The sequence below is a fragment of the Prionailurus bengalensis genome, chromosome A3, assembly GCF_016509475.1.
Source record: "Prionailurus bengalensis isolate Pbe53 chromosome A3, Fcat_Pben_1.1_paternal_pri, whole genome shotgun sequence".
Taxonomy (NCBI): domain Eukaryota; kingdom Metazoa; phylum Chordata; class Mammalia; order Carnivora; family Felidae; genus Prionailurus; species Prionailurus bengalensis.
The window spans coordinates 110503470-110647648 of record NC_057354.1 but is presented as its reverse complement, the minus strand read 5'-3'; the positions used below and the strand labels follow the sequence as shown (position 1 = coordinate 110647648).

The following is a 144179-nucleotide window of genomic DNA, read 5'->3' as shown; positions in this document are numbered from 1 at the left end:
AACTAAATTGTTAGTAGAATTTACCTCTAAAGAGTACATTTGTGACAAGGACTAGAACGAGGGAGATACCAGAGATATGGCTGAGTATCTTGTATTTCACATGTACACCTATTCTTATTTTAAAGAAATCATTTCTTCTGACAAAGAGTCTCTCCTCAACCAAACTTCAGTCAGGCTCCTGTGAGCCCTCTGCTCCACGAGGCCAGATCTTTAGACTTCCACGTCCACCTTCACATCCCCCAATTTTTGCAGCAATCTTACTGTAAGTCATTTTGGCAAGAATCCCTCACCTTCAATATCTCCTCACCCTCAATATATCTGATCAAATTCCTCAACCCCCCCAGTACCCAGGTGACATTTGGTCACTCTGGCCTGGATTCAGCAAGAATCCTGTCAGATTCTGTCAGGTTAGCCAGAATCCCCCTACCTCTGATGTTTACTCTTCATAATTTACATCCACTGACACCACCACCACCATCCTGGCCCTGGCTATAAATTCCCAATTTTCCTTGTTGTATTCAGAATTGGGCCCATTGAGATCTCTTTCCCCCTATTACAAAAGTCTCTGATTAAAATCTGCTTTTACCACTTTAACCACTGTCCAGCTCTCGATTTTTTTTAGTATTGCCACATGTAAAATTTAGACAGTTTCTAAAAATAAAGTCTAAGTTTAACTCTGAATTCTAAATAAAGTTTAAAACTCTCTTTTTGGGGGGCACCTGGGTGGCTCAGTTGGTTAAAAGTGTCAAAGTCTTGATTTGGGCTCAGGTCATGATCTTACAGTTTGTGGGTTTGAGCTCAATGTCGGACTTTGCATTGATGGTGTGGAGCCTGCTTGGGATTCTCTCTCCGCCTCTTCCCTCCCACTCTCTCTCTTTTCTCAAAATAAATAAACTTAAAAAAAACTTTCTTGGGGTGCCTGGGTGGCTCAGTCGGTTAAACATCCGACTTTTGCTCAAATCATGATCTCACAGTCGAGAATTCGAGACCCATGTCGGGCTCTGTGCTGTCAGCTCAGAGCCTGGAGCCTCCTTTGGATTCTATGTCTCCCTCGCTCTCTGCCCCTGCCCCACCCTCTCTCTCTCTCAAAAATAAATAAGCATTAAAAAAATTAATAAAAATTAAAAACTTAAAACTTTTTTTTATAGAAAAATTGGTGGTTTTTAGTCAGTGATTCATGCTCTAAATCTCTAATTCACAATATAGCAAACTTACAAAAACATTTTTAAAAAATCAGCATAGACTCCTTAACTAGGGAAGTCAAGTTTATTAAAAACAAGCTTTTATTAACAACTACCTGATTTTCATAAAACACTCATTTCCTGATTTAAAAAATGTATATATAAAATAAGGTCAATATATCAGTAACCATTTTTATTCAAACAAGAAACCAAGAGAACACAAAGTAGGGAAAATAGTAAAGACTTACTAGACACACATAAAAAATACCTGAGATAAACTTAAGCTTTGATGTACACTGAATCTTAAAGATCAACAAATTCCTGCTTTTGTTTTGGGGGAAAAAAAAAAAAAAGCCAGGGAACATAATTTTTCTTGGTAACTCAGGACCAGAACTACGCACATCAATTATTAAAATATACTATACAAAACTTCAATGTTCTTTGATATGGGAATTGGGAGATTCCTACTCCTGGTTCTCTCACTAATCTGTATGATCTTATTAAACTTTTCTGAGCCTCAGTTTCCTTAACTATACAAGGAAACAGTTTAACACTCTGTGATTATACGGAACTGAAGGTGATATGTGGAAAACAAAATGATATGTGAGTTAAGTCCTGATTCCCAGACAATGAGTATTTTTTTCTATTTCTGTTTACATTCTGTTTATTTGTATGGGGGACTAATAATATACAGTTGAATTGATATCTTCAAAGGCAGTATTACTTTGGCTAATTTTTAAAAAAACGTATAATTGAATTCAAAGACAACAGCCACCTTCCAAAAGATATCCTCACTCTCCAGAAAAATTATCGATTTCTCTATAGTTATCAAGAAGTTTTTGGTTGGCAGCAAGGCAGGGTTTTTTTCTGTTTTATTAGTTGGGCTCCATTTTGCAAAACTGAACTGAACTGTAATATTATCACTATTAACACATAATGTTAATATATACTGCACTAGGTATTAGAAGTAAATTAAAAAATTTTTTTTAAATGTGGTACAAAGGAAGCTGCTAAAGCTCCAAGAGGGCAGAGACTGTGCAAGTGATTGCTATATTCCCAATGCCTACAACAATCACTTGCATGTGGAAGATGCCCAATAAACATTTGTTAAATTAATCGAACAGATTCATAAAAAGCAGTAAACAGTAAAAGATAGCACATCCTAAGTGCCAAATGACAAAGCAAGTATTAAAAAAGGAACAATCAAAACCAAAACCAAAAACTTTTCATGTTGGAAATGCGATTAAGCTAAATCTGAATAAAGAAATATATAAATCTGAAAGAATAATACAAACTATGAGGTGGTGGAAGGACATTCCAGAATGATGAAACTTTTTGAGCAATGATTAAAAAAAAAAAAAAGTAGACGTGGCTTATGTGCAAAGCAAGATTAAACTATGTTGGTTTAGGAACAGTACCCTAACAGGTAGGAAATATAAACAGTCTAATCATGGAAGAGATTTGAAACCTACTATAGGCAAAAAGAAAAAAGAGTACCTTTTTTTTAATGTTTATTTATTTTGAGAGAGAGGGAGACACGGACTCCAAAGAAGGCTCTAGGCTCCGAGTTGTCAGCACAGAGCCCGATGCAGGGCTAAAACCCACAAACCACGAGATCATAACCTGAGCCAAAGTCGGATGCTTAACCAACTGAGCCAGCCACCTAGGTGCCCCTAGAGATATAATTTTATAAGACATCTATCTATATAAAAGCAATCAATTGGAGTGGGAAGATTCAAATCAAAGAGAAACAGCTGGGGGGGGGGGGGGACAAAAACCAAACAAACAAAAAAACAAACAGTATAATCTGGCAAACAAGTATCTGAACAGTGGCCTGAAAGCAAGATCATAAGAGACTGAGGAATAAATAACCCAAGAGAGAGAAAGAGAACAAAGGAACTGAGAGGGAGGAAAATGAGACTAGTAGAAAACCAAAGGTCCTAAATGTGGTCTGTACAGAGAAATTAACAGCAAAATGAAAGAGAACAAGATAGGATGTTGAGAACATCCTATTGAAATGAAAGAGAACAAGATAGTCTACTAATGGGTAAGACTGCTGACAAAGGGGTTTCTTTTATTATTCCTATTGGCTTGGTTGGTTTTTAAATGGGAAAAACTAAAATGGCCTTGCCACAGTGGATACTACCACTGGCATAATGGATTCAGGTCTTTCTAAAGTTAAGAATCATCATTTGATGATAAGCTCTACAGGAGCTGGAACTATATCTGCTTGTTTTCCACTGTTAAACCACAACGTATTTTCTATGAAGCTTTGGCAACTTTGGTATTTCCATACTTCAGCTTTTTTGTGTTCATTCTCACTTGGCTAGCTATAAGGATCTGGAAAATCAAACGTTCATCTTTGATGAAAAGAAGCAGGCTTAGGGGTTAAAAAAAAAAAAAAAGTCCGAATTTTAATTCTAAATTATGGATAACTGGGGCATTTTTATTTTATTAAAGTAGCAGAGTTCAAAAAAGTTTAAAATCACAGTATATTAATAATGCAACTATAAATACAATTGGAAAAGTAGAATACAAAGTAATGAAAACTACATATTTTATTTAAAGCAAGATTCATCTTCACAGAAAAAAAATAATTCGTTATCTATTTAGAAGGAATAAAGAACGTGTATAAAATTTGAACGCATGGATTTTAGAAAAGAAAAAAATGTTATGTGACCCTGCTGATTGTAAAGACTTTTCAGGACACCATGCCAAAGACACTTCCTGGCAGTCAGTGTTTAACACACAAAGGGAAAAGAAAACAAACCTACACTCACAACTACCAAAACCCAAGCACCATTTGCTGCAGCTAACATCAACCTGCAATTATGAAGCCAGTGGCATCCCTAAAAATGAGCTCTGTCAGAATGACTTGGCAGGGCCCAGGCAATGCTCTCTACACAACAGAATACAGACACTACTTGCTCTAAAAGGCCCTTTCCAAGGGAAGTCATAAGACAGAACTAGCTAGCAGAAAGAGGGACAGACCCTCTGCTCCCATATATGCCAACATATATTGTACACTCACAAAATTGACAAATGCTGTAAATATCAAAGATGTCTGAGTCACAGGACCTGCCCTTATGACAATTTAGCTGAGACATAATATACATATTTAAACACATATATTTAATACATATTCAGTAACAGTGTAGTCTAATATATGATTCGTTCATTCAAGAACCATTTAGTAAGCAGCTACTATGTGCCGGTAACTGCTAGACCTTAAAACACGCTTAAGTGACTCAAAACCTAGTGAGGAAACAAACACACAAATCAGGAGACAGGTGGTATAACTGAGACACAGAAGTTCTCAACACTAATCCTCTCTTAACCAAGCCTCTGGATTAACCAGTATTCTTCAGTCCTTTGGTAAAACACTGCCCAACGCCCAGGGCACATTAAGTATTCACAGCTAGAGTATGCTATTCTTTATAATTCACCCATACACTGCGTTTTCAGTCAAGTTGTATAAGCTCACCAAGAGTCAATCTGGTTTCCTCCCAAACCTGTTTATGCCAATTGCACTTGTTGCTTTGATTACATAATTCAATTAAACATTACATAAACCAATAAAACATACGTATGAAAAGAAAAACTAAGTTGAATGCTTTGGGAAGACAACACAACAAAGGAGACCTACTAAGCAGGAGACCTGCTATCAAATTAAATGTGGGTGACACAACTGTGAAAGACTAGGGAAAAGTCATAAAAATCGAGGATTCTGTACTGTGTACTTTACTCAAGGAAAACCAAAACCAGAAATCATAACCAATGTATTGTAATTGTAGCTTTTTCAAGAAAGACAACACACAACTCCAATCAGTGTTCTTAAAAAAAAAAAGTGAAGGGCAGGTGGGCTTGGTCTTACGGTGACAAATGACTATGCGTTTATATTATTTTTAACTTAAATGACTTGGTATCATTTCAACCAGATTAACTGCCCAACCACTGATCAGGATGGTGTTTCTGTTATTTATACAAGCTCTTAGGGGAGCATGAAACTTCACTGTGTCTGAAGGTTTCCCAAAGACAGTAAAATGAAACTTGGAAGAGGATTAGAAATTCACCAGGCACTGGGGCGCCTGGGTGGCGCAGTCGGTTAAGCGTCCGACTTCAGCCAGGTCACGATCTCGCAGTCCGTGAGTTCGAGCCCCGCGTCAGGCTCTGGGCTGATGGCTCAGAGCCTGGAGCCTGTTTCCGATTCTGTGTCTCCCTCTCTCTCTCTGCCCCTCCCCCGTTCATGCTCTGTCTCTCTCTGTCCCAAAAATAAATAAACGTTGAAAAAAAAAAAAATTTTTAAAAAAAAAAAAAAAAAAAAAAAAAAAAAGAAATTCACCAGGCAGACAAGGGAGCGAAAATATCCCAACCCTATACATTGACTCAAAAGCATGAGAAGAAGAAAAGTGTCAAAATATTTTTCCTTCCTTTTACCATGCCCAGTCCCACCACTCAAACTTTTCTTATGGCAAATTATTTATCTTTTCTATGAGTTAGGGAATAATTATTACCTACCACAAAGAGCTTTGTAAAGATTAAAATCGATCACACGTGTAAAGTGCTCTACACTGTACCCAGCACATGGTAAGGGATCAACAACAACAATAAAAACTGTTATTATTGTTGGAGGGGAAAGAAGAGGAAACAAAAGCTAAAGTACTGGGACCATGGTACCATCTTCCCCAAGTAAGGACTCTTTGAAGTTCAATAAGTGTGCTGACCCAGATCTCCAGGCTCCTCCTTGTTCCCTTTTAGCTTTACATGAATCCACATTCCTCAGGAGCAGGTTTTGGTTGTGCATATAATTTAAGCTTTGCTTACTGCTGAACCTTCTCATTTAGGAAATACAAACAAAAAAACTGAGAGCAAGTCCCAGACTGGGCTGTAATTTTCCATCAGGTGAAATTGGTATCACCCTTATGGAATCTGACATCTTATTTATTTCTCCTAACTAGATATGCTGGTATTGGATCCAATTTCTGTCATATGTAAATGAGTGCTAATGAAGCCTGTGTGTAACACTCCCCCGGCCCTTTCCTTGGATCTCTGTAGTGCAGTCATGCCAAGAACCTATTCACCACACCCAAAATACCTATTCCACCCCACCTTCTTCAACATTTCCCAGCGCTCCTCTTAATTCCAGGGCTTCTACTCCTTATTCTTCTCCTGTTCTTATCTAAAACAAAACAAAACAGGGGCACCTGGGTGGCTCTGTCAGTTAAGCGTCCAACTTCGGCTCAGGTCACGATCTCACGGTCCGTGAGTTCGAGCTCCGCCTCGGCCTCTGTGCTGACTGCTCAGAACCTGGAGCCTGTTTCAGATTCTGTGTCTCCCTCTCTCTCTGACCCTGCCCCGTTCATGCTCTGTCTCTCCCCGTCTCAAAAATAAATAAAACGTTAAAAAAAAAATTAAAAAAAAAAATAAAACAAAACAGAACACTACTCATTTTTCCTTGAGCCATACTGCTTCTAAGCCAGTCTACAATAAAATTTCCTTCTTGCATATCAGTATTTTCGAATATTCCATCATCTTATTTAGATAAGGTACTTTTGTTATAAAAGTTAAATAGCACTGTCTGCTAAAGAAAGTGATTTTATTTCTTTAAATACCTTAATGCATAACAGCAAATACATGGTTGACATTATTATTCTGTTCAAACAGCATATGTAAAACAGATGGGCTGAGAATAACCTAATAACAAAAGCACTACACAAAAGGTGATATACGATCAATAAACACTAACTATATTAAAATATACATACATATATATGTATAAAATATGTATAAAATATACATGTATACATATTTTAATATGTTTAGTATATATAGTATAGCATATATAGTTAGTATATACATATATGTGCCTGTATATAGCATAGTTAGTATATATATGTATGTATATACAGATATACACATACACACACACAGACACACACACACACACAACATAATTAGGCTACCCTCAGAACAAGCTGGAAAAGATCCGAATTTGCAGACTTTTTTAAAGAAATAAACATTTTACATCAGTATTCTCTACACAAAAATAAAACGATTCGAAGAAACTAGAGTGACACATTGTTAAACACCTTTGAGGAACACAAATCATTGAAAACTTTCCTGAGCCCCTTAAAATGCAATCATTTCACTAAGTTGTTCTGCTTGAAGTTTGAAATATATAAGAATTTACATTATGACAGCTACTCAAAGCATACTTAATCATCTAAATATTGTAATTCACTTGGCTACTTCAGATCAGAAGCAGCTACACAGGGTAAGGGACCAATAAAAGGAGATGATGTATGGAGAACAATGCCTGGGCTTGGGTAGTACGACTCGTGGGTTCTAAAGTCAATCCCCACCAATTCAGAGTGATCAAGGACCATTTACTTATTCTCTCTGTGGCCCTAACTGATACAACAAGAGATGAGATGGGAATGCAAGCTGGTGCAGCCACTCTGGAAAACAGTATGGAGGGTCCTCAAAAAACTAAAAATAGAACTACCCTACAACCCAGCAATTGCACTACTAGGCATTTATCCATGGGATACAGGTGTGCTGTTTCGAAGGGATACATGCACCCCCATGTTTATAGCAGCACTATCAACAATAGCCAAAGTATGGAAAGAGCCCAAATGTCCATCGATGGATGAATGGATACAGAAGATGTGGTATATATATTCAATGGAGTATCACTCGGCAATCAAAAAGAATGAAATCTTGCCATTTGCAACTACGTGGATGGAAATGGAGGCTATTATGCTAAGTGAAATTAGTCCATCAGAGAAAGACAAAAATCATACGACTTCACTCATATGAGGACTTTAAGAGACAAAACAGATGAACATAAGGGAAGGGAAACAAAAATAATATAAAAACAGGGAGGGGACAAAACAGAAGAGACTCATAAATATGGAGAACAAACTGAGGGTTACGGGAGGGGTGGTGGGAGGGGGGATGGGCTGAAGGGGTAAGGGGCACTAAGGAATCTACTCCTGAAATCATTGTTGCACTATATGCTAACTAATTTGGATGCAAATTTTAAAAAACAAATAAATAAAATTAAGTAGAAAAAAAATATATATCACTTTTGTAAACCACACCAAAAAAAAAAAAAAACAAAACAAAAAACAAGGGATGAGACTATGCAAGTTCTAAGGTCCCACAGGAGGTAAAATATTCTTAGTCTAATGAAGGGAATAGAAAATTGGGAGTCGAGCTATGCAGGGCAAACAAAGAGAGGGGACGTGTGCACACGCATCCCCGTCAGCCCTAGAATTCTACAGTTACATGTGCTAAGATGAAGACTACAGACATACATACTCTAGGAATTAACAACAGGTTCATGTGTACAGTTTCTTCCTCCTGTCTGTCTCTGCTCTCCCCATCTCTCTTCCCTCTGTCTCTTCTTTTCTTCTACCCCCTTCCTTAGCTTCTTCTCCTGCCTCAGGTTTCTCTCCTGAACTGCAAAGTTCCTCTGTTCCTATCTCCAGTCCTCAATGCTTTCCAGCTATTACCATCTACTACTACATCTCTAGCCTGCTCCTTACTTCTGATACTGTCGGTTTATTGTCAGTATTATTAAACTGTCAGTTTTACTGTCACTATTAACAGTGGCATAAGTAGCCACTATGCCAAATGCATCACTTAAACTAGTTCTTGGCTCCTAAAGTTTAATTTAAATAAATAATACCAAATAAGTAAATAAATAAATAAATAAATAAAACAGTTAAAAGCATTCTCTCCACAGAAATCTCAACCAGCAAAAGCAAACCACTTATTGGACATTTATTTAAAAATTTTTTTTTCAACATTTATTTATTTTTGGGACAGAGAGAGACAGAGCATGAACGGGGGAGGGGCAGAGAGAGAGGGAGACACAGAATCGGAAACAGGCTCCAGGCTCCGAGCCATCAGCCCAGAGCCTGACGCGGGGCTCGAACTCACGGGCCGCGAGATCGTGACCTGGCTGAAGTCGGACGCTTAACCGACTGCGCCACCCAGGCACCCCTATTGGACATTTATTATAGGTCACAAACTTTGCATACTCTATCTTTTTAAAATTACAACTACTCTGTTCGGTGGCTATATTTACAAACAAAGATGGGGCCCAGAAAAATTATATACTGGAAATGATGGAACTAAGGCCCATACTTTCCACAGCCACACTGCAAGAGACAATGACAATAGACTGTTGTGTCAAATTGACCACTAAAGCAAGAAACTCCAAAGATCCCAAGGGCAAGTTTACTTCTAATGGCCCAGAATTGAAACCTGGAATCCATTAATAACATTCATAAATCAAAAAGTATGCTGGGGCACCTGGGTGGCTCAGTCGGTTAAGCATCCGACTTCAGCTGAGGTCATGATCTCATGGTTTGTGGGTTTGAGCCCCACGTTGGGCTTTGTGCTGACAGCTCAGAGCCTGGAGTCTGCCTCAAACTCTGTGTCTCCCTCTCTCTCTCTCTCTCTCTGCCCCTCTCCTACTCACGCTCTGTCTCTCTATCTAAAAAAATAAACATTAAAAATTTTTGAAAAAATTTTTAAGTAAAAATAATTAAAATAAAATAAAATAAAACAAAATAAAATAAAATAAGCCTGACATCAAGTAGAGAGTAAGCTGACAAAGGGAAATTAGTCCAGATTATTTGGACTTTCAAACACCAATCAAGGACTGATTAATAAAGGGGTTGGTTTGTTTGTTTTAAATTCTGCTTTAATTTTACCAAGATTTTGGAGAGAAGTTATAGTCTCCCCCCCACCACTGGGACTCAAAGAAAAGTAAACTTAGATAGTAAATAAAGTTTAGGGTCAAATAAGGATATCTCTTAATAAAGAAAAAGTATCAATTATATTTCTCTACAGATAATTACTGGGCCATTCTTATTTGTCAATTTTTGAAAGTAAGATAACTCAGTTTTCAGTAATAGTGCCTCAAATTAACTCTTCTACTGAAAACAGTTAAATATTCTGGACAAAATATTTTTACATATTTAAAAGGCAAAGCTGATAAGAAGTAAGGAATTATTTGGCCAAAATTGAAAGGAAAATGGGAACCTAGTAAGGTAAGAGAACAAAAGCCACTTTTGCTCTAGAGGTACTAGCCAATCAGAACAAATCTGAACCTTAAGTTTGGACAGCCTTATAGGACCCAAAGAGCAAAAACTAAAGACCAGGACCATCCGGAGTAAAAAGTCTAACAGGTGATATGTCCCACATTTAGCTAAGACCCTGTAGCATATTCCTTCAAGGCAAAGGTGAAGGATGCTGGTCCTCAAATGTATTTGCGGCCAAAATTTGCATCAGTTGGGTGGTCCAAAACCTCAAGCAATGAATTGGTTTTAAAATGGTTGTGGATTGCTAATGCCTCCAAAAACCCATCAGAGCAAATGAAAGACCTTCTAAAGAAGACACCTTTATTTGAGACCTCAGATTAGTCTTAACACCTTTCCAAGGACAGTGAGCAGCACACAAAAATAACTATGCATACAAAGAAATAAGTTACCATGAACAAGGACCGGCAAAAACAAGAGACCACAGAAAGAGATCTCCAAGACTTCATGCAGAGGAAGTACAGATATACCACCTATAAAAACAACTATACTCACTCGGTTTAAAGAAAAAGAAACTTGAAGATATCTTCAGGGAACAGGAAACTATTAAGAAAAAATCCAGCAGATTTAAAATGCAACCAAACTGAACTTCAGTAATAATTAAAATTAGAAACTTATCAGATGGCTTTAAAAGATTAAATTCAACTGAAGAGAAAATTAATGGACTGCAAATAAGTCAGAATAAACAGATAAAGAAGGTCTAAAATACATGTAATCAGAGACCTAAAGATTAAAGAAAAGAGAATGGGATAAAGCAGAAATATAAAGAGATAGTGACTGATGATTTTGCAGAAATCTAAAGAGATAATGATTGAGGATCATGTAGATTTTTCAAAGAGCCTAACAAAGTCACAAATAAAATCAAAAGAAATATACACCCTGAAACATCATAATGAAACTCAGAACACAAAGTCCAGAAAAAAATATTAAATGTAGACAATAAAATAAGCTAGAAAACAGTGGAACAGAGTAAAATCTCCAGGTCTGTTGTTTTAAATAAAAAGAAAAATGATAAGTAAGCATTAGTGTGACTGATTATCTCAGAAGGGTCTAAGGATCAAGCAAGATAATGAATTTAAGGGCTTGGAAAAAACTGTACAGGTATCTGGAGACTTAAGTGACAGTCTGTACAAAAACCTGTTTCATTCTCGGTCATTCAACCTCTCTGTGGGCCTCACTTTACCTGCGGAAGAAGGTTGCAGCTGATTTTTTCCAAAGTTCATTCCAGCTCAGAAATTACTCTATCATTATCTCTCTCAGTCAGAGGGAGGTGAATCAAATTATAATATTCTACTGGCTAAAAATAAAATGCCAGCTATCATCAGAAAGAATAATAGAAACGTAACAAAAATTATATCCCAATTCTATAAAAAGCCATCCATATCTGGAATACTAACAGATGTGTCCAAACAATACATGTAAAATCAGAAACAAACAAGTAAAGCAATGGTTCTCAATCCGTGCTCTCTTGAGGGAGCTCAAAAAACACTAATACCAGGGGCACTAAATCCTAAAATTCTGATTAAACTGGTCTGGGGTAGAGCACAGGAAATGAAGATTTTTAAAAGTTCCCCCAGATTATTCTAAGGTTGAGCTAAAGCTAAGAAATACTGAACTAAAGTGACAAAAAATAATTTTGAGTCATACTTGACTCTTTTTTCCTCAAACGTCACATCCTATCCTTCAGCACATCTTGTTGGTTCTACCTTCAAAAATGCATTCAGAATCCATTAGATTTTGAATACGTATCAAAATAGACATTCACATATCTCATCACTACCAGCTTAGTTCATCTCCAGCCTGGATTATTAACTAGACTCCATGACTCTCTTACCATTGTCTTCCCTCCAAGTGCATTCTAAACCCTTGCGATGCTGTTCCTTTACTCAAAACATTTCAACTGTCACCCATCTGGCTGAGGTACAATCTAAAATCCTTACAATGGGCAAGACCCAGTATGGCATTTCTTCCATTCTTCTCCTCTACTCTAGCCACATGTGCCTCATTATTCCTCAAACATTCCAAGCATGCTCCTTTCCCCCCTACTGTTCTCTCTGCCCTCCCAGAACACCCCCTCCTTAACTTCACCTTTTCAGGTCTTGCTCAAATGGCATCTCATCAGGTAAGCCTTTCTTCCCTACTCCACCCCACCAAGCACTCCACATCCCCCTTATACCAACCACATGACTGTGGTGCTTACTACCACCTAACATTTTATGTATGTAAGTATTCATTATTGTCTGCCTGTAGGATCTATTTTAACCATCTTGTTTCTCCAGTGCCTAGAACAGGAGCTGGCATAAAATGGGTGAATAACACTTGTTGACTGAAAATATGAATCAATAATGCCAAAATCCAGATTAATAAATACTCCAGTCTCTATGCCACATGCCCTAAGCTACTCAATCATATCACCTTTTTCATACAATTCTAACATTTCCAGGTAAATAACAGAGCCTCCCCTACTACACACACCCCCCAAAATCTAGGGCCAATAGTTTTTGTTTTGTATTTACATGCCTGCTTTCTATTAAGTCAGTAATTTTCAAATAGGTTCTCATTACTTCATTAAGTTCTTTCTTCTTGCTATTCTCCCCATTCACTGCTAGCTCTCTTTTGTGCTATTCTAAGAAAATCTAAGCCCCCACAATGATAAACACTCTGATTTTTCTACATCTTGCTTGTCTATCACTCCAACTAGACTGCATACTTCTTGAAGGTCATCTAGCTCAATGTCTCACATAAAGAAATTTCCCTCGATTGTTATGATTAGTATTCCAACTCCAATTCCTTTCACAAATATAAAGCTCAGTAATAACCCTAACCATTCTTTTCCCATGAACTAACTGCCTATTCTCATCTGAATGGTGGTAGTGAGGCAGGAGGGGGATTATCAAAAATAAAGAGAATTCTAGGGATACCTGGGTGGCTCCGTTGGTTGAGCATCTGACTTCGGCTCAGGTCATGATCTCATGGTCCGTGGGTTCGAGCCCCACGTCGGACACTGTGCTGACAGAGCCTGGGGAGCCTGCTTCAGATTCTGTGTCTCCCTCTCTCTCTGCCTCTCCCCTGCTCCTGTTCTGTCTCTCTCTCTCAAAAATAAATAAACATTAAAAAAAATTTTTTAAAAGGAGAGAGAGAATTCTACATTAACTGAGATGGGCAAGGAGGGGAAAATGACAAATTTACAGCACAGTATAACTGGTTCCTTCCTCCCAAGACCTGAAGAAGGGAGGAAGTGGTAAAGGCAGACCAGGTAGGTGACAGCTTGGATTGCCTTGCACAACTCTGTCCTGACAATCTGAAAGAGCAAGACTAACAGGTTCCTGAAGGGACAAATTAGCCTTAATCTTAAAGGTATTTTTGTTGACTTCGGTGTTAATGACTTGAGAAGAGATTTAAAAACCAAAGAGAGGACATCAATTAATCCAAATTTCATCACCACTCATTCTCTGACTTCCGATTTCTTCTAGAAAAATTTAAATGGCAAAAGAAAAACGAAGGGGTATGTTCACATTTAATGATGTTGATAAAAAGAAATTACTTTAAAAATATGTTTTCAGTTGTGAGATTCCCACAAACTCTCTTCCCAAAAAGTATGTTATTTGTTCTGTTTGGAAATATGACACATTTTTAAAGTTCCTCCCTGGATGGTTAATTTAGTGTAAGCACAAACGAAAAGATACTGTAAAAATGTAGTGCTTTCAGTGTGAGGAGCACCAATTGGAAACCTACCTGAGCTTTAACATTTGCCATTAAAAATCCCAGAAATAGCATGTGTGCACGTGTGTGTGTAAAACTGAAGAGTGACTACAATTATAGGTAAATTGAAAAGTTGAAATGGAGGGGTGGAAGGGGAGAACTGGGAGATAGGACAAGGGTAAGATGAGCTGCAAACTCCCGAACCTCCACAAGTAAAAAGGGAAGAGTTATTATCTTGTTTGTTTTTGACCAAATTAGTGTGACTCACCTTGCCTAAACTGGAAATTAAAATTTAAGCAGCCACATAAAAAAATCATTCTCCACACCCGAACAACGTTAACGCTAAAGCCTGCCTTTAACACTTCCTTGAAGTCTGAAATCCACAATTTCATTTATGGAATGCACTGTCTAATAAAGTGAATTACTAATAAATTTAAATGAAGCATTCAAGTCTGCTTATCACTATACAGACATGGTCAGATTCATTTTGAGAAAAGTTACAAATACCAACAGACTAGATACTAAAGTACATAATGGCAGACATAAAAAAAAGTTGCCTGGGGCGCCTGGGTGGCGCAGTCGGTTAAGTGTCCGACTTCAGCCAGGTCACGATCTCGCGGTCCGTGAGTTCGAGCCCCGCGTCAGGCTCTGGGCTGATGGCTCAGAGCCTGGAGCCTGCTTCCGATTCTGTGTCTCCCTCTCTCTCTGCCCCTCCCCCATTCATGCTCTGTCTCTCTCTGTCCCAAAAATAAATAAACATTGAAAAAAAAAAAAAGTTGCCAAAGAATACAAACATAGAACTGTGGAAATAAAGAATGAGAAGAAATTTTAGAAACTATGGGTCACTGCCTCGCTTCACTCAACTCCTCCCAGAGGCCTTCCTCACCCACCCCATCTAAAATAAAAAAGCCGCGGGGAGCCTGGGTGCTCAATCAGTTAAGCTTCTGACTCTTGGCTTCAGCTCAGGTCATGATCTCACAGTCTGTGAGTTCGAACCCCAGATGGGGCTCAGTGCTGACTTGGGATTCTCACGATCTCACAGTTTGTGAGTTCGAACCCCAGATCAGGATTCTCTCTCTCTCTCTCTGCCCCTCCCCTGCTCACTCGCTCTCTCAAAATAAGTAAACAACCTTAATAAAAAAATAAACAAATAAAATAGCTGTCCCTATCACATTCTATTTCTGTACCTGATTTATTTTCCTCATCCAAAGTGCCATTATGGTTCGGTATATTATGTACTTACATTTGCTGCTTGTTTGCCTGCCGACTAAAACGTAAGCTCTATGAGGGCCGAAGCTCTGTCAGTTGTGTTCATCCCAGGCCCTCGAGGCACACAGCTGGCACTCAATAAAGTACTGAATAAATAAATGATGAACCTGAAGTTCACAGAGGTTAAAGGATTTCCTCAAGGTCACAGCCAGCAGTAAGCACAGCTGGTACCAAAACGCTGTCTACTCCCTCTTTCCATAGCCACTTCCACTAGGCCAAAGCACCCTGTTCCAGCACATGATTTTCTATTTAACAGATTCCTTCTTTTCTTTTTTTAAGTGCCAAAGAAAATACCCGTTACCAAAAAAAGTGACACGCTGGGTAGCATTTTAACTTCAAGTGTTTCACCAACCAAAACTATACTCAGATTTCAGAAGTGTACAAGATTAGCCAGTAAAACAGAAAGGCACAGCCACTCAGTTCTCCGAGTTCCTTGTGAAATTGGTGTGTGCCTTGGAAGTTTTAAGATCAGCTTCGGAAACACACTTAGCAATTCAGAATGGCCTGTAAAGTATCAGCCTCACTTTCTTCTAAGAGCCCACAACAGCTCCTTCCTGGATATGCTTTATCTTGCAGATTATGCAAGGAAATGTAACCAACTTTAAAGTCCCTTTTAGTTCCTTTCAAAGTACAAGGCAATCTCACAAAACACTGGGCATAAAATTAACCCTTGGGAAGTTTCAGATTCTGAGAATAGGAAACCATCTCCGAACCATCACCTGACGGTGATCATCTAGGTTCTTCATGATCTGAAATACCTAAAAGAAACGCGGAGGTGGGGGGGTTGGGGGGGGGGGGGGTGGAGGAAGAGGAAAAGAGAAGAAACGTTTACATACATCAAAAAGGAGCTGATATCCCTCATAATACTTTAGCCCAGCATCAGCGTCTTGCCTAAAGTCAAGGCCCCACGCACACAACTTCGGTTGTCTGCTTTGGTCACCTCCCTTTCAGAGAGACAGGAGCCAACTACCAATACCTTCCGCAGGGAACATCTCTAGACCTAGGATGGGACTCACTAGGGCAGAGGATGATTTGCTAGACGTCTCTCAAAACTACTGTCAGCCCAATTAGTTAACTGATAGGGACGACCTAAAATGTGGGACGGCAAGAGAGTTGAAATGAGACTGAGTTAAGAGTGTGAAGGAGCAGACGAAAAGGAACGGGGAGGGTAAACAACGCATCAGGGGCTGGAGTGGGAACCTAGGTCAAGGCAGCGGGGTCAGGGAAAGGCAAAGGTGAAGGGGGGAAAGAGATGCGGTTTCTGAGTGGGATGGGCGGGAGCAAAGGGGGAGGGGACGAGGGGGGCCGAAGGGGGAGAGGGGGGAAGGGTCCTGGGCGGGGCGGAAGGGAGCGAAGAGGCGGGATGAAGAGGGCCAGGCCGGGAGGGTCTTTACCTGCAGCTCCGCCCGCTCCACCTCCCACTGGGCTCTCTCCACCTCGAAGCGGGCCCACTCGTGCTGCAGGAAGTGCAGGATCCCAGGGAGGCTGTATTGGGCTCGCGCCGCCCCCGCCGCAGCCGCCCCGTCGCCGGCCGCGGCAGCCTCCGCCAGAGGCCCGAGACCCTTGGCACCGCCGGCGCCCGGGTGGTTGTTGCTGAAGAAGACGCCGGGACCCGCCTGCTCGTCCATGGCGGCCGCAGAAACCCCGGGAGCTGCCCAGGAGCCCAGCAGCGGAGGCAACGGCGGCGGCCAGCAGCGCCTCCTCCTGCCTCCGCCGCTCCCCGCCCACACCCCAGTCAGCAGGGAGCAGCCGCCTGGGCGCGGGGGCCGGCCGAGCCCGGGACGGGCCGGGAAATGGGTCAACTGCGGCGCGCGGGCGGCCCAGGGCTTGCTGGGAGTTGTAGTCGCGGGGCGGGGCGGCGGCAAGCGCGGTCGCGGCGGCCTGTGGGGGCTGCGAGAGACTCGGGCGCGGCCGCAGCTCCGCCCCCGGCCCGCCCCTGCCCGCCCCTGCCCGCGGCGGTGGGGGCCGACTGAGCCGGGAGCGCGGGTTTCCTCACCCGCCGGTCGGGCGCGAGCGGGCTGCGCGCCAGTGCCCCCCTCGCACGCGGAAGTTCTCGGGCGGCGCGCCCTGTTGCATACACACACACACACATACACACACACGGAAGTTATCGCGCCAAGACACCAGTCCGGGCAGCACATCTTTCAGGGCTTCCTGGTGGTTGTGCTAAGAAACAAGCTCAAAGCGAGGTTCGGAGGTCCGGCTCCTGGACGGCTCCAGCTAGTTGGATCTAACCCTCTCCCTTTGGCTCCAACTTAAGTGTGTCTCTGGCCCTAGACACTCCTCAAGTTCTGGCAATCTGCTTATCGCTATCGCTCCTCCCTTTTTTTTTTTTTTTTTTCCTCCCTTACGGATTCAAACCTGTTGCCTGATCAGTTTTCACTTATAAGGAACTCTGGTCACCTCTCTCTCCTGGACCAGCCCTTTTCAGCTTCTACATTCTAGATTGTTGGCATTTCATCTGAAACACTGCTCCGCTGAAGTCCCTTTCTCCTGCAGTAAATCTTGCAGTAGTAAGTCCTGTAGACGTTTCAGATATCCAAGGGTGTCATTTCGGTGTCCTTTTTTTCTACCTTTTCCCGCGCGGTTTTTACTCAGTTCAACTCAACAAATATTTGATTGTCAGTTATTTCTGTCGCTGGGGACATAAAAATAAATGACACAGTTCCTGTCATCAAAGGGAGATTGGCAAGTATATAATCAATTCTCACAGTGCCTTAAATCAACACCACCTGAAGGAACAAAGTCCCTTTCTCTTCCCTAGAACTGTCTTAGGTATCCAGGCACTTCTCCCTTTTCACTTGTCCCGGTCCCAGTTTCGTCCACGGTTCACCTGCAAACCCGCAGCAGTATTAGCCTTCAAAAGCACATCAAAGTCCTCTCAAGTGTTTCTCCAAATCTTATCCTCCGAAGTCCCTGAAAATATGTCACTATAAAGTCACACTACAACAATAATGAAAGGAAGGCGCCTGAAAAAAATTTAACAAATGAAAATGAAATGAAGCACTTATCTTGTCCCCATAACGAGTTATCTGTAATTCTTTTATTTTGTGGGATGGATTTCCGGGATATCAGACCTGATGGCCATGAAAAAAAATGTAAAGATTTCAGCTGCCTGGTGATATGTCAGGGAAGGACATCCTGTTCCTGTCCTCCCCCAACCCTTCCCTTCCCATGGCTGCTTGTGGAAAAGACAGGAAACACACTGTATCTGCCCTGGTTGCAAATAAAGATGGCAAGCTCTCTTTTCTCATTTATTGAATGTTTCTGCTTCATGAATTCATTCTTTATTATAATAAAAGTGTGATCCAGGCTTGGCCAAATTCCCTGTGTCATAAATTAGTTTGGCTGTTAATTGTCCTTTGAGACACTGCCCAATCCTCTCATTTTACAGCTCAAGAAACTTAAGTCCAAAGAAGTTGAAACTTGTCCACAATGAGGCTTTGAGTGAGTGGCACAGTCCAAATGAGAAACTAGAATTCCTGACTGCTAGTTCATTGATCTTTCCATTAACACGTTGCCTCCTCTCTTATCAGACCTACCAGAATGTGGAAGGGACAATAATGCCACAATAGCATATTTTCTCATCTGGAAGATTTAAGTACTCTTACAAGTTTAAAATGTTAGAAAGTTGTGTTTTTATTTTCTCTAATAGAAGACATGGCTGACAATTCCCTGAAATAAATTCATAACACACTATAAAACAATTACATTTAATGGTAGCTGTTGAAGAACCCATTAGTCCTTTAGCTAGACTATCAAGAAAAAGGGAGAGGACTCAAATAAATAAAGTCAGAAATGAAAGAGGAGATATTACAACTGATACCATAGAAATACAAAAGGTCAGGGGTGCCTGGGTGGCTTGGTCGGTTAAGCGTCCGACTTCGGCTCGGGTCATGATCTCACGGTCCGTGAGTTCGAGCCCCGCGTCGGGTTCTGTGCTGACCGCTCAGAGCCTGGAGCCTGTTTCAGATTCTGTGTCTCCCTCTCTCTCTGCCCCTCCCCTGTTCATGCTCTGTCTCTCTCTGTCTCAAAAATAAATAAAAGTTAAAAAAAAAAAATTAAAAAAAAAAAGAAATACAAAGGGTCATAGGAGACTGCTATAAACAATTCTATAACCTAGAAGAAATGAATAGATTCCTAGAAAACTACAACCTATCAAGACTGAATTGTGAAAAAACAGAAAGTCTGAATAGACTGATTACAGTAAGGAGAAGCAGTAATCAAAAACATTCCAACAAACAAAAGTCTAGGACCAGATGGCTGCACTGGTGATTTCTATCAAACATTCAAAGAAAGATCAATACCAATCTTCAAACTCTTCCAAACAAACAAACAAACAAACAAAAAAAACAAAAAAAAACAGAAAAGGGGAGAATTTTCCCAAACTCATTTTATGGGGCCAGCGTTACCCTGATACCAAAACCAAACAAGTATGCCGCCAAAAAAAGAGAAAATTATAGGGGCATTTGGGTGGCTCAGTCAGTTAAGTGCCTGACTGCGGCTCAGGTCATGATCTCGTGGTTTGTGGGTTCGAGCCCCATGTAAGGCTCTGTGCTGACAGCTTGGAGCCTGAAGCCTGCTTCAGATTCTGTCTCTCCCTCTCTCTATGCCCCTCCTCTGCTCACGCTCTGCCTCTCTCTCTCTCTCTCTCTCTCTTTCTCTCTCTCTCAAGAATAAATAAGCATTAAAACAATTCTTAATAAAAGAAATTATAGGCCAATATCCCTGATGAGCATAGATGCAAAAATCATTGACAAAATATTAGCAAACCAAATTTAACAAGACATTAAAAGGATCATACACCATGGTCAAGTGACATTTATGCTAGGGATGCAAGGATAGTTCAACATCTGCAAATCAATAAGTGTGATACATCATGTTAACACTCAACAAGGCAGGTATAGAGGGAGTGTACCTCAACATAATAAAGGTTACCTATGACAAACCCACAGCTAACATCATATACTCAATGATGAAAAGATGAAAGCTTTGGGGTGCTTAGGTGGCTCAGTCGGTTGAGCATCTGGCTTCAGCTCAGGTCATGATCTCATGGTTTGTGAGTTTGAGCCCTGCATCCAGCTCTGTGCTGATAGCTTGGAGCCTGGAGCCTGCTTCGGATTCTGTGTCTCCCTCTCTCTGCTCCTCCCCCGCTCATGCTCTGTCTCTCTTGCTTTCAAAAATAAATGAACACTTAAAAAGTTTTTTTAAAAAATGAAAGCTTTTCCTCTAGGATCAGGAACAGACAAGGATGTCTACTCTCAACACCTGTATTCAACCCAGCACTGGAAGCCCTAAACAGAGCAATTAGGCAAGAAAGAGAAATAAAAGTCATCCAAATTGGAAAGGAAGAGGTAAAACTGTCACTATATACATGACATTATATATAGAAAACCCTAAATACTCCATCAAAAAACTGTTAGAATAAATGAATCCAGTAAAGTTGCAGAATACAGTCAATACACTAAGACATGTTGCATTTCTACACACTAACAATGAACTATCAGAAAGAGAAATTATGAAAAAGATCTCATTTATAAGTGCATCCAAAAAAATAAAATACCTAGGAATAAACTTGACCAATGAGGTGAAAAACCTGTATACTGAAAACTACCAGATACTAGGAAGTTGAAGAAGACATAAAAAAATGGGAAGATATTCCATGCTTATGGATTGGAAGAATTAATATTTGTTAAATCTCCATACTACTCAAAGCAATCTACAGATTCAATGCAATCCTTATCAAAATTCTAAAGGCACTCTTCCCAGAAATAGAACAATGAATCCTAAAATTTGTATGGAACAATAAAAGACCCCAAATAGCCAAAGCAATCTTGAGAAAGAAGAACCTCAATTTTATTCCTCACTCTACAATTATCTAAATCTGGAAATCTTGGACAAATGGTTTAACTTTTTTGATTCACTATTCTGTCACTTTTAATATGAGAATAATATTCAGCTTTTAAGTTACCACAAAGATTAGACAAGAGAAAAAATGTAAAGCCCTTAGCATAGTGCTTGACCAATAGCATATACCAAATAATGATAGCTATTATTATAACAGAGTTCACAAGACTGAGTAACATATAAAGACGAGAAATACTAGGGGGAAAATAATTGTTCTTTTTTCTTTCTAATCCCCTATGTAGAAATTCAATACAGCAGAGTTAAAATAATCTTTAAAAATATTAATGTCTATGCCTTACCCTTAAGCCTCAGACCTTAAGGTGGTACTGATTTCCTGATCATTTCATTTTATAATTGATAAAACCTATGACACAAAAAATACAAGTTTCATTTCCAAGCACGGAGAGAGCTGGCAAGATGTTGTTTCATGTATCAGTATAACCAGTATAAAGTGAAAAATCGTGAAATGCTAAATGTTTATTTAGATAATTAGAGTGTTGGCTTTTTTTTATTTCAATGTGTATGTTATATGGGATGGGGATTATAGGAACACAAAACAACGAATAAGTCATCTGCTCTTTTTTTTTATTTTTCATTAAAATGAGTGGGTGTTTTTAAAAAACTGTGCAGGAGACTGACCGGCTCCGTGGTAGAACATGTGACTCTTGATCTCAGGGGTTGTGAGTTTGAGTCCCATGTTGAGTGTAGAGTTTACTCAAAAAAATTTTTTTAATAAAATAAATAAATAAATGATAAGTCACTTGGGTCTCTGATTTTTTAACTGCTCCAAGAATAGTCTTCAAATTGAGCTTCATGGCTTTTTCAGGATTCTGGCCAGAGACTAGAGTGGACCACTTGAGTAGAGATAGGCCTCCACTAGCATGAAGAGAACTTTGGGAAACAGACATGTTCAATAGCTCACTGTTTGCCAGCCTCTGTACTCTCTGGCCACTACCTAATTTCCCTCACCTCTCCTTTCTGCCTACCCTGCTTCTACCTTTCCTCAGCTTCCAAGCTCCCTCTTAGATTGGAAGTCTGAAAATGACTGGGTTGGGAGAACAGCCAATAAAAAATTGGGCAGTAAAGGAACTCCGTTATTTGAAAATGTTCTTGGAGTCCAAGAATTAAATCTACCTCACAGTCACGTGATAGGATGGGGAAAATCGCCTCTACTATTATTTATTATTACTACTATTATTTTCTTTTGGAAGAGTGTGGTTGAAATTAGAGAGTTGCCGGGGCGCCTGGATGGCTCAGTTGGTTGAGCATCCAACTTCGGTTCAGGTCATGATCTCACAGTTGGTGAGTTTGAGCCCCGCGTCGGGCTCTGTGCTGACAGCTGGGAGCCTGGAGCCTGTTTCAGATTCTGTCTCCCTCTCTGTCTGCCCCTCTCCAGCTCACCCTGTCTCTCTCAGGAATAAATAAACATTAAAAAAAAATTTTTTTTAAAGAAATTTTATGTTACTAACACATTTTAGTAAATTCAACTATTAAATAAAATTTCATTTTGAAATTAAAATTAATTTTAATTTTGTAGTGGCTGATATATGGAGGAATAGATACTTTAAACCTAAAATCAGGATTACTTTCACTGATCTAAATAGCTAACACTGCAGGAGGCTAAAATGATAATACAGCTCTGAAGCTATAGCAAGACTTCTCTCAGAATATCAGTGGTGACCAACTTAAGATTCTGTTCCTCTCAGCAAAGATCAACTGGTTTTTGAACATTCTTTTTCATCCTCTCCATCAACTCCATGCCTTGCTTCTCTATCCTGTCTCTTTTAATATTTCCAGGGAATGAAAGCTCTACTCAACTGGTTCTTGCCTTCCTCCTCTTTTTCTCCTTAATAACTATGGTGCCCCTATTTCTAAAGCAGGAATTGAACTTTAAACAATTCACAGAACTTCGTTACAATTCACATAACTTCGTTACATAAAAATAACCGTTGTGAGGCTTGAGGTGGGGAGAGAACCTTTTTATAAGCTGACTCTCCTTGCCAACCATGAAACAGAGATATACTGATTTCCAGGTGGAGCCTGTGCTCAGAAGAAGACACCCAACCTTCATTTAGATTTGAATTGCTCAGAACAGCAGCTTCCCCTCCCCAAACTCCTATCTGATAGTCCTTAAATATAAACTAAGTCAGTTCTCAAAAGAATTTAAATGTGGCGCGTCATCAGTATTATTATTTGTAAACGTGATGGGAAATCTGGGTATTGTGCCAGAAAAATAAGAAAAATGAGTGAGGTTAAAGTCTGATACGTTTTTGTTTTAGGGTTTGAAGACCCCTGTTTTCTTAACTTTTTCCAAACAAGATACACGGAGTGTATCTCCCTCCCTCTCCCCTGCAGGCCCTCAATTCGCTACTGCTATCCAGTCGGTATTAATTTTAGCACTTGGAGTTGTTCTCTGTAATGGAAAATTCTACCCATTATCTATGTTATCTCCTTGCCCAGATTTCCCCCAGCTGCAGGACATGAAGTAACGAGAGGAGGAGGGGTTTGAACCAGCTCAAACACACTTTCACACGAAATCATAATGTACAACATTACCGCCTGCGAGCTGATTGTATTCAACATGAAGGAAGAGTATAAATTAGCTAGCGCCGGGTGGAATGGAGCTTTTTCGGCCAAATTCAAACACCTGAGGAAGAAAAGTACATCGTGCATTTGAAAGAAGTCCGATATACCTGACATAAAGAGCAAGAGGTAAGTAATAACAATTATTACTTTTATTCACCGCTTACTAAAAAAAAAAAAAAAAATTATGCGTTTTCTATGCATTAACTCGATCCTTACAATGTCCTTAACGGGTAAGTACTAACATCATTTTCACTTAACAGATAGGGACACTACTATATGGCTGTAAGACCAGGATGAAATGAGTAGGTGAAGTAGGCAGGGGCCAGATTACTTGAGTCCCCTTAAAGAATTGGTCTTTAGCTAAGGTAAGCAACTGGAGACTTTTCAGCAAGGTATCAGATTTGAATTTATAAAGATCATTTCAGTTTCTCTGTGGAACACATAGTATTAGTTAACACTTCTAAATTGTTTTCTAAGAGTCAGGCACTGTTTTCAGGACATTTGCAAGTCTTAACTCATTTAATCCACAGCTGCTCTATAAAACGGATATTGTTATTTTCATTTTGCAAAAGTGGAAACTGAGGCACGGAGAGAACAAGTGACTTATCCCTGGTTGCACAGTTTGTGAATAATAGAGCCAGATTCCAACCCAGGAAAGGTGACACTACAGTCCACACCAGCCACTTTGGTATACTGCAACCAGACGTGATTGGGACTAAGACGGCAATAATGGCAATAAAGACATGTGAAGGGATTTGACAAGATATTTAGGAAACTTGATGAACTAAGCATAGTGAGGGAGAAGGTGGAAAGTGTCAGGGATGACATCACAATCTATATTTTACACGACAGGACATAATAATTGTATTATTTACTGGGAGATCACGAGTGCAGAAGTTGGTTTTAGATACAGGTGAAGAATTCAATTTAAAATTAATTGGGTTTGAGGAATCTCTGAGACAGCCAAGAGTGGGTAGTCACATTTAAGGTGTGAAGAGTAGATGAGAGTCTGGAGTTCTGAACAATTCCACATAGAAATCCCCGCCTGTTTTTTCTCAAACCATACTCCATACCATTCCCTCCAACTACTTCTCACAACTTGTGACGATTTCATATCTCTCATGTAAACATATCATGGAAGATTCTTTGCTTGACTCTTCACTATTTTCTTCCCAATGCCTGGAATATAGGTGTGCCATAAATAATTGTCCAATGAGTGAATGAGACAGCATCAGACAGCCATATCACAAAATCTTTGACTAACAGGAATTCAAGTTCTCCTTGTACATGTCCAGTGTCAAGGAACGCACTATCATAAGGCAATCATTTTTAACGGCTCTCTTTGGAAATTCTCATTTTATATTCAATTGCACACCACTTATTTGAAACATTGACCTGTTGGTGCAATCCACTATCTGGTCCTGCTATCTAAAGATTAATGACCAAGTTGCCCATTTTATTCTCAGTTCCTCTTTATCACGTGGCTTGGATACACCTTAGTCTGTCATTGCTCTTGATACGTGGCATCTGAAGCTGATCCTCTAACCCCAAGCCCAGGCCTCACATGCTGGGTCCTTCAGGGTACAGAGTAGGACTGTCACCTTTCTTGTTTCAGCTAGTATATTTTCACTAAAAACAGCCAAACTTTATTAAGTGTTTCTGCTAGCTTCATAATGATTTACAGTCAACTAGAATGCCATTTTTAAACAATGTCTAGGGAGGCAACTGGGTGGTTCAGTTGGTTGAGCATCTGACTCTTGATTTGGGCTTACGGCTCAGGTCACGACCTTGAAGTTTGTGGGATCGAGCCCCACGTCAGGCTCTGTGCTGTCAGCTGAGCTTGGGATTCTCTCTCCTTCTCTCTCTGCCCCTCCCCCCTCCCTCTCTCTCAAAACAAATAAAATAAACATTTAAAAAAATGTTTAGGTATAACCAAATATTTGTGATTTAATGATACTCCCAGGTATATTCTCGACTTTGGAAAACAATGGCCCAGTTTCATATTCACATCTGTTATTTCAAAAAGCATCACTTTCTAAGATTCAGCAATGTGTATCAAAATTTAAAATCTGTCATCTTTTTATAACCCCTTTAAAAAGCAATCTATCCCAAGGAAATAATCTGTGAAGTTACATTTTTTAAAAGTCAAATGCAGCATTATTTAGAAAAATGTAAAAACTAGTACCCAGCATAGGTCAGTAGTGGTACAGTCACCATTAAGTAGCCATCAAAAAATGATGGTTACTAAATCTATCTCATTTTATTATTAGAGTGATTCCAAGGGGAAATGCTTATAAAATAAGTTGGCAAAAGCAGGATACAGCATTCCACTTCAGGATGATTACAAATGTAGAAGGAAATAGACTAAAATATCAACAGTATTGTCTCTGTGTGGTGAATTGTGATAAGTTTTCCCCAAAATTTAATGAATGCACATTTTTAAATTAAAATCAATTTAGAATAACGTATAAAATTATTTTCCTTTTTTCTCTTGAGTCTACTTTTATGCTCATTAGACAAGGGTAAAGTCCCACCCACCTCCCGCCTCTATTTTCTTCACAAATAAGAGAGGTATTTTCCTATACAAATGGAAATAAGTTGGAAAGAAGGAAGAGGTTTAAAGAAAGAATGAATAATCAAAGTTAGAAGTTGGAAAAGCCAAAGTTAGAAGTTGGAAAAGCCAAACAAACTCACTTAAATTTTCATGTATTCTTTTTTTTAATGTTGATTTATTTATTTTGAGAAAGGAGTGCATGCACACGCACCAGCTGGGGAGGGACAGAGAGAGAGAGAGAGAGAGAGAGAGAGAGAGAGAGAGAGAGGGAGAGAGAGAATCCCAAGCTGGCTCCACGTTGTCAACGCAGAGCCGGAGGCAGGGCTTGATCCCACCACCATGAGATCCCGACCTGAACCCAAATCAAGAGCTGGTGGGCCACTCAACTGACTGAGCCCCCCAGGTGCCCCTTCATGTATTATTTGACTTGCATTGAAAGTTGGGGGGGTGGGGGGGGGAGAAGGGAAACAGGGCATATGGGTATGAGAAAAACGATGCCTGAAATGGAAACCCTGACTTCTAATGGTAAAAAGAGACAGGGAATTGTGAATAGGGGCCCAAGGCTGTAAACAAATGCTCTGGAAACAAAAGAAAAAATGGTTGTACTGTTGCTTGTGCATGCATGGTCCTCACATGTTTGTTTAGTGACAGCACCAAGAACTTAGCTCAGGATAATTTTTCTAAATTGTGATTAAGACATGAAATTTTTAGGTAAAATTTTGTGAAGTCTGTCAATAATAATTTCATATGTTTTTACAAGGAGAAATAGATTCATGATGATTAAATTAAGTTTTTGAAATAATCCATGTGATGGAAAGCATTAAGGCAAGACATTTATTTATAGCTGGACTCTAGCCATTTCTGGCATGGATCTAAAAATTCCAATTAAGAAGGAAGAAAATGTGAGGTATAGTGATTCATACAAGTAAAGGTGTTTTTGAAAATTGTGCTAATTGCATACCTCATTCAGCATTGTTTGCATAGAAGGAAATAATGGATATAAAAGTGCCTAGCACAGTGCCTGGCACACAATGGGAATGGCAACTCTTCTTGATAGTGATAATCTACAATATTTAACTGCTCTCTGGATTTAATGTATTTTACTGTCTTACCATGATAGCTATTTAGAGGAGGGAACTGAAGCCCCCAAGAGGTTAGGTTGCCCAAAGTTCTATCCCTAGTTGATGGCAGAACCTATTTGGAAAAGGGAAACCTGACTTCAAAGTTTTGTTCTCTCTCATTAGATTCAGAATCCAAATGGACAATATTAACAAGAACCTGGAAAGGAAATAGAAAATACTTTATTTCTTTTAATGTTAACAGTGCTCAAACTACGCTTCAGAAAGAATCTATTGGCTACCACGATGCTTCTCCTTTTAGCTTCTTGATACTGGATGTTTGTAAGCAAATAGATACAATTATTCAGGTTGAGAAGAAGCTCATGGATTGGGCAGTGAAACAAATTAATAAATATAATTCTTCAAACCAAACAGAGCTTCTTTTATAAATATTATCACAGAAACCTAGATGTTAGGTTGTAAGTGGCTCAGAAGAGTTTAGGGAAAGTATAAAAAAGAACTGGGGAGAGGGGGAAGGAAGGAAGATACTGAGGGAGAGAGGGAGGGAAAAAAGAATCATTGCCAATGCATGATGCACCCTACCTCAAAGTAGGAAATGATGGGAAAAGTCTGGGAGGTACCAAGAACAGAAGAAAACAGCCAAGGCTGAAATAAACTTTATTCTCTACACATAGGTGAGTGAAAAGGGGTTATATGCGCCAGAAACAAGGGATTGAAGAACAGTCTGGCAGTTCCTTAAAAAGTTGAAGAGCTACCAATTCCACTTCTAGGTATATAGCCAAGAGAAATGAAAACACATATGTCCACTCAAAAACTTGCACACAGTTGTTCGCAACAGTATTATTTACAATAGGCAAAAGGTGGCAACAGCCCAAGTGCCCATCAACTGACGAATGGATAAACAAAATGTGGTCTACGTGTAACGGAGTGTTATCCAGCCATAAAGAGGGATGAAGTTCTGATGTGTGCTACCACGTGGAGGAAGCTTAAAAACATGAAGTCAAGGGAGGCGCCACATCCGGGTATCTCCGCCTTCGGCTCCTTAGCTGCGGCCCGTGAGTCCTCGTACCTTCCACTTGCAGAGGAGGCCATGTCATAAGGGGCCTGGGACCTGGAGCCCGGCGGCTTTGCACATCCTGGCCATGTCCAAGGCAAAGATGTCGGGCATTGGGACTGGTTCGTCGCCACTGTCGCGATGCCCTTGGTGGGCAAACTCAGTCCCATCAGCCCTCCCACTTGGCACCGCTCGCTGCCCACAGGAGGGGAGGGGTGTGAATTTGGCGTGCCCCCTGCTAGCATGAGGCGAGCTGCTGATCAGAACGGTGGAGGCGGGAGACACAATTGGGGACAGGGTTTGGGGACCTATGAAAGAGTGGCCTCTGGCCAGTCCACCAGCCACTGGCTCAGATGAAGTTTTCTTCCCAGTGCTGGGTGTGCTTAACAACTGAGTTCTAGCAAACGCTGTTGGACCTGACCCACGCTGAAGTAATCTTTCAGTACAGGAGAAAATTTTTTAAATCCTGAAGACAAATGTGTGTTCTTCAAGTTTCCGGATTCTCATTCAAGCTCTTACTGTTAGGAATAAGTATCACTTGTGCAAATTTCTGGACTCGTGTGTGTGTGTGTGTGTGTGTGTTTTGCTTCCTTTTCTGTCTGAATAATGGGCTTTGGTGGGCCCTGGTCTGTGGGCACCAAGATGGGCATCTGGGGATGGGTCACCAAACCCTTGACAAAGGGACTCTTACCTCTTTCTTGCACACACGCCTGGCTCCTTCTTTTCCCAAGCCCCAAATTTGCAGCTAGAGGAGGTAGCCCATATAATGGTTCTGCCTTTGACAAGCTTTCTTATTTATGGACTTTTGCTAAGGACTGGTTGCAAAGAAGTTGTCCACCATCTTTCCCCCGTTGGTGGCAAAACTAGTAACAATAGGGGAGAAGATTGGACCAGTGGATGGAGAGCTTTTTCAGCTTTTGGAATTGCTGTAACCTGATGTCTGTTGCAACCATTTGCCACCTCTTTGGTTGTTTTTATAAAAACAAAACCAAAAACAAACAAAATCAAAAAACAAACAAAAAAAGCACCATGGAGTCAGTGAGGGCCACAGATTGGTGTTAATGAGGCATAAAGGTTGTTCCCTAAGGGAAGTGATCAAAACTATAGTGGAGCTACACCTTGCACAGGGGCTAGGTGCAAACTGTGTGTACCCAGAGTAGTTGGGATGTATTATGCTAGAAAGTTCCAAACTCCATGCGCCAAAAGGACTTGCTCTCTGGGCATTGATTCCATTTCATTCTCATTCTGGATATATGTTTATTGGATAGTGTAGAGAGGAGGACCTTATACTCTATTTGTCATTTTTGCCCTCCCTCCCTTTAATGGCCCTGTGCTTCAGTTAATTGTGAGGAAGGTATAGCTCCTCTGTACATAGGTCATATTTTAGGAGCCAATATAAGTGAATCACATGGGTTGTAATGGCTTTAGAATCATTTGTATTTGAGGGTCCTTCTAAAAAAATTTTTTTTTTAATGTTTATTGTTGAGAGAGGGACAGAGCATTAGCAGGGGAGGGGCAGAGAGAGAGGGAGACACAGAATCCAAAGCAGGTTCCAGGCTCTGAGCTGTCAGCACAGAGCCCAATGTGGGGCTTGAGATGAGATCGTGACCTGAACAGAAGTAGGACACTTAACTGACTAAGACACCCAGGCGCCCCCCTTTATAAAAAAGATTATTTATTTTGAGAGTGACAGAGGCAGTGTGAGCTGGGGAGGGGCAGAGAGAGAGAGAGAGAGAGAATCCCAAGCAGGCTCTGTACCATCAGCGCAGAGTCCGATGTGGGGCTTGAACTCATGAACCATGAGATCATGACCTGAGCCAAAACTAAGAGTCAGACGCTTAACTGAGCCACCCAGGCACCCTGAGGGTCTTTATTTTGAGCCATGAATGTATAATTCATAGATGTACATCAGACCAACTTAAATAATCAGTCTTCTTTCATAGGTGGGCTTTTTCCACTAGAGCTAGGCTTATCCCCCAGTAAAGTTTTTTAAAATTTTTTTTTTTGTTTTTTTCAACGTTTATTTATTTTTGGGACAGAGAGAGACAGAGCATGAACAGGGGAGGGGCAGAGAGAGAGGGAGACACAGAATCAGAAACAGGCTCCAGGCTCTGAGCCATCAGCCCAGAGCCCGACGCGGGGCTCGAACTCACGGACCGCGAGATCGTGACCTGGCTGAATCGGACGCTTAACCGACTGCGCCACCCAGGCGCCCCCCCCAAGTAAAGTTTTTTGAAGGCTAATAAACCCCCACCAAAACCAACAAAGAAAGAAACAACCGTTAAGTCAAGAAGCCAGTCACAAAAGACCCCATTCTATGATTTCATTTATACGAGATGTTCATAATAGGAGAATTGATGGAGACTGAAAGTAAATTTGTTGTAGTGACAGGCTAGGGAGAAATGGAAAGATTGTAGGGTGATTGCTAAAGGGCGTGAGGCTTCTTTTTGGAGTAATGAAAATGTTCATAATTGATTGTAGGGATGGTTGTTGCACTACTCTGTGAAAATATTAAACACCATTGAATTATACCTTCTATTTTTTATTTTTATTTTTTAAAGTTTATTTATTTATTTAAAGTTTTTTTTTTTTTTAAACATTTACTTATTTTTGAGACAGAGAGAGACAGAGCATGAACAGGGGAGGGTCAGAGAGAGAGGGAGACACAGAATCTGAAACAGGCTCCAGGCTATGAGCTGTCAGCACAGAGCCTGACGTGGGGCTCGAACTCATGGACCGCGAGATCATGACCTGAGCTGAAGTCGGACACTCAACCGACTGAGCCACCCAGGCGCCCCTAAAGTTTATTTATTTTTGAAGGAGAGAGAGAGATCGTGAGTTGGGGAGGGGTAGACAGAGAGGGAGACCCAGAATCTGAAGCAGGTTCCAGGCTCCGAGCTGTCAGCACAGAGCCCAACGTTGGGCTTGAACTTAAGAGCTGTGAGATCATGATCTGAGCCAAAGTCAGACGCTTTAACTGACTGAGCCACCCAGGCGCCCCTCAATTATACCTTTTAAATGGTGAATTATATGGTGTCTGAATTACATCTCAATAAAACTGTTACCAAAAATATCTCCCCTGAAACAAGAATAACTTTGGAAAAGCAAGTTTGAGATGAAACAACAACCCTGTAGCCATAAAAGAAAGTAAGGAATGGGCAAACGAAAGCCCCCTCTGAGAGGCCTAACAGACTGAATAAGGAGAGCCAGCAAGGAGATGGGAGCTGCCAGCTGGTGAGAGTATGCAAGCCAATAGAAGGCCAGCCGATGAGAAACAGGTGTGCATCTGGAATATTCAAAAAGGTGCTGTTGCTACTGCAGTCTATGTGACACCTGCAGTCTATGCGACACCTGCAGTCCATGAGACACCTGCAGTCTATGTGACACCTGTAGTCTACGTAACACCGTCTGGTAAAACTTGGTGTTTAATATTTGCTCAACACTGTTTCATCAATTATCTATTTGATGCGGTAAAATTCCCATTGCACAAAAGACTGGCATAATCATAATTATGACTAATTCATTTTTGTATGCCCTGCAGCGCTCAGCTTGAGGCCTTATATGCAGCAGGCACTCAATAAATATTTGATGAACAAAAGTAACCATCATAGTCAGGGCTCAAGACTCTGCACTGTAATTATAAAACATAACCAAGGCCAAAGTTTTAGCCATCAAAAAAAAAAAAAAAAACAAAACAAAAAAAACCCCACAGAACATTATTCCACATTTGAAACATTTTAATGGACCTTTAAATGAGAGTTTTAATTCAGTTAACAATTAAACTACGCACAAAGCATAATTTAGTAATCTAATATGAAAGTAAAAAGATCTACCATAAAGGTAAGGACAGTCTGAGAAATGCTAAGAAAATGGGATTTTGTTCATATTATATATACACCGCAAAACAGATAATTTCCGTTATTCTGGTTACTTCAAAATTTAAATTCTGCATGTTTTTCAATTAAATTTTTTCATGACAGATGCTGAATACTGACCTGTTTTTTCCTGACAATATCAATAGGCTGCCCAACTACATGATATAATTGTTTTTAGCATTTAAATTTAAGAGCCTATGGCTCAGTGTTTAAAAATAAATTAATTAACAAAAACAAAACATTATTAGGAGAAAAATGAAAGCACACCTACCACATGATAAAAACAATCACTCCTTCAAAATCAGAAAGCGGCGGCATGAGCATTACTTTACTTGTCCTGCTCATCTGAGGCATACAATTCAAATGATGCAGAACCTATAGCTCGGAATGATACAGTTGCTATCGCTAATTAGGTGCCACTAGGTAGTATAAATAAAAACAAATGGAATATCAAGTTAAAAAAACTTGTTTTTAGCTTAATCGTTGGTGCAGAATGTACGGTCGGGGCTGGCTGCCTGGTAGCTGCTTTAGCTTTGCTGGCTTGGCTTGCCCGAACAGCAGTTTCCAAACGCACTTTCAACTCAGGCGCTGCTCCCATTACTGTCTTGAAAGCATGTGGATACAGAGGTCCAATATGCATTAAATTCTGGAGTGCAAACTCATGAAGATCTTTGGAAACCGTGCTTGCTGAGGCAAAGGAATTTTCATCCAGCAGGTAGGAGATCAAAGTGGGAACTAAAAGGGCAAGTAACTGGACTCCTGTAAAGAACAAAGGTAAAGTCTGAAGATCATCCCGGGTCTGCCAATTACAATAAACTTTAATTTTAAAATTATGCAATTACCATGGTGGTCTCACTCATAATACAACATAAGCAAATACACGTACACAATCTGTTTTAGACTCAACAATAACTCATAATTGATATCAAATATTTACTTAATGCTAAGCTATCTGGCTGAGACCAGATTTGTCACACTGTAAATCTTAGGTTTATATTAATTTGTTCTATTAAAAAAATTACTGCCTAAAAAGGTTAAAAAGGAACAAGCATTTTACAACTGCCATCTGGTGGAATGTATTCGGCTAGTAAGATTATGACATCTTTAAGGGTATTCCAGAATGGGGAGGTTCGAGTAGGAAACAGATACCTGAACAGCATCCAATTACTAACATTTAACTAAAACTAAGTATTTCTTTCTTTTTAAAATGGAAATATAACTCTCTCCCATTTCATTATCTCCCCAAACACACAGTAAGTTAGGGAAAAGAATCTCACAAAAATAATGGAATATATAGAATTTAGGGTTAAAAACCAAGAATTTAGGGCTAAAGAGCAAGGATCTTTGTGTGTTTACTTCATGACTAGAACACACCTGGTGCATAGCAGACATTCAGTAACTATTTGTTGAATGGATGAGCAAACACATAAACACCCTTTCTCTTGAAAACCACTCAGAGGTTCTTATCAATTGGATTTTTCCATGATAAAATTTCAGAAGAAAGAAGACAACAAGCTGATATTTTAAAAGTCCCAAGAATCCTCAAATAAGGTAGTTAGCTGAATGTTCCTCACACAGAATTATAACATTACTGTTTAATAAGAACTTTCATAATGAACATATAATAGTAAATTATCAAATAAATATGAAATTATCTTCAGCACACTGTGCATACTAGAGCAGACAAGGCTTTCCACCATTACGTTGAAAAGCAAGGTTTGGTTTTAACACTTAATTAACTGGAAAAAATACATTATAAATTATTTACCCATTAAGTATCTAGAAATGTGCTAAGCATTCTAGGAAATATTTAATAATTCATCTATACTTAAAACTGTTATTACCTAGCTGAAAAGACTATACAGCACAGGGTGCCTGGGTGGATCAGTTGGTTGAACGTCTGATTCCAGACTTTAGTTCAGGTCATGATCTCACAGTTCCTGAGTTTGAGCCCCGCATAGAGCTCTGGGCTGACAGCACGGAGCCTGCTTGGGATTCTCTCTCTCTCCCTCTCTTTCTGTCCCTCCCCTGCTGGCACTCACCCTCTCTTTCAAATTAAACAAATAAACTTAAAAAAAAAAAAAGAGTATACAGTACACCAAACAATTATAGAACTAAGTGCTAAAAATCTGTGGTTGGCATCTGAGCTAGAGTTCCTCAAAAAACTCACACAGCTGAGGAATACTTTGGGATTTTATACTTTTAGTGATGATCTTAAAATCTCAGGGCCATAGAATACGGTTGATCATAACTGCCAAAGAAATTGTATGAAGGGAGAGGTCAGAGAGGGCTGAGTAATCAGGCAACATTTCCCTAAAGAAATGAGGTCTGACACAGGTTGAATCCGTTTGTATAAGGAGAAAGAGGGGGAAGAAACACACCCAAGAAAAGTGAAAAGAGAATGCAGACTGTATAGAGATTAAAATAAGCTGAAGGAGAAAACTGGATTGGTCAGGTTAGTGAGTACACATTAGGGAATAGAATAAAGTTTTGAGAACTGAGCAAGAATATTCAGACTTGAGGCAGTAATGCAAGAGGAAACTACGCACAGTTCTTAAAGAAGAGTTAAATTGTTCTAGGTAAAATTGATGGGGAATACTTTTAGGAAATTATTATAGTTATCTAGTTATGAGATGATTAGATATAAGAATAGGAAGTCAGAGTCTCTTGAATCCTAGAGAAGTTTCAAAAAAAGATAGGATAAGTTTTGAGTAACAGATTGGATAAAGATGAATAAAAATTAAGACTCAAATATAAATCCAATGTCTTTAGCTTGTAACCCTGGTCATGTCGGGTGAAAAAACTTCATTGTCTATTTCTGTAATGGATACTATCAAGTTAAAAACAAAAATTAGCATTTGGAACTGATGTGAAAAACATTGAGTGATAAAGCAAATTTAAAAGCTGAAAATTTACACTTTGGGTTTTATAGTACTGTATTTTCTATAACTATGTATTGTAGTATTAAGTATAACTTTATACTATATATTGTATATGTAAATTGCTATATATTCTCATAATAAATATTAGTGAAATATCATCAAGAATAAGTATTATCATAGTTTCTTCATTTTTTAAGATTGCTTCACTCAGATAACAGATGCTGTGTACTACATCAAGACTTAAAAAAATTTTTTTTTAATGTTTATTTATTTTTGAGAGAGAGAGAGAGACAGAGACAGAGCATGAGAGGTGGAAGGGGGAGAGAAAGAGGGAGACACAAAATCTGAAGTAGGCTCCAGGCTCTGAGCTCGAACTCACAAACCGTGAGATCATGAGCTGAGCTGAAGTCAGATGCTTAACTGACCAAGCCATCCAGGCACCCCTATACCAAGACTTTTAAGACGTACAATAAGACTGGTGTATAAGATCAATTTCTTTTTTCAGAGGCACCTGGGTGGCTCAGTCGGTTAAGCATCCAACTCTTGATTTCCACTCAGGTCATGATCTCACAGTTTGTGAGTTCGAGCCCCTAACTGGGCTCTGCACTGGCAATTTGGAGCCTGCTTGGGATTCTCTCTCTCTCTCTCTCTCTCTCTCTCTCTCTCTCTCTCTGCCCCTCCCCCACTTACTCAGTCTCTGTCTCTTAAAATAAATAAATAAAATTAAAAAAAACTTTTTCTTCATAATCACCTTTACGTTTATCCTTTTTCACTATCATAGTTTTGAATTATTATTTAGAAAAAGTTTTTTTAGTGTTTATTTATTTTTGAGAGAGAGAGAGACAGAGTGTGAGAGGGGGAGGGTCAGAGAGAGAGGGAGACAGAATCTGAATCAGGCTCCAGGCTCTGAGCTGTCAGCACAGAGCCCAATGTGGGGCTCCAACCCACAGACTGTGAGATCATGACCTGAGCTGAAGTCAGATGCTTAACCGACTGAGCCCCTGGTTCCAGGTACCCCTGGATCATTACTTTATAGGGAAACTATTACAATAGCTTTTTCAAAATCTCTCCTATCTTCCCAATTTCCTGTAAAAATTTTTTTCAAGGGAAGAAGAAAAAACTTATGATAGAAAAATGGATATAATTGTTATCTGGAGCATAAACCAGCAATATATATTAAAAGCCTTAAAAATGTACATTTCCTTCAACCCAGTCATTTCACTTTAAGGAATTTGTCTGAGAAACAGAATAAAAAATCTGTACAAAGATACTTAGAATCCCAAAGAAAGATACAAAGAATCCCAAATGTGTACAAGGATACTTAGCTCAATTATTCATGATTTTGAAAAATTGGAACTAGCTTAATGTTCAATCATAAGGTACTAGTTTAAAAGGTATAGTCTTTCTGCAATTATTAAAAGTCCTATTTCTAAAGACAAATTTTAGATTGTGATGAAATCAAGGGAATAAAGAGTAGGTATTAAGCTAAGTCTGTGATTAAATTGATGTATGTATGTGGTAGCTTTTCATTAAATAAAAATAATTTTTAAATTTCAAAATTGGAAGGATTTTAGGAATGATGTGTGGTATTAATACTAATCTGATCATGTTTGTTATAAAGCTTTTGTACTTCTATTATGAACACAACAATAAATTATTTTTATAAATCTATTAAACATCCATAGTTTTCCTAGTTCTTTTTTTTTTCCCTAGTTCTTAAAGACTACATTCCTAGGAAAAAACATCAATGTGCTGTAATGCCATCAGTAATTTATTTTAACCTCTTGCTCATAAAAAGTGAATATAAATCAACTCAATACACTATATTATTAGCACCCTAAGAAAAATATTAAGCTTTCCGATAGTAACCACTCCTAGTAAACTTACTATTGCAATGGCCTGTGTCCAATATAAAATTTTATATATATATATATTATATTATATATATATATAATATATATATATACACACACATACATATATATATAAAATACAGTTCTTCATTTGAGACTTGGATTTTTATACAAATACTTACTGTTCTGTTCTTCCCCAAGAGCAACTAACGTTTCAAGAACTTTGATTCCTTCTTGAACGGCTAAAAGTTCTGTGCTACTGGCTGGTCTGTTTCTTTCAACAGCTTTCAGCTTTTCAACTACTATTGGAGCTAAGGAATGGATATAAGGAGTTGAAAGGGCACGATTGGAATGTTGGAAGACTGACAAGAGAAGCTGGTAACATTTGGCTTGAACCTATAGAAGAAAGTAATTTCATTAATTAACATGTGCAATAGTTCTTGTTTGTGTACACTCACACTGCAACTTAATATAGGAAGAAAAGATATGACACTATAGGATGAAAATTAAAATGTAGGATGAATTAATGCCATTTTCTATTTATAGAAATGAAGCTAAAATAACAAAATTGTCAATAAGCTAACTAAAAAAAAACTAACTTAAAAGAAATTAATCAAAAAAACATTCTTTATACGGTAACTGCCAAATTACCAAGCCTATATAATTTGTGTATTTCATTAGTGTGGAAGACGCTAGAAACGAGGAATTCCAATTTCTGTTTTTAATTTTTTCTTTACTCGACAATTGTCCCTCCCACTTTAACCTAAAATATTTAGTAAGGAAGGCGAATATCTAACTGATGTCAAACAATGCTATAAAAATACACTGGTAAGACACCTCACATTCATTTGAATTCCCTGGAAATAACTGCTTATGGCAACTTAAGTGTTTTAGGTCTCTAGAAAGTAAAATCTCATTGACTCCACTTTAGCTTAGAAATACTTCATATTACCATTAAAAAAAAAAAAAGGAAGGAAGGAAGGATCAAAGGAAGGTCCATCACCATATGGGACAAATAGTGGAATAAAGCTGTTTCAGCACTTTGGTAGAAGAGAAGTTACCAGACCTTGCTGGACATAAATACTTGGGCAATATTTTTAAAATACAGATTTATGATTCAGGAAGACAGTAGCAGAGTTCTAGGAATCATGTTACTAAACTGATTTTATTTTTCTGATACGAAGCAGGTTTGAGAATCATTAGTTCAGACTTTGACACTGTGAAACCAAAAAAATTTGTTTTCTAGAAAAACTAGTTTCCAATAGGTTCATCAAAACATGTAATAATACAAATTTATTTTTTAATGTTCTTGGTGCCATTAAGTAAACAGTGAAAAATATAATCGCAGACTCATGTAAAATTTCTACCAATATAAGTCAGAGTTAATAAAATATTTTAGACATTGGAGAATAAACATACACATAATGTGTCTCCTAGTGCTTAAACCCTGTGATCTTTTCCAGCTTTTCTATTTAAAAACCACATAGCAAATATTTAGGTTCTCATTTGATGTATTACCCCTTTTAGTGAACCAATCTGAAATATTATTGATAAAGTGGAATGTTTACCTCTATGTTTAAGTGTAACTTACCCATGGGTCACATGAATTCAATGCATTCTTAAATCTGTTCATGCAGCCATTCTGTAATGACTGGACTCCTATTATTTCACTACTAGCAGACCACAGGAAGAGTGCAATCGCTGTTAGCATGCTTACTTCATCAGGCATAGGCATGGAATCTTCTGAAATATATGAATAATATTAAAATACGTGAAAAATGAAAGCAATGTCTTGTTTCCAACATGCTTTGGAATTCCAAACATGAGCAATAACCTTCTCTCCCCTAAAAGACATTTACAGCAGCATGTACCTCAATCTAATGCAGTCCATAAACAACTTTATGGATAGAACTCATCTACTACTAAGGAAACAGGGATACTTCCTGTATTTAAGGTTTTTTTCCTTGTTTTTCTGGATGATGCAATATTAACTGAAAAAAAATCAGGCATAAATCCTAATAAGAACTCTACAAGGGAAAGCAAATTGGAATAGGAAAGATAACACTGTAATGTAAAATTACTTAAAAGTTACGTAACTTCCTTGTAGTTTAGACTGATCAACAATTTCCAAATACAGCTATCCCTTCAACAAAGCCAGGTGATTATAAGATATTCTAAGTAGTTTAAAAATCCAGAGTGTTCTTTGTTAGTGATATCACCTTTATATTCAGTAAATATGAAACCTTTAAGTTCTATACAACCATAATCAAAAAAATCTCGTACAATTTCCTGAAGGCAGTATTCTCATAATTTTAAAGAACTTCTTGCTATTGCAACCATTTATTTGGGAATAGATATGACTTTATTTTAAAAAAAAATTTTTTTTTTAACGTTTGTTTATTTTTGAGACAGAGACAGAGCATGAATGGGGGAGGGTCAGAGAGAGAGAGGGAGACACAGAATCTGAAACAGGCTCCAGGCTCTGAGCTGTCAGCACAGAGCCCGACGCGGGGCTCGAACTCACGGACCACGAGATCATGACCTGAGCTGAGGTCGGCCGCTTAACCGACTGAGCCACCCAGGCGCCCCAAGATATGACTTTAACCTAATGGAAATACAGTATGTTATTAGAAACACAGGAAATATATACATTTTTTCTGAAGAAAAGTACTATTAAACATATAAAATAAGAAAAAAAAAACATAAAAGAAGAGACCTCAACTATTTTGTCATTATCATTTCTTCCACAGCTGAACTTACTAACATTCTTTACATATGAATTTGGACTAATTTGGAAATTGCAAATACTCTATCATCAGTAATTTATCAGGATTATGAATATATTTAATATGCTAACACTATCTCCTAATTAGGGTACCAGCATAAAATAGAATGTGCTACAAAAATAGTTGAGAAGAAGCCCACTAACTTGAAGAAAAGGAAGAGATGTAAAATCTGAAGGATTCAGCCAATCTATAATAACCTAAGTCACAGATGTTAAAAACCTGAGAACTCCATCATAGGAATATTACTGTATTATTGTAGTAGGAATATTATTGAACAATCTCTAACTCAGAGTTTGTGACACTGCAAGCAATTTTTTGTTGGAAAATTAACACTTTATTTTAAAATTGCGACTTTAAGATTTGCTATCTAAATACCATTTCCTACTAAAAGAAACCAGGGCTTTTTTAGAGAAGTGACTAATTCCAGAACAGTAATAGGGAAAACATAAGGTAAGTCTGCCACATCTTGGTGCCAGAAAGTAAAAATGTGCTCAGGAAATAATGGAGATATGTCAAAATGACATTAATGGACCCACTGAACTAAAAAAAGAATCATAAGTCTGTACTGATAGTAATAAACAATAACCATATAAAAAATAACAAATGAAGGCAAAGAAAAAGCTCTTCCTTTCAGAGAAATGCCAGCTAATAAATGTAAAAGGAAGAAAACTAATGAAGAAGTTAGAAAATTATCATTTTGACATCATCACAGTAAGAACTGGTTCAGGTATAACAGATATTAAAACGACTGGGTATGGCACGCCTGGCTGGCTGGGTTGGTGGAGCATGTGACCCTTGATCTCAGGGTCTTGAATTCAATGCCCACATTGGGGGTAGGGCTTACTTACTAAACAAAAACAAAAACAAAAACCATTGGGTAAAAGCTTGATGGGAAACAGATAATTGATATAGTTTCAAAGTATCTCCCTACAAATTCCTTACTAATTGTAAAAGGGAAAAATGTAAACTTTATGGTGGAGAAATATGGCAGACAGCATCTTAATCAAGTTATTAAAGTTAAGACTCCTAATAATGGGGGGGGGTGCCTGGGTGGCTCAGTCAGTTAAGCACTGACTTTGGCTCAGGTCATGATCTCATGGTTCGTGAGTTCAAGCCCCACATGGGGCTCTGTGCTGACAGCTCAGCGCCTGAAGCCTGCTTCGGATTCTGTGTCTCCATCTCTTTCTCTCTCTGCGTCTCCCCCACTCATGCTCATTCTCTGTCTCTCGTGCTCTCAAAAATAAACATTAAAAAAAAAAGACTCCTAATAATGAGACGAAACACCATTATATGCCTCTTTACATGATGCACTGAGAAAGACCTAACAAAATCATACAGTATTCCTGCCAAAAAAGCATAACCTGAATCTAAGCACAAGAAACACACACACACACACACACACACACACACACACACACACACACAATTCCAAACTGAAAAACAATCTATAAAATAGATGGTCTGCACTTTTAAAGGACAATATCATGAAAGATAAAGAAAAGCTGAGAGAGACTGACTCAGATTAAAGAAGACTAAAGCATTAAGACAAGTACAATGCGTGATCTTGGACTGTATCAAAAAGAAAAAGAAAAAACTTCTATTCAAGTCATTATTAGGACAACTGGTAAATTTGAATATGAATAACAATAGCATTATATCAGTGTTAAATTGCTTACATGTGATAATTCTTCTGTGGTTATGTAAGAAAATGTTCTTGTTCTTAGAATAGCCATAAAGCATTTAGTAGTAAAGAGTCATGATGACTTCAGTGTATTCTCAAATGGCTCAGCATAATTAACAACGATAATATTAACAATAACATGTGGATTATAGAGTAATAAGATACGTGGCAAAATGTTAACAGCTGGTGAACTGAGGAGAAGAGTATACTGTAGTTAACTATGTTATTCTTGTAACTTTTAAAAAGTTTGAAATCTATTCAAAATTGAAGTTTTTAGAAATGAAAAAAAAACTGCAGCAATATTAAGAGTATACACTACATCCAAGGAGATTTCTATTCGTGGGTGTATGTGTTCACATACATACATATATACATTTTTTCTAAGTGGAAGTCTCAGATTTTATACTAGGAAATATGATTTCTATAATAAAAATTCTCAATTACGAAACTTTTCTTGTAAAGCAAGGGATTCTGCTTGCCTTGCTTACATATACTATACATATATTATACACAATGGTACTTGCGGCCTTGATCCCATTTTCATATTGACCATCTCCTAAGAGTTCAGTTCTGGACAGAATATCTTAGGCAAGTTCATTCTTTTATCATACTTTTGAATTAATTTAATATTACTAGACTGATAAAATATCAAAACCTTCCCTTGTAACTGACAATTTAAAAAACATGATTATTGACTACGGAACTGCCCCGTGAAAATTAAAACAATATTTAGATTTTTAAACAAATTCTTAACTATTTATCTTGTTACTCATATCTATTTATGTACTTACACGTATATACATACACATGCATATATAAATATGGTATTTAACATTTCTTTAGTTGGTTATAAACATTCACTCAAGATACAGCTAAAATAGTTCCAGTAGCACTAATAAAACTAATTGAAGTTTTCGTTTCCAAATAAATTTTTAAAAATTCAGATAATAAAAATAACACAAGGTCATTGTTTAACATATAAAAATGGTCTAGGGAAGGAAATAAAAGTAATTCTACCATCAAGTGACAGTTTAATTTCTAGGTACTGTTTTAAATCCTTCTGGTCTGCATTCTTTTTGTATGTATTTATAAATATGATTTTAATAGATATAATGGATATATAATCCAAATTAATATATAATCATGTATTTTATAATTTTTCCCACTGCCAGGTAATTATATTTATCACATATTTTCACTATTGTAAAATAGACTGTGATAAATAACCTTGAACATAATGAATCCTTGAAAATGCTTTGTACATTCTATAGAATTGATTCCCTAAAAGTTTAAACCATTTTAAACTCCCTTCAGCAAAGTATGAAAATGTTCTACGGGTACCAATGCCAACTGTACAATCACATTTAAAAAAAAATCAACTTTACAAGAAAAATTTGATATTACTTCATTTTTGTTGATATTTCTTTGCTTATTAATGTGGTTGATTTTTTTTTTTATATGCTTGGTGGTCATCTCTACTTTTCAGTAATGTATGTTCTTTCCCCTTCTATTGGGTGTTAAATGTTTATCTTACAAGACTTCTTTGTATATTAATGATATTAACACTAACATAAATATTGTTGTCAGTTTTTCAGCTGTCTTTTTTTTCAGCTACCTTTTAATGTAAGAGGTTTTGACAGGTAGAAGTTACTCTACAGCCTAGTATGTTGATATTTACCTCTGTGATATTTTCCGTTCTTACACTTACACACTCTGTTGCCATCCTTACATAAAAGTTGTACATGTATTTTCTGTAACTATTTTTAAAATGTTATATTATCATTTTAATTTATCTGGTATTTATTTTGAGTCATGATCTAAGGTGAGGGCCTAACTGGAACTGATATCTCAAACAGCTACCTGACACAAACCATTTGAAGGATAATGAATGGTCTTTATCATGTATTATATTCTCATGTGCATAAATGTCTGTTTTAAAGCAATTTGCGTGTTTCGTTGTGCTGTCTGTTAATTCATGGGCCTGCTCCACAGTTTTAATGTGGAAATGCGTGAAAGGTGACATGGCAAATTTTATTTTTTATTTTTTTATTTTTTTATTTTTTCAATGTTTTATTTATTTTTGGGACAGAGAGAGACAGAGCATGAACGGGGGAGGGGCAGAGAGAGAGGGAGACACAGAATCGGAAGCAGGCTCCAGGCTCTGGGCCATCAGCCCAGAGCCTGACGCGGGGCTCGAACTCACTGACCGCGAGATCGTGACCTGGCTGAAGTCGGACGCTTAACCGACTGCGCCACCCAGGCGCCCCGACATGGCAAATTTTAATACGTGAAACGTGACATGGCAAATCTTTATTATTCTTTGTCTTCCATCTTTGTTTCTGTCTTTACAACAGAAATAAAATGAAAGAAAAAGTCAAACACAGAATAGAAATGAACAAAAGTGCAAATAAGCATTTCCCTCAAAATTAAACACAAGAATGAAGAATGCTTATTATACTCACTAGGAAAATGAGAAATGCACATTAAAACAACAAGACAGTATATTTTACCCATCAGATAGCAAAATTTAAAAGTCTGAAATACCAAGTCTTGGTGAGGACATGGAGAAACAGAGATTATCATCCACTGCTGGTGGGTGTTTAAATTCACATAGTTACTTTGGAGAGCAATTTGGCCAGGTCTGATAAAATTAAAAATTTAAAAAAAAAATTTTTTTTTCAACGTTTATTTATTTTTGGGACAGAGAGAGACAGAGCATGAACGGGGGAGGGGCAGAGAGAGAGGGAGACACAGAATCGGAAACAGGCTCCAGGCTCTGAGCCATCAGCCCAGAGCCCGATGCGGGGCTCGAACTCCCGGACCGCGAGATCGTGACCTGGCTGAAGTCGGACGCTTAACCGACTGCGCCACCCAGGCGCCCCTAAAATTAAAATTAAAATATGTCATCAATTCCATCTGTAGCGGTGTACCCCAGAAAATCGCATAGCACAAGTGTGTGAAAAATTTATAAAGATGTTCATGGCAGCAATTTTTATAATGGGGAAAAATCTGAAACAGCAGAAATATCAGTTGACAGGGAATGAATAATAACTGAAAAATTCATGTGATGGAAACTATATAGAAGTTATATAGAAGGAATAAATGAGAATTTTATATGTACACATTAATAGCTCCAAAAAACCTTACTCTTGAGTGAGAACGTAATGGCAGAATGACATGCTGTGACATTACTTATGTCGATTGAAAAACACAAAAGAGGGGCACCTGGATGGCTCAAGTCGGTTGGGCGTCCGACTTCAGCTCAGGTCATGATCTCACACCCCGTGAGTCGGGCTCTGTGCTGCCAGCTCAGAGCCTGAAGCCTGCTTCAGATTCTGTGTCTCCCTCTCTCTCTGCCCCTCCCCTGCTCATGCTCTGTCTCTCTCTATCTCAAAAATAAATAAAAACATTAAAAAAATTTAAAAACACAAAAATACTATATATTGCGCATGGTTATTTATCTCATTTTATATATAACCCATGTATACATTTATTAATATATACATTTATTTTTATTATTTATTAATAAGGACCTATATTTATTAGTACAAAAAGTATATTTACATATAAAAGTACTTCTGGAATGAAATATATCTAAATCAAGGCTGTGGTTTCATTTGAGGATAAGCTTGGTGAGTGACAGATACTTCAACTTTCTCTATTTTATTACATTTATTTAAAAAAATGGAATCAAAAAAATATTTTAACACATATCAATTTGATTCTGAGTATGTTTTCTGAAATCTTCTGTCCTTTTTGGCCTGGGGAACCTCCAACATGTATTTAAGTGCTACGACAAGGACATTTATAGTCAATATCCAAATATCCAGAAAGGGGTACTAACATTCCTATCTAACATGACTACAAGACATCTCTGCGTTGCTTCAGTGTTCTACAGCACTTTTCTGATAAGCTCATTCAACTACTTATTGGCATACAGATATCCAAATACATTATGGATTTTAAGCCCTGTTTAGGTTACCTGGCTGAGAATATTCCAGGATGCATGCAAGAGTGCTGCGAATTAGAGCCGTCCACTGTTTCTGAGTGTCCTCCGTCTTGGCCATCGAGAGTGTCACGATGCTTTTAATCCCTTGAAGAGCTGCACTGACTGGTGGAGGAACCTGATTATCTGCCGATTTTATTGCTGTGTCTTTCAATATTCTTGCAATTAAAAACAGAATTGTGGGCAGGATTGTCATACATCCTGAATTGAAAACAAATCAGATTACCTCATAACTACTCAGTTCTCATATTACAGTTCTTCCAATTGTTTTCACATTTGATTGTGGTTTAATATTATTTTTTTTCCTTGTTGTTTTACAAAATGTGCTGCATTCCTATTACTTAATTCAATGTTAAAAAAGAAAATGAGAAAGTGGCAAGTTATTTCAAAGAAGACAATATTTTCTTTCTTATTCTGGCTAGCTTATTTTTATTATTTCCAGTATTTCATCTAATCATGCCCTTCAAAATGAAAATGAGAAAGGAAGATAGAGAACCAGAAGGGAAGCACTACCATATCCTTTGATAAGCATCTGAGTAACTTATTGAATCATGTAACAATTCTAAGACATGTAATCAATCTTCAGTGTATTCAAGTCAGCCTTAACCATGCTGGGAAAAATGATGAAAAGACTATATGGGTAAGCAAAGAAGAAATGAAAAAAATTCCAGAATTTCTAGCTAAAAGAACTCGAAGGTCATTGAATGCATTATTTTTACATCCACAGGCTTGCATTGAGCTGAAATTTGCCTTTACATCTCCTGATACTATTTCTCCTATTTCTCCCTCCTAGATAAGTAGAGGGAAAGTCTAAGTTTCCATCTGGTATTTTTCAGGTATCTGCAGACAGCTATAATCTGTGCAGCTATAATTTCTCTAGTTACTCCTTACAGTTGGTTGTCACAGTCATCTGATGTTTAGTAGTTTGTCAGTGTTACTCAAAAGTGGCAACTAGACCAGAAACTAACAGGTTTAGTCGTCCCGCCTTATGTCTGTCCACTAACATTCAGTGTCTTGCTTCAAGCTGTGCTTCTATCTCTTTGCTGGTTTGTCTGAAATATATCCGAAGAGCATCTGGAGTTTTTGGTTTTTTAAATCCTTAACCTTTATAGGCTCCAAAAGGTAAACGTCATAAAAGACTGACTTCTTCCATACTTGAGATTTAAGAGGGAAAATAAGTCATAACAGCACTTAAAAACAAAGGAAGGCTCATCTTTGTCTACTGCAATATAATGCATTTGCAAATAGTGTTCAATACTGTACCAGCAGGCGAGCAAAGGGACGGTAAGTCAGAGAGTATGGTAACTGTGGCTGCCACCAGACGAGCACTTTCTTCTGACAGTCGAGTTTTAGTGGCTACGTGACTGGGGGAGTCAGACATCTTGGTACTGAGATGTGGCATATGTCGCACTAAAATGAACATCAACAGCTCCATAGTTGCAAACACAAGAGATTTTCCAGGAACAAGACCACCGCTGTCACCTCCTTCTCCTACTACAGGACAGGGTTCTTTTTCCATATCATCTTCATCTTGGGGGAAAAAATGGATAAAATTTCCAGCAAAAAAAAAAAAAAAAAAGCACAGAGTAGATAAAACTACACAATAAGTATATTTGAGAAATTCTTTCAAAAGAATTTATAACTGAATGTCTGACTGATAGCACATGTCTTTCAGAATAATTCTCTGCCTTCCTAGAATTCTGTTTATTGACCTCTCCTTAAAGGTAAAGGACAATTCAGGGGTGCCTGGGTGGCTCAGTCGGTTAAGCGTCCGACTTCAGCTCAGGTCACGATCTCGCGGTCCGTGGGTTCGAGCCCCGAGTCGGGCTCTGGGCTGATGGCTCAGAGCCTGGAGCCTGCTTCTGATTCTGTGTCTCCCTCTCTCTCTGCCCCTCCCCTGTTCATGCTCTGTCTCTCTCCGTCTCAAAAATAAAAAAAACGTTAAAAAATTTTTTTCAAAAGGTAAAGGACAATTCATTTTTGACTTCAAAAATTCTTATTAGGTATTTTTATTTGGAATGTATTTCATATTACAAATAACAAACATGTTAGATTGAACCATATCAACTTGACACTTTTGAAGGTGAGAAATAGCTATCAGCAATTTCCTTTGGGTTTTTTGTTTGTTTAGCTTTTTTATTTTTTTTTTATTTTTTATTTTTTTAACATTTATTTATTTTTGAGACAGAGAGAGTCAGAGCATGAGCAGGGGAGGGTCAGAGAGAGATGGAGACACAGAATCCAAAACAGGCTCCAGGCTCTGAGCTGTCAGCCCAGAGCCTGATGTGGGGCTTGAACTCACAGACCACGAGATCATGACCTGAGCCGAAGTCGGACGCCCAACCGACTGAGCCACCCAGGCGCCCCTGTTTAGTTTTTTTAGAGAGAGAGCACAAGCAGGGCAGAGGGAGTGGGAGAGAGAGACTCTTAAACAGGCTCCATACTCAGCACGGAGCCTGACAGGGCTCAATGCCACAACTCTGGGGTCATAACCGAGCTGAAACCAAGAGTCAGATGCTCAACTGAGTGAGCCACTCAGGTGCCCCTCATTTGTCTCTTTCTAATTAAAGCAAAATCAACTGCAAATCTTCTATATATATGATTAAATTTTTTGATTAAAATTTTTATTAAAAACTTGCTGGCATTGATACTTAAAATGTCAGAGTACAAATAAGATCTATTTCAAAGTTAGCATAATTTCTAGTACTTACTTAGAGTGTTTCTTTTTTCTTGCAAATAATCCTGAGCAGCTCTTACTATCTGTTGTACAACTCCAGTAACCAGCAGTTGGACAGATGGGGGGTTCCAGGTCAGCAGGAGGCGGTGCAAAACACTCAGCAACTCTACGCCAATCAGCTATTATAAATTAATTCAGGTAAACTTAATTTATCTTAATTTCAAAGGATAAATTTAGGTTATTAAAATCTAAGAAAATATGCGTGTAAAAATAAAGTTGGTAACTAAAGTTAACATTTATGACTACGTAACAAATAAGAAAATTATAACAATCTTGAGAAATGGTCATATTGTATCCCAACACCTTTTCAGTCAACAAATTATTTTTGTGTTTAAATAATTTTTATATTAAAAAAATGATCATTCTATTTCTTTCCTCCATTTGAACTAAATGGCATTGCTAAAGTACAATGCCACTAAATTTATGATTTCCAATCCTAGCTGAGCACCAGGAGTTGTCTACCAGGGATTCTAAGCCCTTCTAGTAAGTCCCTGTCCAATTCATCTCAGCAATTATTACAAACTTTCACCACTCATTTTAAGCTTCTTACAATCTTCCACATCAAACCCATCCAATGACCCTGCCTCAGATTTCAAAGGGGAAAAAAACCACTTAACTATAACCAAAGCCACCTTTGCCTTTTTCCTTAAGACTAAGTATCCAGGCTCTACCCAAGGCTGGTTCATCTTTCCTCATTTGCTTCCTATCCTATCCTATTTCACCTCCCAAGGGTTCTTCAAGGACCTTGATTGTACTTCATATATCATCAACCTCTCTCCCTCTGGTTAGGCTCTTCTCCCCAGTATAAGGAAAACACTCAAGTCTTTCCTGTCTAATTCACCCTCCTCCCCTGAACCCAGTCAGATCCTTCTCTCTTGCCTCTATGTCCTTTCTATCTCTTCCTCTGTTCCCAGCCTAGATAGATGCTTCCACTTCCTTCACCCTGTCATTTACTCCTCACTCTTCCACTGTCTGGCTCTGCCCAAAGTCACCAGTAACCTCCTTGGGACTCTCTTATGTCCTTATATACTGGATCCTGTTTCTTCTGAGACTTGTCTATCTCTGAAACTCTCTCTTGCCCTAGTAACTCTGTTCTTAGTTCTCCTCCTACCATTCTAGTGATCTCCACTGTTGACTTACTTCCCTCATCTCCATCCTTACTTGCTATTTATCCCTCAAGCTCCAGTCTTGGCCCTCTTTTCTTCTTCCTTTGTTCAGTTTCCTAGGCCAGTGTAATTAATCACTTCTTTGGAATTATGAAAAGAGCCTCTTAATTTGGTCACCCTGCCTCCCTTATCATCTCTTACAGACCAATCTCTACGAGATTGATGAAAGTGATCAAATCTATATCTACCATATTCTTAAATATAAGTTTAATCATGTCATTCCTCTATTTTAACATTAATTTTTTTTTAAATATTTATTTTTGAAAGAGAGACAGAGACAGAGAGGGGAGAGCAATCATGAGCAGAGGAGGGGCAGAGAGAGAGAGGAAGCCACAGAATCTGAAGCAGGCTCCCTCCAAGCTGTCAGCACAGAGCCGAACACGGGGCTCAAACCCATGAACTGCAAGATCATGCTCTGAGCTGAAGTCGGATGCTTAACCGATTGAGCCACCCAGGTGCCCCTATTTTACCATTTTTAATGATTCCTTATCACTTTCAAGATAGATTTTAAATGCTTTAACATGCCATAAAGGAATCTTCATGAGCTGGCCTTTTCCCCATTGTCCAGCCTCATCTAACAACCCCCACATGCTCCTTTTGCTTTGGCCACAGTAAATGATAGTAGTGTCCTTGAACTGGTCCTGTTCTTCATACCTTCTTGTCTTTGTATCTGCTTCTCTCTTGGAGAGGAAAACCTATACCTCTTGTGCTGCCTCACTAATAACTCTTTTAAGATGTAATCCAACCATCATCTCCTTTGACAACCCAATCTTTATTTTCCTTGATAATGTCAGCACTCCTCCCCTCTGTCCTCATCAGACCGTTACATTCGCTAGCTCAGCACTTATCATATTGTACTGGTCTCCTAATCCAGATGCAGTGAAACCATTTTTGATACCTATAGCCTCAAAATGTGTCTGATGCCAGGACAGGCACAGAGTAAAAGTTGTTGGGTGAATGAATACAATTTTTGAGTCAATGTACTCTGATGATATTGAAATCATAGGAACCAACTCAGGAGAAAAAAAAAAAACAAAACCCATCCAAGTGTAAAGCAGTGCTTGCATAAACAAAACACTATTATGTGCAAAAATAGCTAGGTAGTTAGGTGTGGGACAAATTATGTTAACACCCAAATTACTGAGTGTAAATATAGTATTCCCTTTTCATTCACAGATTGAATTTTATATGTGTGACTATTTGAAGACAACCCTGAAGTTTCTTGCAGTAATCTGTAGTACAGCTGAGGAATAGCTTCAGGATGCGAGGCTGGGGTGCAATGAATATATAATGAAATGACAGCAACTTTGTTTTTTATCTGTTAGTTTGTGGTTTATAGAAAATTACCCCACATGGTAGTGATGGCAACCAAAAAGATGTTTCTTATGAAAAGAAAATAAATTTTTTTAATGTTTTTATTTTATTTTTGAGAGAGAGAGAGAGAGAGAGACAGAGCAGGAGCAGGGGAGGGGCAGAGAGAGAGAGAGAGGGAGGGAGACACAGAATCCGAAGCAGGCTCCAGGCTCCAGTTGTCAGCACAGAGCCTGATGCGGGGCTGCAACCTATCAACCATGAGATCATGACCTGAGCTGAAGTCTGACACTTAACAGACTGAGCCACCCAGGTGCCCCCAGGGAAAGAATTTCGAATTAAAAAGAAGAGTAACAAATCCGCTGGTAGCTTGCTTCTGGAACATGAATAAAGGCCTCTAAATAATCCCCACAGAAATTAGAAAAAGCAATTCATTAAACTGTTTAGAGGAGTACTTGAGCAGGACAAAAAACAATCTCATTAAATGAGAGATAAAACTTTATCAAACATTTAAAAGTGGCATAATTTACTTAATAGCCTTATAAATTACTTCAGCCCCTTTTTAGTAGAATCATTAACTGGGATGGAAGGCATCCCTTAATTTTTAGTTGTACTTGACTGCCGATGAACACATCTACAAAGATATACTGACCACTTTCTATGCTGGCTGTGCCTGGTCATCCAACATTCAGTATAATGCCTTAGATAAAGCCAAAATCCTGAATAGTTACTACATAAGATTTATTTCGTAAGGTTGAAAATTATCTTAAGGTAAGTATGACGAAAACAAAGCATACGATTTATAGAAATTGTTATAGAAATACACTGTACCTGATCTTCTGCGATATGGACTCGGGCATAAGGAGAATCTAGCAAGGTGTGTAAGGCCTGTAGACATGCTGTGACGTGTTCAATAGGCTCTTCGGGTCTAGGGGAACAAAGGAACTGTATACTCACACCTGCGATGTACATAATAAAAATACACATTTGTCACCATCACACACTTCGTTGCTTCCGCATCAATTTTTTTTCTCTAGTTTTCCTATTTCTTTGTCAGATGCTTTAGCATATATTTAATGCTACCTTGAAGTAGACTTCCAAATGGTTACCAGAAGCAGCAGCCAAACTTTAGAATACAGATTCTAGCTTTTTAGAATACAGATTTGTAACTACAGATTGTAGCCTCCAATGAAATTGGAGGTTGGGGGAGGGAGGCAGTTCCACAGTCATCAAGTTGATTAAGAAGATATTCAATTTTTTCTTTCTAGGACTTTTAAAAATAAACTTACGAAAGTTATACAATTAACTCTCATTAAATGGTTGCCAAACAATTTTCATATCTACAAAGTTTTTTTTTAGTGGCAAGCTACAGATGCACAACGGATATCTTGGGTAACAATTTTTTTTTTTTTTAATCTATTTATTTTGAGAGAGACAGCGTGAGCAGGAGAGGGGCAGAGAGAAAGGCAGAGAGAGAGAGAGAATCCCAAGCAGGCTCCACACTACCAGCTGTGGAGCCCAACGCAGAACCTGAACTCATGAACTGTGAGATGGTGACCTGAGCTGAAACCAAGAATGAGTCACCCAACTGACTGAACCACCAAGGAGCTCCAGGTAACAATTGTTTTTAATTTGCATAAGGGTAAGGTCATAGTTCTAGAAGTCTCTCATATTTTCATGTATAAGATTTACTGACGAGTTCTGTAATTTCATCTTACTCTGTGTTCCTTTCCCCTCCCAGAAAAGATAAGACCACTTAAGAGCCTCATTAGAATCTATAATATCTTAATGTTAAAAGAACACCTATAAAGCAATTATAAATTGAAATTTATTCAAATTTGCCTTAACTTTGCATTTGTTATTTCCTCATGGGACAATTTGTTAAGTGCCAACTAAAAATAAAATCTGTTGTTGAAAAAGAAAAATGTAGCTTTTTTTCTTGAAAATTATTCAGTACTGCTCTGTGAGTAGACACGACAGGTAAAATTTTTAGAGTAGTTTTTTTTGTTTTTGTTTTTAGAGAGAGAGCATGTGAGCAGGGAAGAAGGGCAGGAGGAGAGAGAGAGAGAGAGAGAGAGAGAGAAAGACAGAGAAAGAGACAGAGACAGAGAGAGAGAGACAATCCCAAGCAGGCTCCACACTTAGCACAGAGCTCAACACAGGGCTCAATCCCACAACCCTGGGATCATGACCTGAGCCCAAATCAAGAGTCAGATGCTTAGCCGACTGAGCCACCCTGGCGCCCCAGAGTATTTTTAATAATTAAATTTTTATATTAAAAATTCAGTTAGTAATTTAGAAAATGTACTTAAAATTTTTTTTTTTTTTGTAAATTTTTTCAACGTTTTTATTTATTTTTGGGACAGAGAGAGACAGAACATGAACGGGGGAGGGGCAGAGAGAGAGGGAGACACAGAATCGGAAACAGGCTCCAGGCTCTGAGCCATCAGCCCAGAGCCCGATGCGGGACTCGAACTTACGGACCGCGAGATCGTGACCTGGCTGAAGTCAGACGCTTAACCGACTGCGCCACCCAGGCGCCCCTAAAAATTCTTTTATTATTCCCTCTGAACTGCGATACATAAAACCTTTCTATGGCATTAAAATGAAAGATGGAGGAGTTCAGAACATGCCACACTAAAATATGCCTCTCTGGCATATTGGTTATTTTGAGCTGAAGGTACTTGATGAACAGCAGACCCCTTTCTACCTACAAGCAGGTCATAAAATTTCTCATGAGAAAGGTGCCCTCCCTGTATCAGGAAGACCAGACTGAGAGTCAATGCTGAAATAGACCTGTACAAACAAACCTACTAAAACCAGTTTCCCGCACATATTTCCTAGCCCTGTCCCACAGTTTACTGCCCCTGGCCCAAAGCCCTTTCTTGTCACATTCCTACTATTTACTGTTCTTTGTGCAGAACGGCATGTAAGTTTTTGGGCCTAATGGCTACTTCAGGTTGAAAATATTAAAAAAATCTGTGTGCTCTTCTCTTGTTAATCTGTTTCATATCAATTTAATTCTTAGGCCAGCCACAGAACCTAAGAAGATAGAAGAGAGATTTTTTTCTTCCCTACAGATATGAATTTTCAAAAATGACACATCTCGAAATACAGTAATATGACACACCTACCTAAAATCAGATGCATTCTATCTTTGTTAATTTCTGGCAAAGATTTAGCACTAGGTGTTGCTCCTGATGCCTGGTTTAAATTGACGGGTGTAGAACGTTTTTGTATGCCAGGTATTGCTGCTGCTTCTGCAGACTCTGAACATGTGAATCCTGTGCTATTTAACCAAAGTGCCACTGCGTGGAGAATCGGGGCCCAGGAATTCCGGTAGTGAAGTCTAGCTGTATCAATAGTCTCAGGAGTATAAAATGCTCCGCCTGTAAAATAATCAAGCCAATCAAAGCCATTACTTTTTATTGTAAGTGTTTAACCATTTATCAACAGCTAACTTAAAAATACTCATTACTTACTGTGTTAGTCCATTTGGGCTGCTATAACAAAACACCACAGACTGGGTGGCTTATAAACAACAGAATTTATTTCTCACAGTTCTGGAGGCAAGAAGTCTGAGATCACGTGCCAGCATGCTCGGTTAAGGGCCATGTCTCTGACTCCATGTGGGGTCTCTTCTACAAGGGTACCAATCCCATTCAGAAGGGCTCCGTCTCATGACCTAAGCACGTCCCAAAGACCTCACTTTCTGATACCATCACCATGGGGATTAGGTTTCAACACGTGAATTTTGAGGGGACACACAATTCAGACACAGCACATACAAAAGAGCAATCTGACCAATTGAGATTCTCTTCATTACCAAGCCACCAAAACTAATGTCTTTCCTGCCACTGCTGAATTGGAGTGCCTGTGTTTTCCTCACCAATGCTAGGGTTTCCAGTCTTTCCTCTGCAACTGTGGATGCTGCTGGGAACCCAGTACCTTTCTCTACCTGTGGCCACAGGCTTCCTCTTCACTTCCTCTTCACACTCCCTAAAGTCCTGGTCGCCTTCACTTTCCATCACTCTTTCTATCGCCTTTCTCTCTGTCGCAGAGACAGGGAACTCTGTCCCTTCTTTCTCTTTCTTTCAACTCCCCCTCTGCCATTCTCCCTCATCTCCTGTTTACACTGTCAAACTGAAGATTTCCCCCATCTGTCCTTGCATTCACTGACCAGCACAGCAATAAACTTCATTATAGTTATGCATAATGACTTGTTATGCATAGTTATTTAGAGTATGTTAGCTCATAAAGTTATTATTATAACAGGGAAAACATGTTTGCTTGGGTTAACAAATAAGCTTAAGGCTGTATTTGAATTCAGAAATTCAATATGGAGAACAGGCTCCAAGTGAGAGAATGCCAAGTTTAAGTCCACAGAAATTGAAAATGTTATTGCTACATCTTAAATCACTTTATTAAATTATCAATAATTAAAAATTTAAATTTAAGATATTATACTATCTTTATAAATTTAAGATGTAAAAGTTATATCATAATATTATTAGTGATTGTCGCTAGCTTCCACCCATTACATTTTGTTTAATTACTACTCTGAACTCCATAAAGGCCAAACTCTGAACGCAGTACTTACCATCTGCGGGGAGCTGACTAGCAAATTCGGCTGGTAAAGTCAAAAGCGCGTAGTCTTTTAGTGCCGCCAACCACAGGCGGCTGAGTGTTGGCAGCTCGGGTTGCACAAGTGTGATTAAACTATCTGGCGGTAGTTCATCTATGGTACCAAAATCATCATCATCATCATCAGTGCTTTTAATTGCTCTTTTTGGTTTTGACTCCGCTTCCTTCTTAATATTCATAGCAACCACATATACCTAGTGCGGTATTCAGGAGGAGAAAATAACAAGGCATAATACTAAGAAATGACATAATCTAAGTTGCTATGATTATACAATTGAATTACCAAAAGTAGCTGAGTACAGACACTGGAGAGGATACAGCCTCATGAGTTCCTGAGAGCCTCCAAAGAATAATTCCACCTGCTTTGGAGGTAATTTGTTTTTATTGCTCTGACTTCTGACTATTCCTCTCATAAAATATTCCTTGAGTAGGGTTCTCTGAATTTCTTCTGGTTTCTCTTGCTATACTTTACAAAGCCCCCTTTTATGTGTGTCTTTTTTTAACTTTTTCTTTTCGTCATAGGGTATAACTTCCTGTTTACTGTCTCTACTTTCACAGACTTATTAGACACAATTGGACAGCATTCAAAGAAAAAGGCTGGGGCACGGGGGAAGGGTCACAGAAAGGATTTCCATAAATATCCTTCTAACCCCTTAAGTGATAGTTAGCAATCTAGTCTTTATAACAGAGAGATGAGCATATAATTTACTGCTTACATATATATTATCCATATCCCTTCTCTCCACTTGGTAAACCAAAAGGATGTATAATAGCAACTTCCTAAATCATAATTAAAAAAAAAATTGTTTTAAGTTTATTCATTTTTGAGAGAGACACACACAGCGTGAGCAGGGGAGGGAAGAGAGAGATAGAGATAGAGATAGAGATAGAGATAGAGATAGAGACAGAGAGAGACATGGAATCCAAAGCAGGCTCCAGGCTCTGAGCTGTCAGCACAGAGCCTGACGCAGGGCTCAAACTCATGAACCGTGAGATCATGACCTGAGCTGAAGTCGGATGCTTAACTGACTGAGCCACCCAGGCGCCCCTCCTAAATCATAATTTTAAAGATTCTTCTTTGTTACAGTTATACACGTTTGTTTTTGTACATGCATTTAGGCTTTGGCAAGTGGTACAGACCAAGCAGAGACTAGGAGGCAAAAGTAGGTGAAGGTTTTACTCTATATGCAATGGGGAAGAGAAGAGGTCACTACAGGATTTATAGACCAGATGTTATGTATCTTCCCTTAACTTTTTTTTAAAAATTTTTTTTTCAACGTTTATTTATTCCCTTAACTTTTGATGTTATTTAAAAAGTTATACTATAAAAAGTTTTGGAAATGGGTTTTTAAAATTACTATAATTCCAATTTCCAGGTTATCATATTCTGTCTTTGTAAGCTGGAATGCTGTTGTACAGAGAACTTTGGGTTTAATTTTATCTTCTAACATATCATAAGGTTTTCCCATGGAATCCTAGTCTTTATAACCCTTCATGGCTGCAGGGGGTGAGCCATAATAGGTCTAACAACTTCCCCATCGTTGAAATTTTATATTTACTTCTGATTCTCTAGTCAGCCTTCAGAATCTTTTTTTTTTTTTTTTTTTTCAACATTTATTTTTGGGACAGAGAGAGACAGAGCATGAACGGGGGAGGGGCAGAGAGAGAGGGAGACACAGAATCAGAAACAGGCTCCAGGCTCTGAGCCATCAGCCCAGAGCCCGACGTGGGGCTCGAACTCACGGACCGCGAGATCATGACCTGGCTGACGTCGGACGCTTAACCGACTGCGACACCCAGGCGCCCCAGCCTTCAGAATCTTAAAAAAGACTACTTATAGTTTTCAAAAACAAAAGGTGTTCAGTTCTTCACATTATAAATAATGTTCCAAGTAAACCTTTTTTTGTAAACACTTCCTTCCTACACTTTGGATATTCTTCCCTAGATAAAGTCTCAGAAACAGAATTACTGCATTACTGATTATAAATCTTTTTTATGGCTGTGAATAGACACTGTCAAAACCTTTCCAAAAGGGTTCTATAATTTATATTGCTACTTGCAATACAGGAGAATATATTTTTTAGGATTATTTTTTTTAACAAATTTTGGCTTATTTTTCTTATTAGATATCACACAAGAAAAATAGAAAAATGAGAAGCATAAAATGAAGAAAATAAGAAAATATCATTAACATTCCAGATAAGTTGTATATACATATTCATAGTCTTTTAAACAATACTTGGATTCTTCTAGCACAAGATAATATCTAAGGAGTGATCAGGTAGGGTCATCAGTTTTCCAAGACCACTGACTCCAGACACCTTGACACTGAGACCTCAGGCTCCAGGGCACAAGTGACTCACGGAGCATGTCTGAGCACTTGTTCTTGTTTTGACCGGTCCGTGGATGCCTGAGAATACATGTACACCAGACCACTGTCCTCAATAAAAACCCCAGACCCCAAGCAAAGATGAGACTCACTCTCCTTTCCTTTCCAAGTCTCCCAGAGACTTGGTATCTGTATCTGCTCTCTCTATATCTTCAGTAAACTCTGCTCCCACTTCCTCTCAGCTCGTGTTTGATTTCTATCCTGTGCAAAGCCAAAGACCCTCCTGGTTGGTCCTGTAGGGCCCCCTCGGGGTCCTCGGACCCAGCTAGCCTGCATCAGTGAAGACCCCAGATTGTGGGGGACTGAGAAGTGGGTGGCCAAGAGCTTAGGAAGTGGAGATACTGAAATTTCAGTGAACTGAGATGTGAAGAGGAGAGACAGAAAGCAGTGAGTAAAAGAGAATGCTGAGTTGGGGAGGAAAGTAGGTAAGAAGACCAAGCATGTAGAGGGAGAGGCTGAAGACACACAGGTGGGCAGGACTGATGGCACTGAGCTGGAAACAGTCTCCCCTTCCTACTCTTGCCTAAAGGGAAAGTTCCCAAACCATGTAAATCTAAAGATTTCAAGGAAACAATCTGAGGAGACAGACAATGGAAATCCTCAGCTTTCTGAGTGAAAAAGTATAACCAAAGAAAGGTCTTGAGGAGAGAAATCTAGAATATGCTGGCCGTTTGAAGAGAATGATAAAGGAAAGGAAGATAAGCAGGGAAAGAATTGCTAGACAGCATTGAAGGCTGAGGCGTGAGGTGCAAATCATTAAATTATAGAACAAGTTACCCCCCCCCAAAATGTGTCAAATACAAATGTACATTGTTAATTTAATTATGTGAGGTTCTGGGGCGCCTGGGTGGCTCAGTCGGTTAAGCATCCGACTTCGACTCAGGTCACGATCTCGCGGTCCGTGAGTTCAAGCCCCGCGTCGGGCTCTGGGTTGATGGCTCAGAGCCTGGAGCCTGCTTCTGATTCTGTGTCTCCCTCTCTCTCTGCCCCTCCCCCATTCATGCTCTGTCTCTCTCTGGCTCAAAAATAAATAAACATTAAAAAAAAATTAAAAAAAAATTATGTGAGGTTCTGATCTAACTTTTTAAAAGTAATGATCTGTCTTCCATTCAGTCCCAGTCCCAGTGGTTGGTCCTTTTATATACATTGCCTTACAAGATATTATCTCCATGTTCTAATGAAAAACTAAGGCTCTAAGAGGTCGAATCACTTGACCAAAATCACAAAAATGGTAAATGCCAGAGACAGAATTTGTTCTAGGGCCTCTGAGTCAATATTTAATGCTTTTTATACTAAACTATGCCAGGCTTCCTAGTAGGTGAATCAAGCATATTAATGCAGGTCAGCAAAGAACTAGCTGACTGGCAACCAATGTGCTGAACTTCAGACCCCACAGTGGTCTCTACATTTGGGGAAATGAGTGAATGGGGTTGGAGAATTCAGAACAATGCGGGTTTTCAGATAAAAATCAATACATCAACTGCAATGTAATTTCTACAGACAAGAAAAGTAGCAGTTTTAGATAAAAACTCAGATACATGAAAATTAACAAAGAATTTTTATCATTTTCAAAGTGAGAAAACAGAGATAAGTCATATTATAGTAACTTTTTCTTACACTACTTCCCATCTAAAAAGGTTTGCATTGATTTGAAAAAAAAACTAAATTTTTATCAATAAGAGCAATCATTTTATCAAACAAAAAATATTATTTTGCTTTCTAAGCCAAAAATGGCAGCAGGGAAAAATAAGGGAACCTTCATGGATAATCTACTTGAAGGATAGCTTGATCTACAGTCTAAAAATCAGAGAAAACTAATTTCCATATCTTATTGAGCTCTATATTTTTCCATTTTTATTTTTGTGGGGGAAAAAAGTACAGCAAAAATTCAGAGGCTCTTTATCTGAACTATATCACGTGGATGCTGCATGCTTTGAGTCAGCAAGTGTCTACTGGGTTGTCATCAGCCACTGATACTAGAGAAATAGAGAAGTCAGGTACTGGTTGGCAGAGGGAGGGTTACTTGAAATACTGTAGGTCAGATAGTAAGAATTTGAAAGCAAATGGCAGAAGGAATTTGGAAAAGTGAATTTAAAGCAATATCACAATTTTTGAAAAAATGTCTGTGGGGGCGCCTGGGTGGCGCAGTCGGTTAAGCGTCCGACTTCAGCCAGGTCATGATCTCGCGGCCCGTGAGTTCGAGCCCCGCATCGGGCTCTGGGCTGATGGCTCAGAGCCTGGAGCCTGTTTCTGATTCTGTGTCTCCCTCTCTCTCTGCCCCTCCCCGTTCATGCTCTGTCTCTCTCTGTCCCAAAAATAAATAAATGTTGAAAAAAAATTAAAAAAAAAAAAATGTCTGTGGAATGAAAAAGGTAAAGCCAGCTATAGAAACAAAACAAAACAAAACAAAACAAAACAAAACAAAACAAAACACACAAACAGAAAACTGCAATCTTGGTATCAATGAGCAGTGGCAAGTCTCTTGAAATTTAATCAGATAAAAGACTTTTTTTTTTTTTAAGTAAATTCTACACCCAACGTGGGGCTTGAACTCACAACCCTAAGATCAAGAGTCACATGCTCCACCAACTGAGCCAGCCAGGTAACTGTCAAATAAAAGATTCTTGGCATAAAATATTTTATATTACTTATATTTGTAGTTTTCTCTGCCTAATTTCCACATAATTAGTTAAGGGATCAATTTCTCAATATCAAAATTTTGAAAAAACTGATTAAAAACTGTAATTTTCAGAGGCTTCATAAGAGCTCTTTTGAGACATAAACATATACGTATTTCAGCGAGAAGGAGCAAATAATAGATTTTCAAAAAGCATTCCATACCAAAGATCAGTTTTAAAAGAACAATAACCAAATAAAATTTTTTTTTACCTACAGGAGGAGTAGGGGAACATTTTCTCATGGATGGGGAAATGGTTCAAAAACAATAGGCTGTGGTTACCTCTGCCCACGCTTTGAGAACAGCTAGTTTTTCCATGGTTGTGGCACTCTCTCGGTACAGTTGGCTAGAAGATCCTTTTCCAGCCTGCACTTTGTCCAGAGAAGAAACAAGCAGATTGTGCACTCGACGGAGGTCATTGAGATCACTGACAACTCCACTTCCGATCCACGTACTACACACCTGGCCAAAGAAAAACATTGTTAATGTTGTATAAAAAAATTAACACAAAACATGTAAGAGTATAAATATGATTTTTTTCCTTGGGGAAGAAACATAAAATAAAACCAATGAAGAAAACAAAACAAAAAAACCCCAATGCTGTGCTTCAGTATTATTTTGAATCAGAAATCAATAGCAAGAGTAGGATTTATTGTACTCTTATGTGGAAAATGAACGGTGATTTACTTATGCTTCCATTTTCTAATTTGACAAAAATTTTAATAGAAAAAATTTTCTGCCTGTATCAGTTCAGAATCAGTTGTGAATAATCCTTCAATTCAACAACATTTCTGCTTACCACAGATAAAACGTTATTCTGAGTGCTATGGAAGAGATTAAAAAATAAATAAAGGGCTAAAATCTGGTCCCTGTTCTCAAGGAAGAGAACGTAGATTGAATGAACACACACGACCATTTTAGGATTGCAACACTACACTTAAAAACAGAGAAGGGAGACATCACTTCCAGGAGGAGAAATGGGAATGTTTGGAGATCAGGAAGGTCTGTGTACAGATACAGAGGAGTTACAAGGGAAAAGTGATGAGATTAGCAAAGTTAAGTGGGATCAGATTATGGTGCAATTTAAATTCCAGGAGAACTGAATACTGACTTTGTTCTATGGGCAATCATAAGTTTCCAAGGCCTCTGGGCAGGGAGATTACAATTAGAATTATGCTTTAGGAAGATTGCTCCAGCATTTATGCCAGCAAAGAGGGTATTTAGATGGTTAGCCATGTGTTCAGTAAAGTGACTATTATAATATTGTGGGGCAGAGAATATAGATGAAACTGGGAATGGAATAAAAAGGGAGAGTCATCTGAGAGAGATTTGGAGGTAGAAATCACAGGATTTGGAAACCAATTAAATATTTTTAGGGGGAGGGGGCGGGGCCTTAGAAAAAGTGTGAGGACTCAAAGATTGCCAAAGCTTCTAACTTGGATGAAAGTGAGGAAAGTGAGGCCACTGCTTAAGAGACAAGAAAGGAAAAAGGAAAGGTTGGGGGAGATGAGAAGTTAGAGAGCATTTTTAACCTTGCACAGTTTAACATGCTGAGTTCAAAGTACTAGTAGGGGACCTGTGGGAAGATATTCAGCAGACAGGTGGAACCTTGGTTCTGGATTTCAGGAGGAAGGTAAAAAATAACGAAGTAGATGCTCAATATCAGTCACCATCAGGGAAGTGCAAATCAAAACCACAATGAGATATCACCTCACACCTGTCAGAATGACTAAAATAAAAAACGCCAGAAACAACAGATGTTGGTGAGGATGTGGAGAAAAAGGAACCCTATTGCCCGGTTGGTGGGAATGCAAACTGGTGCAGCTACTATGGAAAACAGTATGGAGGTTCCTCAAAAAGTTAAAAATAGAGATAACTTATGATCCAGTAACTGCACTACTAGGTATCTACCCAAAGAATACGAAAACAATTCAAAGGGATACATGCACTCCTAGGTGTACTGCAGCATCATTTATAATAGCCAGATTATGGAAGCAACCTAAGTGTCCATTGACAAATGAATGGATAAAGATGTGGTGTATATGCATGTGTGTGTATACACACACATACATATATACACACATATCATATATGTTATACATGTTACATATATACACATTATATATATTATATATATATACATTATATATATATATATATATGATGGAATATTATTCACCCATAAAAAGAATGAAATCTTGCCATTTGCAACAACATCGATAGATCTAGAGAGTACTATGCTAAATGAAATAAGCCTATGCTAAATGAATAAGACTAAGACAAATACAATATGATTTCATTCATATGTGGAATTTAAGAAACAAAATAAATGAACAAAAGAAAAAAAAAGAGACACAAACCAAAAAATAGACTCTTAACTATAGAGCAACAACTGATAGTTACCAGAGGGGAGGTGGGTGGAGCTAGGGTGAAGGAGATTAAGAGTACGCTAATACGATGAGCACAGAGTGAACAACAGAATTGTTGAGTCGCTAATATTGTACACTGAAACTAATATAACACTGTAGTTAACACTGGTTATTATTTAGTAATAATAGCAATGTTACCAGGTAAATTTGTTCAAGGACTGAGGTACAAAAAAAAGGTGTTAAGGGCAGAACACAGGGCAAGTATTTATACTTAAGGGACAAGTGGAATAAGAATAAACAATGAAAGAAATTGAAAAGAAAATTCCAGAAAAACAAAAGAAAAACCAGGCAAGTGCGGTGACACTGGAGCCAAGGGAAGAATGTCAAGAAGTAAGGGGTGGCCTGGTAGTGCCACCTTTACTCCACAATTACAAGTCCTCATGTTCTGATTATCTGAAATCTTTGGGTCAAGATGTGGGTCACAATTCACAACTTTTTGATGAAAGGTAGTAAGGCCAGTGAACCTCACTAAGAAATACATGAAGCAAGACGTGTGGCAGCACCCCCCCCAATTAACAGAAGGACACTTCTGTCGTGAAATGTAGTACAAATCACAGTAAGAGGGACGGATCAATACTCTAGCCCCACTCAGCTTCACATCAAGACAAATGACAGTCAGGTCAGGTTTCACCAGCAAATAAATAATGAAAAAGCTTTTGTTTTTCAGAGCGTTTGGATATTAAATCATAATTAATGGATTATGTTTCTATATTTAAAATTTTTTTAAGCTGAGAATAAATATTTATGTAAATCATTTTATTCTCTTATAATCTTATCCTCCCAGAATTCAGAACTAAGTTTAATAAAAATTAAAAAGGACATTTTAAAATTGATTGTTATTAATTATGAACATATTGATGGCAAAATAAAATGCCAGTCAAAATATTGTTGGAAATATAATGAAACTTGAAGTAGAAAGATTTTAAATATGATTATGAAAATAGAGTTGCTATTCTTTAGGAAACTGAGCAACATATTGAAGAGATCTGATACACATTTCTCTTGAGGTAGAAATACAACTAAAAGTTGGGGGAAACTAAACACTGAGGATTTGGCACAAAGTTTAATTTATAAAAACATTAATTATCTCTTCCACTTTAAAGAAGATGAAACTAGATATTGCAGGTACTGCATTATAGGTTTGGTTTATCAAGAAAGGCATAGCAGCACTGAATCAGCAAAATCATTTTCAGAGAAAAGACCTTGGCCTTACATCAAAGGAGGGGTGCGTGAATGTACATTTATAAATTTTAATCTGAAATAAGATAAAGTATATATTATGTTTAAGATTGCTAGGCTGATTTAAATGATTTTTTATTAAGCCATTGATTACTTGTCCACATGTGTGTTCCACTTGAGTCTTCCTGTAATATCTAAAAATTGTCCTAATTTTCAGGTTTAACATAACATCTATTCCAGTAAATAAGGTGGGATGCAATGTTTCATGACCTGTCCAAAGCCAACTCCTTACTTTTCTTTAAAGAAAAGGAATTTGCAACCCACTGTTCCATTTGTTTCAAAAACAGGTTTCCTTCAAGAAACAGAAGGATAGGAGGTCAAAACGTAAGCCTGCCTCTAGATAAGGAGAAACTTCTTATAGAAAAAGCAGCTAGAGGCACATAAAGAATGAGATGTTGAAGGCAAATTCAGTAAGAAGAAATTTTCATAGTACTCATCCACAAGATGAAATCTGAATAGCCTTTGCTTTTCTATGAACAGGAGCTTTGTATGATTCTTCTGCTTAAATACTATGCTTTAAAACATCACCATGATACATTTATTTATACATAACTATGATTTCTGATTGTGTGTTGGTATTCCAAACAAAATGGCCTCCTCTAACTCTGAGGTTTGTATCATGATCCACAGACTTCTCTTTTCTTTTAAAAATTTTTTTAATGTTTATTCATTTTTTTTGAGAGACAGAGAGTGAGTGAGTAGGGGAGGGGCAGAGAGACAGAAAGACATAGAATCTGAAGCAGGCTCCAGGCTCTAGAGGCAAACCCATTCAGCCACAGAGAGAACACAGTAAGAACTTCACACTTACCATTGCAAACAGCAGAACATTCTCTTTCTAGAGGTCACAGCTTGATTATGGATTCTCAGCAATAATGATGGACCCAAACCCATACTCCAGAAAACTGGGAAGGAGAGGGTTGCCTCTCTTCTATCTTTAGGAAAGCAGATAAAGACTCTGATTTCCCGGGGGCTCCTGGGTGACTCAGTTGGTTGAGCATCCAACTTCGGCTCAGGTCACAATCTTACAGTTTGTGGGTTCGAGTCCCATATTGGGCTCTGTGCTGACAGCTCAGAGCCTGGAGCCTGCTTCGGATTCTGTCTCCCTCTCTCTCTGCCCCACCCCCACTCAGCTGTCGGTCTGGCTCCCTCAAAAAGAAATAATAAACATTAAAAAATAAAAAAGAATTGGATTTCCTGAAACACGGGAGTTAAATGCATGAATCCTTTTTCAGATTGAGGCATGAAAAAGAGGAATTTACTAAAAGTGTAGGAATATAAGTGCTTGCTTTTGTGACTCTTTTCAAATGTAATAATGTTAGAACAATTCCCCTGCAATTAATTTTACAATTAAATTTCCATATTGTTAAATTCTCTTTAGGATAAGTGATTCCCAGAAACTTGTAAATTTTTCAAAACTTGTGATGAAAAAAGTCTTTTTTGGGGGTGCCTGGGTGGTTCAGTTGGTTAAGCTTCTGACTTCAGCTCAGGTCATGATCTCCCGGTTTGTGGGTTTGTGCTTTCTCTCTGTCCCTCCCCAGCTTGTGCTCGGTCTCTCACTCTTAAAAATAAACATTAAAAAAGTTTTTTTTATTAAAAAAAAATCTTCTTTTATGTTTATTTTTTAAGTTTATTTATTTTTGAGATAGAGCATGGGGGAGGGGAAGAGAGGAGACGGGCTCCCAATCAGTCTCTGCCCACTCTCAGCCCAGAGCCTGACATGGGGTCTAATCTCTCTAACCATAATATCATGGCCTGAGCTGAAATCAAGAGTCAGATGCCTAACCGACTGAGCCACCCTGACGCCCCCCAACAATTTTCTATTACCTAATTATCATTAATAATACATTATTTAATTATTTTGTAATCTTACTTTAATTTTTAGTTGTTTTTATGATTTTCATACCTCTGTTTACTTCTGGATAATATAAAAGCTATGTATCCCAAAGTCATCTCCTCAGCTATGACAAAAAAAGGGATGCGACTAAGTTACTACTTCATCATTTGATACAGAATAAAAAAGGAAACTGTCACTATTGTGTTTTCAAGATAAAAAACAAACATTATTTGATTTTTCCCTCTTCTTTCTTGGAGGTGAAATTCTAAGGCATCTATTAACTTAAAGAAGGTAACTACAGGGGCGCCTGGGTGGCTAGTCAGTTACGTGTCCAACTTCGGCTCAGGTCATGATCTCGCGGTCTGTGAGTTCGAGCCCCGCATCGGGCTCTGTGCTGACAGCTCAGAGCCTGGAGCCTGTTTCAGATTCTATGTCTCCCTCTCTCTGACCCTCCCCTGTTCGTGCTGTGTCTGTCTCTGTTTCAAAAGTAAATAAACGTTAAAAAAAAATAAAAAAATAAAAATAAATAAAAAAAAAGAAGGTAACTATAGAAAACCCTATTTTTCTTCTTACCTGGCAAGCTTTTGCTATTATGTCTGATGGGGTATCTTGTGAAAAGGCTGGTCTTAAAGCAGCTCCCACCTAAAAAAAAAAAAAAAAAAAAAAGAATATGAGCGTTTTGTTTTAAAGATACATGGTAAACATAAAGCCTCTTGTGTCCTTGGAGATGAAAACACACAAAATACATCATTGTTACTTTCCTTTTTATCACATCTCCCTTATCTCTCTTCTCAGTTACAATAAACTCAAACATACCGTTTTTCTTTTGCTTTCCAGGAGGTTATAATCATTATCAAATCTGTATGAATGCTATACCAAAGAGGCAATTAATCTTGTTTCTTTTTTCTTTGTTTTTGTTTAATAGTAAACAAGATTTTCTGACAAAGTCACAGGCTCCTAGAGATAACAGAAAACTGCTATTCTTTTTTATTCTGTCTATATTTTCCTGAATGTATTTCTTTAAAAAATTTTTTTTTTATTATGTTTATTTATTTTGAAAGAAAGAGAGAGACAGAGTGCGAGTGGGGGAGGGGCAGAGAGAGAGGGAGACACTGAATCTGAAGCAAGGCTCCAGGCTCTGAGCTGTCAGCACAAAGCCTGATGCGGGGCTTGAACCTGTGAGTGTAAGATCATGACCTGAGTCCAAGTTGGACGCCCAACCGACTGAGCCACCCAGGCGCCCCTCCTGAATGTACTTCTAACAGTATTTACCTCATGGGTGAATCTCATATAACTGGATCAACTCCTTTAAATAACTGAGTAATACTAAAAATTCACATAGTCATTTAAAGACCTTAGAAGCCATTTTACCTCAAAAAGAGGTGCTTTCAGAGAAAGATTCTCAAGAAATATTCATTTGTGTACCATTGTTACAGTAATAAGTAAAGGAATATTAGCTTTAGTTTTCAAAAATATATTTTTTTTTACATTTATTTATTTTTGAGAGAGAGAGTGAGTACGAGCAGGGGAAGGGCAGAGAGAGGGAGACAGGATCTGAAGCATAAACGCAGAGCCCAACATGGGGTTCAAACTCACCAACTGTGAGATTATGACCTGACCTGAAATCAAGAGTCAGCCACTTAACCAACTGAGCCACCTGGGTACCCCATGAACTTTAGTTTTAATAAGCCAACCCAGTCATTGATTTTTAGATATACTAAATTTAATGTGCATGAACTGAACAAGGAATTAGATACATTCAACTCCTAATTTGAGACATCTTCCCTTACACAAGAGTCAGTCACTACGATATATCAGTAGCCATTTGGAAATGGATTGAGTCACTCTCTGTGACTAAACACACATGGCAACTAATTGCAGTATTGGTGGTACAATCATCAACTAATCACAGAGCTGGTGCTGGGTCCTGTACTGAAGGTGGAAGAGAATATACTATAAAAGAGATTACTGGCTTGACTGATAAAAGTGGAATATGACAGACTATATAGAAGTAATATATCAATGTTGAATTTCCTGAAGTTGAGAACTGTTCTGTGGCTATGTTAGACAATGTTCTTGTCCTTTGGAAATACAGACTGAAGTATTCTAAGATAAAGATACATGATTTAAATAATTTATCTGTAAATGGTTTAGAAAAAAAAATGTGTGTATAAAGAGAGAGAAATATAAAATCAATGCTAAAGCAAATGAGGCAAAAATAACCATTGGAAAATATGAGTAAAGGGCATAAGACAGTTTTTTGTACTATTCTTATAATTTTTCTGTATGTTTAAAATTATTTCTAAATAAAAAGTCAAAATAAAGCAAAACAGAACAACAAACCTTCATTGGATAGGTTGGGTATTTGGGAGTAAATAGTTGAATATGGATTTTCTATAGCCAGCTGGGCTAGAAGCTATAACTTCCTCACCAGTACTTATGATGGAAAAACAATGGATTAAAAATTATTCGTACTTTTTAATTTTATGTATGTTTGAGTATAGCTTTTAGATAAGGTGTTTTGTATCTGAAGCTAAGATTTTGATCACAGTAAAAAAAAAAAAATGTGTATTCTTTCCTTGCTAACTTTGTCTTCATATAACCCATCATTACCAGGATTATATCTATTGTGCCTCAGGTGAAGAAAACAAAGTTATAAATCTCAGGAGAAAAAAATATCTCTGTTTAGAACAAAATAAAAATATTTTTGAAGGTATATAATTCTTTCAGTAATATTTTTAACTGCTATTATTAAAAGTTATCCTTCAGCGTACAAAGTTGCCCTTTGTATTTTTAAAAATGCTTATCAAGTCTTGACATATAAAAGTAATGTCAGCAAATCCACAACACTCTTTGAATGTCCTTTTATCTTTTAAATGGCATGGCTAAACATCTAAACACAAGACTGAAAAGCTAGCCTGCGATTTCTATTCTAGTTTTATCATGAATACGCTATCATAACTTAAAAATAGTTTTATCCTATTGTTTCTTCAACTGTGGGCTTCAACTATGCAGCAGACAATGGGAATAAAGACATATAGTTGAAGCTCCAAAGACATTTCTCCAGGGAATCCTGGCCCCCTTACTCACCACACAAAGAATCAATTTTAAGTTTTTAAGTAAACAGAGTATCTCACTCACATTAGCTTGATACTGCTCCAGAATCACTTGGCCTGGAAATTCTGGCTCAGGCACAGATGCAAACTTCTTGATAATGTCTTCAAGTGCTTGGAGCCCAGCCATCCGCAGCTGGTTACTATGATCTGTTGCAGCCATGAAGGCCATGCGAATCAGGTCAGAGAGATGAAGTACCAACAGGTCATCTAAAAATAAAATAGATGGCAAAAAGGAAAATTTCTGCCCAAATAGGTTTAATATGAAATGAAATAAATGTCTTTAAGAAAGCACTTATGGGGGCGCCTGGGTGGCTCAGTCGGTTGGGTAACCGACTTCGACTCAGGTCATGATCTCACAGTCTGTGAGTTCGAGCCCCGCATCGGGCTCTGTGCTGACAGCTCGGAGCCTGGAGCCTGTTTCGGATTCTATGTCTCCCCCTCTCTCTACCCCTCCCCTGCTCATTCTGTGTGTCTCTCTGTCTCTCAATAATAAATAAATGTTTAAAAAATTAAAAAATAAATAAAAAATAAAAAAATAAAAAAGCACTTACATTCCATACATTTCACTGTGTTTAAAAATAACAAAGATACACTTTCAAGAAAGCTTATCTATCATAATTTCTCAAGAACATTGGTAAACCTTTTACACAGTATGGTAAAATAGATGACATTATTATGCAATAACATTTGAAGCAAAGTAACTGATTATCCTAACTTTCCCCAAAGGAGTTTATAATTCTTTAGAATGGGGTCGGCAGATTTTTTTTTTCTGTAAAGAACTAGATAGTAAATAGTTTTGGCTTTCCTGGCCATATAATTTCTTTTTATTTTTTATTTTTTTAATCTTTATTTATTTTTGAGAGAGAGACAGAGCGTGAGCAGGGGAGGAAGAGAAAGAGAGGGAGACACAGAATCCGAAGCAGGCTCCAGGCTCCGAGCTGTCAGCACAGAGCCCGACGCGGGGCTCAAACCCACGAAGTGCGAGATCATGACCTGAGCCGAAGTCGTACGGTTAACCTACTGAGCCACCCAAGCACCCCTGGCCATATAATTTCTAACACAACTACTCAACTCTGGTGTTGCAGAATGAAAGTAGTCACAGTCCATGTGTATATAAATGGGTGTGCTGTGTTCCAATAAAACTTCATTTAAAAAAAACAGGCTATGGGCTGGATTTAGACTGTAGGCAGTAGTTTCTCAACTTTTACTTTATGGAAAAGACTTTTTTGCAAGGTAAGACGTAGGAAGGAGAAGACTTTTTCCTTTTAGAATAAAGGCTGCTCCAGATCTGCCCAAACAAAGCTTAAATGCAAGTCTCAAAGGATTCAAAAGATAGCAGGTAATTTAACTATATCCCAGAACAAAGTGTAATACTATTTAAAGGAATACAACAAAATCCAGCACTACCACCATAAAATTTGCAATATCTGGCATGTAATAAAAAAATTACCAGGGATGCAAAGAAGCAGGAAAATATATTTCATAACAAGGGAAAAAACTCTCAGTGAATAGAAACAGATTCAGAAATGAAAGGGATGATGAAATTAACAGACAGGCAGCCTAAAACAGGTTTATTATAAACATGTTGCCTATATTCAAGAAAGAAAAGGAAAGCCCGAGCATAATGAAGACAGAAATAAAAGAGAAAACCACAAATGGGACTTGTAAAAATTAAAAAATATATATATTGGAAATGAAAGATAAATTGGATAAGATTATTAGGGATTAGTGCCAAAGAGGAAAAGATTGGTGAACTTAAAGACATAGCAACTAAAATTATCTAAATAATTTATCAAGCTCAAGTACTCTAAAGTTCTTCAGGCTGCTGCAAGACTCTCAAAGTCTTTTTGAAGCAGTGGCAAGTCTGTGTTTCAGCCTGATTCCCAAACAGCTCCTATTTAAACAGGTTTTTGCTGTTATTCTTATTGTGAAGGTTGTAAGACAAGTTCTTCTAATTTTTTCCTGTGCCTACCTAAAATTCTTATTTTAGAATCTTAAGTTTAAAAAAGAATATCTATTGGTTTGGGGAAGAGGAACAGAGGAGAGAGAAAAAGAACATTTAGTCAGAAGCCCCCAGTGCTTCCTCACCTCAGGGAAACAAAAACATTCCACCAATGGGGGCGCCTGGGTGGCTCAGTCAGTTGAGCATCCGACTTCGGCTCAGGTCATGATCTCACAGCTCATGAGTTGGAGCCCCGCATCAGGCTCTGTGGTGACAGCTCATAGCCTGGAGCCTACTTCAGATTCTCTCTCTTTCTCTCTCTCTCTCTCTCTCTCTCTCTGCCCCACCCCTGCTCACACTCTGTCTCTGTGCCTCTCAAGAATGAATAAACATTAAAGAAAAATTAAAAAAAAAAACAAAACATTCCACCAATAAAAATAAGGAATAATGAAATGCTGCCAGAAGTTGGGAGGAAATTTCCAAGGTAGATGGAACTCGCTTAAAATGGGCCTATTCATATTATGCCAACCCAGAAGTAAATTAAAAGGCCCATTACTCCTCTGTTACTCTCTGTCACCTAATTAAAGAGGTCTAGAATGACAGCACTCTCACAACGAAAAAGTAGGCAATAATTCCTAAATGAAAGTGCTATCGCTTCTCTACACAATTCTCTACCTCCAACTTTTCTTAAATCAAGACCTCTTTTTTCCAAATCCTAGGAGATGAACTCCTAAAGCAGGGGAGTGGGAAGGGACATGGGGCAGAAATTCTAAAATGGGGAATTAGGGGACTGTTAGAGGTTTATTATATTCTGGGACTGGTAGTTCTGTGCAATGAAAGCACAGTGCATGCAAAGGGAGATAAGGATGATACAGGAAGAGCCTGGATAGCACATTTATTTGATCTGTAACTTTTCATACACACTGACATTACTGTTCAGGACGGCAGGCAATGGGAACTAGAAAGGATCTTCTTTCAGTCCAGCAGAACAAAGCATGTCAGATACTGAAATCTAGGTTGGAGAGCTGTTATATCAGCTCACCATCCAGCTACCAATGTGAAGCACCCAGTTAACAAAGACAGAGAATATGGGCAATCCACCCACACACAATGTGAGCAAATTCCAAATACGCACTCTACCCTTTCAAGGATATATAAACAAATAAGCCTGTGGAAAAAAAATACACCCAGGCAAAAGAAAGATTATGAAGATTCCGAAAGAACTAATCTCAAAAATAATTTTCTGGGGACACCTGGGTGGCTCAGTCGGTTAAGTGTCCAACTCTTGATTTAGACTCAGATCATCATCTCATGGTTCGTGAGATCAAGCCCCACATCAGGCTCCCTGCTGATCATGAAGAGCCTGCTTGAGATTCTCTCTGCCCCTCCCCCATTCATGTGCGTTCACATGTGCGGACTCTTTCTCTCAAAATAAATAAAATGCACCTAAAAAATAATGTTCTATAAAAATCAGAATAAAATACAGAAAATCACTTGGCATCTCAACAGGATGCACAAAGTCATGGTTGCTATAGAATAAGAACAGAAAATCATAAGGAGCCCAAATGATATGATACGATGAAGGAAGAAGACAAAACAATTAAACGAAAACTAAAAACATAAAAGAATACTTCAGATCCGCTATGGGGGGCAGAAAACAGTAAAACATTATATCCATGACATAAAGGGAAGCCTTGTGAGGATCTCTGAGAATGCAGGGAAAAAGACAGGATACAAATAATGAGAGAAAAAACAATTAAACACAAAGAAAGGAAAGCCAACTTAAGGATCGTCACCTTTCCTTAAATGTAATATGCATACTTCTGTGCCTTTACAAATTCTCTTACTTTCTTTGCTTATAATAAACCAGTGCGGTAGGCGGAATAATGGTGCTCAAATATTTCTACACCCTAATCCCTACAACCACCTGTGAATGTTAAAGGGACTTTGTACATGGAGATTAACCCAAATTTAACAGGTGGGCCCAATCTAATCACATGTGCCTTAAAAGCAGAGCACCTCTTCTGGCTGTAGTCAGAGAGAAGTGTGACAACTAAAGGTGGATCACTGAGACCGCCAATGTTGTTGGCTTCGAAGACAGAGAAAGGGGGCCACCAGTCGAGGAATACAGGCAGCTGACAGAAGCTATGAAGAAAATAGACTCCTCTAGAGCTTCCAGAAAGGGATGCAGCCCTGCTGAGACCTTGATTTTAGGCCAGGGAGACTCATGTTGGACTTTCTGACCTATAGAACTATAGGATAGGGCCACTGAATTTGTGGTCTTTTCTTACAGCAGCAATAGAACACTAATACAATCAGCTTCTTCTACCTGCAAAATCTTTTCTCTGCCTTTAAAATCCAGTTTCAAAATCACCTTTTCTGTGAGATCTTCCCTGGATCTTCAGGAAATGAACACTACTTTTTTTATGTTCCCCAAATACTCCATCATACCACTATGGGACATGTAATTGTTTGAGACAAGCCTTTTTGTCTTCTAGACTAGAAATTCTTCAAGGATGTGGACTCTGTTTTCTTTTTCTTTGTATCCCCAATGTGTAGCAAAGAACAGGATTTGGTAAATATTTGATAAATAATGACAGGAATAAAGACACTGTGCTCATGATAATTGTGCTTTCCTGATAACTGTACCTTCAGATTCACATTCTATACATGGAGTACTGTTTTACCTTTTGTTTTTTAATCCATTTGTGAGCTCTAGTAAACTGAAAGGCATTTAGTAACAAAACAAACTGGAAGGCATTTTAATGTACAGACTTCAATACTATTAACATATACAGTTTGTCTTTACATATGTAAGAAAATGACAGGGCAATGAAGAGACAACAAATGACGAGACAGAGTCTATTACTCTCTTACTGCCCTCAGCTTCTCTGATTCTCATTTGTAAAATGAGGATATTGGATGCGATGATTTCTTTGCAAACTCCCTATAATATTGGATCCAGGGAATTATGGGATATAAAAAGGTCATAAAATATAAAAAAGTGACAGGTCTCAGTAACCAACAATTTTCACTTTTTTAAAACTACCTAGCAGCATTTCTGAAATCTGAGAGTTTGAGTTGAATTGAATGATAGCACTCATGAATTCTGACATTCTCCGTGGCTGGGGACTGCAAAATTCACTTTGCTTATGCACCTTAAAGCATTGCTCTGTCTTTTACATTGAAGTGCTAAAACTAGGACAAAGTACAAAGGATATGTAAGTTACTGTCATTATTACCCTGAGGGGACATGATTAAGATACATCTACCTTAAGATAGGTAGACATATACCTTTGAACCACTTTCTTCAACTTATCTTCCAAATACAAAGCAGAAGATGCGTAGTATGTTTAGGGGACAGAAAACAAAGGTAAAAGGCACATGAATGCAAGACATGAAAGGCAGAACCTAAAGCATGTTACCTAGCAGCAAAATAGCTCAAATCTATAGAAGAAGTACTGATTTTAAATTTACTTGTAGGGTTTCGTAGTTTAGCAGAACGTGCCATCGCAAGATCAAAGTGGGCCTGGTCCGCATTCTCACACAAATTGATGATTCGGCACAGGCAATCGGCAGCGAACACCCGAGTGGCCCAGCGAGGTGCCACGAAGGGCTTTGATTTATCTTCTTCGCCTAGTGTGGTGAACATGGTATCATCATCCATTTCATCTTTCTTCTCAGATTCCTCATCTTTTCCACTACTTAAGGGAGTTGCAGTGCTCATATCTATAACACAAAACAGCATATTATGACAAATTTCCATATAGCAAAAATAATGTTATAGAACTTGCATTCATGTTAGAAGATTGCTAATAAAAAAGGACTAAATTCTCATTCCTTTGAAAACAGTAGAATTGGTAAGTTAAAAAAAAACAACAATCAGAAACCAAGCAAAGAGTAACATAAAAGCCTTTTACATATTTCACTAGTTTTACATACTATGTTGAACTATGGAGTAACTGGGGGTTTTCATACATGAAAATTTAGTTTGAATTTAGCTGTTTCCCCCAAATCAAAGAAAGCATATTACTTTGTAATGTAATTTAACCTTCAACATTTATATAGGGATTTATAGATTAAAATGTATTAGTATTTTTAAATGCAAGCTCAAATTTAAATCTATGTATCTCTATATCTTTTTATGTATCTGTATCCATATATTTACACATACAAATGTATATGAGAGGGAAAATATTCACTATTTTATATATTGAATACATACCACTAGAAGCTGCCAGGACATCTTTACAAAGCATTAGCCAATGCGAAAGTTTTTCTACAGCCAGTGATGACAGCATATGCCCCAAAGTATCGTGAATATCAGAACATAATTTTCTATCTGTCTCCCGGTCTAGCATTCCAAAAAGAAGCCCTTCAAGACCAGTTTCTGTTATATTAACACCTTGGTGCCGGCAATGGATATCACTTCGAGAACTAACTCCAGGTGCAAAAGGACTGACATCTGAAAAGCAAATTTTATAAATGAACTTGTACAGGATTTTGTTGTACACTAGAGGTAACAATTACGTTAAATACCAACGCTTACATGTAAATTCAGGATTACGACAAAACAAGCTAGCTACACATACAATTTATGTTCTCCAGTTTACATACATATCCTTAGGTTTAGAATTTAATCTGACAATAAATCTCATCTTTAAGACTGATTATTCTGAGGTAGTTTAAACAAATCTCCAGGGAATGCTAAATAGATATATATTTCACGTAAAAAAGAAAAAGTGTGGGAAAGAGATATATTTCTAGGTAGATTGAATTTAATGGCCTAAAAAATAATTACTGCTATATTTGTTGGAAGAACAAATTGAAATTCATTCAGTCTTATAATTCAGATTTTTAAAAATCTGGCTTTATAAAGCCAGAACACAAATCATAAATGGATTATATGCTATACGAACACTTAAAAACTGGGAAAGTCCTTTCCAAGAAACATACAATCCAAAAGTAATACTGAATGGCGAGATGGATAAAATAGGTGAAGGGGATTAGGAGGCACAAACTTCAAGCTATAAAGTAAGTCACAGGGATGAAAAGTACAAACAAGGAATACAGTCAACAATATTGTAATAATGTCGTATGATGACAGATGGTGACTACACTTATCATGGTGAGCACTTCATCATGTACAGAATTGTGGATCTCTATGTTGTATCCCTGAAACTAACATTGTATGTTACTTATACTTCAACTAAAAAAGCAATATTGTTATAAGATAGTAAATGTCTTGCTTTATCTGAAAATCCTTTTGTTCTTATAAACAGCAAAACTTGTACAACAGGTAGCCTTAAGAATGAACACCGTGGGGGTACCCAGGTGGTTCAGTCGGTTAAGCATCCGACTTTGGCTCAGGTCATGATGCCATGGTCTGTGAGTTCAAGCCCTGTGTCAGGCTCTGTGCTCACAGCTCGGAGCCTGGAGCCTGGAGCCTGCTTGGGATTGTGTGTGTGTGTCTCTCTCTCTGCCCCTCCCCTGCTCATGCTCTGTCTCTATCTCAAGAATAAATAAACATTAAAAAAAATAATAATAATGAATACTGCGAGCTCCGAAGTCTAAAGTCCTCTGAACCTTGAAGAGAGTGAGACAGATGGATGGAAACTGAAAAGTGACTCTTTTAGTTGAGTCACTCCAAAGACAAATGAGGGGTGTCTGCAGAAAACAGCCACAATGAAAGGAATTCAGACAGTAGGAAAAGTCAAAAGAAAAGGTTCCAAGGAAAGAGAACATTAGTGAGAAATTAGACCACAGAAGCTTAATTTTCACTTAGCAGCAGGTAATATGTTCCCATATCAGGAATTATACTTCTATAACATGAATTTTCATAGCTACATAGCAAACCACTGAATTAAGAGGACATTGATTAACTCATTGAGGATGAATTCCTAAAAGGGGAATTGCTAGGTCAAAGGGTAAGCTGACAAAAAATACTGACAAATCCAAAAAATTTGTATGACTTTACATTTCTTCCTATCTGCAGTGTAAGACATTTGTCTTCTATTCATACCTCTCCCAACGCTAGTTATAATCATTATTTTTAATCTGGTCAGTTTCATAAAAGAAAAATGCTATCTTATTATTGCACTGACTTATAACTTAATTATTATTTAATCACTGGAGGTTGAAAATATTTCCTATGTTGATACTTGTTCTTTGATAAAACATGTTTCTTATGCTCTCATGATTTCTGTAGATGCAAAAGACAGTTAACATAGCAGGCCTGAGAATACTTAGAAAGGCCTGATATTCAGGTTAGCCCTCTGTTAGCATCTGAGAGAACTGGGTTTCAGGAGGGTTCCCACCATTTCCTGGTAAAAGTGGCTCACTATGCCTAACCTGTTTGTACAAACAGTATGGTTTATGCCAAACATCCGCCTGACTTTTGAACATCTGGGCTTTTGAAACATGCTAGGCAGACATATCCTGTCAACCAGTGCCCAATAAAAACCTTGGGGACTGAGTCTCTGAGAAGATTCCCTGGTAGACATTTCGTGTGTGTTGTCAAAACAGATTGTTGGGGAGTCAAGCAGCTCCTGTGTGACTTCATGGGGCAGGGGCGCTTGGAAACCTGAGCCTGGTTTGCTCCAGATTTCACCCCAAGTACCTTTTCCCTCTGCAAATTTTGCTTTGTATCCAGTTGCTGTAATAAACCATAGCCATAAGCACGACTATATGCTAAGTCCTCCTACTGCATCATCAAATGTGGGGTGGTCTTAGGACCCCCAACACACTAAGCTTTTAAGCTTTAAAAATATTAAAACAGGGGCGCCTGGGTGGCTCAGTTGGTTGAGTGTCTGGCTTCAGCCCAGGACATGATCTCGCGGTCCGTGAGTTCAAGCCCTGCGTCGGACTCTATGCTGACAGCTAGGAGCCTGGAGCCTGCTTCTTGTTCTGTGTCTCCCTCTCTCTTCCCCTCCCCTGCTCATGCTCTGCCTCTCTCTCTCTCTCAAAAATAAATAAACATTAAAAAAATTAAAAATATTAAAACATAAATATACACACTTCAATAAATAAAGCAATAAATACATTTTGCAAATATTTCCCCCTCTTAGTTTGTCTTTCAACTTCAATGATGGTGGCTGAATGTAAACATTCTAAAATTTTGTATCTTGGGCAGCCATGGTGGGTCAAGAGGATCGGTACTGGGGGAGGTTCAGCAGGACTGAGCGAACTGGGAGTATACTGAGGTCATCAGCAGCAGCATCAACAAATTGTGGACTTTCTCAACTCATTTGATACATCTTGTTGTTCAAGACTTGCAACACTAAACTGACAGCCTTTGAACAGAGACTAGAGTACACTGAAGCACGGGTGACAAAAGGTGAGACCTAGCACCGTGCCATGCTGCTGCTGGGAGGCGTACCTGGGAAAGGCCCCAGCAGCCTCCGCTCCTTCCTCTCTCCTTAAAGAGCAACAGGGCTTATTCTGGTTTTACTTTTTTCCAAAGCGTGGCCTTTGGGCCCTGCCACATACGTTGGTGTGTGATGTGGCCCTGCCACATATGTTGGTGTGTGTGGGAAGAAGTCCAGGGGCACTCTCAGAAACAACATTAGGCATTTTACCTTTTAAGTAACCATTTTGTAGAATTGTTTGTCAATGCATTTGAGGCCGTGCAGAGCCAAACGCCTGGGACTCTTTGTTAAGGTCCTCCCCACCTCCTTTTCTCTCTCTCTCTCTCTCTCAGACTTTCCTTATAGCTCCCATTGCCTCTGCATTGGTTCTATAAACAGTCTTTGTCTCCTTTCCACCTTTGGAGGGGAGGGGGGTGGAGTGGAGCGGTGCTGGCTGAGAACACTTATGCCCTGGCAAGGTGGCCACCAGAGAATGTTGTTGGTAACCCACCAGTTTCTTGTCCTTTTGGGGAGGTCAAGGCCAGGCCCCCACTTGGCTTGAAGGGACATTTTCAGAATTTTCTTTCTGTCACTTGGGGTGTCTTTGCCTCTCATATTTCTCTAATAAACTCCTCAATTTTTAAAAAAGATAAAAATAAAAAAATTAAAATAAAATTTTATATCTTATTCAGGAATATTCTGTAATTACTTTTGGTTCTATGTTTTCTCTCTTAAAAGCAATAATGTTTATTGTATAGCTTCTTTCACATTTCTACAATACAGTATATTTGTTAATAGAGCTCCTACACTATGCTAAAATTGAAGATATTTTAGTATCTTGCTTCTTAGTACCCAAGCAACTTCTATGCCTTTGAAAGCTCTAGTAAGTAAAAATTTTTCTCTCACAATAAGGAAATATCTGTCAATTAAGCTCTGAAAAAGTTCCCAAGCAACCAATCCCTAGGGACCAGAAGACCAAGTATGAAATTCAAGTTATACATAAAACCCCCCCCAAAACAGAAAGAATTGAAGAAAGCAAAGATCTACCTTTTGCTACCCAAACATGTACTGACATTTCTTGTTTTATTGGTTACTCTAGCTTTACCTTCTTGAGGAAAAGTTGCATCACTTTTCAAAAGGGACCAAAGCTTTCAGGTACCCCCCAAATAGATCACTGCTCTTTCCAGAAGTCTATCAGTGATACTGAGCAACATCCTTAGAGTTAGTTATCCTTTATATATAGCTAAATCATCCTCAAGGCATGGCACAAGTATCTTGATATTAAACGCTGTTTAGCTCCAAACCTTAAAAAAGGTAAAAGTGTAAAATTACCAAGAAAACCATACTGGAATTTTTTGGGGCATGTGGGTGGCTCTGTCAGTTAAGCATCTGATTCTTGATTTCAGCTTGGTCATGATCTCAGAGTTGTGGGATCAAGCCCCATGTCAGGCTCAGTGCTGAGCGTGGAGCCTGCTTGGGATTCTCTCTCTTCTCTCTCTGCCCCTCCCCTGCTTATGCTGTCTCTGTCTCTCTCTCTCTCTCTCTGTCTCTCTCTCTCTCTCAAAAAAATCAATAAACATTTATGGGGCGCCTGGGTGGCTCAGTCAGTTGAGTGTCTGACTTTGGCTCAAGTTATGATCTCACGGCTTATGGGTTCGAGCCCTGCATCAGCCTCTGCCCTGACAGCTCGGAGCCTGGAGCCTGCTTCAGATTCTATGTCTTCCTCTCTCTCTCTCTGCCCCTCTCCCACTTGCTCTCTCTCTAAAAAATAAATAAAAACATAAAAAATATATAAATAAATAAACATTAAAAAAATCTTTCTAAAAACTACACTTGGAGGTGTTTTCTAAGTGATAATGGTTTTATTTTATTTTAAAGGACAGGAAGAATGACTATCCTTGAAAGCAAAAATGTTACTTAAAGAGCAATACTCCTGTGAAATGGTTAAGTATTTAAACAAAAAGAATAATGACCGATAAGGTAACTTACTAGTACCACTGTTCTCCTTGTCACCTGCATTTTTGGCTAGGCTCATGGCATATTCACAGACTTCCGCAGCTTCTCTTTGGGCGAGCTGCCGGAGACAAGCCACGGCTGCGCGTCGAAGCAGCAAATGGGAACTACATAAGTGAACCTGTAAACCATAACATATTAGACAATTTTTTTAAAAACACTGCGATCTCATTTACCTAATGAATATATATTAACACTTTACTTGGGAAGAGGCTCTTCGTTGAACAACATCAGTTGTTAAATATATAGCCAAATAAATGGCCTTTTGGAAAAATAATAATACCAATAAAGCATATAAGGAATATTTTAGTGGCCAAAATAACTGTCCCAAGACCTGGTCACTAAAGACCATACAATATACTTACATAAAAATCCAGATGGATCTCTTGCACATCTTATTTTACACATGGTCCTACTAAATGTTGTCATCCAAAATTTTTAACTGCAGGGGTGCCTGAGTAGCTCAATCGGTTAAGCATCCGACTTCGGCTCAGGTCATGATCTCATGGTTCGTGGGTTCGAGCCCCGCATTGGGCTCTGTGCTGACAGCTCAGAGCCCAGAGCCTATTTCAGATTCTGAGTCTCCCTCTCTCTATGCCCCTCCCCCACTCATGCTCTGTCTCCCTCTGTCTCAAAAATAAATAAACATAAAAAAAATTTAAAAATTGTTAAGTGCATAAAGATTATATGTAGTCAATGAAAAGTTAGCAAGGAATGAAAGCAAAGAAGGGTTGTTTATTAAAATAAAAAAAATCAAGCCAATATTTACACCTGGAAACAATTCCAAAATGGGCCCTTTTGGAAAAGAATTGCTTTTCATCTCAAAAGATCCTGAAAGACATTGAAAGAATCAATGTAGCACACTTTAATACATGAAGTATAAGACACAGCATAACATGATGATTAAGAGCTTGTGCTCTGATTGCTAGACTGGGTTTGAATCTTGGTTGTCATTTACTTCTATGTGACCTTCGACTAGTTACTTAACCTCTCTGTGCCTTGTTTGTCCATATGCAAAATGTGGAGAGTAATTCTTTGCAGGAATATAGTGAAAATAAAATAAGTTAATGCAAGTATTTTGCTTAGAACAATGATTGACATACTTACTCAATACAGATTAGTTGTTATTACCATAAAGCTGATTCACCAAGAAAATATTAAATTAGGTCCCATGAGCTACTTCTTAAGCAAGGAGATAAGAAATGTAAGTAATATATGTTAGTAAAAAATCTCATCCAGAAATAGCGAAAGGGGGAATAATTACATGGAATACACCACCCCTTCACAATGCTAGATAGTATATTTTTATACTACCAATATAGCATTTTTAATTCCAGATATATTTGCATAAAATTCATAGCCCGTGAAACTTATACCAAGTATTTAAAATATATATCTATATCTATCTATATATATACACATATATATATGTATATATATATAACTGAGGAAAGAAAACCTGACAGATTTCTTTCAATAAAATGTTTTATTCACTCCATTTCCTTAAAATTAAGACATTCTGGAACTTTCAAATATCCTCTAATTAGAAAGCTTAAGCATGGTCACATGAGATGCGAAGAACAAGTCACTTAGTCTCTCAGAGTTTCTGCCTTTGCATGTGTACATTGGGGACAATACCCACCCTATCTTACATGATTGTGGTAAGAATCAAATGATTAAATATATATAAACAGAACATCATAAAAATTTAATTTAGTTGCAACTAAATAGAATTGTAGCTAAGAGGGGTGCCTTGCTGGCTCAGTCTATACACCATGCAACTCTTTATTTTGGGGTCGTGAGTTCAAGCCCCATGTTGGGCACAGAGTTTACGTAAAAAAATTTTTTTTAATATTAAAAAAAACTGTAGCTAAGAAAATACATTCAACAAATGTTGATTGGGAGAGCTGAAGAGAAAAAAATAGAACACTTTTGTTTTCAAAGTACTTTGAATACTCCATTTTAATGATTCTGAGGCATATATATTTTTTTCCATTTGAACATCTCTAGTATTAGAGATGCAAATTACAATCGATGGTGTCTTACAGTCACTGTAAATCAGGTAAAATAAAGACATATTTGTTTGAATAAATATTTGATAAAAATATGTGGCTTCCTAATGTCCCTCCCTAGCTCCTTAGAGATAATGAGAATCTATAGTGACATCCATCATTATAGTTTCATTTAGCCTCCTCTTGAACTTTATATAAATGGAACTATGTAGTGTGCTCTTATGTCCGACTTCTCAGAAATTTATCTGTGAGATTCATCCAAGTAACTACATTTCAGTTTGTTTTTATTGCTGTATAGTGTTCTGTTGAATATTATATCACTATTTATCCACTGCTCACTGGTAGACATATAGGTCATTTCTGGGTTTTGGCTATTTTGAATAACCAATCAATGAACATTCCTGCACATGTATTTTGGCACACATATGCATGTATCTCTTTCAGCTATTTACTTAAGACTGAAGTTGCTGGGGGCACCTGGATGGCTCAGTTGGTTAAGTGTCTACTTTTTTTTTTTTTTTAATGTTTATTTTTGAGAGAGAGACAGCACAAGAGAGCGCGCACGCATGCATGCATGCATGAGTGGAGGGGCAGAGAGAGGGACAGAGGATCTGAAGCAGGCTCTATGTTGACAGCAGCAAGCCCAATATGGGGCTCGAACTCAAGAACCGTGAGATCAAGACCTGAGCTGAAGTCAGACACTCAACTGACTGAGCCACCCAGGTGCCCCAAGCGTCCTACTCTTGATTTTAGCTCAGGTCATGATCTCACGGTTCCTGAGATTTGAGACCGCATCAGGCTCTGCGTAGACAGTACGGAGTCTGCTTGGTATACTCTCTCCCTCTCTCTCTGCCCCTCCCCGCTCACACACTCTTTTTCTCTCAAAATAAATAAGTGTAAAAAAAAAAAAGCCTATAAAAAAAAGAGTGAAGTTTCTGGGTCACAGCATATGCATATATTAAACTAGTTTAGATTATGCCTAATTGTTTTCCAAAGAAACTTTTTTGTCTTATATTTCACAAACTTCAGGAACATTGTGTTGCTTACTCCTACAGTAGACCTCCACCTTTCTATAAAAATGCCTGTTATTTTATACTTTACATCATCTTGCTATCTCTTGTTGCATCCACCGCATATACATCCTGGACAACTGGACGTCCCCTGCTCTGACACTGATGACCTGGGCATTCAGTCCAAGTCTTTTTCTCACTGACATTTCCTACAACTATCCCAGATGACATCAATGCCTATGTGTGGAATACTTCTGTCAGGACGGGAGAATGAGGAACTGTGGTTACCTGGTAGAAAAGCAGTTGCTTGCCAAGAGGGAAATAACAATATTTCAGGGTGGTGGTTGTTCTTTCAAAGACACATTTTGAATAGTTTTAACATCACACAAATTTTAACACTTTTATATCACTTAAAGATTACTATGGTGAAACTCACCTCTCAATACATTTGCTGAAAAAATAAATCACATTTCATTTGTGTGAGGTATTACACATGGTATCACATAATATTGCCATTTCTGATGTCAATGATTGAGTAGGAATAAACACGAAATTTGTAAAAATCTGAACCGATTTCACTAATTTGGATGAACCCACGTGTGGACTAATTTTCAGTGTTGAAAGATCTGGTATGGAGACAGCACAGGGGCTTTTGGCAATGTGGAAACAAGACAACCCCTTGCATGGCCCCTTTTCTCATCGCTTCCCTGCCAAGCCACCTCCTTCCAACCAACTACCTGGAATCTCACTACTTAGCCTCTTGGAAGAGGTTCAGGAAAGTGCTCCAACACACCTTGTAATAAAACCCTTGGTGTTCTGCCAAGGGAATCAGTTTGGAGGCTCATTGCACAGCCTGTGGCTTATTGATAACCTCTACTGAGATAAGGAAACTCATGTTATTACTTTACCAGATCCTCTTAAATGTGCTCTATTTCATAAGGTCAATGCCATAGTATAATTATATTTAAGGAGAAAAAAATGGAGAGAGGAATCAGACAACCTAAAGAATACATGTCTGTGTTTTGTCAGTAACCTACATTTGTCAGTAACCTAAGCTGTATCACGTAACAGAGTCACCTTGTTCAAGAGATGCCATCAATGCCCTCGGAGCTTGGGCATTAAACCATGGTTTTTGGCAGGATGCTACGTATCTTGTTGCAGAATGCAATCAGATATGAACTATTAATCGACTATTTTCTTTGCAGATGTTTTTTGTACACATTTCATGTGCATCTGGTTTCTGCCCTGCAGCACTCTGAGATTCTGGGATGGTCTAGGACGGATTCACATTCCCCTGGTCTATGGTGAAACAAGAGTAAACCTTATTGCGTCCGTTAAATATGCCACATCAGATATAACAACTAATATGTTGGCCTTTCAGTCCCTTCACCTCATTCTGGGTAACCTCCTCCCTTTTTCTCAGCAATATCCTCCCATGGTTACATCTGTAGCACCTTTCTTTCTCCTTGTATATCAGCCTCATACGGTCTTTTCCTTCCTCCTTTACTGAAGTGAGAGCTCATAATCTCAGCACTATCTTGTTAGTATCCTTATTTCTTTCATCCTGCTGTCATTTAACTGAACCTGCTTGGCCAAAGTCCAACCATGAATGTACCAAAGCATCTATCTGGCTGCTCAGTGCCTGCGCTCAGTTGATTACAGGTTTTGGAGAAAAATCCTACAAGGTGAACTGCTACCATTACAAATCACACACTGGAGCCAAAAGGGTCACTATTCTCCGCTGAAGCCTTAGTCCTACCACAGAAACTCCTATTTCTCCAGTTAGTTCAATCTCCCACATCCCACTCCTGTCAAATTTCTGGCCCTCTTCTTTGCTCTTTTGTTCATAAAACTTACCTTCCCTTTTACGTGAAAGTAAAAGTCATTGGATGATAACCCCCCAACTTCAAGCCACCAAATTCATAAACTCATCTGTATGTACACTCATCCTCTCCCCCTTTCTTCATGCTGTACCGGGAGAGAGATTCTCTTCCTTGTGCCCTGAGAAGTTTATCCCATTAGAAACCTTGGGTGATTAATTATCTCTCCACTCTCCGTCCCACACCTTAAACTCTCCCACCCTACTGGTTCCATCCCCTCAGCATTTAAACCCTCACATCTCACTACCATAGGAGAAAAAGTCCATCTCCCCCTTGACCTACTATCTTCAGTCCTCTCCTACAAAGTGAACTTCCGGAAAGAAGTTTCTATTCATATCCCACCATTAGCCCAATGTATTTGGGCTTCCATTGGTACCACTCTGCAAGATGAGCTCTTGCTAAAGCCATCATGTGACAAAAGTCAAAGGACACATTATAGCTCTCATTCTTATCTCTTAACAATATGTTATAGCAGCCCACTCCTCTAATCCACTTGGCTTCCGTGAACACTACAAACTCTATTTTTCCTTTAATCACTCAGATTGCTTCATATTTTTCCTAATTCTTTTTCTTTCCCTAAATGTTATATGCTGGGTTCCTCATGCAGCACTCTCCCTGGTGATCTTATCTACTTCGGTATTTAATGCCCATCTAAATGCTTATGCCTCCCAAATTTACCTTTCCAACCAGACTTCTCTTTTCTGAGCTCTAGCTCATGAAACTAACTAAATGTCTAAAACTGAATTCATTACATCCACCTTTCCCAACCTTCTCCTATTCTGGTGTTACCAATCTCAGAAAATTATATTACTATGCGCAAGTCAGGAACTTGGATTATATCCTTCTCCTTTTTCCTTACAGCCCATTAATCAACGAATTGCACTGATTCTTTCTCTTAAACATCACTCAAATCCATTTATTTTTCTGCATTCTCATTGCTACTAATAGGGAGCAAGTCATTACCATCTCTCTCCTAGACCACCGTATTTCTCTCTTTTTAAAAAAAAATTGTTTAATGTTTACTTATTTTTGAAAGGGGGACAGAGTGTGAGTGGGGAAGTGGCAGACAGAGAGGGAGACACAGAATTCAGAGCAGGCTCCAGGCTCCGAGCTATCAGCACGGAGCTTGACATGGGGCTGGAACTCATGGACCATGAGATCATGACTGGAGCTGAAGTTGGACGCTTAACCAACTGAGCCACCAGGCGCCCCACCGTAATTTTCAAAGCCAAAAAAGTCCAAAGTTTTACTAAATCTAGAAAGTCTGCATGATCTCTCACCTGGCTAACTGTCCAGCTTCATCCTGTGCCTGGGCCCTATCCACCCCTTCTCTCTCAGCCTAACCACACTGACTAAACAGTTTCTTGAATGTATCACACTCCTTCCCATCTTGGGACCTTTCACATTTTTCTCTCTCCCTAAAAATAAATGCTGTCTATACCAATACCATACTTTCTCTCAAACTAACTCTTATTTATCACACCTTGAATATCATTTTTTCACTAACTCAAACTAACTCTTATTTATCACACCTGAATATCATTCAGAAATCTTTTCTGAATGCCTGGATTCTGACAGGCTCCCCTGTTACATGTTTTCCTATAGCCCTTTCTAGCAATTGTCATATTGGTAAATAATTATTATTGACCATGTTCCCTTGTAAACTATAAATTTTATATGACAGAAACTTCATCTTGTCTCATCTATAAAATGTATTCCCAGTACTTTGCATAGTACATGACATATGGCAGTTTCTCAATAAGTATTTATTAAGTGAACAGATTAATGACTGTGATGACAGCAACTGCCCCTCAGAAGTTATCAATCAAACTTTAGGAGACAAAATTCTGAATGGGAAAAGCTAAAAATATGATATATCCTTAACCAAGACATAAACAGCTCATCAAAATATTTCTTAAAAGGTGAAAAAGGAAACCAGTAAATAAAACGAACAGTCATAAAATGACTACTGAAGCTGAATCTCTAAGATTCACAATCTAGGAAACTTCCATTTTTTGTTTTGGGTCTAGTTTAATCTTTTGGGAAACAAATCTGGGGCTCTCTAAATAAATCCATGAATGAGGGGTGCCTGGGTGGCTCATTCAGTTGAGCATCTGACTCTTGGTTTCGGCTCAGGTCATGATCTCACGGTTTGAGAGTTCGAGCTCCACGTCTGGCTTGGTGCTGACAGCCTGCTTGGGATTCTCTCTGTCTCTCTCTGTCTCTCTCTGTCTCTCTGCCAACTGCACCCCCTCCCCCCAACCAGCCGCTTGTGCTGTCTCTGTCCCTCTCAAAATAAATACACTTTGAAAATATTAAATAAATAAATATATAAACGAAGCAGCTTTATACTTACACACAGGCTAGGAACAAGACTAGATAGGTTGACATGTCGTGGTGCAAACATGTGAAGCTGCTGAAGGCAAGAAATGGCAGCAGCCTGAACAAGGGAATCTGAATGGTCCTGGGTTATGGCACAACCCACCAAACAAGAAGAACGAATGGTGGAAATTGTTGCTCCGTTCCCTAATCGAAAAATACAAGAAAATGCAAAACACAATTATTAGTATTACCAAAAATATTCCTAGAAAACAATTGTCTTCTAAATAACCTCTCTTTCTGATTACTGTACAGTTTTGAAGACAAAAAGTCTACGAAGTCCATAGAAATGATATCAAAACATGATTGTCTATCAATGACAACAATATATCCCTCCAGGTTTAGCTAGGTTTACATATACTCTCTAGGAAACTATGTTGTCTTTTAAATCCATCATTGTTTTATTTGAAAGAGACAGAAAATTCCTCATTCTGTTTCTCTGTTCAACCAATATTATCACGACAGTATTTAATAACTTTAAATCATATTTTCCTAAGAAGATTAATGGAAATTTTTACAGAGATAGGAAAAATAATTGTAGTATTATATACTATCTGTATAAAAATGGCTTAATTGCTGGGGCGCCTGGGTGACTCAGTTGGTTGAGCTGACTTCCGACTTCAGCTCAGGTCATGATCTCACAGTTCATGGTTCAAGCCCCACATCGGGCTCTGTGCTGACAGCTCAGAGCCTGGAGCCTGTTTCGGATTCTGTGCCTCCCTCTCTCTCTACCCCTCCCCCACTCATGCTCTGTCTCTCTTTTTTTTTTTAAATTTTTTTTTTAACGTTTTATTTATTTTTGAGACAGAGAGAGACAGAGCATGAACAGAGGAGGGGCAGAGAGAGAGGGAGACACAGAATCGGAAGCAGGCTCCAGGCTCTGAGCCATCAGCCCAGAGCCCGACGTGGGGCTTGAACTCACGGACCGCGAGATTGTGACCCGAGCTGAAGTCGGATGCCCAACCGACTGAGCCACCCAGGCGCCCCATCTCTGTCTCTGTCTCTTAAAAAAAAAAAGAATAAACCTTAAAAAAAAAATGGCTTAATTGCCTAATATAAGTGATTTCAAACTTTTGCCAATGTAAAATAAAAAATAATTTTATAGACATAAGGAAATCATAGGGTCACTTCTAATTTGAAATACACATTGCCTCCTTATCACTGCATTAGAAAGCACTTGGTAAACACCTATGTTTAATCAAAGTTGTATATTTATCCTGTGTATATCCTTATGATAACACTGAAAGAAAGAATTATCAACTTTCTCAAAGAGGACACTGAGTCCAAGAAAAAAGACATGTCTAAATCATGTATTTTCCACTTTCTAGCATTCTTCATCAAGATCTTTTTATTTCGGCTTCTTTTTTAAAAATATCTGTCTGGATGGAGGCAAGGAAACTGATCTGGGCTTCACCTCTGGCTCCAACCACTTGCTGGCTATACAAAACTTGGAAAAGTTCTTAACCTCTCCCAGCCTTAGAGTTCCATCTATAAAATGGAGTGATATACCTATCTCAGGATGTTGTCAAAGTTAAATGAGATAATGTGCATAAACATCTTGACCCACTTCAAGCATTTACTGAATGATGGGAAAAAAGTGAAAATTTTGAAAATGGCTGGTACATTCAGGATAAACTCACAGTAATTTTCTGCCTTGTATGTTTCATTCAACCTTTAGTAAAATTATGTCGGTGGAATTGTGTGGCTAGAATGCGGGACTTAGGATCATACCTATCTTCTCTGAGTTTGCTTCCTCACAGAGAAATTACATAATATTATCCCCTTTATTGCAGTGGGTTTTCAAACTTTGATCCTGAGCTTTAGAGTTCAAAGAAAACAGTGAAGCAAAAGTCCATGAAGACAAGTGGATGGCACTCTGGGACACAGGGACTCCACTTTCATCTTGTCTTCATGGGGATCCAGGTAAAATATAATTTGGAAAGGCTGTCTCTGCTCAAAACTTCAAATAACAGTCAGTTATAGGTATGGTGTAAGCATTAGATTAAATACCATATGTAAAAAGAAGAGGCATAGGTCTTTGGTAAATAACAAGCATTCAGTACATAGTAATTATTATTATTGTAAGTTTTCATTTAGCAACATGATAGTGACATGCAGGAAATTGAAAGACAGCAAAGTGTAGTTTCTTTCATTTAAGATGAATTCACTCACCTTGTAGCTCAGGGCCAACCGTAGTTATTATGGCACCCAAACATCTACCCAAACATTGATGAACTTCTGTATGTGAAGGTGGAACAGTCAACAGCAAGGTAAGAACTAGAGATAATGTTGGCTCCACATATCCACGATACATTGGGCCACTAGAATCCACTATAAGAGCGAGTGAATGAAGAGACCATGTCTGGAATGAAATATAATTTCATTTAGTTGTAAGGAATAATTAGAGTATACTGAGCTGATTTTTTTAACTTAAATTTTAGTAACTACTAACATCTTACTTTTTTAAAAGTTTATTTGTTTTGAGAGCATGCACATGCAAATGGGGTAGGAGGGGAGAGAGAGAGAGAGAGAGAGAGAGAGAGAGAGAGAGAGAGAGAGAGAGAGAGAGAGAATCTCAAGCAGGATCCGTGCAGTGCAGAGCCTGACACAGGGCTCGATCCCGTGAACCGTTAAGATTATGACCTGAGCCAAAATCAAAAGTTGGGACGTTTAACTGACTGAACTACGCAGATGCTCCTTGAGTTAGGATTCTTAAAACAGAAGACAAATTAGGGAAGACGTAAGAATATCTACTGTACTCTTCTTGTGCAGATATACAGTAGTGCTGAGGGAATACAATTGATACAAATTATAGTAAAATGTCCTCTCATATAAAAAGAATCATGTAGGGGTGCCTGGATGGCTCAGTTGGTTAAGCCTCCACCTCTTGATTTCAGCTCAGGTCATGATCTTGCAGTTCATCTCACAGTCTACTGTGAAAACAGAATTTAAAAAAAAAAAAAAAGTGTAGCGCCTAACAAGTAATAAGCTTACTTAACTTTTGTTTCTAACCTTTTTGGGAATTTTGGGCTTTACACAGCTGGAAACTTTTACCAAGAAGTCAAAGGCAAACTAAGCCTGTAGACTGGAAGCCTCTGCTGGATTTACTGCTTCTTGTCTAACTGTGAAGGAACTAATTTATCAACAAACTAATGGTATGTAGTAATGGCAACTGAATTGTTTCTTCTCCCAACTTACAGTCCCAGTATGAAGCTGGCAAGCTGAATGCTACTATAGTCATATACTCTTAATATTTTTAGGTGCATCAGTGCATGGTGGCAAATCCTTAGTGTAGTATGTTTTCAGACATGTGAAGCTCTTGCCTTTCGTTGTGGTTGTGTTTATTTGTATATAAAATGTTCGAGCATAAACAAACAAAAATTCCAGGAGAACACTTGAAAATTCAACTGAAAAACCCAGACTTTGACTGGTGTCTGAGTGGGAAGAGAGACAGGATAGCCATTAAAACAAACTTGATCAACTCAGCAAATGTGGAGAGCCTGGGTGGCTCATTTGGTTAAGCGTCTGACTTCAGGTCATGATCTCAGTTTGTGGGTTCGAGCGCTGTGTTCGGCTCTGTGCTGACAGCTTGGAGCCTGGAGCCTGCTTTGGATTCTGCGTCTCCCTCTCTCCCTGCCCTTCCCCTGCTCTTGCTCTCTCTCAAAAACAACAACAACAACAACAACAACAACAACAACAAAAACTTAGCAAATGTAAGGAAATGCAAAAAAAGAGGAAACAAGTACAAAAGAGTAAATTAATAAAAAGAAACTATATTTCGAGAAATATATGTGAATGGGTTAAATTCCCAGAATAAGACAGATTTAAGACTAGGTTAAAATACAAATTCCTGTTCTACAGTTTTACAAATAGAACTCATAAAACAAAGACCCTAGTAACATTTTTCCAAACAAATTATAAGAATCATTATTATTTTATAAAACAAATGACAGTCCTAAAAATATTATTTAAAAATGTCATAATGAAACAAAATCAGCATTATACCTGGACTTCAGAGGATGTTCCATCTTGTGCTAGAGCCAATAAAATGCTAACACTGGTTTTCAGATGTTGTCCTGAGCCGATACCACCAACATAACGATGCAAGCAACCCAGAGCCAATGAGTGCCCAGTTCTGGATACAACATCTCGGGCTGATTTCAACCTGGGAAAATAATTATATGCTTCAGGGACTGGCCTTTCTATTTCCCTCTGACAATAACAAGCTCATTAAGAGTCACACCATAAACGGGATTTATTGTGGAAATCAGAAAAGACTACAATCATGATTACTTCTTTCTCCACTCCCTACCAAGAGTCAGAGATTAATTTAAAATGGTTGGCTAAAGTCACATATTTCATTTTAATTTTAGAGAAAATCTGAAAGAAGAATCACAACTTCTCAGTTTTTAACATTTATTATTCCTCGAAAAGTTAAGAATTATTTGAAACATATTTTTATTATTGGTGTTTTAAATAAACACGAATTGCTTTTATAACTGGTTTTAAAAATCTAAAAATTTAGATTACAGAAATTACAAAATTACAGAAAATGTTAACTTAAGAAATTCTCTATAATTATGATCTGAACCTCTTTAACATGCATCAGTCTTTTTCTTTGTGAAATATATCTAATGAATTAAAAAATATAAAAAGAAGATATTGCAGATTACTTAAAAAATAAGCTTTATTGAGATATATTTATATAAAATAAAATTCACCAATGGTAATTCTTTTCAAGTATCCATAGAACATTTACCAAGATAGATAATTAATTGAGCCAATAAGGAAATAAAACATATCAGAATTTATGGTATGCAGCTAAAGTGTGTATCAAGGTGAATTTATAGCATCAAAATCCTTGTATTAGAAAAGAAGAAAGGTTTTAAATGAATTATCTAAACCTCCACCTTCAGAATCTAGAAAGAGAAAAGTAAACTGAACTGAAGGTAAGCATAATGAAGCAAGTTATAAAAATAAAGTAGAAATCAGTGGAAGAGAAAATGGAAAGACAATAGAAAAACTCAATGAAATCCAAACCTGATTTTTTAAAAAAGAATTATGAGAATAAGGAGAATAAGGAGAGAGAGAGAGAGAGAGAGAGAGAGAGAGAGAGAGAGAGAGAAAGGCAGAATGTATATTGCTTCTTTTGTAAAGTATTCTACAAATGTCAGTAGGCCAAGCTAGATGACAGCGTTGGTAAAATCTACATTTTTAATAATCGGAGTCTGTTCTATTAGTTACTGAGACAGGAATGCTGAGATCACCAAATATAATTTTAGACTTGTCTATTTTACTTTCACTTCTATTAGGTTTTGTTCCATGTATTTTAAAACTATATCATAAGATACATATACATTGAGAATTGCTATGTATTCTTGGGGGGAATTGGTCCTCTTATCATTATGAAAGCACTCATTTATTCTGGTAACAATTTTTGTTACAAAATCTACTTTTTCTGATAATAACAGAGCCACTCTAGCTTCCTTTGAGTTAGTGTTTTCCTGGTATATTATCCCTATCCTTTTACTTTTAACCTATTTCTTTCTTTAGAGTTAAAGGGGTTTCTTATAGATAGCATTCAGTTAGATTTTGCTTTTTATCCAATATGACAAATTCTAACTTTTACTTGTAATGTTTAGACCATTTATATTTAATGTAATTATCAGCAGGTTGGGTTTAAGTCTCCCATATTGCTATTCGAGCTCTGTCACATCAGTTTGTTTCTTTTTCCTTCTTTCCATCTTCTTTTGGATTTAGTATTTTTTATGATTCCATTTTATCTCCACTATTGGTTTATTAGTTATACATTTTTGTTTTTTAGTAGGATCTCTGGAGTTTACATTATACATTTCTAACTCATTATGATATACCTTCAAAGAATATTATATTCTTTCATGTATATTGTACATGGAGTATGCCACCATTTCCTCTTCCCATTCTTTGCACTGCTGTCATGTATTTTTACTTCTCTCTCTATTAAAATCCTACCATACATTATCATTTTTGCATGAAAGGGTCAATTATCTTCCCAAGGCATTTAAAAAATGCGACTAAAAATAGCTTGCAAACTCTGTTGCCCAGGAGCTGCCTGTGCCACTCAGCCATGGTCAACTCCACCATGTTCTTCAGCATCGCCATGGATGGTAAGCCCCTAGGCTGTGTCACCTTGGAGCTGTCTGCAGACAAAGTTTGAAAAACAGTAGAAAATTTTTATGCTCTGAGCACTGGGGAGAAAAGATTTGGTTATACAAGTTCCTGCTTTCATGGGATTATTCTGGGATTTATGTGTCAGGGCGGTGACTTGGCATACCATAATGGCACTGGTGGCAAGTCCATCAATGGGGAGAAATTTGATGATGAGTATTCTATCCTGAAGCATAGGGGTCCTGGAATCTTGTCCATGGCAAATGCTGGACCCAACACAACAGTTCACAGTTTTTTCATCCGCATTGCCAAGAGTAAGTGGTTGGATGGCAAGTATGTGGTCTCTGGCAAGTGAAAGAGGACATGAATATTGTGGAATACACAGAGCGCTTTGGGTCCAGGAATGGCAAGACCAGAAAGAAGATCACCATTGCTGACTGTGGACAAATCTATTAAATTTGACTTGTGTTTTATCTTAACTACCAGACCATTCCTGTTGTAGTTCAAGAGAGCACTCCTTTGCCCTTGTCTGCTCTCACTGTAATCTTTGTATCTCGCTGCAGTTCTGTGGGTTCCATAATTTCCTTATTCCCCTCCAAGTTTACTGGATTGCAGAGTTAAATTTATGATTATGAAATAAAAACTAAACAATAACCAAAAGTAAAATATAATAAAAAATAAATGAGAATAAAATAATAGGTCATTTTAAAACAGACATATAAAGAGTAAGTCCTTATATTTATCTACATACCTACCACTCTTGGCACTCTTCACTTCTGTATGTTACACTCAAATTTTCATCTACTATCATTTTTTTTTCCCCAAAAATCTTCTTTTAACACTTCTTATGGTACACCGTATAAGCAATGAATTTCCCAACTTTTCACAGTCTGAAAGTCTTTATTAAAACTTCAGTTTTAAAAAAGTATTTTCACTGGCTATAAAGTTCTAGGTCACTCTACTGCCTTTTGCTTGCATAATTTATAATCAGAAGCCTGCTGAAATTGTTATCTTTGTTCCTCTGCGTGATGTCTTCCCCCAACTGGCTGCTTTTATGACATTCTCTTTATCACTGGCTTTATGAAATTTGATTATGCTATGCTTTTCTTTTGTCTTTATTCCACCTCGGGTTTGTTGTGGTTATTGGATGTGTAAAACTCCTATTTTACCTATTATTAACAGAGCACAAATCATTAAACAGGTAAGACTGGTTGTATATTTTAAAAAATCTTTAATGGAAGTTGGATTTCAGAATCAATGACATAATTGGAAAAGCAAAACTGATCTATTGTTAGAAAATGGTAAAAGTCATCCTACAGAAGATCAAGTGTCAGGGACTATTTTATCTTCTGCTTTCTTATATTATCCTTAGTGATTCAAACAACACACTGGGGCATTACCCTATAACCAAATTGTTGCTCATGTCTGAAGACAGGGAAAAGCCATTCTCATATAATCAAGAATTCAGAAAATACTTTTTATTCAGAACTACTGCTTCACAACCATTGCTTCCCCCCCCACCTCTCTCATTAAAGATTATGGCCTAGTTTGGTATAATTAGTACTCAAAATATACAGTGGTTAATTTACATAACTCAAGTATCAGTTCTTGACCACACTTGATTTTCAACTTGTCTACTTTAAGTACTTGATTAACAACCAACCAAGAGTCACTAATAATGGCATCATCTTAATCATACTTATTTGGAACTCTGAGATCACTCTTTTTAATTAATATGCAAAGAAATCCTTAAAACCTAACACCAACTTTCCCTGTTTCAGGGATAATTTAAAAGATGATAAACTTGCTGGCAGTTATAAAAAGAATGGCTTATTCCAAAAAATGAATAATTAACAAAAAGAGTAATGTAAGGAGCAGAGATAAGAGAAAGGGACTTCCAGAACACGTCTTCAGAGCAGAGTACATATAACTAACTACGAGAGGTCGTATTAACAATCTGCTTGATTCCATTATGTAATATTCAAAGGCTGAAACCTGACCACCTTAAAAGTATCTATAATATTACAACTTTCCCAGGTTCTGGAGTTTAAACAATTACTGCATTGAAAATTAAAATCATTATAAAAAAACACACAATATTTTGTTATATGCTATACCATGTGGAAAGCATATCACCCAGTTAATATAATTATTGACTACTAAAAAGACATCTTTGTCTCTATGAGAAACTTACTTGTCAGTAAAAAGACCCACTTACTTGTCAAAGCTATACTGGGCCATTCTAGCAATGAAGGTTGCTTCCCCAACCACCTGAGCCATTCTTCCAAGAGCTTCCCCTGCTGCACATCTTAAGATGGGGTTTGGGTTGTCAAGAGCACCCATAACCAGAGTCAGAGCAGATTTACGAACTTCCTCAGGTCCTAAAGTACTTTTGTTTTCAGCCAGGCCCTATGGTTATTAAAAACAAAAAAGGGGGTGGGGGAAGGGGGCAAATTCAAAATTCACAATACATAAAAGAAAAAGATGTGCTGCAATCTTTGTAAATATACATGTATTTCCACCCACCTTTTTTCAACCATCTTTTATTTTTTAATTTTTTAAAGTTTTTATTTTAATCACCCAGTGCTCACCATGACAAGTGCACTCCTTAATCCCCATCACCTATTTCACCCATCTGCCCACCCACCTCCCCTCTGGTAACCAGTTTGCTCTCTATAGTTAAGAGTAGTTTCTCTCTCTCTCTTTCCCTTTGCTTGTTTTGTTTCTTAAATTCCACATATGAGTGAAATCATATGGTATTTGTCTTTCTCTGACTTATTTTACTTAGCATTATACTCTCTAGCTCCATCTATGTCACTGCAAATGACAAGATTTCATTATTTTTGATGGCTGAGTAACATTCCATTGTGTATATATACCACATCTTCTTTATCCATTCACCAGTTGATGGGCACCTGGGCTGCTTCCATATCTTGGCTATTGTAAATAATGCTGCTATAAAATAGGGGTATTATGTATCAACCATCTTTTCGTTTTAATTGAAGTACAGTTGACATACTGTACAAACCTAGTTTTAGGTGTACAACATCATGATTAGACAATTCTATGCATTAAGCTATGCTCATCATGATAAATGTAGTCACCATCGGTCAATGTACAATATTATTACAATATTAACTATATTTCCCATGCTGTATTCCTATGACCTATTTGTAACTGAAAGTTTGTACCTCTTAGTCCCCTTCACCTATGTTACCCATTCACCTACCTGCTCCCCTTCTTCAGCCATCTTTCATATGCATATATTATGCCTAGAACCAATACCTGTTAAACTAATCATTTTCCTAAACATGATTCACAACATGATATATAACAAGGTTATAGTCAATCAGCCCTAAGATGAACAATCCCTGGACATCTCTTTATCCAAAGACTAATGCTTTTTATATAAAAGTATTGCTTTTTTTTTTTTTTTTTTTTTTTTTTTTTTTTAATTTTTTTTAACGTTTATTTATTTTTGGGACAGAGAGAGACAGAGCATGAACGGGGGAGGGGCAGAGAGAGAGGGAGACACAGAGTCGGAAACAGGCTCCAGGCTCTGAGCCATCAGCCCAGAGCCCGACACGGGGCTTAAACTCACAGACCGCGAGATCGTGACCTGGCTGAAGTCGGACGCTTAACCGACTGCGCCACCCAGGCGCCCCAAGTATTGCTTTTTATAAAGGATGCCATACTATTAAGTCAACTGGTATTCAACTAATTGACATTTACCATTAGAACTTTAGGTAAGGAAAAAGGCTGATAAGTATGAAAATTTGACATGTTTCTATAAAAATTCCAGAGAAGATAATTATGTCATCAAGAGTACATTCAATATATATAAAAAGATAAAATAAGGTAAAAATAATCAGTAACTGAATATCGATACACTTTGTTCATCATATTAAATGTTAGTATCTCTGTTCTAGGTACACCTAGAACATGGAACTTAGCTTACATGAGACCAAAAATCCAACTCATGGTGCCTGGAGAAAATGTTAGCCATAGCAGGAGCATTAGCAAGAAAATCTATGAAGAAAAGTATACTGTGGAGCAATATTACAGTTGGTTCACTCACCTTCCAACCACTAAGGAAGACTGACTACCCAATTCTTTTTTTTTTTTTTTTTTAATTTTTTTTTTCAACGTTTATTTATTTTTGGGACAGAGAGAGACAGAGCATGAACGGGGGAGGGGCAGAGAGAGAGGGAGACACAGAGTCGGAAACAGGCTCCAGGCTCTGAGCCATCAGCCCAGAGCCCGACGCGGGGCTCGAACTCACGGACCACGAGATCGTGACCTGGCTGAAGTCGGACGCTTAACCGACTGCGCCACCCAGGCGCCCCCCCAATTCTTTTTTAAAAAAACTCAGATGGGGGCGCCTCCCCCCGCCCCCCCAATTCTTTTTTAAAAAACTCAGATGGGGGCGCCTCCCCCCGCCCCCCCAATTCTTTTTTAAAAAACTCAGATGGGGGCGCCTGGGTGGCGCAGTCGGTTAAGCGTCCGACTTCAGCCAGGTCACGATCTCGTGGTCCGTGAGTTCGAGCCCCGCGTCGGGCTCTGGGCTGATGGCTCAGAGCCTGGAGCCTGTTTCCGACTCTGTGTCTCCCTCTCTCTCTGCCCCTCCCCCGTTCATGCTCTGTCTCTCTCTGTCCCAAAAATAAATAAACGTTGGAAAAAAAATTAAAAAAAAAAACAAAAAAAAACTCAGATGTTCGTATTAGCTGATGGTCTCTAAATAGGGCATATACTAATAGCTATATAAATGATACAAACTTCTATTTCTGTATTCAATGCCTATGTCCCTTTTCCCTGATGTTTACAAAACACAATTTAATTCACGCCCATTTAAACACTTGTATTTGCTGCCATTTTAACTGTAAACCTTATAACAAGCTTAGTGCTGAATAATATAAAAAAGTTTTCAAATATGTCATGAGAGGCTGTAGGCTGCATAGAACAGTGCATGAACTGAGAGATAGGCAAAATATTGGTTATTTCACTTCAAACATACAGAAACCGAGGTTCAAAAGGTTAAGGAACTGCTTAAGACATAAACCTATGAGATCTAAACCACAACACAGTCTCTAAATGTAGCCTTTTTTCAGCTGTACAACATAGTCTCTCCTGATTTATGGTCTAAACCACAAATGGAACTCAAACTTTATCTAGTTAACCTCAAGTAGAATACAAGATTTTATTAGTCAGACATCTTTGAAAATTCCCAGAGAACTTACTAGAACTTATAAAATCTGAAAGATCAGGGGCGCCTGGGTGGCGCAGTCGGTTAAGCGTCCGACTTCAGCCAGGTCACGATCTCGCGGTCCGTGAGTTCGAGCCCCGCGTCAGGCTCTGGGCTGATGGCTCAGAGCCTGGAGCCTGTTTCCGATTCTGTGTCTCCCTCTCTCTCTGCCCCTCCCCCGTTCATGTTCTGTCTCTCTCTGTCCCAAAAATAAATAAACGTTGAAAAAAAAAAAAATTTAAAAAAAAAAAAAAAAAAAAAAAAAAAATCTGAAAGATCAGATCAAAAAATGAACGTTAACATTATTAAACTATAAAACACTTATTTAATTGCAATGAGTCTAATAAATAGTTTCTAATAATTTAGTTAAACTAATATAAAAACACAGTTTTCAAGTGATATACATATAATCATCATAATGGTCTAGATATACCTGCCTTATTAAAGGCATTAATTAAAATCTTAGTTCAGAATACTTATATATATTTTTTATTTTTATTTATTTTATTTGAAAGAGAGAACACGTGCTCAAGTGGGGGAGAGGGGCCAACAAAGGGAGAGAGAGAGAGAGAGAGAGGGTGAAAGGGAGAGGGACAGAGAGGGTGAAAGGGAGAGGGAGAGAGAGGGAGGAAGAGGGAGGGAGGGGGAAGGGGGGTGGGGAGAGAGAGACAGAGAGACAGAGACAGAAAGAGAGTGAATCTTAAGCAGCCTCCACATGCAATGTAGAGCCCGTCTCGGAGCTATTCCCACAATGGTGGGATCATGACCTGAGCCAAAATTAAGAGATGCTCAGCCAAATGAGCCACCCAGGTGCCCCCAGAATACTTATGTTTTAAAAGTAAATACCTTTAGTGCACTAAGAACAGCAGTAAAAATATTAAGCTGCACAGCCTGCTGACGGACGCCTTTGGCTTGTTTAACGCATTCAGCAAAGTGGTCCAACATTTGTAATCTATGATAATAGAATAAAGATCACATTAGCAATACTTTTTATTCAAATATGGCTCAAAAAAGATACATAAAAAGAGTATAAGCTAATTGGTAACAAATAATGCCCCATGCTGTCTCATTTTTATTTCATTCCTGCAGCTGGTTTAAACCCGAGCTCCTCCTGAATTGATATAGGGGCATGCGGTTTTTAAGTGGAACAAGGCAAGAGACTAAATATTAAGTTTCAATGAACAAAATAAGGTCATAATTTCAGTGTTAACATTAATGCCAGAATCTAATAAAGTGCCTGGTATACAGTAGGTGCTCAAGGTTTCTTGAACAGAATTAGCAATCATTAATTATGCATCTGTGTAGAAGATTCAGTTGGAAATTTTTAAATGAAGCATAATTTTTTTCTTCTTTTCAAAATACACTCACATGGAAGAAAATTGTACCTTATGTCCTATTCTCAGAAGCTAACTGGGAGGTTTTTATTTTATTTTTTTTTATTTTTATTTAAAAAAAAATTTTTTTTTAATGTTTATTTATTTTAGAGACAGAGAGACAGAGCAAAGCAGGGTCAGGGCAGAGCGAGAGGGAGACAGAATCTGAAACAGCGCAGAGCCCGACATGGGGCTTGAACTCACGAACCGTGAGATCATGACCTGAGTTGAAGCCGGATGCTCCACCGACTGAGCCACCCAGGCGCCCCAACTGGGAGGTTTTTAAAGGGATTTAGCTTTGGTCATTTTTTTCTTTTAATGTAAAAAATCAGAAGTGAATTTTTCTTTATTTCAAATTTTTTAAATGAGACAGTCAGAAAAAAAAAAAATCACAGCCATTTGAGACTATTCCAATAAGAGAATGAGATCATTTCAGATTCTTCTAAAAATAAATCAGATGGGCAAAGGAATCCACGATGTTGGATTCAGTACCAAAATAACTATGATCTAAACTAGGAAATCAGGATCTCCCTAAGGTCACTATAAGGATTTAAGCTCAATTTACAATAGGCCATAGGTCTCAGGTCAAAGTATTCTTCAAATATCACATAGGAAGAAATCATCTAATCTTTCAGTAAAACTCCACTGAGAGTTACTGGGGGCTAAAATTGACTACTTAATACTTGCTCTGACATAGATCCACATCTTCTAAGGATGAGGAAACTGGGCATTGCTTTCAAGCATACACATAAGAAGACACACAGGGTCTCCAACACTACCAGCAGCATGATTTACCTATGACTGATCTCAAATACATAACCTTTTTAAAAACCTTACTTTAAAAAATGTTTTTTCTTTTTTATAAAATATTTGTTTCATTTAATTTGAAGATTAGTAACAAAAAATTACATCCAGAAATAACTACTCTTACCCTCAGATACATTTTCTTTCAGGTCTTTTTTTTTAATCATTATTTTTAATGTTTATTTATTTTTGAGGGGGGGAGGGGCAGAGGGAGAAGGAGGCAGAGGATCTGAAGCAGGCTCTTTGCTGACAGCAGAGAGCCCAATGCAGGGCTCGAACTCACAAACTGTGAGATCACAACCTGAGCCAAAGTCGGACTCCTACCCGACTGAGCCACCCAGGCTCCTCTCAGGTCTTTTCTTTAAAATACAGGACTGGGATCACTTCTTGCCTTTTATTTTACTTTTATCATTTAACATTGTATAAGGAGCATATCAAAACATTGTCCATGTAAAAAAAAATTCTAACCTATTGACCTTCCATAATTGATTGACTCATTCCTCTATCACTGGATATTTAAGTTATTAATTGTTAATGTAATTTATTTAATTGTTCTACAAAAGTGAGTTAATATAGTCAAAATAATCCTGGACTCTACTTACAGCTCTCATAACTAGCTGTGTAACTTTGGGCAAACCACAAACTCTTAGACCTGGATTTCCTGATTTAAAACAAGGATATTAAAGTAGATGCTTTATGAGATTCTTGCCCCTTTCATATTCTTCATTTATGTGACAACCAAATGTTCTTAAAGATACCTGGGTAAAGTGAAATTTTACACGGAAATTTTTCTCCTCAAATTAAAAAGCAATTAACCAAGTAACCTATGCATTTTTTAAAGATAATATTTACATTATTTTTTATACTTATGTTATCTTTATACACAAACCTAACAATGTTTCAAAAGCATTATTTATTTTTTATTAAAAAAAATTTTTTTTAATGTTTATTTATTTTTGAAACAGAGAGACACAGAGCATGAATGGGGGAGGGTGAGAAAGAGAGGAAGACACAGAATCTGAAACAGGCTCCAGGCTCTGAGCCATCAGCACAGAGCCTGACGCGGGGCTTGAACTCACGAACCGAGAGATCATGACCTGAGCTGAAGTCGGACGCTTAACCGACAGAGCCACCCAGGCGCCCCTCAAAAGCATTGTTTAAAAAGATTTTTTATTTTTAAGTAATCTCTATATCCAACGTGGAGCTTGAACTCACAAGCCCGAGATCAAGAGTCACATGCTCCACCGAATGAACCAGTCGAGCACCCCTAAAAGCATATTTTGTTAAACAAGTTACCTATGAGTGTCTTACACTAATTCATTTTCACTCTTCCTCTTGAGAAAACCACCATAAATAGATAAAATGCCTACAAAAATTAGGGATAGTGTCTGTGGACACAGAATACAGCAAACCAAAATGCTCCTATTAGAAAAACAACCTGTTACTTTAGTTTCCTAAGTCCCAGACTAAACCATATGACAGACAAACACTATTAGAGAATGGACTTCACATTCATTAACTTCTTCAGTAATAAAAAAAAAGAGTTAGCAAAGTGATGTCTCTAATTAAAGATATGGAAAACCTACTTAAAAACTCGCAAATGAATTATTGAAATGAAAATCTTGCTGTTTTAAGACAGTCTACAAGAGGGGCGCCTGGGTGGCTCAGTCGGTTAAGCGGCCGACTTCGGCTCAGGTCATGATCTCGCGGTCCGTGAGTTCGAGCCCCGCGTCGGGCTCTGTGCTGACAGCTCGGAGCCTGGAGCCTGTTTCAGATTCTGTGTCTCCCTCTCTCTGACCCTCCCCCATTCGTGCTCTGTCTCTCTCTGTCTCAAAAATAAATAAACGTTTAAAAAAAAAAAAAACTATTAAAAAAAGACAGTCCACAAGACAATGGATGTCAGAGGCCAGTTCACAGAGCCAACTCTTAAAAAGTTTCAATTATGTGGAATTTTCAAGCAATTTTTTTCATCATGTATGTGTCACATTATTAAATTTATAAGCCTATTATTTAAGTAGTAGTTTACCTTATTGCAGGTAACTGAGATGGGAAAATCTATTGCCTAAATATAATTTATATATATGTTTTTCCTGACAGCTTTATTATGTTAAATACTTAAAAAGTGTTTTTATTTTTTATTTTATTTTTTTATTTTTATTTTTAAAAAGTTTTCATTTAAATTGCAGCTAGTTACCATAGTGTAATCGTTAGTTTCAGGGGTGCAATATAGTTATTCAACACTTCCATACAATACCCAGGGCTCCTCACAATAAAAGCCCTCCTTCATCTCCATCACCTACTTAAACCATCCCCCCACCCACCTCCTCTCTGGTATAGTTTATATTAAACTAAAATTATTTCATTGATTTTATACTAACCGGTGTTTATAAGAAACATGAGGAAACACTACACCAAAAAGAGCCACGGAAGCATCAATGACTGAAACCCCAAGAGGGAGAGGACCAGGCACAGCTTCTCCAGCAGGGATTCGTAAGTAAATGGAGGATGGGTCGTGCTCCAGAGCCCCACTTCCTGATGCACTGTTTGGCTGGAGCTACAAAAAGAAGGACATAAAAATCATTCAAAATCTACTTTAAGAAACTCACTAAGTATTAGTTAGGCATGAAAAACAGAATGAGAGGAAGGAAAAAAGGTAACAACAGCACAAAAAAACCAAGAATGATTGAATTTGAAAAAAAAGAAAAAACAAAATGATTGAATCTGAAAAATTTTAAATAGATAAAATATTATTTGGCCACTAAAAAAAGCCATCAGTAACACCTTGTATAATTTTAAGAAAATACTTATTCATTTTAACATTTGTATATTGACCACCTTACAATGTGTAAGCAAAACAATATCAGGAATAACTTCAACTCACGAAAACTCACTAAAAGAGGCATTAGTAAGTCTTTTTTTAAAAGAACGTAAGAAATTCACCATTTTTCACTATTTTTTTCTACCACCAGGAAGCGATCTTTAAATGTCTAAGAAAGCTAAAATAAAATTAAACTTTAGTCTGAAATATTTCCTTTTTAAATAACAATCTGTAACAGCCCCATTGCTTTTGATGACGTAGTATTTCAATTCCCTGGGTAGTTTGCTACCTGGTCTTCAATTGATTTATGATCGGTTTCTTGAAGCCAGGAACCAAGAAGAACACTGTCATCATAATGGCAGAGGGATCTGAGGAGGGAAGTGGTTGTGTTGGCTGAATTGTCAGTCAAAGTGAATTCTGCTACCAGTTCTCTAAGAAGTGCGTTGAAAGATCCTAAAAAAAACAGAACTTCAGATCAGACATGAAAGAATAGTTTTTATGAAAAATGCAATCATTGCCCACAAAAAGAAGCACCATGTTCAACAGGGATAAAATAATTAAGTCCCATCGCTTCTCAGCCTCTTGGCTAAGATCAAGTGAAATAATTAAGTCCCCCCTGTTCTCTTTTTCAAAAAATCTGTATCAAATACTTTAATGCTGTTTTAAAATACAATAATGGTACTTTCTTTTTTATTATTGTATTATGCGTTTTAGCCCAAGTTATTTAAAGGAACAAAAAACTTAGAGAAAATATTTACAATAACTATTACATTTACTATTTAAATTTAAAACATTAAATTTAATAAATATATTAAATATTTTCATGCTTTAAATATTTATTTAAATATACTAAATATGACACGATTATTATTTATTATTAATTACCCAGTGATGTGCAGACAATGAAGCCGAGCACATCAGAATTCTTGGACATGGCTGAAGTGAAGACAAATCAATGGCTTATTTTAATATTAACATTTTACATAATATTTAATATCTATAGAGTACATTATTCTCTTTCAAGATTCCTAAATTATTGGCTATATTATAATATATACGAAGCAGTTTCAGATAGTAATTAAAAGCAGAGACTTTGTTGTTGTTGTTGTTGTTTTTTAGTGTTTATTTATTCTTGAGAGAGAGAGATAGAGCGTGAGCGGGGGAGGCGCAGAGAGAGACGGAGACACAGAATCCGAAGCGGGGTCCGGGCTCCGAGCTGTCAGCACAGAGCCCGACGCGGGGCTCGAATGCATGAACCGTGAGATCATGACCTGAGCCGAAGTCGGACGCTTAACCGACTGAGCCACCCAGGCGCCTCTGTTGTTTTTTTTAATATGAAATTTATTGTCAAATTGGTTTCCATACAGCACCCAGTGCTCATCCCAACAGGTGCCCTCCTCAATGCCCATCACCCACTTTCCCCTCTCTCCCACCCCCACTCAACACTCAGTTTATTCTCAGTTTTCAAGAGTCTCTTATGGTTTGGCTCCCTCCTCTCTAACTTTTTTTTTCCCCTTCCCCTCCCCCGTGGTCTTCTGTTAAGTTTCTCAGGATCCACATAAGAGTGAAAACATATGGTATCTGTTCTTTCTCTGTATGACTTATTTCACTTAGCATAACACTCTCCACTTCCATTCATGTTGCTACAAAAGGCCATATTTCATTCTTTCTCATTGCCAAGTAGTATTCCGTTGTATATATAAACCACAATTTCTTTATCCATTCATCAGTTGATGGACATTTAGGCTCTTTCCATAATTTGGCTATTGTTGAGAGTGCTGCTATAAACATTGGGGTACAAGTGCCCCTATGCATCAGCACTCCTGTATCCCTTGGGTAAATTCCTAACAGTGCTATTGCTGGGTCATAGGGTAGGTCTATTTTTAATTTTTTGAGGAACCTCCACACTGTTTTCCAGAGTGGCTACACCAGTTTGCATTCCCACCAACAGTGCAAGAGGGTTCCCGTTTCTCCACATCCTCTCCAGCATCTGTAGTCTCCTGATTTGTTCATTTTAGCCACTCAAAGCAGAGACTCTGAAGTTGAACCAGTTGGGTCTGAATCCAAGCTCTGCTACTTACTAGATCTCAGACTTAGGTAAGTTACATTACCTCTCTGTACCGGAGGTTCTTCATCTATAATATATAGGTGAATTACCTCATAAAGTTGTGGTTAGAGTCCAAGGAGATAATACACGTAAAGGGATTAGAACAAACCTGGAACACAGTAAGTGCTCAATGAGAGTTAGCTACTCTACATGAAGAAAAGTAAAATGGTTGTCTTCCTTTGTACGGTCAGGGGACAGCCTTGGTCAGAACTCTGTAATGTTGTGAAGAACTAGAAAGATACACTGAAGAATTTTTATTAGATAATGCAAATTTCATTTACCTTCATAAGTCTTTGGAGGTAACAAAGCCAAGATATCATAAAGTCTTAAACGGACCATTGCTGCACTAGCTTTCAGATGAGCTCCATGGGCTTTAATTACAGACGGAATGCTAAAATATCAAAAGTACAGTTGGTGTCAGCTTACTAGAATAAGTGTTATAGACATTTTCAGCAATGTATCGATGTACTGTCAAAATACATTGGCAAGTATAACATTTTCATCTTAGTTTATACTGTGACCTTTATTGGAACAGTATAAAATACAATTTTATTTCAATTCATTCCATGACTATAGTTTTTAAGTTCATTTAAAAAAAGTAAAGTTTTACATGTTTCCTGTATGACATTAGAGGGGAGTGCAAAACATGATTATTTATAAATATGTAAAACTGAACATTAACTTGTTATAATCGCTTACTTACTGTGACATCATGGTCATGGCACATTCAATTGGGGTCATCAATTTTCTAATCACATCTTCAGTCAGGAGCTCAGGGCAATGTGCGACAAAACTCCTCATTGCTAGGTAAAATTTTTAATTCTTAATTATTATGAAATATAAGGTTCTGAAATCAGGTCAAATCAAACAAAGAACTAACTGCAACTACAGAGAAACATCATTAGAAAAGGCTAGAAGAAAGGTGGAGGGAAGGAAGATATCTGTTAGGGAGATTTCTGTGAGTGGGAATTCAAAGGTCTGTTAACATCACTGAATTCAGATAACCTCAAAGAAAGCAAGACAGAACCAAGGGTGGACAAAGTGGCTCAGTGAGAAGGAATATCTTTGCTGCCTCTTTAGCAATAGAACTAAGACAAAAAGAGCTCTCAGATGTTTGGGAACAAAACTGACACCTTGCCCTGCCACCTTTATGATTTAAGCATATATCTGTTTCCCACGGTTTGGAAAAAGAAGCACTTTCCAACCAAAAAAGAACAGAGTCACCCAGTGTAATTCTAGTTCCCAGTTGAAACAAAACTGGAGCCTTTCCTGTAAGTTGCTGACTTCTAAACAAAAATAATTTTATTCGTAATTTTTGTAATGTGGATGTCTAAAAAAATGCATCTGAACATTTGCAGATTTGATAATGCTGGAGGGAATAGCTGTTTGTCCATCATGAAAAGACTCACTGTCAACTCAGTGACCTGGGAGATCCTGAGTGTCTTCTTCCTTTAAATACCTACTGGGTTTTCTATGTGGTGACAGTGCCTCTTTGACAGGTAGAAGACTGCAATAACTGGACTCAAGAGGCCTGGGTTCTAAGTCTTGTCCGATGACCACTAATGCTAACCTCCTCTTTGAAGTCACTGCTTCATTTCCATCTCAAAATTAGGTTATTTATGGGATGCCTGGGTGGCTCGGTCAGTTAAGCGTCAGACTCTTGGTTTTGGCTCAGGTCATAATCTCATGGTTTGTGAGTTTGAGCTCAGTGCTGACAGGCAGAGCCTTCTTAGGATTCTCTCTCTCCCTCTCTGTCTGTCCCTCCCCTACTCATGCACGCGTGCACGCGGGCTCTCTTTCTCTCTCCCCACTCCCCAAAATAAATAAATTAGTTTACAAAGTTTCTTTCTAAATCTACAAGTCTATGAGTTCATCATTACACATTAACATAAAAATCTGAAGTAGTGATTCTCCTTAACCTCACAAATATTTTCGTAATAAAATTATATTCTGGGAGCACACCCCTTTCAGTTCTTACCACATAAAGCTCCGGCACGACCTTCCAATGTTACCTGCCAGGTAAAAGAATCGCCTCGGGCCTTCTCAGCCTCCAATTCCTTTAGAGAACGAGGGAAAACATTTCGCCACAATAACAACATCTTGGGCAGATGGTATCGAACTACGGATGGTCCTAATGGAGAAAAGGAGAACACGAAACCATACACACATAAAACAAACATTACAAACAAAAGTCAAAGAGCCCCACACAAGCTTTAATAATATCATTTCACTCTACCTTCATCTGTGACAGTAAGAGTTTCAAAAATGTTTCTTTTATTTTCCAGTGTGATTGAGAAATAAGTGGCATACATCACTGTATCAGGTGAAGGTTTGGGTTACAAATAGTGTGAAATGAGCACCACAACAGGTCTGGCCAACATTCATCATCTCATATAGATACAATAAAATGAAAGAGAGAAAGAGAGAAAGAGAAAGAGAAAGAGAAAGAAGAGAGAAGAAAAGAAAAGAAAAGAAAAAAGAAAAGAAAAGAAAAGAAAAAGAAATTTAAAAAATGTTCTCCCTGTGATGGGAAGCCTCAGGATTTACTACTCTCTTGACAGCTTTCCTGTCTGCCACAGAGCAGTATATCTGCATGCCGGACATCGCATCTCCGGTATTTACTCATCTCAGAACTGCGAGTCTCTACTTTTTGATCACCTTCCTCCACTTCCTCCCCAACTCAAAGTGCTTCTTATTCAGTAAGTAAAACACATATCTACTACTGAAGTTGGAAGTTGGACATGTGAAGTAAAAAGAAGACATACGCCATCACCATGACAACAGTTCTGTTCTATGTACAGTGCTAGACTTTGCCTGCATGTCAGGTTTGTCATAGCACTTGGGAAAGTGAAGGGGAGAAGGGTAACTCCAGAAAAGCCGCACCAGCAAGACCACTGGAATGTGACTTTATCACCCCACTAAAATCATGTCACTCACGTCACTTTGGGGATGGAATGGGCCCCATACTCTTATCTCATTTGGTTAACACTAAGCCAGTTAGTTAGACCAGGGCTATTCTGGTGACACTTCGTTATTTTTTAAGGTGAAACTTTGTTAACCATTTTCTCCTTAAATGTACTTAAGCAGAAGTTACCAGAAATAGAAATTCTCTCCCAAATGAGAGGAAAAACACCTTCACCATTTTACCATGTCATTCAAAGTCTAGAATGTGAAGTTTAATACTTTTAAATTACATTTTATTTATAATCTACTGACACTTACAGAGTAAGACGACATCCTACTCAGATATAACTATACCTAAAGTCATAAGTGCTCCAAGTAAAAGCCATCCAGCTTGCGTGCGCTGTAAAGACAGCCTGCTATTTTGAGCAGCGGTTCGTAAGAGATCTTCAGCGATACTAACTACCATCTGCAAGAGAAGTTCAGAATTGGATTTTAACTGAAACAAGTTAAAGAAACCAAGTAAGAAAATACATAGCTAGTGCGCCTTATTAAAAAAGGAAGTTGTTCTTTTTTGTTGTTCCTGTTAACATGTTTTAAAAGATCCAACATCAAGACCTACTTCATCTCGATCACACTGTCGTCTGTGAGGAGACCCTGAACAGCACAGTGGTTGAGAGAGAGCTCTAGAGCCAGACTGCCTGGGGTCACAGCCCAGCTTTGTCATTTCCCGGCTTTCTGATCTGGGACACCTTCACCTCCCTGCCTCAGTTCCCTCACCGGGGAAATAGGAATAATAGGAATGCCAACCTCACTCCAGCAAGGATTAAATAAGTTAATACAGCAAAGCACTCAGAACAGTTGCTGGGTCCATGAAACCACTTAATAAATGCTATTATTGGTAGCACCATTATCCTATATTAAAAGATTTGTTGAACTCTTAATATGTTTCTGCCATTAAAATAATCTTACAGCACTTATAGTCTTCGAGAAGTCACAGGGAAATGGGAAGTAACAAGCAGCACATGAATGACAAAAGAGTAAGCAGATGTAGTAGTGGTCCACAAGGGCAAAGATTATCGCAGACAGAGTAGCTCTGAAGAAATTTCATAAAAGAGATGGAACTTGAATTGGGCCTCTAAACAAACAGATACGTTTGGTTCATGTGATCAAGAAGGGGGATGAGATGCTATTGTGTGAACACAGGCATGAAGGCTGCAAAAGGCATGGAAAGAGAGCAAGACGACTAGTCTAAGCAGAGCAGTGGGAACGCAGAATGAATGGGTAGAATGACAGCAAATTGTGGAGGTGCCGGTTTACCAGACCGAGGGGATTCTATTTACTCTCTGAGCACCGGGTAGTCCCTAAGGGTCTCGGAGCTAATGTGAAAAATGCAAGTGGTGTGGGGAGACGAGAGAAAGACTGCAGGCAGGATAATCAGAGAGGAGGCAGTTGAAGGACAAAGGGAGATGGAAGCCAATATTCGAGTGGTAGCTATGGAGCTCGTAAGAGTGAACAGATCTGGGCCTAATGTCCCAGAAAGAGTAAGAAGTTAAAAACCTAGCCCCAATCTACATATGTAAAGTTGCGGAGAGTATTTACATAAATGTTTAATATTCTTGAGAAAAAAAAACATAATAGTGTTAGTAGGTATAGTAGAAAGAAAAAGAAAAAAACTGACTCATAATAACCACTGATTATTATTACCAAAATGCTAAATGCAATAGCATATTCTCCTGATATCTTTGAATAGAGCAATGTGAATTTTTATCTCTAAAAGCTGAAAGAATAGCTCTGATTTCTACATAATAACTGTTAAGGGTTTGGGTTTTTTTTTTTTTTTCCTCTAAAATAAAATGATACTACCCCCAGACAACAGAATTAAAGAATTAAATATCAAATTTGAATTAGGGTCTGTCAACTCCATATTAGCATAACACTATATTTTATACTATTATATTAAAATTGTTTGATCACCCAGCTCAGCATCAAACACAGGAGGTGTTCCAATAAAGACTAAAGCCCACGTGACAGCACTCATAATTCCGTCATACCTTTCCCTTGGCATGAGGAATGCCCAATGGACACTGATGAACTCCACCTAACAGAGCAGCCATTGCAAAGCTGTATCCACTAACAGCTTCCGGTGATGTTTTCAAGTTGTTGAGCCGTTCTGCACACCTGTCTAGAAAGGGTGTCAACTGGAAAGGTAATGCCACCGCCACACAGCGCAAACACCATGCGGCAGCAAGCCGAGCAGCCATACTCGGATGAAGAAGCACGGAAGTTACAGTCTCCAAAAGTCCTAAAAAGAAATACTCAAAAAATTACTCTTTAACGAAGTCCAATGATTCCATGAACTAGAAGACTACGTGTAACACAATGATTAAAACCATAATCATTATGGTTTTAGTCACATACATTCAGAACTTTGCCACAAAACACATAACATCATCTCAGAAACGGCAGAGAACTTCAAAGAAACATTTTCTACAAAAGAGTATAATTACATCTAATAAAATACAAATGATGTAAAAATTAAATGAATATTTAACAAACGTTAGCCAATTATTACAAACTACCATGACGTCTTTGTCTCCCCAAACTTTCTTTCACTATTTATTCAACATTTACAATTACAGTGAATCTTAACTTAAATAAAACCCAACTGATCTAAATGATCTAAAAACTGCTAATTATGATGACAAGCAACTAATCAGAAGTTAAGTATCAGTCACACTTCTGACTTTCTTTTTTAAATAGTGAAAAGAATCCCAGCAAGTAAATGAATTCTCATACCTATAGATGCTTCCTGAATAAGAGGAGAGGCGGTAGCATTCAGGCTCTGCACCAGGCTCCCGAGCTCCTGGAGGGCACAGACCATCACATGCTGGCTTGCTGCAATGTCTGCCGCTCCAGATTTGTTTTCACCGCTAGTATCATTCACAACTGCTTCTGGAAACACACAATCATGTGTTTGATGTGGGTGAGTTAAATTGTGACATAATGTTTTTGATTTATACAACTGATATTTATTTTAAGTTTATTTATTTATTTTGAGAGAGACAGAGATAGGGCGAGTGGGGAAGGGACAGAGAGAGAGGGAGAGAGTGAGAATCCCAAGTGGGTTCTGCACTGCCAGCACAGAGCCCAGGTGGGGCTTGAACCCATGAAGTTCCGAGATCGTGACCTGAGGCAAAACCAAGAGTCGGATGCTTAACCAATTGAGCCACCCAGGCGCCCCCTACAATTGGTATTTTTGTATCAACATTTATACCAGTTGATGTCTACGTGCTAAAAACTCTGTAATTATTTCTTAGCAGAACACTTGTGTAATTAAATGATGAAGTGACTTAAAAACACTGATTAATGACATCATGACAGTACTTCAATACATACTGGGATATCTTGTCTGCTTTCAGGAATACACCTAGCTCTAGTAAGCAGTAGCAAATCACATTGTACAAAGCACTGGCTCTGGAGAAAGGAAACCTGGGTTCCTGTCCCATCTCCACCAGTCACGTCAGCTATGTGACTCTGGGCAAGATACTCCGCTGACCCGAGTCTTAAATTCCTCATCTGCTGAGAGGGTTAAGGGCCTATCTCAACGGGTACTGTGGTGATTAAAGAAGACAGCACAATGCTGCCCGCAATACATGTTCAGCAAATGTCAGCAGTCATTACTGTCACTTTATTATTATTGCTATCTCAAGTGCTGCAACAGTGTCAAATTTCTGACTAGAAAGGAAGTAGATCTATAAGGAACCTGGCTTTAGAATTTCTTACTGAGATGTTCCTCAAAGCTCCTTTAGCTTTGCTGCCCCCTTCCCTGACCCTTCATTAGAATTAAAATGTATTTAGGGGCACCTGGGTGGCTCGGTCGGTTAAGCGGCCGACTTCGGCTCAGGTCATGATCTCGCGGTCCGTGAGTTCGAGCCCTGCATCGGGCTCTGTGCTGACAGCTCAGAGCCTGGAGCCTGTTTCAGATTCTGTGTCTCCCTCTCTCTGACCCTCCCCTGTTCATGCTCTGTCTCTCCCTGTCTCAAAAATAAATAAAACGTTAAAAAAAATTTTTTTTAATAAAAATAAAAAAAGAATTAAAATGTATTTAACATAAAGACAACTGAAGATTCCTTGCCAAATTAATTGAGAATATATTCTGGCCCATAAATCCCAGACATATAGCATTACATTCAGTTCTGCTTTTAAGATTGTTTAAATTTTTATTTATTTATTTATGTATTTATGTATTTATGTATTTATTTATTTATTATTTACTTATTTTTAAACTAAAACTGTATACAAAACATTTAATTTATTGGTCTTTCTGGGGTATTTGATGTATCACCAGTGTCTTACAACTGAGCCATTAATCTTGTCGCTTCATCAACATTAACTGGCTCGTTTTCATGACACTGCTGAGGAATCGACTATTTCTGCAGAGGTTCAAGGGAAAGTCCTTTGGAGAAACATGCAAGTTCCTTTTGTATATCTACAAAAGCTTTATTCACTCTGTTAACTTTTCCATCATTCACAATGTTTATCTTCTTAAGATTAGTGGTAACTGGTTTTGCTTTGTTTTTAGTCTTAAAATTTGTTGGCTGGCTATATGAAATCCATTCCTGGGACCTTTGCCCTCTTAGTTTGCTCTTGGCCATTGTCTTCGATAACCCTGTGCAGCAACTGAAGCTCCAAGTGATGCCATCTGCACGCCTTGTAAGATTTTTTAAAAAATCAAATGGCTAGTCTGTTGCCTTAAGATTAAGACCCTTATGTGACTGTAAAACTTCCTTACCTTTATTGCATTCATTGTGTATTGACAGACTATAAAAATATATAATACATAATTATGGAAGAGAATAGATTAATACACTACAGACTGTCATTTTCATTACGGTCCTCTTTATTTTTACCTATTTCTAGACTTGGAAATGCATGAACTCCACCTTTTGATTACTAAACCATAAGCCCCTTGACCAGGTATTATCTATATCTGGTTCGCTATTTTATTCCCACAACCTGGCAGTGTTTCTGGCACTCAAACATTTCTTCCACACATCAATGTACAAGTATTTGTCAAGTTGTGAAACTAGGACAGACTACTATTTTAAGATAACTAAAGAATGATGCCTCATTCATTTAAACACCCTTCAATTCACAATTCATAACTTTTAGTTAACCCTATACATTTAAAAATGGTTTGCTAAGTAAGCTATTATAAACAATGAAAGCTAGGGGTGCCTGGGTGGCTCAGTTGGTTAAGCGTCCGACTTCGGCTCGTGTCATGATCTCAGGGACCGTGAGTTCGAGCCCCATATTGGGCTCTGTGGTGACAGCTCAGAGCCTGGAGCCTGCTTCAGATTCTCTGTCTCCCTCTCTCTCTCTACCCCTCCCTCACTCATGCTCTGTCTCTCTCTTTCTTTTCCTAAAAAAATAAATATTTTTAAAAACTTAAAGAAAAAAACAATCAAAACTATAACTATTTGTGAATTTACTTTTATGGATTTTAGAAAATGTTTACTATATATTCTCTAAATATAAGTTACCGAGTATTCTCTATTCATTAAATTTTTATTTCTAAAGAGCACTAGTAGGCAATATAATTTGCATGATTAGAATTAATAAAACTGAACTGTCCAGAATTTATATTTTACCTTATATAGTTCCCTAACTGGATTACAAGCCAACTGGATTGCAAGAAACTTTTATGTCACTCATTATTCAAACCCTGAATTACTGCTTAGCAAATCTCAGATACTCAATATTTGTTAACTGAAAATTTTATAAATGGACATTTCTTTGAAAAGGATTTCTTTTAATTATGAATTACTGAGGTTTCACAGTGTATCCTCTGGTGGGCTAATAACCACATCTTCACAGTAAGCCTAGTAATGGAGGGAAAACAAACAAACAAACTTGTGTTTATAAAAAAAAAGGGTCCGGGGCACCTGGGTGGCTCAGTCGGTTAAGCGGCCGACTTCGGCTCAGGTCATGATCTCATGGTCCGTGAGTTCGAGCCCCGCGTCGGGCTCTGTGCTGACCGCTCAGAGCCTGGAGCCTGTTTAGATTCTGTGTCTCCCTCTCTCTCTGCCCCTCCCGTGTTCATGCTCTGTCTCTCTCTCTCTGTCTCAAAAATAAATAAGTGTTAAAAAAAAAATTAAAAAAAAAAAAAAAAAGGGTCCAAGCAGAAAAATTATAATAGACTGTTCCTTAAAGACAGCAAAGCACAATAGAGCTTACCAGGAGAGCTCTAACACCAGTATAGGTACTGGAAATAAAACAGAAAACCTAACCTTTCAAACACGCTACCGAAATCTGTAAAAATTCTATTTCACCGTAATGATGTTGTTTGAGTAACAAAATAAGAGTCCTCAATAAAACTATTAAACACAGTCTAGAAAGTGACACGAATGAATCAGATCTATTATATTTATCAAGAATAATAATACAAAACTAAATGACTAATCAACCAGACACATCAAGATATTGATTCTTACCTACTGCTTTCATCTGTTTCCCAATAGCTTGGCATATTTCTTTGGCAGCTGCAATCTGGGCTTTTTCACCTAGCAAACTGCCCACGGTAGCTCTTAGGATAAAGGAGACACATCGTCTTGAGTACACAGCCTCTACGTGAGTTTGTGTTGCCCGAGGATGGGAGACCAGATCAAGTACGTGAGACAAGAATGTAGCAAAGCTACGCTCCAACCACTGACCACCCAACGTAGTCACAAAAACGACATACGCCTATAAGTAAAGATACAACTTCAGATAAATTATATAAATGAACTGAAATTACAGATAAAGCAAACACAGAAATACATGATGACAGCACGCAAAATAACTTATATTTGAGATGAAAGTTGAGAAAATTGAAAACTTGAGACCTGGTGGATTAAAAACTGTCCTTAAGATAATAGCTTCATGAAAAAACACAAAAAGAGAATGGGGAGGGAAAGCTGAATTCACCCTAATGATGAGGAAGGTAAAAGGTTATAGGACTAAGAAAACTCGCACATCCTAAACAAACATGGACCTGGAAAATAGTTGCTTATGATAGTAAGATAAAAATGGCTTACTATTATTTTACACTTGTTTTAGGAACAAGTATAGGAACAAGCTGGAGTGATTTTGACTAAGATCACAAAGAAACATTTTATCTTATAATGTATTAATTATTCTTGGATCATTACCCATAATACCTTATTTGGTTAATTATTATTTTGAAATTATAATTCCAAGTCAGGATTCATTTCATAATTACACTGGTGATTAATCATTAATGATAATCCAATCAAAGTATTAACCAATATGGTTGGCTACAGGGTAGCTGGAGAACATTAACATCTAAATGCCTAAAGCTATTTGAATATAATTTCAAATAAAACTGAATTATTTTACATCTGATTTTCTGCCAAGTAAAATTTGGGAAAATGTTATTAGATACTTATATAAATATAGTAGACAAAGGCTTATTTACACATCATTAAGAATCTATCTTTCCATATAAGTGTGTAATTTGGAATCTGAATGTAATTCATTCATTTGGTAAAATAAATGTTTTGAAAGAAACCAGACAAGGTTAAAAACTTGGGTGTACTGTTACTTAGTAAGAATGTTCCATGAGATTTCATAAGCGATGCAAACAGAATTATTTTATATGTATACATTACAAACCTGTGTGACTCCAACTCTCACTTCACGATTAACAGACCCTCCGACTTTTAACATTTCTCCACCACTCTTTAGAAAACCTGACCCTCCACGTAGAAATCCTGTGGCCATGAGTTCTAAGACTTCATCAAATGTCGCTCGCTTCACATTCTGGCGCATTACTTTCAGGAAGAAAAATAAATTCATAAGCAATATATCTTGCTATTAGTTGAGTAACACTTTCTTACAAATCTAGCTTAAAATTCAAGGAATTATTTTCAAGGATTCTTTACTACAAAGGAGATAGGGTCCTTTCATTCTCTTACAGTCTTTACATTTACAATGTACTTGTAAAAATAAATTCAACTTTGAAGCTAAATGCTAGGAAATGGAATGAGCTAGATGTTAAAGGCAATTCAATAAATCGATGTCAAAATAGCTTAATGATAATGTTAACCTTGATATATGTAACACAAGGACAAAGCACACCCACAGCCCTCATTGATCACAGCCCTCATTCCCAGCTGAGGTGGACTCAAAGAAACTTTGTCAAGTACATGCTTTTTACACAATGGTTAGCAATAAATTAAAATGTCACTGGACTGCCGCTGACTTGCCCTCCCTTATACAGAGCTTCATATTTTACAAAGTCCTTTCACAAACAGCTGCAAACATAATCCTCACAAACAGTCTGTAGGAGAGGTATAAAGCTCATGATTAAGTATGTTAACTTTGAATTTGGCTGCCTGGGTTTGAATTTCAGTTCTGACACTTAACACTTAACAGAATATAAATTAATACAATCGCTCGACTTCCTTGTTTATAAAATAACAGTACTTATAGGGCCGCATGGGTGGCTTAGTTGGTTGCATCCGACTTTCGTTTCGGCTCAGGTCATGATCTCACGATTCACGAGTTCAAGGTTCATGAGTTGGAGCTCCGCATCGGGCTCTCTGCTGTCAGCACAGAGACCGTTTCATATCCTCTGTCCCCCTCCCCTACCCCTCCCATGTGCCCGCATGTGCGCACACCCTCTCTCTCAAAAATAAACATTTAAAAGTAAATAAATAAATAATAGTACTTATAATTCATAGAGCTTTTGTGAGGATTAAATAAAACAATTTTGTTGTACGCTTAATTCAGTGCCTGGCACAGAGAGCTTGGTAAATGTTACCTGTCATCATCATCTAATTGCACAGAGTGAAATAATTGAAGATAAAGAGACTACAGCTCAGAGGGCTTCACAGCTAATTAACATAAGAGCCTGGACTTGAATCTATGACATCTGATTCTCCTTTTACTATATAGAGGTGAAGTAGGGGTGGGGACAGTAGCAAACGGTGGCTCAGAGCATCTACTCACAACCCTCCCTCACTGAGGCATCTCTGCGGAACTGTGAGGCACAGCACAAATCACATGACAAATCAATGATGCCTCTGATTTTGCTTAAAATCGTCATCAAAACAAAAAAAAAACAAAAAAAAACCCCCAAATACTGTACTATAAGAAGGGTCTACTCACAGAGATTGAAAGTAAGAAAGCATATAAAGTGCCAGACTCTGGTCCCTTGACGTTACACAATACCATTTCATAAATCTTACTTGCTTATATATCCAGTATACTTGATATATATTATCTTGTATGTTAAAACCATAAAAAAATGCCTATATCAAGAAAAATTCCATTTGGGTAGTAGACAAAGATACTCAACAATTTAAAACTTTAAAGTGGCTTGCCTCTAAGAAAGAACTCTCTTAGATGAATTCCATATACCTTCAAGTATCTGTTATAATGTACATTAGGGGCTAGCAAACAATACCTGTTGCCTGTTTTGGCATCAATGCTGTAGCCATGACTGTTCCTAAGAGTTTAGACACTGCCACTCGAACCCCATAATTTGAGTTTTCCAAAGCCTTGAAGCAGAGAGTGGCAATATTTTCCAGTTCAGCAGTCCACATGAACACAGCTTCATTCTGTAGTTCTAGTAGACACTGGAATTAAAAAAAAAAGAAAAGAGAAAAAAAATAAAGTACATCCTAGAACTTCCACTTCCATAGATATAATAAGAATCAGATTTACTCTTTCTCCTGAAATAACTAAAAAAATTAAATTAAAATATATGAAACAATAGTTTTCAAGACACTGGACATCAGGCAATGAAGCACAGTGAGCCTTAGGAGATGGAAAATAAAGTTAACCCTATCATTGTCCCAGCTTACTGCCTTGAGTTTTCAGTACTTTGGAGAACATATTTAACAGTAATTCTTATATTAGAAGAAAAGTCTTAAATCAATAGCCTCAGCTTCCCCTTAAGAAACTAGATGATGCAGAGCAAATTTAGCACAAAGTAAGCAGGGAAAAAAAGAGAATAATAAGATAAAAGAGCCAAAGTAGAAAACTGAAAAGAAAAACAGAAATAAAACCAAAAGCTGCTTCTTTGTGATGACCAATAAATTTGACAAATCTCTATCCAGACAAATGAAGGAAAAAGGGAGAAGACACAAATCACCAGAATCAGGAATGAAAAAGGTCACATCATTACAGATTCAATATATATTAAAAGAACAAATAGAATATTATAAACAACTTGATGCCAATAAATTTGACAACTTAAATGAGATAGATAACTCACTGAAGAAGAAATATATAACCTAAATAGCCCAATATCTATTTTTAAAATTGAATTTGTATACAAGTAAAACTGGGAAGACTCAACAAGATCAATGGATTGTGTCAATGTCAACACTGTATTAAACTAGTTGTAATACTGTACTATATTTTTGCAAGATATTACCATTGGAGGGAACTGGGTAAAAGTTCATAAAGACTTCTCTATATTACTTCTTATAATTGCATGTAAATCTACAATTATCTTAAAGTAAGAAGTTTAACTCAAAAACAGTAACAACAAAAACAACACAAGAAATCAAGTATAAAACAAAAGGCATTTGACGAAATCCAACATCCATTCCTGCTAAAATCTCTTAGCAAGCTAGGAATATGAGGGCACTTCCTCAATTTGGTAAAAGTCATCAAGAAAAACCAACACTTAACACTAAATGGCAAAGTACTTAATATTTTCTCCTTAAGGATCTGGAATAAGACATGGATCTTTGCTCTCATGTTTTCGTTTTTGTTTTTAATGTTTTATTTATTTTTGAGACAGAGAGAGAGAGAGAGAGAGAGAGAGAGAGAGAGAGACAGAGTGTGAGCAGGGGAGGGGCAGAGATTGAGGGAGAAACAGAATCCGAAGCAGGCTCCAGGCTCTGAGCTTCAGCATGGAGACCAACGTGGGGCTCGAACTCAAACCATGAGATCACGACCTGAGCCGAAGTCAGACACTTAACCAGCTGAGCCATCCAGGTGCCCCTTTGCTCTCATGTTTTTAATTCAACATTGTACTGAAGGATTTAGCCAGAGCAAGAGACACCCATGTTGGAAAACTAGTAAAACTGTCTTTATTCTTAGACAACATGATTGTCTATGTAGAATATCTGACAGAATCCATTAAGAGAGCTGACAGAACTTATAAGTCACTTAGCAACACTGACAGATACAAGGTCAATATACAAAAACCCATTGTATTTCTGTGTTAGCAATGAACAATTAGAAATTAAAATTTTAAAAATCAATACCATTTAAAATAGCATCAAAAATATAAAATAACTTAAGAATAAATCGGACAAAAGATGTACACGACCTACACCTAGACTCCACAAAGTGTTGTTAAAAGAAAACAAAGAAGACCTAAATAAATGGAGAGATATATCATATTCAAGGGTTAGAAGATTTAATATTGTTAAGATGTCAATTCTTCCATGGATAAGGAAGATGTGGTTATATATATATATGTATATATATGTACGTAATGTATATGTATATGTATATACATATATATGGAATATTACTCAGCCAAAAAGAATGAAATCTTGTCATTTGCAATCACATGGATAGAGCTACAGCGTATTATGCTAAGTGAAATAAGTCAAAGAAAGACAAATACCATATTATTTTACTCATATGTGGAATTTAAGAAACAAAACATATGAACAAAGGGGAAGGGGGGGAGAGAGAGGGAAGCAAACCATAAGAGACTCAGTGATAGAGAACAAACAGGGTTGATGGAGGGAGGTAGGGGGGGGATGGACTAAATGGGTAATGGGTATTAAGGAGGGTACTTGTGATGAGCACTGGGTGTTATATATAAGTGATGAATCACTAAATTCTACTCCTGAAACCAATATTACACTATATGCTAACTAACCAGAATTTAAATAAAAATGTGAAAACAAAAAAAAAAGGAAAAAAAGATATCAACCCTTCCTAAATTGATCTATAGATTCATTGCAAAATACCAGCATGAATCAGAATCCTAGCATGTTATTTTTCTACAAACTGATAAACTAATTCTAAAATTCATATGGAAATGCAAAGAGCCTAGAATACTATTTTGAAAAAGAACACAGCTGGAAGGTTAATACTACCTAGTTTCAAGACTTATGAAGGTACAGTAATTACGATAGTGTTATTGACATCAAAATAGATCAATAGAACATAAGAGTCCAAAAATAGACCCATACATATATGGACAATCAACTTTCAACAAAGGTTCAAATGCAAGTTAGGTGAAGAAAGGATAGTGTTTTCAACATGGTGGTGGAACAAGTGAATATATGTGTGCAAAAAAGAAAAAAATGAAAAAAAGAACTTTGATTCATACCTTGTGTCATATTTAAAAAATAATTCAAAATGAATCATAAAAGAAATAACTTCGATTCATACCTTCCACTATATTAAAAAATTAACTCAAAATGGAGTGTATATATAAGTATAAAACTATTAAACTTCTAGAGGGAAACATAAGAGAAACTTTCAGTTAGGAAGTTTTCTTAAGATACAAAACCAGCAGTATGGTCTATATAAGAAAAACTGGTAAATTGGACTTGGATGAAATTCAAAACTTCTCTTCTTAGAAAAGCACTATTTAGAGAATGAAAAGACAGTCCACAGCTGAGAAAAAAAATATTTACAAATCATGTATCTGATAAAGGAATACATAAAAAAACTATAAAGTACTATCAAAACTCAATAATAAGAAAACTCCATAAAACAATGGGCAAAGGCTTTGAAGAGGTTCTTCGCCAAAGAAGGTATGGATAGCAATAAGCACATCAAAATATGTGTCTGTTTTTGTGCCAATACCATGCTGTCTTGATGACTACAGCTTTGTAGTACAGGCTAAAGTCTGGGATTGTGATGCCTCCCACTTTGGTCTTCTTCTTCAATATTACTTTGGCTATTCGGGTCTTTTGTGGTTCCATACAAATTTTAGGATTGCTTGTTCTAGCTTTGAGAAGAATGCTGGTGCAATTTTGATTGGGATTGCACTGAATGTGTAGATTGCTTTGGGTAGTATTGACATTTTAACAATATTTCTTCCAATCCACGAGCACAGATTGCTTTTCCATTTCTTTGTATCTTCTTCAATTTCCTTCAAAAGCTTTCTATAGTTTTCAGCATACAGATCTTTTACATCTTTGGTTAGGTTTATTCCTAGGTATTTTATGATTCGTGGTGCAATTGTGAATGGGATCAGTTTTTTATTTGTCTTTCTGTTGCTTCATTATTAGTGTATAAGAATGCAACTGGGGGCGCCTGCGTGGCGCAGTCGGTTAAGCGTCCGACTTCAGCCAGGTGACGATCTCGCGGTCCGCGAGTTCGAGCCCCGCGTCAGGCTCTGGGCTGATGGCTCAGAGCCTGGAGCCTGTTTCCGATTCTGTGTCTCCCTCTCTCTCTGCCCCTCCCCCGTTCATGCTCTCTCTCTCTCTGTCCCAAAAATAAACGTTGAAAAAAAAAATTAAAAAAAAAAAAAAAAAAAGAATGCAACTGATTTCTGTACATTGATTTTGTATCCTGCAACTTTGCTGAATTCATGTATCAGTTCTAGCAGACTTTTGGTGAAGTCTATCAGGTTTTCCATGTATGGTATCATGTCATCTGCAAAAAGTGAAAGCTTGACTTCATCTTTGCCAATTTTGATGCCTTTGTTTTTCTCTTGTCTGATTGCTGATGCTAGAACTTCCAACACTATGTTAAACAACAGCAGTGAGAGTGGCCATCCCTGTCGTGTTCCTGATCTCAGGGGGAAAGGAAATTTACCCAAGGGATGCAGGAGTGCTGATGCATAGGGGCACTTGTACCCCAATGTTTATAGCAGCACTTTCAACAATAGCCAAATTATGGAAAGAGCCTAAATGTCCATCAACTGATGAATGGATAAAGAAATTGTGGTTTATATACACAATGGAATACTACTTGGCAATGAGAAAGAATGAAATATGGCCTTTTGTAGCAACGTGGATGGAGCTGGAGAGTGTTATGCTAAGTGAAATAAGTCATACAGAGAAAGACAGATACCATATGTTTTCACTCTTATGTGGATCCTGAGAAACTTAACAGAAGACCATGGCAGAGGGGAAGGAAAAAAAAAGTTAGAGAGGAGGGAGCCAAACCATAAGAGACTCTTGAAAACAGAATAAACTGAGTGTTGAGTGGGGGTGGGAGAGAGGGGAAAGTGGGTGATGAGCATTGAGGAGGGCACTTGTTGGGATGAGCACTGGGTGTTGTATGGAAACCAATTTGACAATAAATTTCATGTAAAAATAAATAAATAAATAAATAAATAAATAAATATGCTCATCATTAGTCATCAGGGAAATAGAAATTAAAGCCACAATGAGATGTGGGTACATATATACAAGAACGGCTAAAACGAATAAGCATAACTAACCAAATGTTGGTGAGAATGTGGAGGAATTAGAAATCTCATACATTGCTGGTGGAAATGTAAAATGGTATGATTACTTTGGAAAATCGTTTGGCAATTTTTTAAAAAGTGAAACACAAATCCATCATAGGATCCAGTTATTCTACTCCTGGGTATTTACCCAGGTAAAATGAATGCATATGTCCACACAAAAATTTGTACACAGATGTTCATAGCTTTTTTTGTAATAGTCTACACTGGAAGCAACTCAAATGTCCCTAACCGGTAAAGGAATAAACCAACTGTAGTACATCCACACAATGAAATACTACTCAGCAATGAAAAGAAAATGAATTATTGATACATGTGTAACAACATAGATGAATCTTAAAATAATTACATTGAGTGAAAGAAGCCAGACCCCCCCCAAAAAAAGAGAGAGAAAGAGAGAGAGCACATACCACATGATTCCATTCATACACAATTTTATAAAATGAAACTAACCCATGGGGACAATAAGCATACTATCATATTTTAAAACTTAAAAAAAAAAGAAAAAGAGCAAGCAGGAGAAGGAACAGCATTATAAAGTGGCCAAGCACTAACCTTGGCAACTGCACACCGAACAGCCATTGACCGGTCAGTCAAGAGGGATCTGGCATTCTTGTAAATATCACGATGAGAGGAAGCTGCCGCACCTCCCAGTCCATTCAGAACTTTCTGTAGACTCATTAGGATTTCACTTCGCCCTTGAGACTAGAAGTGAACATAAATCAAACTGAAAACTTTGTTGTAAAACAAATTCCATGTTTAAACAAGAACATACCAAAACACAACAGTTTTCTGGGCTTCCTGGTCTCATAGTCTTACCTTTAAATTGTAAACAGTAAGTAATGAAAAGCAAAATAAAATAAAGTATCCTAGAAAGTACCTGAAAGGTAAGAGTAGTTATTAACTTCAATTAAGTAATACCTTTCTGAGAAATTAGGTTACAACTAGAAAACATATTCTAATGTTTCCACAATATGCTGAAGTGCAGCTTAATGAGAACATGAAAACAAATTTAAAAACTTCACTATAAGTGTATCTCAAGGATTCAAAACCTCAGAATGTGAATGGTTAAGCAAAACAGTAGTTAAGTAATATAGGCATTCTAAGAGAAGAACCATCCAACACATTTAAAAAATGTGTCACAGAGATATGCTAAACCTTCATCTTTTTGTAGTTCCTGTTTTCATACTCTTACACTTATTCAAACACAGATCTCTTCCACTAGACTTGATGAGGTCAGGGACCACATCTTGTTCATCTTTATGTGCTTACTACCTGACAGTATGTCCTCAAACATTGTTTAATAAATGAATGGACAAATGATTCCCAGAAGAAGGGTTGTCCAAGCAATCTTTACCTTTCCGAGATGAAGGAATTAGACTGTGAGAGTCCAGGGCTTGGTCCAGTTTTAGTCAACACCAAGTTGATAAGGAACTTTCAGAAGTAACACGAAACTGACATCACAAAATAGAACTATTTTTACTAAATAGCAGCTGCTGTGGATTGAATAGTGTCCTCCGAAAAGATTAGTTCAAGTGTTAAGCCCCATTACCTGTGCAGACGACTTGATGTGGAAATAAGGACTTTGCAGATGAAATTAAATAAAAACAAGGTCATACTCTATTGAAGTGGCCCTACTCCAATAGTTGGCATCCTCATAAGAAAAGAAGAATTTGGATGCAGAACACAGGTATGGAGGGAGAACACTATGTGACAACAGAAGTAGAAATTAGAAATGTGTCTATAAATCAAGGAATACCAAGGAACAACAAGGGACTGCCAGCAACCACTAGAAGAAAGCAAGCAAGGATTCTTCACAAGTCTTCAGAAGAAGCATGGCCTTGCCAAACATGTTGATTTGGGATCTTAGCTTCCAGAACTGTGAGACAACAAATTTCTCTTGTTTTAAGTCCCCATGGTCATTCATTACCCTGGGCAACTCTTGGAGCCTAATACATTAATTATGACAAATAAAATGGCAATGCAAAAATATCCATAGGGCTAAATAAAAATAATAAGTAAACCTATTTTTGCCCAGGTGTCAAGGAAAAGCATTCTTTTCCTTCACACTGAAATATAAGGTAATATACATTAAAGAAGGAGCAAGCGATGTATTTTTTTGCAAGTAATAATCTTAAATTACCTTCTTGCTAAGCACTAGGAGTACCACAGTGACAGGAAAAAAAGGCAAACATATATTTTTAACTGACATCTAACTCCTGCCAAAAGCAAAACATTTAAATAATATTTGTTGTAAAACTTACCTCTGCACTTTTCAGAGATTTCAAAAGATTATTCACTGTTTCTGGAAATGCACTTCCTAACATTCTCCCCATTTTTTCATAAAATGCTCCAACACAAGCCACTGCAGCCCTGTAAGAAGTGATGCTTTTACTGGTCACTGTTCAGGTTAATAAAACAATTTTCATGATACCTTTCTCATTTTCAGAAATCAATTTGTATTTGTGCAGAACACTTTTGGCTACAAATCCTTAATTTTCAGCTTTCAATAACACCTTGTTTACCTACCTATTCATTATGATCACAACAAATACTACCGTTAATCAAACTGTATTGTTAGGAATACAAGAGAAGAAATATATTTGTGTAAGAAATCATACCCATCCTTTGGAAAAAAAATGAAGTTTTCCTTTCATGAAAACTTCCCAAATTATGTCAATCCACAACGATTCCTTCTCTTCTCTCATTATATATAACACTCCATGTCAACCATTCATTTTCACAAAATTATGTTATTTACTGTGTTGTGACTTGACCATTTATGTGACGAGCATAAGCTTTGAAGTCTGGCAGATCTATGTCTAAATCCTAGGACCCGCCACCTAATAGCTATGTGTCCTGAGCAAGTTACTGAGGCAGAAACATTAAATATGCTCACCTCACTATCATATATGTAATAAATAACAGAATCATGGAATCAACCTTCATCTGTTTGACTCTAAATCCTGTGCTTTTTTCAATACTCTCCAGGCTGATAACAAAACTAAAAATGACTGAGGTCACATGCCAGAATATTCAGGGAATTCCTAAACAGAATCCATGAATCCACTGGAAATACATATGAGTAATATGCAATATGTAATAAATTCTACTTAAGCAGAACTAGAAAATCATGTGTGGATTTGCTAAGTGGTGGAGAACTAAACCACCAAAGTTTAGTTTCAAATTCCAAATTAAACTGGAAAGCACTGGTGCTCTCTAATCTCTTCCAAAACTTTTGAGATCTACATCTATCCCAAACAACACAGAATCTAGTCACAACATACCTATGCAGTTGAAAACAGACTTAAAAATCAGTGTCCAGGTTCAGAATAATGTCCCTGTTTCCTCTGTAAGCTATTAAACTGGCCCAGGCCCCTTGCATGGTGTTCTAGAGATGTATCTCTGGCCAGTCTCTGTTCTCAAACAGTAACTCTTTCTAGGTAACTATCCATACCAAAGAGTTCTACTTGCCAAAAGCTACGTTCTCAACTCAGAGCTCTGATATCCAGACCACGACTTCCAACTACCAACTATACACACTGTCCCTTGGATATTGCCTCCTGTCCTGCAAGTCAGCACACCCAGAACTGAACTTCTCATCTTCCCCTCATGATTTGTTCCCTCCTCTACTTTGCATCTTTCTGAAAAGCTCTGTAAAGTATAAAGAACCTACTTCTGTTTCCAATGAGAAGTTTCCTTTGCCTAGAAAACAGGTTGGCAAACGACTGCCTGCAGGCCGAATCTGACCCATTATCCAGCCTGCCACCTGGTTTTGTCAATAAAGTTTCACTGGAACACAGCTATGTTCATTTATTTACATACAGTCTTGGGCAGAGGCGAGTAGTTGCAACAGAAATGTATATACGGTCCTATAAGCCAAAAATAGTTATTACCTGGCTCTTTTTCATGAACTCTGTCAATCCCTGCCCTATCACATCCACCTTCCCTTCTTCCCATCTAACCACTTACTTGACTATTTCCATGTGTCCTTCCCTGTTGTTGATCTTCTTTGGCCAATGCTTTGTTGAGAAGCCTTCCTGACACTGCTCTCCGCTCACACCACAGCTAAGCTTATTTAGGTGTCATTTCCCCCTCCCCACCCCACCCCGGACAACACTCCTCACTGTACTCTAACTGCTGATTTTCTTATTTGACCCTTTCATTGGACGTACCCCATTGCCATTATTCTTAAGGCTTGCTCTGAAAATGTCTGTCTTTGACCCAAACCACAAGTTCGAGCCACGAGTTGGGTAAGCCCTTAATTTAGAGGTCAGCAAATTTGCAGGCAAAATGGTCTCTGTCTCAGCTATTCAATTCTGCCATTATAACATGAGAGCAGCTACCACCCGAATGAATATGTCTGTATTCCAATAAAACTTTATTTACAAAATAGGCAGCAGGCTGGATTCGGCCTGTGGGCTAGTTTGCCCATTCCTGCCTTAATCCCATCACTTAGAAATTCTTGACTTTTCTTTCTATCTCAGTCAAGAATATTCTCTCCATCCAAATTTACCAAGAGATCTCTGTGCAAATTGCGGACACCACACCAATTCTCTGTAGTTTACTGAAAAGTCCCAGGGGCGATGAAACACATATTGAAAAAGAAACCCTTCCCCAGACCTACTTAGAGCGTTCATTGTCAAGCAGCATGCCTCAGGTTCCATTGACCTTGGGGTCTTTATGATCAGTAGTCCCTTATTAAGATAAGTTACTCTAAAAAAACCAAAACGTCAAATTAAGTACTTACAGTTTTGTTGGTAAGTAGGCTGCAGTGTCATCTTTATTTCTGATAATATCATTACATTTATCAAGTGTTTGAAAAACAGTAAAAGTATCCCCAATGCTATAAAGGGCTGCCAGATTTTTAGCTAACAATTTTCGTGTAGGTGGTCCAGGTGAACTACTTATTAATCCAGTTAATTGTTCAACAAGTTTTTTCTGTTTTTCCTTTACGTCAGTCTGTTATAAAAAATAAAGAACATTATCAGCTTTTTTCTTATGTGTGCTTTCATTACCTTTCAATCAAAATAAAAAATACTCAAAAGTTAAAATCTATATTACATTAGGCATAAAACCATAAATGAAAATGTTCAAGATAAGGAAAAGTTTGGTAAGAAATGAACCATTCTTGGGGCACCTGGCTGGCTTAGTCTGTCGGGCATGCAACCCTTGATCTTGGGGTTGTAAGTTCAAGCCCCACACTGGGTATAGACATTACTTAAAAATAAAGTCTTAAAAAGAATAAATGAGCCATTCTTTCCTAAATGTTATCCTTCGTTCCCCTCCAATACCAAAAATTTAGCTGCTAATACAAGTGACTGCTCTAGATGAAAAAGTTTCCACACCAACTTACTAAGAAACCAACAGTCAAAGGATGTAAAATATTGGGTACATGGACAACTGACATCTTAGAACCTAGCTAGGCTGCCCTGTAAAAGCCAAGTCAGCAGTTCATAAGACACAGGTCCGTGAAGGAAACCAAAAGAAACTCTAGGAGCCCCAGGCAGTAAAAAAAGATATTCAAATAGACTCACAGTCAATACTGAGAGTTCATTCATTCATTCAAGAAATGCTTATTGTGCACTTATTATATGCCAAGCACTATTCCAGGCACTGGGATGAAACAGTGAACACAACAAAGTCTCTGACCTTGTGAGTTTATATTCTAGTGGGGAGAGGCAAAGTTTACCAAATAAACAAATGAATAGTGTGAGTTCTTACTGTTTTGTTCAGATTAGTAAGAAAAGGCCTCTCTAAAAAGAAGCAAAGGTGTGAGCTATGCAGATATTGAGAGAAAAATATTCCAAGCAGGAGAAACAAGGGCAAAGGCCTTGAGGTGGGAACTTGCTTGGCCAGGACAGCAAGAAGGCCAGTCTGGCTGGCAGAGAGTCAGAGAGAGGACGTAATGAAAGATGAAGTCAGAAGAATAGAAAGGACCAGATTGTATAGCCCCTTATACACCATTGTAAGAATTTTCTATTTCATCCTGAGAATCTGAAGCATAAGAGGTACATGATCAAAATGTTTTAACAGGCACATTCTGACTACTGAGTGAAAAATACTCCACAAGGTCCATGGTCGGAAGCATAGTGAGCATTTAAGAAGGTGTTGCAATGATCCAGATGAGAGAGGAGGATGGGAACAATGGAAATGATAACAAATAATTCAATTCTGGACACATTTAGTGGATAGAACCCTTAGGACTTGCTGATAAATATGATGTGAAATTTCCAAAAGAGAGAAGAATGACTCTAAGGTTTATGACCTGAGCAACTGGAAGGAAGAAATGGTTGTTTCCTGAGATGGTGACCACTGAGGAAAGGACAGGTTTGGAATGGAGAAATCAAGAATTTAACTTTGTATATGTTAATTTTGGGATGCTATTTAAAAGAGAAAGAGGTAGCTGGAGATCTGCAAGTCATTACTGTATAGATGGTAGCAAAAATCATGAAATTAGATGATATCATTGCGGGAATAAATATTTGTATATACTCTTCACAACAAAATAAAATACCTATTAAGTGTTTCAAGGGAGAGGATCAACTATGTCAAAAGCTGCTGATGGTCAACTAAGACGGAATACTGACCATTGGCTGGAACAATGTGAGATCACTGATGACTGGACAAGAGCCATTTCAGTGAAATGGATGCAGCAAATACTCAGTTGGAAGGGGTTTAAGAGAAAATAGAGACTTCTAGCTAAGGGCCATAAGTGAATCCATGCATTAACTTTGTCTTTCCAGAAATACTAGTAAAACTATATTAAAGGGCAACCACACACACACACACACACACACACACACACACACACACACAAATGCACAAATCCACAAGAGCAAAGAAAACAGGAAAAAAATCAACAGAATATACAGAAGCCAGGTACCCCCCATGGGGAAAGCTGAGAAGAGACGTAACTTACAACACAGAATCCCATGAAGCTCATGTCTGTTTTGTTGTTGTTTGAAGCTCCAGGTGCTTATGGAGGAGGGAGTGAATTATGCCTGGAACTGGAGGAAATGGTTGAGAGTCTAGAAGTTGTAAGACTCTCATACCTCTCTCCTCCATTCAGGACTTAGGAAGCTCCAGCACAGGTGGGGGCTGGAAAAACTGTACTGAAAACAGGGGATTAAACGAAAGTTTTCATACTGGATGTTGAAGCCTGGAGCCTTCTCCCCGAATTCCTAGAATCTAGGCAGCTAGTGATATGCCCTAGGACACTAGAGTAGAAAAGTCTCTTCCTGGGAATGACTAGCCAAGGGAAATCTATGATGCCAATGCCAGGGGTTCCTCAAACCACAGGACTGGCCTACAGTGAAGCACAGTTAGCAAACTTCACCCTGCCCAAGGAACGTACTACTCACTCTTAAATTTGAGCAGACAGCCAAACATTATCAGATATTTGAGGAAAGTATCTAATTTTAAAGACAGAAAACAAAACACATAATGAAAAGCAAGAAGGCTAAAACAGACTACGTAGGAAGAAGAAAACAGAAAAAAGCCACCCTATTATAACTCCTCAGAGAGATAAGTGAAGATATTGGGATTGCTAGACAGCGCGGAGGGACCACTTGCAAGGTGGAGATGAGTGAATTTAAAAGTCATATAATCATATTTTTCTCCAGTCACATTCAGTTGTCCGGGTAGAGGCATGAAGTAGGCAAAGAGCTAGGTTCAAATGAGATTCTGGTTTTGCCACAAAATAGAAAAAGAACAGACAAAAATTTCTATTACTGTGTTATAGTCTCAATTCCATAAGTGACCCACAACCTTTCCAAAACATAATGCGTGCTCCCTTACAAAGCATGAACATATAATACTCTTCATTATGTAAACCCAGCTAGGAAAAAAAGCAATACTATACCTTGTTGGCAGCGACCAATACTTTATCAAGAAATCTCAACCATTCAAAGATAAAAACTGGTCTCTTTGCTTCAGTGATTTGAGCCAAAGCTTCTTCATTTAGCAATAAACTGTGGGCCAGCTCCATTACTGAAGTTTAAAAGTCACACCTTAACAAATCAAGAAATACTTGTAAGGATTTTTTTTTAATGTTAAAAGTCAAAGCTTAGTGAATGCAACCACTAAGAATTGAAAAGTGTGGTTTTACTTCTCATTTCATTTGCGGGAAATTTACATTACTTCTTTGAGGCAAAACCCAAGAACCTAATTCTAAAGAACAAGGGTAAAACAAAAACAAACATAAATGAGTCATGCTTGGTGAAGAAGAATGAAAAAAGGACAATTTACAATACTGCAAATAACAGGGCGTCTGCCTGGCTCAGCCAGTACAGCATGCGACTGTTGAACTCGGGGTCCTGGGTTTGAACGCCACGTTGGGCATAGAGATAGCTTTTTAAAAAAAATATTGCAATGGGGCGCCTGGATGGCGCAGTCGGTTAAGCGTCCGGCTTCAGCCAGGTCACGATCTCGAGGTCCGTGAGTTCGAGCCCCGCATCAGGCTCTGGGCTGATGGCTCAGAGCCTGGAGCCTGTTTCCGATTCTGTGTCTCCCTCTCTCTCTCTGCCCCTCCCCCGTTCATGCTCTGTCTCTCTCTGTCCCAAAAATAAAAATAAACGTTGGAAAAAAAATGTTTTTTTAAATATTGCAAAGAAGACGTTATTCCAAAAGAAATATGCCTAGCAAAACATATGTCATTAACCCATTCCACGAATGGGAAAACCACGGCACCAAGATCATACACCGGTTGGGCCTGACAATCCACCCTCCTCTTTTCTCGCCCACGGCTCAGTGCACAGCACCCTTACCCTCCCCTGGCCCAGGACGACGTCAAAACTCCCAGAATAAAGATCTCACACTGGAAGTCTCCAACAAGAGTCTTCCTACGGCGACGGGATGGGGAAGGCCAGATCCCTGTGGCCGAAGATTTAGTGACAACCCCGGGCGGTCGGGGAAATGCAGCCCACAAAGGCTGCGCGCGCCGCGGGTCTGGGTTAGCCCGGCTACTCCGAGGACCGCCGAGGACCGCCGTAGCGCAGCGCCCGGCCTAGGGGGAAATGTTAAGAGGCCGCCGCAGGCCTCGCAGGAGCCACTCAGGGCTGTCAACTACAGGAGGCGGTGGCTCGGAACCAAGCCCCGAGCCTGAGAAAGAAAAATGTTCCCTACGAATTCGACTTTCCTCCCCAGTCCTCTCAAAACATACGGGGGGACAGGAGTGTGTGTGCGTGTCACCGTGCGTGCTTTGGCCGCAACGGGGATGGCCTCACCTCCTAGTCTGGCAGGGGCTGAACAGCTGAGTTCCGGGGCCAGAAGCAGCTGCCAAACGACCCGGATGCCCCGCCTCCCGCACTCCTGCCAGCAGGAAACGAGAGGAGAGCGCGTGCGCGGAAGGCTCGTGTTGCGCAAGCGTACTAACTACATCCTCCTGGCTCCTCCCGCCGCAGGTTTCCAATCGATTGCTCGCTAAGAAGCTTAGGTGGGAGCTGAGGCTCAGAAGTCCTGTGCAGGTGGGTGGGCGCATGCGCAGCGAGCGCTCTCACAAGCCGACCCGGGGCGAGTAGAGCTACCAGGTAAGGGAATGGGGACACCTGATAGAATGGTAAAGGGCGGTGGTCTGTGCGCTGGTCGTGACTGACCTATCACACCATCACCCACATTCCTGCCTGTGACGCTTGCAGCTGGGCGGGACGCGAGAAGGGAGAAATCATCCGTCCCTAAGGGGGGGTTTGGGGACTGAGGCTTTTTGGTTACCTTTTCTACTGTATGTCCAGCTAATTAGCCCTTCTCTCCACTTGGATGTATAATGGGATTCTCCGTGTGTCTGAAGCAGCGTTCTTGTTGCCACCGCCTCTGCCTGCTCTATGTCAAAAAAAAAAACAAGCAAAAGACTTCACCCGAACCAAACCTACTACAGTCTAACCACTCTTAACTGGTAACTCCATTCTTCCAGGTGTTCGGGCCAAAAGCCTTAACATAATCGTTGACATCGCTCTTTCACACACCGCCTCCCATCCATCAGCCAGTCTCCTTAGCTCTACCTTTAAAACACGCTCAGGGGCTCCTGGGTGGCTCAGTTGGTTAAACGTCCGACTTCAGCTCAGGTCATGATCTCGTGGTTCGTGGGTTCAAGCCCCATGTCGGGCTCTGTGCTGACAGCTCAAAGCCTGGAGCCTGCTTCAGATTCTGTATCTCTCTCTCTCTCTCTGCCCCTCCCCTGCTGTCTCTCTGTCTCTTTCTCTCGAAAATGAACAAACTTAAAAAAAAATTTTAATATACGCAGAATCCGACCGCTTCTCACCACTTCTACTGCCGGTGGTCCACTTCCACTGGTGGTCCAAGCCACCGTCATGGTGGCTTTACAAAGTTTATCCTTATGCTTGATGCGAATGGATCATGTTGAAGTGTATTGTACCCACAAAGGGGGAGTTTTAAAAAGAAGATGGAACCCCTTAGGCACCCCCCCCCGCCCCGTTCCTAAGACCAATGGATTACTTCTGTCCTATAAAAGTTGAAAAAGCCATGCTTTTATGCATGGAGACATGAATTAGCAGTTCTTGCATACCTTTTCGGTAAATAGGAAGATTCAAACTTCTAGTATTAGATTAACAATCTAATGTTTTTATTAAACTATATTTACAGTAAATAGGACCTAGAACGATTTTGGGATTTAGTGATAGAAGTAGGAGCGGGAGTAGGTGGAGAGTTATTAGGGCATTTTCTCATGTAAATGATGGTTTAGTGCTTTTGATATGGTGTGTGTATTTGCCCTGTTGGGTTGTGATTAGTATATAAAGGGAATATAGAGCTGTAATAATAATGTGTGTGCCTTTGAGGATAATAGTAATATTGGATCATGAGAATGAGGCTATTACTACAGATAGTTCTCCAACTAGATTAATTGTAGGGGGTAGGGCTAAATTTGCAAGGCTGGCTAGTAGTCATCAGGCGACTATTAAGGGGAGGAGTGTTTGCAGACCTCATGCTAGGATTATTGTTTGGCTATGTACTCGTTCATAGTTTGAGTTTGCAAGACAGAATAGTATTGATAATGTTAATCTGTGGGCAATTATTAGGGCTGTTGCTCCTAAATAGCTTTATGGTGTTTGGATAAGAACTGCTACAATAACTAGGGCTATATGGTCCTATACTTCTAAGAATTAACTAAATATTTTGATTTATTGTTTTACGTTAGTTGAATTTATGGTTATTTGGGCTAGTTTTGGCTCAAGATGGCCAGTTGATATGAAATCTTCTGGGTGTAAGCCAGATGCTTTGTTTAGCTGCATCTTGTTTTATCCAAGCTCACTTTCCAGTATGATTACCTTGTTACGGCTTGTCTCCTCTTGTGTTTTTTATAGTTTGAATAGATTGTCTTTGGGTTTTGTCACTTGAGGAGGGTGACAGGTAGTGTGTGCGTGCTTCGTGGCCCAATTCAATTGAGCTCTCTCTTCTCAATTTACTACTAAATCCTCCTTTGGTTCTTAATTTCATAAGGACTTTTCGTGGAAAAGTGTTCTAGGATAGAAAATGTAGCCCATTACTTCCCATCTCATAGGTTACAGCTTGACCTAACTTTTTTATGTTAAGATACTTGTGCTTACTTTTCTTCCTTTTTACGGTTTGCTGAAGATGGCGGTATACAGACTGGATTAGCAAGGGGTGGTGAGGTATATTGGGATTTATCGATTATAGAACAGGCTCCTCTAGAGGGATATAAAATAAAGCACTGCAAAGTGCTTTGAGTTTTAAGCTGTCGCTAGTTCTCTGGCAGACAGATTTGTTTAGTTAGCTATCTAAGTTTAGGGTTAAGCGTAGTGGGGTATCTAATCCCAGTTTGGGTCTTAGCTATCGTGTGGTCAGAGGTGTTAAGTTACTTTCGTGCCATATTTTTATGTTAACTGTAGCTTTTTACAGCTGAGTTAAAATTTAACTTTATCGCGGGATGGGGAGGGGTTCCTCTATAACACGCTTTATGCTGTGGGTCTATTAATTCGGGTTAATTGTATGACCGCAGTGGCTGGCATGAAATTTACCAACCCTAATTTAATATGGCTTAGCTGAACTTTCATTCATGGCTTAATTTTTATCGCTGCTGTGTCCCGTGGGGGTGTGGCTAAGCAAGGTGTCAGGCCTATCTTTGCCCATTTTTTCTATCTGGCTTCATTCTGCAAGTGGGATCTCTTCATATGGCCAGAAAGATGGCCCTTTGGAGCCCACCTTCACATACTCTCTGTTCAGAAACCCCAGTGAAGAGATCTCTTTTACCCCATAAGGCATGCTTATCTGACCTGGTTAGGTCATCACCTCCTCTGTTGCTGGGACATAGTGAACCTATAATTGGCCATCTTGTGCCCAGGGAAGTATAGAAGACAGAGCTTGCCACCCTCCACTAGAACCCAGTGGAGGGCAGAGGGTTGGGTTCCCAAAGAAAAGGATGGTGGGTGGGCCAAAACAGCCTGTGTGTACTGCAGCAAATGACTGCCCTCTGTAACTAGCTTCTGGACCAGAAGCATTGATATCATCTGGGAGCCTATTAGAAATACAAAACTTCAAGCTGTAGCTCAGAATCAGACTCTGGATTTTAAGAAGATTCTGAAGCAATTCATATACATAATAAAGTTTGAGATGTGCTTTTTTGGATAACTATTTTATCCCTGTAAGAGAAAATAATTACATGATTTTAACTATTTTGGATGGAAACTCTCCTCAAAAATGTCTCCATATAAGTGAGATGTTAAGTATACCAAGTTCCAAGCGGACAGCTTGAACATGGAGTGCTGTAGAGAGAGGCCTGGAATGGTTAGGATGGGTTTCGTGAAGGAGGGGAGCTTAGGCCAAGGAGGAAGGAAATGTCTGTGTATGTTCAGAGAACAATAAGAAGCCCATGTGACTTGAATATGGAACCCTAAAGGAGCGTCAGGGGTGAGATTTTGAAGGATCCCTCCTGCTACAGTGTTAGAGTGACTAGTCCTCCAGGGCCTGCAGAGTAAAGTTTATTGAGGGATTGAGATAGACAGATTAAATGACCTGACTTATGTTTTTTATAAAACCACTCTGGAGAGGCTGGCTCAGCAGGAAGAGCATGCAACACTTGATCTCAGGGTTCTGAGTTTGAGTCCCACTTTGGGTGTAAAGATTACTAAAAAAAAACTTTAAACTTTTTTTAATGTTTATTTTATTTTTGAGAGAGAGAGAGAGAGAGAGAGAGAGAGAGCAAGTTGGGGAGGGGCAGAGAGAGGGAGACAGAGGATCTGAAGGAGAACTCAGGAACCATGAGATCATGACCTGAGCCAAAATTGGATGCATAACCAACTGAGCCACCCAGGAGCCCCAAATAAACTAAAAAAAAAAAAAAAAAAAAAGTTGTCTTTAAAAAAAAACAAAACACTGCAGAGAGTGTAGGGGATGCACTGGAAGAGGAGAGGCCACACACAATGAAACTAATTAGGAAGTTGTTGTAATAGTTCGGGTGAGAAAGAAATGCCTGAACTGAAGCAATGGTCACAACTATAGGAAAAAAGCTTTTGAAGAATATTGTAGAGGAAGAATTGGCAGAGGGCTATATGAGGTCAGGAATGGGGAGATTGTAGCGACATTTATTTGAAAAAATTAGGGGATAATGGAGGTTTGGAATGGAAGAGAACGAGTCGTTGGAGAGCTTCCCACAGAAAGATGTCAGAAGGCACTTGAATGTGTGGTAGAGCTCCAGAGAAAGGTTTATTTCCATTGTTGACCAAACAACAACAAAAAAAGGTGCTGTTACTTTATCCTCTTTGATTTGTAGATACTTTTGCCATATGAAGTTGAACATGGCGGAAGAAGAAGACTATATGTCTGATTCCTTCATTAATGTCCAGTAAGTAAATTTGCACACCTCATGTAGTGATATATATAAGACATTAATGTAGACTCCTAAGTGATGACATTGATTTTAAATGTGAGTTGAAAAGTCAGTTTTGTTGCTTTGTGGAAACACCTCCTACATTTCTGTACAAAGATACCAGGAGCCTTTTCTTCCCTTTTAATGCTAAACATTTGACTTCTGCCCTTGATTCTTGTTATTTTCCTCTTCCAAGCAAGTTTACACTTTTGCTTTATTTCATCTTACTGTCTCTTCTAGCTCATATTCAGCTTTGCTCTTTATGATTTCCAACCTCCTAGAAAAATTAGTCTAAATTTACTGTTTCTTCAACTCTCTATTTTCTTTAGCTTCCTACAATCTGGCACCAGCTTTCATTATTTTTACTAAAATAGCCATTCTCAGAGGTCACTGATTATGTTCTAAGATCAATGAAAACAAAGGTGGTCATTGTGGTGGTGCTGAAATATTAAGTAGCGTCAGGTAAGTAAGCAAAGTTACGAGACAACTGCATGTCCTAGTCTAAAATAACCTTCTCCATTATTCTTCAGACAAGACATCAGACCAGGATTGCCAATGCTGAGGCAAATCCGAGAAGCCCGTCGAAAAGAAGAAAAGCAACAGGAAGCTAATTTGAAAAACAGACAGAAGAGTTTAAAAGAAGAAGAACAAGAAAGACGTGACATTGGATTGAAGAATGCACTAGGCTGTGAAAACAAAGGGTTTGCTTTGCTCCAAAAGATGGGATATAAAAGTGGTCAGGCCCTTGGCAAAAGTGGTAAGTTCCATCTGGACATAAGCAGGTGTTCCTAACCACCAAATGGTGCTCTATTGATGAGTGCCAGAGAGGACTCCTTATCCATCTACACAGAAAGTAAAGCAACATAGCTACTAGGTGTAACAAGCATATAGAGAACGGTGTCTTCCTACACCACTTTAGACAAGTGTGTGTCATCAAGAGCTACTTACCAGCCCCACTTTGCCTTCAAGGCACCAACAGCGGGGATGGACGAGGCTTACAACGGAGGCAGCAGCTAACAATGGTGATAAGAGAAGGGTTGAGAAGTACAACAGCCAAAGGACAGTGAAGCAACATTGAGGATGATGGCAGGACACCGCCCTGCTCGCTCTGTACCTGTGCCAGGTACCCCAGTGAGCCCGTGGTTGGAGAAGCTCCATTCTCACCTCCCTATTTAGGAAGGTGTAGAGGCCATACATTCATAGTAGATTCTGTAAGCCATTTTTCTTTTCTTCCTTATTATAATTGCTTTGATCTTCACCGAGCAAGGCTTTGCTTTCTCTGGAAGCTGCCACTTTCTTGGACATATATCAGTGTTTTCCCTTCCTGAAACCCTAACTTCAGATGGCATAGGAGGCTGTGGGTCAGTCTTACTGAGGAGTAGATATTTGAAGGCAAGGGAGGTGGTTGATTATAGAGTATTCATGTTCAGATTTCAATTTCAAATGGCATCAAAACTGGAAGGGATATGTATAGAACATTGTAAAGCTGTGTACTACGCTCACCTGTAGCTTGAGGAAGAAGTTCTAAAGTCATGTGTGTGTTTTGTTCTCTTTTCTTAGGAGGTGGTATTGTTGAACCAATTCCTCTCAACGTCAAAACAGGTATATAATTATTTCTGAGCATATTTACCAGTAATAATAACTTATGCTTAGATCTAGCACATAAACTTGTATACTAAATGGGTTTTTTTTGTGGTAGCACTGTTACAGTTCTTATCCTAGGAAGCCCCCAGTAAAATATTTCTTAGTTAAACTTCTCCGTATTTTAAACTAAAAATAACAGTTTGAGTATAAAATAAAATTTAAATCCTAAAAATGTGGGGGGAAATCATAACCATTAAAAATGCAAAGCTATTTTTTGCCCATTGAAATGTGCTAAGGGGTGCCTTGGTGGCTCAGTCAGTTTAGCATTTGAGTCTTGATTTCGACTCAGGTCACGATCTCACAGGTTGTGAGTTTGAGCCCCGTGTCAGGCTTCCCACTAACAGTGCAAAGACTGCTTAGGATTCTTTCTCTCTCCCTCTCTTCCCTGCTTGTGCTATGCCTCTAAATAAATAAATAAACATTTAAAAAAAAAAAAAAAGGAATGTACTGAAAGTATTCTGAGACAGACTTATCCATTCAATGTTTTTCTTAAGACTTTGGATGAATTAAGGAGAAAAATACATATTTTATTTGGTTATTATATTTATATGGAAGTATGATAGTTGATACTGTTTTCCCAATTTAAGGAATTTTGTATTGTGTGACTATCTCATTAAATCAGACTAATGATCTTTGTAAAGCTCAAATTGTGTGTTTGGGTTTAGGAAAAAAAAATCTCTAGTGTTTTCATGTCAAATGATTTCGAGTGATTGTACTCAAATCAGAATTGTGTGTAATTTGCACCTGGTTAGAGGTCATGTTTTGAAGTGTGAAGTCATCAGGTTCTAAAGCAGTTTGCTGTTTGAACAGGGAAAAGTGGCATCGGTCATGAGTCATTACTGAAGCGGAAAGCAGAGGAAAAACTAGAAAACTATAGAAGAAAGATCCACGTGAAAACCCAAGCCGAAGAAAAAGCCGCAGAGCAGTTTCGGTAACACTTGGTATTTGAGCTATTTTGGGTTTTACCCCGTGTTTATTGTGATGTTTTCTGGCAGTTGGGCATTTAAATGGATAAAGGGAGGGCAGACTCTCGGTAGACTATTGTTTTCTTTCGATTAGACTGCGATTGAAACATAAGCAGGATGAAGTGAAGCTGGAAGGGGACCTTAGAAGAAGCCAGCGAGCCTGCCAGCAGTTGGATACTCAGAAGGCAAGCCTTTCACCTGTGTTCCGTTTGGAAAGGTTTTTCAGCGCCCACTGTGATTTGCCACGTAATTAGGAAAAAAGAAAGAAAAGAAACTCCAGGCCTGTGGTATCTAGCCCGCTACCTATTAAAGCTTTCATTTAACATGCAGGGCTGATCTTTGATGGTTGACACTCATGACGATGACCTGGTCGCTGCAGGAACCGGAGTAGTCTGAATCACCCAATAAGGCTCAAATAACATTTTTATATTTAATCGTTCTCTGCTTATTTGGATATTGGAGACTCAGAGCTAGTGTGTGTGGAGATTCTGTCCACCAGAATATTTAATGAATAGCCTATTTTCAGTCCATCTTCAGTACCTCTTGTGTCCCTAACTAGTAAAGTCATGGTAGATTACTATATATTTTGGCTGTTTTTAAAATTCTGTTTTTGGTTTTAATTTCATTTTGCAATTTTTTTATTTTGATCTTTCCATTAGAATAAAATGACTTCAATTAAAGTCTCTAAAACATTTCCCTTGTATGTAAATAGATCTCTGGAAGCAATCTCTCACTTTTCTGTATTCCCATAGCACTTCATTTTGCGTCATGACACTTTCCTAGCTGATGTGTACTTTGTGTGTGTGTGTGTGCTCTACAAGTAAATCTCGCGAGATCTAAAACCAAATCTCATGAGATTTTTTTTTTTTATTCAAGTTAATTAACATACAGTGTAGTCTTGGCTTCAGGAATAGAACCCAATGATTCACCTCTTACATATGACACCCGGTGCTCATCCCAACGAGTGCCCTCCTTGATGCCCATCCCCTCACCTACATCCCTCTTATGTGTGTTATTTTATTCCCATTAAGATGTGTATACCCATGGCTTATTTCCCTAATAGACTGGCAACCACTGGGGTACAATACTTGAACTGAGTCTTCATCCCTATGGTTCATGCAGCCCAGGGCTTTACTCTTGAAGCAGCAATCAGTAAATATTTCATTGAAAGAATCCATGTCGATATGAACGTACTTGTGATAGTCTTCTGGTTAGCTGTGTTTAATTGGGAATAATTCTTTATTTTCAGAATATTCAGGTTCCTAGGGAAGCATGGTACTGGTTGGGGCTTGAAGAGGAAACCGAGGAAGAGGAAGAGGAAGAAAAAGAACACGATGAAGATGAATATAAGAGTGAAGACTTGAGTGTATGTTTTGGTACCAGTTCCTCGAGCAGGGTGTCTTAAGTGTATGTCTTGGTACCATTCACATTTTGAGCCGGGTAATTATTTGTTGGGGCACACTGTTCTAACAGCATCCCTGGCCTCCACCCACCAGGTGCCCGTTGCACTTCCCCCTTGTGACAATCAAAAATATCTCCAGACATTGCTAAATTTCCCCGAGGGGAAAAATCACCTCTAGTTGAGAACTACTATATTATAGGGTTATTTTATTGACCCCAAACCGTTATATAATTTCTTCCTTTAGCTTCGGTTTACACTCTCAGCTTCAGTTTGGATGACAGATGAGCCACAAATATAAATTATCTTAATTTTTACTTTGTAGCCTGTTAAACCTCAGGAAGTGATTCTAATGAATACCCCTCTCCTCCACCCATAAACAAAGCAAAAAAACACAGCTCAAAGGAAGTGGAAATTATTCAAGAAAGGAATCCCATTTCTGTGTTTTTTTGTGTATAAGAATTTTATAGGAAACATTGGCAATTTGAAAAACCAGTGTTCCACTTAACTGGGAGACCATTGATGAGAACTTTAATGACAAAGGGAGGCAGTGTTCACTCTCATTCCATCTGGGAAGGTAGGTTCTTTGAAGTAGAGGGAGGTTTTTAAAGGATCCTGATTAAAATAAGAGCCAGCCCAAATGTATTTTCCAAATGTTAACAAGTGGTCTCTTTGTGTCTGTCAAACATGTGAAAATATCAGGGTGGCTGGTAAACTGGGACATGTTCTAATATATTCTTCCCTTGATACCTATCCTACATGGTTAAGAGAGTAGCAGAAGATTTATGGCCTTGGGCTAATTTGGCAGGATCCAAGAGACCAGAATACCAAGATTATGTTCAATTTGAACTATTAATGTGCTTGTGTCCTACATGTAGGTACTGGAAAAATTACAAATATTGACTGGTTATTTAAGAGAGGAACATCTGTATTGTATTTGGTGTGGAACAGCCTATGAAGGTAAGAGGATACTTTGCACTTTTTAAAAATATTGAACACAAATGCTCTTTGATTTTTTAACTTCGATTTTGTGTGTGTGTATGCGCACGTGTGTGTAAGTCACATTTCCCATAGACAATGGAAATTTCTTATTCCATCCAAATGGCAGTGTGGGGTCAATGTCTTAAAGCAGTGGTGCATATAGAAATAATTGAGGCCTTTTCAGAAACTAAATGTGCAGAAGGGAATTTTTCAGTTCTCTATTTCAAAAGGAAGAATTTTTTAGTTACTTGAGGATGAATTTTTTTTCATGCTTTATTTTTAAAGATTCTTTCTTCAGCTGCATTACTTGCAAGATATTTCAGATTTTTAGAATTAGCTTTTATGTAGATAGAATATTGTTTCAGAATACTGAAATCCACTCCATTTTTTTTTTATTTTTTGTTATAAGGAAAGAAATGGGTTTAAAATTTGCCAGATACCTTATAGGGCCAAGCACTTTCCCTTCTAACACATTCTCCCCAAGTTGGCCCTGTTAACTTGAATTTAAGGACTTTACACTTGACAGTAAAGAATTGTTGGTTATGGTTGTATCTTTTCCCAGTTTAGCTCAGTAAGTAGCAAACACAGCTACATGTGTTTACATGTTATGTTGAACTAATTTTCTAGAGTAGTTTACTATACTAGTATTAATCTTTTATTTTCCTCACATAAATTACAGATAAAGAAGACCTCTCTTCAAATTGCCCAGGACCAACTTCTGCAGATCATGACTAAGATTATTCTCAATAAAGTAGAAACTTGGAAAATGTTACTGTTTTCTAAAAATAAACAATTGAGCAGTTAGAATTCCCAAATTATGCCAGTTAAAGAAAGATGGCCTTTTTATATGTTTTGTTCTTTTTGTGATTTTAGAAGCACTTTATACTTTATAGTTGTTCATTGATTTCAAAAAAAAAAATAACAATGCTGTTTCAGAACGCAAGTGTTATAGACATGGGCAAACACAATTTGTGACTCTGTTGTGATGCTATGGGGCTCAAGGACACCAACAGGTAACTCCCTCATTCCTCTCTTCACTTTGGAACAAAGTGAGAAGTAAGACATGGGAGTCAGAGAGAGATCAACATGTCAGCTTTATTATCAGTGACGTTGAGATAGAGAGCAAGGTTGACTTGTTCTCCTATTAGGCTCCCTAAAATATCTCCCTGACTGGACACAACTGCAGACCTCTGCCTTGCCGGGGATGGAGCCTACCTTTGCCTTCTGAGAGCATTTAGCTTTCAAGGAGAGAGGACCCACCAGGGGCGGGGCCACACATGCTAAGTTCCTTCTCCCAAAATCACATCTCAGATAAGACACTTCTCTGTTGAGAGGGAATGAACGACGGTTCACAGAGCTTGCTCCCATACTTCTCTCTCCCAAGGAGCAAGAAAAAGTCCCTTCCCTCCATGCAGATAGGAGGAAGGAAAAGCATCCCCCTTAATAAGACTGATGTCAGGCCATGTTCCATTAACACTACTTCATTCTAGCCAATTTCAGAAACAAAATAATTATGATACTTGTGGGAAAATCATGAGTTTTCATGACAGTGTGTATATCCACTATAAGTGAAGATTGCAAGTTTTAGCTAAAGAAACTGTAGAATTGGAAGTAATCTTAACTATCAGGTTATCCAAGTACTTCCTAAATTTGGGAGCCCTTGGACAACATTCCCAGCAGTTTGCAATCTAACCTCTGCCTTTATTTCTCCAGCCACAGAGAGCTCACTGCTTTAAAATGAATTGTTCCATTGCTGGGTAGCTATAAGTGATTTTTAAAGTTATTTTTCTAAAATCTGCTTCTCTATAATGTCACCACATATAGCTAAGGACATAC

The 144179-nt window shown here is 38.2% G+C and overlaps 3 protein-coding genes and 2 pseudogenes across 8 annotated transcripts in view; 2 read left to right on the top strand and 3 right to left on the bottom strand.

Moving 5' to 3' along the window:
* STRN (striatin) overlaps positions 1–17186 on the bottom strand; it is a 94214-nt gene extending 77028 nt beyond the window's left edge. Inside the window, exon 1 of one of the 4 annotated variants that reach the window (XM_043604173.1) lies at positions 16660–17186. In XM_043604173.1, the coding sequence (XP_043460108.1) occupies positions 16660–16893 (234 nt within the window). In that variant the 5' untranslated portion in view covers positions 16894–17186. The remainder of the gene's footprint in view (positions 1–16659) is intronic. The other 3 variants (XM_043604171.1, XM_043604175.1, XM_043604172.1) reach the window with 3 other exon arrangements.
* Positions 17187–32164: 14978 nt separating this feature from the next.
* On the bottom strand, positions 32165–132852 carry HEATR5B (HEAT repeat containing 5B). Its single transcript, XM_043604167.1, has 36 exons — positions 132742–132852; positions 131379–131526; positions 128265–128476; positions 125779–125887; positions 124070–124219; positions 118517–118688; positions 116722–116879; positions 115542–115791; positions 111844–111999; positions 111099–111349; positions 109402–109513; positions 108122–108274; positions 106847–106946; positions 106425–106534; positions 104326–104489; positions 103597–103772; positions 99888–99993; positions 96018–96208; positions 91658–91817; positions 89825–90014; positions 87630–87799; positions 80348–80492; positions 75238–75477; positions 74490–74741; positions 69096–69277; positions 66528–66596; positions 60735–60914; positions 55343–55580; positions 53877–54131; positions 51574–51701; positions 48240–48384; positions 46792–47058; positions 45505–45729; positions 38647–38798; positions 37238–37451; positions 32165–33079 (listed from the first exon to the last, which is right to left on the bottom strand). The coding sequence occupies exons 2-36, from the start codon at positions 131502–131504 to the stop codon at positions 32730–32732; spliced, it is 6258 nt and encodes a 2085-aa protein (XP_043460102.1). The 5' UTR covers positions 131505–131526; positions 132742–132852; the 3' UTR covers positions 32165–32729.
* On the top strand, positions 93738–94278 carry LOC122497265 (annotated as a pseudogene).
* LOC122497267 lies at positions 113400–114163 on the bottom strand (annotated as a pseudogene).
* Positions 132853–132897: 45 nt separating the features above from the next.
* Positions 132898–143176, top strand: GPATCH11 (G-patch domain containing 11). 3 transcript variants are annotated; one of them, XM_043604170.1, is made up of 9 exons: positions 132898–132981; positions 137259–137330; positions 137885–138111; positions 138915–138956; positions 139809–139929; positions 140058–140148; positions 141213–141329; positions 142241–142322; positions 143023–143176. In XM_043604170.1, the coding sequence occupies exons 2-9, from the start codon at positions 137272–137274 to the stop codon at positions 143076–143078; spliced, it is 795 nt and encodes a 264-aa protein (XP_043460105.1). In that variant the 5' UTR covers positions 132898–132981; positions 137259–137271; the 3' UTR covers positions 143079–143176. The 3 variants fall into 3 exon arrangements, 2 of the variants coding, with proteins under 2 accessions (XP_043460105.1, XP_043460104.1); XR_006301068.1 differs by having other exon boundaries at positions 132923–133044; positions 141213–141403; positions 143023–143112; XM_043604169.1 differs by having other exon boundaries at positions 132923–133044.
* Positions 143177–144179: the final 1003 nt, after the last annotated feature.

Bases quoted from the DNA above. Each gene is read 5' to 3' on its own strand.
- HEATR5B (XM_043604167.1), bottom strand. From the start codon at position 131,504: ATGGAGCTGGCCCACAGTTTATTGCTAAATGAAGAAGCTTTGGCTCAA. The intron at 91,818-96,017 runs GTAAGTGGGTCT...TTATTTTCCCAG, and splicing joins GCCCAGTATAGCTTTGACAA to GTTGAAATCAGCCCGAGATG. The intron at 48,385-51,573 runs GTACAGTGTATT...AATTTATAATAG, and splicing joins TCCATATCGCAGAAGATCAG to CTGATTGGCGTAGAGTTGCT.
- GPATCH11 (XM_043604170.1), top strand. From the start codon at position 137,272: ATGAAGTTGAACATGGCGGAAGAAGAAGACTATATGTCTGATTCCTTC. The intron at 138,112-138,914 runs GTAAGTTCCATC...CTCTTTTCTTAG, and splicing joins TCAGGCCCTTGGCAAAAGTG to GAGGTGGTATTGTTGAACCA. The intron at 140,149-141,212 runs GCAAGCCTTTCA...CTTTATTTTCAG, and splicing joins AGCAGTTGGATACTCAGAAG to AATATTCAGGTTCCTAGGGA.